The sequence below is a fragment of the Salmo salar genome, chromosome ssa15, assembly GCF_905237065.1.
Source record: "Salmo salar chromosome ssa15, Ssal_v3.1, whole genome shotgun sequence".
Taxonomy (NCBI): domain Eukaryota; kingdom Metazoa; phylum Chordata; class Actinopteri; order Salmoniformes; family Salmonidae; genus Salmo; species Salmo salar.
Window position 1 is genome coordinate 92,782,872 of NC_059456.1, and position 144,179 is coordinate 92,927,050.

General features: G+C 45.2%; 6 protein-coding genes across 9 annotated transcripts; 2 read left to right on the plus strand and 4 right to left on the minus strand.

Annotated features, from left to right (window-relative positions):
- Positions 1-9,076: 9,076 nt before the first annotated feature.
- Positions 9,077-12,250, minus strand: igfbp6 (IGF binding protein 6). Its single transcript, NM_001123650.1, has 4 exons — positions 11,920-12,250; positions 10,832-10,866; positions 9,759-9,878; positions 9,077-9,190 (listed from the first exon to the last, which is right to left on the minus strand). The coding sequence occupies exons 1-4, from the start codon at positions 12,248-12,250 to the stop codon at positions 9,077-9,079; spliced, it is 600 nt and encodes a 199-aa protein (NP_001117122.1).
- A 15,740-nt stretch (positions 12,251-27,990) lies between these two features.
- On the plus strand, positions 27,991-63,625 carry LOC123727318 (putative per-hexamer repeat protein 5). Its single transcript, XM_045696107.1, has 5 exons — positions 27,991-28,004; positions 28,117-29,627; positions 53,925-54,031; positions 58,472-58,529; positions 63,528-63,625. The coding sequence occupies exons 1-5, from the start codon at positions 27,991-27,993 to the stop codon at positions 63,623-63,625; spliced, it is 1,788 nt and encodes a 595-aa protein (XP_045552063.1).
- A 6,193-nt stretch (positions 63,626-69,818) lies between these two features.
- On the minus strand, positions 69,819-81,744 carry LOC123727343 (LIM domain and actin-binding protein 1). The gene is made up of 9 exons (XM_045696294.1): positions 81,378-81,744; positions 79,208-79,594; positions 74,489-74,549; positions 73,893-73,987; positions 73,577-73,651; positions 73,448-73,499; positions 71,773-71,840; positions 71,544-71,677; positions 69,819-71,338 (listed from the first exon to the last, which is right to left on the minus strand). Exons 2-9 carry the CDS (start codon positions 79,346-79,348, stop codon positions 70,246-70,248), a joined length of 1,719 nt encoding a protein of 572 aa, XP_045552250.1. The 5' UTR covers positions 79,349-79,594; positions 81,378-81,744; the 3' UTR covers positions 69,819-70,245.
- Positions 69,824-84,682, minus strand: lima1 (LIM domain and actin binding 1). The gene is given in 5 exon segments (NM_001141273.2): positions 69,824-70,128; positions 79,437-79,594; positions 81,773-81,818; positions 82,853-83,010; positions 84,512-84,682. Coding segments are annotated over 4 exon segments (396 nt in total). The 5' UTR covers positions 82,975-83,010; positions 84,512-84,682; the 3' UTR covers positions 69,824-70,058.
- A 17,804-nt stretch (positions 84,683-102,486) lies between these two features.
- On the plus strand, positions 102,487-116,220 carry LOC106572588 (zinc finger protein 281). 3 transcript variants are annotated; one of them, XM_014146907.2, is made up of 7 exons: positions 102,487-102,592; positions 103,770-103,936; positions 104,282-104,515; positions 104,782-104,922; positions 105,039-105,168; positions 105,376-105,494; positions 113,355-116,220. In XM_014146907.2, the coding sequence occupies exons 2-7, from the start codon at positions 103,892-103,894 to the stop codon at positions 113,538-113,540; spliced, it is 855 nt and encodes a 284-aa protein (XP_014002382.1). In that variant the 5' UTR covers positions 102,487-102,592; positions 103,770-103,891; the 3' UTR covers positions 113,541-116,220. The 3 variants fall into 3 exon arrangements, with proteins under 3 accessions (XP_014002382.1, XP_014002383.1, XP_014002384.1); XM_014146908.2 differs by having other exon boundaries at positions 105,042-105,168; XM_014146909.2 differs by lacking the exon at positions 103,770-103,936 and having other exon boundaries at positions 102,492-102,592.
- Positions 116,221-140,065: 23,845 nt separating this feature from the next.
- On the minus strand, positions 140,066-144,112 carry LOC106572587 (coatomer subunit zeta-1). Of its 2 annotated transcripts, none has more exons than XM_014146905.2 (9): positions 143,886-144,112; positions 143,406-143,474; positions 143,102-143,183; positions 142,792-142,883; positions 142,609-142,664; positions 142,392-142,469; positions 142,126-142,177; positions 141,984-142,022; positions 140,066-140,626 (listed from the first exon to the last, which is right to left on the minus strand). In XM_014146905.2, the coding sequence occupies exons 1-9, from the start codon at positions 143,901-143,903 to the stop codon at positions 140,579-140,581; spliced, it is 534 nt and encodes a 177-aa protein (XP_014002380.1). In that variant the 5' UTR covers positions 143,904-144,112; the 3' UTR covers positions 140,066-140,578. The 2 variants fall into 2 exon arrangements, with proteins under 2 accessions (XP_014002380.1, XP_014002381.1); XM_014146906.2 differs by having other exon boundaries at positions 143,895-144,103.
- Between the last annotated feature and the right edge of the window lie 67 nt (positions 144,113-144,179).

Consider the following 144,179-nt stretch of genomic DNA (forward strand, 5'->3'; position numbering starts at 1 on the left):
GTTGTACTGTGCTAACTTGAACAGGAAGGCGGCGCGGTGGTCCTTCGTGGGCAAATTTTGTCATCAAGCTTTGTCATCAAAGTCTGGCATTCTCTGGATTGATGGTGCTTTCAAGACAAATGGGAACTAAAGGTCTAATCATGAACAAGGTCGAATCATAATGACGTCAGTGATCTTCAGGTCGTGGCTCTAGAAAGAGGCCTGAGTTCCCGACTTACAATTCCGAGTTGGAAGACCGTTCAAAACATATTTTCCCAGTCAGAGCTCATTTTTTCCTGAGTTCCCAGTTGTCTTGAACTCACTGAAGACAGATTTCACAGTTCTGAGTTAACATTTGTTTTGAGCGGATTGACAGCATGGCCAATGTTGAATTTGATAATTTTAAGCTTGCAAAAGAGAACCTTAAACTGAGAATTGGGACCACACACCCACTCCACTGTATAGCAGGCTAGTGATTGCTTTGCTTTGCAATTAGCCACTGAATCAGTGCTTTGCAATTAGCCACTGATTCCTTCCAAACCACTCATTGTTGAATTTGCGATTTCCAACTTGTTGTGTAATGTTTATGTCCAATGGCCGATAAGCACCGATTCATTTTATCTATAATTTCTCTTCATTATTTCTCTTCATATGACAAGGATTAAAAAGGATTGCCAGTAGATTGTCTACTTGATTCATGATGATGACTGCTAGCTAAGATTTTGAAAGTATGATGTTGACATGATCAGTCCAATCAAAGCTACTGTAGATATAATGTGATTTGACGTCATTTTATCTGTGGCCAATGACTTTGGCCTTCTTGGATGGGCACTTCTAATGTAACTCAATGGCAGTGTCAAGGATTCTAGGAGTGGTGGTTGGAGTCAGGCGCAGAGAGCAGAGGTAAAGTATATCGTCTTTATTTTCTCCGGCACAAAACAGTCACGCCAAAACAGAAGGGCGCGTAATAATAATGACCAACCCAAAACACAGGGCAAAACGGTCCGGAGAGAAAAATAAGACGTCAGCCAGCACATCCAAAATACAAACAGCGAAATAAATATATTCCCACGGAACAAAAAGCAAGGGGCGCAGCCCGGTAAATCTTCTGACTAAACCTGTCAGTAAAAATGTAACAATCACGGCCCACCGTCCTGAGTGGACAATAAACAATCCCGCACAACACCCCAACTGAAAACACACACTAAATAAGGCCCCACTAATGACAGACACAAAACAGGTGCGGAACAGACAGACAAAACCAAAAGACACAGAAAAAACGATCGGTGGCAGCTAATAGGCCGGCGACGACGACCGCCGAGCGCCGCCCGACCGAGGAGGGGCGCCACTTTCGTTGGATCCTGTGACAGTACCCCTCCCCTGACGCCGGCGTCGGGGACGGCCAAGAGGGCGAGGCGTCGGCCAATAAGGTCGGCGACGGTGGAAATCCAGCAGCATAGGGGGGTCCAGAACGTCCGCCGCCGGAACCCAGCACCTCTCCTCCGGACCGTACCCCTCCCAGTCCACGAGGTACTGCAGGCCCCCTACCCGACGTCGGGAGTCCAGGATGGCTCGGACTGTGTACGCCGGGACCCCCCCGATGTCCAGGGGGGCGGGGGGACCTCCAGCACCTCATTGTCCTGCAGCGGACCAGCTACCACCGGCCTGAGGAGAGACACATGAAACGAGGGGTTAATGCGGTAATACGAAGGGAGTTGTAACCTGTAACACACCTCGTTTATCCTCCTCAGGACATTGAACGGCCCCACAAACCGCGGACCCAACTTCCGGCAGGGCAGGCGGAGAGGCAGGTTCCGGGTCGAGAGCCAGACTCTATCCCCCGGGTTAAACACGGGGGCGTCACTGCGGTGGCGGTCAGCGCTCTCCTTGTGACGTTCGCTAGCCCTCCTTAAACATTCCTGGACCGCGTTCCAGGTCTCCTTAGAGCGCTTGACCCATGCCTCCACCACAGGAGCCTCTGTCTGGCTCTGTTGCCATGGCACCAGGACCGGCTGATACCCCAGCACCACCTGGAAGGGTGACAGGTTAGTGGGGGAGTGGCGCTGAGAGTTCTGGGCCATCTCGGCCCATGGCACGAACTGCGCCCACTCCCCTGGCCGGTCCCGGCAATACGACTGCAGGAACCTGCCCACATCCTGGTTAATGCGCTCTACCTGCCCATTACTCTCGGGGTGGAACCCCGAGGTCAGGCTGACCGAGACCCCCAGCCTCTCCATAAACGATTTCCACACCCTGGACGTAAACTGGGGACCCCGATCAGATACGATGTCCTCGGGCACCCCATAGTGCCGGAAGACGTGGGTGAACAGGGCCTCCGCGGTCTGCAGGGCCGTAGGAAGACCGGGCAAAGGGAGCAGACGGCAGGACTTAGAGAACCTGTCCACAACGACCAGGATCGCCGTGTTCCCCTGAGACGGCGGGAGATCCGTAAGGAAATCCACCGAGAGGTGAGTCCAGGGCCGTTGTGGAACGGGGAGGGGCTGTAATTTCCCTCGAGGTAGGTGCCTAGGAGCCTTACACTGAGCGCACACCGAACAGGAAGAGACATAATGCCGAACATCCTCAGCCAAGGTGGGCCACCAGTACCTTCCCTTCAGGCCCCGCACTGTCCGTTCCACCCCAGGATGACCCGAGGAGGGTAGAGTATGGGACCATCGGATCAGGCGATCGCGAACACCAAGCGGAACGTATTTCAGACCCATGGGACACTGCGGTGGAGTGGGTTCTGACCGACCCGCCCGCTCGATGTCCGCATCCACCTCCCATACCACCGGTGCCACCAGACAGGAGGCGGGAAGTATGGGAGTAGGATCGATGGTCCGCTCCTCGGTGTCGTAGAGACGCGACAGTGTGTCAGCCTTCCGGTTCCGGGAACCTGGAATGTATGAGAGGGTAAAGTTAAACCTCGTAAAAAACATGGCCCACCTTGCCTGACGGGGATTAAGTCTCCTCGCTGCCCGAATATACTCCAGGTTACGGTGGTCGGTCCAGATGAGAAAAGGGTGACGTGCCCCCTCAAGCCAATGTCTCCACACCGTCAAAGCCCTGACCACGGCTAACAGCTCCCGGTCCCCCACATCATAGTTGCGCTCCGCCGGGCTCAGCTTCTTAGAAAAGAACGCACATGGGCGGAGCTTCGGAGGAACGCCCGAGCGCTGCGATAGCACAGCTCCTACCCCAGCCTCGGACGCGTCCACCTCCACTATGAATGGCAAAGAGGGGTCCGGATGCGCCAGGACAGGTGCATTGGTAAACAGAACCTTCAGACGATGGAAGGCTCTGTCCGCCTCTGCTGACCATCGTAGCCGCACCGGCCCCCCCTTCATCAGTGAGGTAATGGGACCTGCCACCTGGCCAAAACCCCGGATAAACCGCCGATAATAATTAGCGAACCCCAAGAACCGCTGCACCTCCTTCACAGTGGCTGGGGTTGGCCAATTACGCACAGCCGTCACGCGGTCACACTCTACCTCCACCCCCGAGGTGGAAATGCGATATCCTAGAAATGAGACGGCACATTTGAAGAACTCACATTTCTCAGCCTTGACGTATAGGTTATGCTCCAGCAGCCACCCAAGCACTTTACGCACCAGGGACACATGCTCGGCGCGTGTGGCGGAGCAGATCAGGATGTCATCGATGTACACCACCACACCCTGCCCGAGCATGTCCCTAAGGACCTCGTCCACAAAGGATGGAAGACAGCGGGAGCATTCTTTAACCCATACGGCATGACGAGGTACTCATAATGGCCCGATGTGGTACTAAATGCGGTTTTCCACTCGTCTCCATCTCGGATACGCACCAGGTTATACGCACTCCTGAGATCCAATTTCGTGAAGAAGCGCGCCCCGTGAAATGACTCCACTGCCGTAGCAATGAGAGGTAGCGGGTAACTGAAACCCACTGTGATAGCATTTAGACCTCTATAGTCAATGCACGGGCGCAGACCTCCCTCCTTCTTCTTCACAAAAAAGAAGCTCGAGGAGACGGGGGACTTAGAGGGCCGAATGTATCCCTGTCTCAAGGACTCAGTGACGTATGTATCCATAGCCACTGTCTCCCCCTGAGACAGAGGATACACGTGACTCCTAGGAAGAACCGCGTCGGCCTGGAGGTTTATCGCACAATCCCCTCGTCGATGGAGGGGTAATAGAGTCGCCTTCGTCTTACTGAAAGCGATAGCCAAATCGGCATACTCTGAGGGAATGTGCACGGTGGAGACTTGGTCTGGACTCTCCACCGTAGTCGCATCGATGGAAACTCCTATGCACCTACCTGAGCACTCCCTCGACCACCCCGTCAGAGCCCTCTGCCCCCACGAAATCTGGGGGTTGTGTGTGGCTAGCCAGGGGATTCCCAGTACCACCGGAAACGCTGGGGAGTCAATGAGGAACAGGCTGATACGCTCCTCATGACCCCCCCACGTCTGCATCACCAGTGGCACGGTGACCTCCCCTACTTGTCCTGACCCTAGCGGTCGACTATCTAGGGCGTGCACGGGGAAGGGGTGGTCCAGCTGAATCAGGGGAATCCCTAACCTCTTAGCTAACCCACCGTCCATAAAACTCCCAGATGCACCTGAATCGACTAGCGCCTTGTACTGGAAGTGAGGGGGAAAATTAGGAAAACAAACGGAGGTGTACAAGTGGTCGACAGGGGGCTCTGGGTGTGGCTGGTGCGGACTCACCTGGGGGGTCGAAGTAGTGCTCTGCCTGCCCTCCGAACTCCCGGAGGGACCTCTCCAGCACCGGTCCACAGTGTGGTCCTCTGCGCCCACATCGGGTGCAGGAGAGACCCCCCCTCCGGTCCTCCTCGATGCAGCCCCCCCTATCTCCATAGGCTGTGGAGCGGGAGGACTGGGAGGCGGAACGAACAGGCCCCGACTGGAACGTCCCCGGGCAGCCAGCAGGTTGTCCAATCTAATGGACAAATCCACCAGTTGGTCCAGAGTGGAGGTGTTGTCCCTACAAGCCAGCTCCCGGCGGACGTCCTCACGAAGGCTGCACCTATAGTGGACTATCAGGGCCCGCTCGTTCCACCCCGATCCAGCGGCGAGAGTCCGGAATTCCAATGCGAAAACCTGAGCGCTCCTCGTCTCCTGTCTCAAATGGAATAGTTGCTCACCCGCCGCCCTGCCCTCCGGGGGATGATCGAAAACCGCCCGGAAGCGGCGGGTGAACTCAGGGTAGTCACCCCGGGCCGAGTCTGGACCATCCCAGACCGCATTGGCCCATTCCAGGGCTCGACCCGTGAGACACGAGACGAGGACGCTCACCCTCTCTTCGTCGGAGGGAGGGGGGCGGACGGACGGTCGCCAGGTACAGTTCTAGTTGGAGCAGGAACCCCTTGCACCCAGCGGCCGTCCCATCGAACTCCCTGGGCGGTGAAATCCGGATCCCACCGGCACCCGCTTCAGTGGGTGTGGGTAGGGGCGCAGGGTGAGGGACCGGAGCTGGTCTGGCTGGGGAGGCACCTCTCTCCCAGCTCTCCATCCGGGCCAACACCTGATCCATGGCCGAGCCTAGGCGGTGGAGGAGGCCGGCATGTTGGGAGACCTGCTCAGCCATGGATGGCGCTTCTGCTCCTGCTGACTCCATAGGTGATGGTGCGGGATTCTGTCATGGATTCTAGGAGTGTTGGTTGGAGTCAGGCGCAGAGAGCAGAGGTAAAGTATATCGTCTTTATTTTCTCCGGCACAAAACGGTCACGCCAAAACAGAAGGGCGCGTAATAATAATGACCAACCCAAAACACAGGGCAAAACGGTCCGGAGAGAAAAATAAGACGTCAGCCAGCACATCCAAAATACAAACAGCGAAATAAATATATTCCCACGGCACAAAAAGCAAGGGGCGCAGCCCGGTAAATCTTCTGACTAAACCTGTCAGTAAAAATATAACAATCACGGCCCACCGTCCTGAGTGGACAATAAACAATCCCGCACAACACCCCAACTGAAAACACACACTAAATAAGGCCCCACTAATGACAGACACAAAACAGGTGCGGAACAGACAGACAAAACCAAAAGACACAGAAACAACGATCGGTGGCAGCTAATAGGCCGGCGACGATGACCGCTGAGCGCCGCCCGACCGAGGAGGGGCGCCACTTTCGTTGGATCCTGTGACAGGCAGCATCCGAGGGTCTTGAATTTTTGAGCTCTACCCTTAGATTTGGCAGTGATGTAGACTCCCCATGAGTGACAGAACACTGAGCCAATCACGCCGTAACTAGAGAACATTACCAACCCCTATGCTCCGTATTTTCCGCTGGCTGCCCCACCACCACAGAAAGCACTGAGCTAGGTTGAAACACCTGCATTTTGGAGCTGCCTTACTCAAGAATGCAAAAAAGAGACCATGTTGGTATGGAGGCTTTATTAAGTCACTGTCCCTAATGATGGGTCGCCACTGACACCACCTATGGCTAAATTAGATTGAAGAGATTTTTTTGGGTTGAAATGATGTGGAAACAACGTTGATTCAACCACTATGTGCCCAGTGGAGACGTGTGCATCCCAAATAACACCATTCCCTATTTAGTGCACTACTTTTGACCAGGGCAGAATATATAGTGCACTAGGGAATAGGGTGCCATTTGAGACGCAGACCCTCCTCTCGGTTAGCACTTCTGACATAACATCTCTCATATGCCTTGGCCACTAATAACTAAAGCATTGCACCAGCATTGCTCTTAAGTAATATGACACGAAGGGGTGTGGTATATGGCCAATATACCATGGCTAAGAGCTGTTCTTATGCACAACGCGGAGTGACTGGATACAGCCGTTAGCCTAGGTATATTAGCCATATACCACAAACCCCCGAGGTGTCTTATTGCTATTATAAACTGATTACCAATGTAATTATAACAGTAAAAGGTCATTTTTTTGTCATACCTGTGGTATATACGATCTGATATACCACAACTTTCAACCAATCAACATTCAGGGCTCGAACCACCCGGTTCATAATAGAGGATATACCACAAGCAATGTTAATGGCATAGCATTTTGATACTTCTTCCATCTGAGCACATTTTAAATTGTTGATTCTGTGCACAGAGAAAGTAGCTATAGGATGTCTCCTATATTCAGTCTCCTACAAATAGCAAATGTAACCACCCTAGATACAGAAGCAGGACATGTGGTGTGATTTAACAAAGGACGCTGCTTACTTTCCTGCATCATCTTCTGCAAGACCTGCATTTCTAATTATTTTGCATGGACAAATTGGATATTCTATGCTGTTTCCTTGGAAACAGGCATGTGTCCTTGTGTACTGTAAGTGCCAGAGCAAATGGTCCTTTGTATCCCCTAGACATGGTAGAAAACCTCCATCATACTGATGCCTATTCATTCTATTAATTCCTAACCTGTTGATTTATTTGTAACTTAATCTGGATGTACAGTAATTAGATCTTATTGGAGAGACAGTTATTAGATCTTAATTTCAACAGAAAACAAATACTTGAAATCATGGCCATGATTTTAAATCAACTCTGACATAAGAGAACAAAGTGGCTAGCCAAGTAGCTATGCTGTGCTACATTTAGCTGCTACACATGTGTGGGGCTTCAGACTGTGACTATGACTAAGCACCTTTGTAAAATGAATGCGATCCAATCCCACTACAGCTACTGCACTGGTGGAGCTCACAAATAAAACACACCATAATGCTCTTTGTTATATTAATATATGTATTTATTTATTGTTGTCCAGTTTGATATCATTATATTTTATTTGAGCTCTTACAGGCCCCCTGTGCATGGACCTAGCATCACAGCAAAGAGATTGGCACAACAAGATTGGTGAGAAATAGACATCATCTAATCACACAGTTTATCACAATTTAACGTTTTTTTTGTGAGGACTGGGGAAAGACAATTAAGTAACTGTAACATATTTAAACTTCATTTACGAAAATGAGCATTGTAATAGGATGTGCCAAAAGCAAAACATTACCATGATACATTCCAATATTAAATGGTCAAAGTATAAATAAAATAGAAATCTTGAAGTAAAAAATCATAACAGTTGAATTGCTCAGATGTGTGTGGTGAATTTTGCTATGAGGGTGCTACTGCCGGCAAAGCACAATGTTGTCCCTAGCAATGAAATAAAATAACCTCTGTTTAAAAAAATTAAAAAAAAACAGCTGACAATATAAAAATACATGGCATTGTAGTTCATTAAATAAACCAACAATTTATATATAAAATATTATATTGATGTATATAAAAATATGCTTAACAACGTCTTGAAAAGCGTAACAGCCATAAGCGTTTTTTGTCTGCCACTTCAGAACACACTGTCAACCACAAAAATCCCAAATATGTACAAACAATCAGCTTTCAGAACAGTCGGAACGTCATTTCAACAACAACGGACTGTTTCACATCACTATTTTTCTGACGCGATTATAGGATAAGTGTAAAATTCAAGCAGTACTACATATTCCAAAATAAATTAAATAGAAAAGGAATATTCTTATATTGTATTAATTAAATATCATAATGTCAGTGTATCTTTGGAGAGAGGATGGTGACGTAGACATGTTTTCAGACATTGTGCCACACCAACACCAGCGTAACAGTATTTCAGCCTACTGAGTCAATAACAAACACAGGCACTGTCAGCTATCCTATAAAACAGAACATCTACAACGAACGGACGAAGCCAGGACAAGAGCCAGGGAATTCATTATGGAGAAATACAGCTGAGATATCAGTTAGTTGAGGCAGTGAGTAACAAAGTGGTAATGTGAGCTAGGTAAGCTATAGCACATTGTCACACTGAATGATTCAGAGGACTGGTATTGTAGCTGCAAACTGTTGAACATTAAGCTGGATATTGCTACTGTAGTACTGTAGGTATGTGTCTTTGTTTAGATGTTTCTTGACTAGAGAACTGTAACCTAATTTTGGGTAATTTCCATAGGAAGTGGTTAATCCCTGGTTTCTCCTGTCGAGGCAGTGTCTAGCACAAGCTAAAGCCACCCCCTCTCCATATCCTGCTCCTCCTCCTCCTATTCCCCTCCTCTAGGCTCAAAGTTTTGGGACAGAGACCTCCCTCAATCTCCATCGCATGGTAAAGTGCCGTCTTCGCTGGCACGTGAGGACAAGGCAGTACCCAGCTCGTCCACACACCAACAGAGGCCACGCTGTATACCCTTGGAGGAACGACACTGTGTTGTGTGAGAGGAGAGAGAATGATATGTCATCATACCACAGAACTATTGTCTGCATGTCCACAGCCCAGAGGACCTGAAAGAAAAGTCTTCTTTATCCAGAGCCTCTGGCCGTGGAGACATTTTTGGGCTGAACTGAATAGAGAGATAGCATGCAACTAAATAGAGAGATAGCATGCAACTAAATAGAGAGATAGCATGCAACTAAATAGAGGGATAGCATGCAACTAAATAGAGGGATAGCATGCAACTAAATATAGGGATAGCATGCAACTAAATAGAGAGATAGAATGCAACTAAATAGAGGGATAGCATGCAACGAAATAGAGGGATAGCATGCAACTAAATAGAGGGATAGCATGCAACTAAATAGAGAGATAGCATGCAATTAAATAGAGGGATAGCATGCAATTACATAGAGAGATAGAATGCAATTAAATAGAGCGATAGTATGCAATTAAATAGAGGGATAGCATGCAACTCTGGATCGCATAAACACATACACAGCCAAATATACATACACAGTCAAATATTCACGTCAGCAAACATGTTGCTCTGTATCTACCTGCTTTTTCCTGTAAAAGCCCAGAGTGTCACAATTGGGGATATAGATGTCACGATCAGACAGGAAGATAGTGAGCTCAACACCACGCAGAACACTATTGAGCAGCTTACGGCAGGGTGCCTAAACAGAACAAGGATACATTGATAAATACGATAACTGCACATTGATAAATACAGTAACTATACATTGGTCAATACAGTAACTACACATTGGTCAATACGGTAACTACAGATTGATAAATACAGTAACTACACATAGATAAATAAAGTAACTACACAAGCAGAAATGCTTATTAAATGACAGAAAATGCAGAGAACCCTTAAGTAGCCTATTGAAGTAGCTACAACATGTGTGGATATCATAGTACATGTATGTCAGGGATGCAGCATGAAGCCAGAAGCTAAACATATTATATGTTACATAATACCATGTCATTATATAATATTGTTAGACAAAGGCTGTTCCTTTTCAGGTCACTGAGACAGTGGTTTGAAGCAACTGTGACTATATATATACAGTACAGTGCATTCGGGAAAGTATTCATAAAATTTCTAAAACCTGTTTTTGCTTTGACATTATGGGGTATTGTGTGTAGATTGGTGAGGGAAAAAAACAATTACATTTTAGAATAAGGCTGTAACGTAACAAAATGTGGAAAAATGTAAGGGGTCTGAATACTTTCCGAATGCACTGTATTTGTTAAATTGTAGAAACAAATTGTGTGTTGTGTTTGTGTTTTATCGCAGATCAACCTCTTCTTGTAAAGGGAAAAATCCAAGGCCACCACAGTCGAGTCTAAACTTGGCTGATTCACATCATGGCCTATTAGTTCTGCCACGCAGCTGCATACACATCATGCCCCATATGGCTGCAGAATGCTGTCACTGTATCACCCAGATACACAGCAGCTTCAGTAATAACTAACTCTCCCGGGCTCCTTCCATCATACAGTATCTATCTGTATGAATATGAACACATTATGTAATCAGCTATGCATATTTTCTCACATTTAAGCAAGTGTGGGTAAGTGTATGTAGAAATCATTATTATCTTCATACTTGGATAAAACATACCTTTTCTATTTCACCACTATGTGAAGGATGTGGACCTATAGGAGAGAGCAGCATATTAACAATAATACATTAAATCTGGCCATTATTAGGAAACTTAACCCATCTCTGATATCATTATATAAGTTAGAAGTATTTTATTTCAAGCTGTTGCAAGACATGAATCATCAAGCATATACTGGATACCGATGTATATTTCCCATGAGTATAGTTCCTGTAGAATGTCCTTACTAAGGGATCGCAGTGGCTTAGTCTGAACAGTAGGTGGAGAGCTTGCAATGAATAGCAGCATAATCTGAATGTGGGTGACAGCGTGACACCTCATTCTGTGCTGTCAAGAAAATGCACACGCACAGATCACAACCTCTCTTTGAAATGCATGTACAGTACCATACACATCACATGTATCATGAGGCATACCTACACACACACACACAAACACACATACTTACACACACTCACACACACACACATACTTACACCAGCTACTACGTACTAATATGCCTAAACAGAGCCTCACAAGTGTCTGTTCATCATAGTGTAGCCTAAATTCAATTTATTCCATGACTGATGATATGCTGCTCAAGGCAACGTTTGAGACTTCTAGTTCCAAAGTCCCTCAAATTAGATTTTGGTCACAAGTAGGATTGCAAAATTCTGGGAACTTTCAATAAATTCCATGGTTTCCTGAAATCCCGGTTGGAAATTAGGAAACCTCCAACCAGGATTCTGGAAAACCAGGGAATTTATGGAAAGTTCCCGGAATTGTGCAACCCTAGTCACATGACTCCAGAGGCACTGCAGCATAGAAATCAAGACCATGCAGCCCTTTCAAATCCATGTTTAGTGCTTGTCATGCATCTAACATTAAATGTCATACTCATATGATAATACAGTACTAGCATTTCTATTTGGTGCACGCCAACGTCACATACAATATTCACACTGATGATGAGAGATTGTGTCCTACTACGTACTACTACAGCTACCCCCTTAATAAACTAATCTGTAGTATAATTGCCCTAACACACACAACACAAAGCTGAATTGAATACTATTAGACGTGCTGGTGGTTTGTGTCTCAGTCTTACCTGTGGGGTGGGGCCTCTCCGTGGGACTGGTCCTGCTGTGCTTGGTGCAGAAGCCCCTGCCCTGCAACAGAGCCTGGAGAGGGCTGTGTTCCTGAGGAAGAGGCACGCAGCGCAGCCCCTTGGCACAGTTCATGGTGTACACACCACAGGGCTCTCCCTGGGCCAACATTGATGTACCGCCTGCCTGCCCAATATGGTCGCGGGGGCCCCGACCTGGTTCTTTACACGAGAGACAACCCTTGTAGGGTCCCAAACGGTTAGCTAGAGTCGAACATCCGCAGTGAGCAATCAACAACAAGATAATAGTTGTTAAGTTAGAAAGGAGAGGCATTTTCTGTCCAGGTCTCAGGTTCAGCTCCACACTCTCTCTTTCTCCCTCTCTTTCTCAGTCAAATGTGGCTAATGCTATTTCTTCTCTGTTGTTTCTCCGTCTTCTTTCCGTCTCTTCAGCTTTGCTTGGTGCTTAGCCGGTTTAATCTCAAGACAGCCAGGAGTCCTCAGCAGTGCTAGAGGAGACAAACGGAGATCGAGACACAGCAAAGCAGCAGCTTTTAAAGATCTGAAAGGCGGTGATAGAGAGGGAGAGAGAGAACACAGTTATGACACCTTCAGGGGCTGGGACTCAGAGAGAGAGAGAGAGAATGGATGAGGGAGTAGAGGAAGAGGTGGGGGTGGATTATTTTCCTTTTGGAAATTATCAAAATCTCCCCCACCTCTTCCTTTCATCCCGCCCCCTCCCCCACCTCTTCCTTTCACCCCCCCCCCCCCATTAAACAGTATACATTATACAACATACACGTTCTCCCCATTATACTTGGTTGTAAGACCATTCTGGTCATATTTGCCATGGTAGCTATTAAACAAAGCTATTGCATTGCATTCAACTATACGGACTGCAATATTTAGCCCTATAAGACTTGTTCTAATGCTCTGTCAACCCCGACCAGAGAAGAATCTTGGATCTTGGATCTTGCAAAAGAGGCACTAAATAAAAAGATAACTTTGATAAATAAATGAAAATGACAAAAGTTGATCGAATTGCAGAGAGGATAGTGAACTGTCCGTGTACAGGAGAAAGTTAAAATAACCAAACAAATAGCTTATTTTATCAGTACAGTGTAATAAGGATCTACTTAGATGTGTGCCAAATGTTAGTCAAGAAAGGTTCCCAGAAGTAGAAGTGTTTTAATATAAACTGAAAGTGGATTGCCATGAAAAACATGTTTCAGCAGCTGGTGAATCTTGTTCTTACCTTGTGTAATGCATGTGCATAACTATAACCCATTGTTTTGCTCAACTTTTTCCAGATCAAACAATGTGGAATGGATTGGTATCGCTCCAACAGGGGCACTATCGCACCTCCTGACCAACTATAGTGAACGTGATCGTTGAGACCAGGGATGACAGGGCTTGATGATGGCCGGACTGGGTATTTAACACATTATACACTGAACAAAAATATAAAAGTAAAATGCAACAATTTTAAAGATTAAACTGAGTTACATTTCATATAAGGAAATCAGTCAATTGAAATACACTGACCAAAAATATAAGCACAATATGGAAAGTGTTGGTCCCATGTTTCATGAGCTGAAATAAAAGATCCCAGAAATGTTCCATACGCACAAAAACATATTTCTCTCCAATGTTGTGCACAAATTTGTTTACATCCCTGTTAGTGAGCATTTATCCTTTACCAAGATAATCCATCCACCTGACAGGTGTGGCATATCAAGAAGCAGATTAAACAGAATGATCATTACCCAAGTGCACCTTGTGCTGGGGACAATAAAAGGCCACTCAAAAATGTGTAGCTTTGTCTCACAACACAGTTGGCTCTGACCAGAATAGAAAGAGGAGTGGGAGGCCCCGGTACTTGTCCTCTTGCTCAGTTGTGCACCGGGGCCTCCCACTCCTCTTTCTATTCTGGTTAGAGCCAGATTGCGCTGTTCTGTGAAGGGAGTAGTACACAGCGTTGTACGAGATCTTCAGTTTCTTGGCAATTTCTCACATGAAATATCTTTTTAATTTCTCAGAACAAGAATAGACTGACGAGTTTCAGAAGAAAGTGCTTTGTTTCTGGAGATTTTGAGCCTGTAATCGAACCCACAAATGCTGATGCTCCAGATACTCAACTAGTCTAAAGAAGGCCAGTTTTATTGCTTCTTTAATCACCACAACAGTCTTTTAGCTGTGCTAACATAATTGAAAAAGGGTTTTCTAATGATCAATTAGCCTTTTAAAATTATAAACTTGGATTAGCTAACACAACGTGCCATTGGAACACAGGAGTGATGGTTTCTGATAATGGGCCTCTGTACGCCTATGTAGATATTCCATAAAAAATCTGCCGTTTCCAGCTGCAATAGTCATTTACAACATTAACAATGTCAACACTGTATTTCTGATCAATTTGATGTTATTTTAATGGATAAATATAATGCTTTTTTTTTCAAAAATAGGGGCATTTCTAAGTGACCCCAAACTTTTGAACGGTAGTGTACATACTGACCGTAATAGAGAAAGGGCTGAGGCAGGCAGCAGCCAATAATGCAATCAATCTATCCATTCAACCGTTCAACATTTGCTTCACGGGCACCATCTTCAAGAGATCACTCTCCCCCATCCTGAGCCTCACAACTCTTCATATCACTTACAGTTCCATTCCATTGTTCCAGAATTCTGCCATGGCTGAAGAATCTGAATTCCATACTTCCATAATTGTGATCATAGTAGGCATAGAATAGCAATAGAGATGGGGCTATAATGCATATTACAGTACATTTTATTTGTCTTGTCCAAATACATCAAACAACAATATAATGCATAAACCAGCCTTTGCTGGAGGATCATATGATGGAGCATGGAATTAGAATGATTCAAAAGAATTAGAATGACTAATGAACCCATAGAATTAGAATGATTCAAAAGAATTAGAATGACTCTAATGAACCCATAGAATTAGAATGATTCAATAGAATTAGAATGACTAATGTACCCATAGAATTAGAATGATTCAATAGATTTAGAATGACTTTAATGTACCCATAGAATCAGAATGATTTAATAGCTTTAGAATAACTCTAATGTACCCATAGAATTAGAATGATTCAATAGAATTAGAATGACTCTAATGTACCATAGAATTTGATTGACTCATCTATTTATATGGGTTAGAGCTCCAGAGGTTAAAAATCCACTCTTATCTATAGAGCATATTTTTCATAGTGTTGGGTGCGGTAGTTTGTCTGAGGTTACTACCATGGTGTAGCCTAAAGCACTTAAGTAATTAAGTAAAAATACTTTACATTTCTACTTAAGTAGTTTTTAGGGGGTATCTGTACTTTACTATTTATATTTTTGACAACTTTTACTTTTACTCCACACATTTCTAAAGAAAATATCCACTACATTTCTAAAGAAAATATGTACTTTTTACTCCCATGCATTTTCCCTGACACGCAAAAGTACTCATTACATTTCGAATGCTCAGGCAGAACCGCAATATGGTCCAATTCACACACCTGTCAATATAATGTGTTGTCATCCCTACTGCTTCTTATCTGTTGGACTCACTAAACACAAATTCTGTGTTTCTAAATTATATAAAAAAATATATTGTGCCGTCTGGTTTGCTTAATATCAGGAATTTGATGTATAGCATTTACTTTTATTTTGTGCTTTTACTCAACTATGACAATTGAGTACTTTTTCTACCCCTGTACTTAAGTACATTTAAAACCAAATACTTTTAGACTTTTACTCAAGTAGTATTTTACTAGGTTACTTTTACTTTAGTCATTGTCTATTAAGGTATCTTTACCTTTATGATAATTGAGTACTTTTCCACCACTGCCATGGAGGAGACTCCTGTAAGGACAAGATTATGTGTTTATATACTGTTGTCACGAGGCAACATGAACATTATGACATCATTTCAGAGAGCATAAAACAGGATTTAGAAAGATGTCAATAGTTCCGGAACCCCAATGGTGAAAACCTGTTTAGTCGTCAGCCGCCTGGTGTTCTTATTAGGGATGATTGATCTTGGCACTAAGAGCAGAAATCACCTGCAGTCTTATGTTCCCATCAGTGAGCTACAACAGCTACAGCCCTAGCTAGTCTGTTTCCACATGTTTTGTCAGGAGAATCTAAGAGACACGCCAGACCAATGGGGACTCTCTTTTTCCACACTCCCTGGATTACTCATTTTTCCTCTGTACACAGACTGACAGACAGACAGACAGACCTATTCTTTTTCATTATAGATCACATTTTATGTTTTTGATATGGAATTGGTTTAACAGATTGTCAGTCTCTCTCATGGCTTGCTTTGATTGACTCACTGTTGTGCTCACCATCGCCGGTCTACTAACCACTGTCCCTGGCAACCATCATTACGCACACCTGGATATCATTATTTCCTTGATTACTCTCCCTTTATTTAGCCCTCAGTAGCCATTGTTCACTAGGTAGTATTGTTTTGTTTCACGTTCTGTACGCTTTTCTTGTTCTGCATTTATTCATTTTTAAACTCACCTTCTGCACCTGCTTTCTGACTTCCGTTGTTGTACGTAACAGTCACTAGGAAGCGCTATACTTCTGCAAAGTTTTTCTACTGTAGTTTTTTGGAGTCTTACCTAATGAACACAAGTGCATTTTCTAAATGAATTAATGAGATACTGGACAAAAGGTAAGCATTTCACAAGAATAGGGGTATGCTAGAGCAGTGCCTACACAGCAAGGTGGCTAGTGAATCTGTGTGTCTGATGTGAGCAGCTTGCCAGAAGATACCCGCCCTACCTTTATGCTTGTTCACACTGAGCTGCACTGGGGTCAGAACGCAATCATGGTTACATCCCTCAATGCAGGGATGGGATATGCCACTGTACTTCAAATTTTACGGTTATCCACACTGCTCCATTTTCTTTCCTAGAAAACGTCCCTTTTGTCCTCATGCTGAGTAGTGGTTGCCACTGCAGCCATTTTGGAATGGCACATCGCGTAGAACAACAAAGGTGCTGATTGGCTGACGCTGCCATTCCAAACATGTTTGGCCTGTCAAATGACAGCAACAGAATTGGCAAGCGCATTACAGAGCTGGGACCACCATTTTTTGTTTTGTTTTTGGCTAATGCATCAATATACCGTCTCAGCAAAAACAGGGTTTCTCCCCAAGCTGTGTGCACTTGTCTGGGGACAAGGTTATGCCTACCAAGCATGTCGATGAATTAAACTGTCACATGACAGCGAGGCAGACTGGCAAGTGGTAGTTTTCATGTGGTCAATCTGCATGCTTTGGTTTCTTCAGAAACACGATTTCGGCCTTAAAGTACAGTTCCTCAAATCAATATGCCGTCTCATTAAAAACAGGGTTGTCCTATGAAAAGATGGTTAGATGGACTTCTGCAACCCAAATGGCACCCTATTTTTCTATATACATTTTAGTAATTTAGCAGAAGCTCTTACCCAGAGCAACTTAAATATATATATTTTAACTAGGCAAGTCAGTTAAGATCAAATTCTTACTTACAATGACGGCCTACCGGGGATTAACTGCCTTGTTCAGGGGCAGAATGACAGATTTTTATTTTGTCAGCTCGGGGATTCGATCTAGCAACCTTTTTGGTTACTGGCCCAACACTCTAATCACTAGGCTACCTGCCACCCTGAAGTTAGTGCATTCATCTTACGATAGCTAGGTGAGACAACCACATTTCACGGTCGTAGTAAATACATTTTGCTCAATAAAGAAGGGAATGGGGTTCCATTTGGGACATAGTTTAGGGCCCATGTCTGAAACTGTCTTATGACAGGGAGGTAGACTGTACTAGACTGGTGAGTGAAGGGCATCGTGTGTACTAGACTGGCAGCATCATGTGTGTACTGGACTGGCAGCATCATGTGTGTACTGGACTGGCAGAATGTGTGTACTAGACTGGCAGCAGCATGTGTGTACTGGACTGGCAGCATCATGTGTGTACTAGACTGGCAGCAGCATGTGTGTACTAGACTGGCAGAATGTGTGTACTAGACTGGCAGCAGCATGTGTGTACTAGACTGGCAGCAGCATGTGTGTACTGGACTGGCAGAATGTGTGTACTAGACTGGCAGCAGCATGTGTGTACTGGACTGGCAGAATGTGTGTACTAGACTGGCAGCAGCATGTGTGTACTGGACTGGCAGAATGTGTGTACTAGACTGGCAGCAGCATGTGTGTACTGGACTGGCAGCAGCATGTGTGTACTGGACTGGCAGAATGTGTGTACTAGACTGGCAGCAGCATGTGTGTACTGGACTGGCAGAATGTGTGTACTAGACTGGCAGCAGCATGTGTGTACTGGACTGGCAGAATGTGTGTACTAGACTGGCAGCAGCATGTGTGTACTGGACTGGCAGAATGTGTGTACTAGACTGGCAGCAGCATGTGTGTACTGGACTGGCAGAATGTGTGTACTAGACTGGCAGCAGCATGTGTGTACTGGACTGGCAGAATGTGTGTACTAGACTGGCAGCAGCATGTGTGTACTAGACTGGCAGCAGCATGTGTGTACTGGACTGGCAGAATGTGTGTACTAGACTGGCAGCAACATGTGTGTACTGGACTGGCAGCAACATGTGTGTACTGGACTGGCAGAATGTGTGTACTAGACTGGCAGCAACATGTGTGTACTGGACTGGCAGAATGTGTGTACTAGACTGGCAGCAACATGTGTGTACTGGACTGGCAGAATGTGTGTACTAGACTGGCAGCAACATGTGTGTACTGGACTGGCAGAATGTGTGTACTAGACTGGTGGCAGCATGTGTGTACTGGACTGGCAGCAGCATGTGTGTACTAGACTGGCAGAATGTGTGTACTGGACTGGCAGCAGCATGTGTGTACTGGACTGGCAGAATGTGTGTACTGGACTGGCAGAATGTGTGTACTAGACTGGCAGCAACATGTGTGTACTGGACTGGCAGCAGCATGTGTGTACTGGACTGGCAGAATGTGTGTACTAGACTGGCAGCAACATGTGTGTACTGGACTGGCAGAATGTGTGTACTAGACTGGCAGCAGCATGTGTGTACTAGACTGGCAGCAGCATGTGTGTACTGGACTGGCAGAATGTGTGTACTAGACTGGCAGCAGCATGTGTGTACTGGACTGGCAGCAGCATGTGTGTACTGGACTGGCAGCAGCATGTGTGTACTGGACTGGCAGCAGCATGTGTGTACTGGACTGGCAGCAGCATGTGTGTACTGGACTGGCAGCAGCATGTGTGTACTAGACTGGCAGCAGCATGTGTGTACTAGACTGCCAAGTGAAAGGCATCATCTTAACTTTGTGTCTGCCTTGCTGCATTTAAAAAAATTAAATCATCATTGTATGGTCTACCTGGAGTATGTGTAAAATAAAACATATTTTGTATTTTTCCATGATGTGCCATTTGTGCATCCAAAGATTTATCCAATGACCACTCAACCAGATCTTTTTCACATTTAAAGGGAATTTCAATATTATGTGCATTTAAACAGTAAATATTTTGGTTCTCCCGATCATTCATTTTGAAACGTTGGATTACACACAATATGAGAGTGTTCTCTCTACATACCATCATTCATGGTCATGCCCAAGATTGCTTTTCCATCCATCCTCAGTAATCTTATCCTCTTGGCATCTTATTGCTGACAATTTTCTAAACATCATATTAAATTCCCTCTGAGAGCCCCCTGCTGTCTCTGTTCATCAATGTGAAGCCACTACCTCAAAAATGTCCCTGTGTGTGAGGGAGGGAGGGTTAGTGATCCAGCACAGTGGTGGGCATCGCTTGCTGAAGGTCTCTGCTGCTTGAGATGCAGTTGTTATTCAACTGAGTCAGAGAATATTGCTCTGCATTTATTCAGCTGATGTGCTCATAGGTAGGCTAGGGCTATAACCTAGCCTGACCAACAGCTCCCTCCTCTCTGTCATACAATCCAGTTTGCACAAAGTCTCCTAGTGATTTAGCACAGGAAAGCCTGCTAGCATTCTGTCGTAAATTAGAGGATGGGAGAAGGGTTGCAGCACGGTAATTTATGAGACTGAATGTGGAAGCGAAAGTGAGGCAGGCAGGAGGAGTAGTGGCATGTATTCTTCTAGTGGCAAGTTGGGCAAGCTTGATGGACTTCCTCTCCTGGGTTTTAGAGTTGGAAACTAAACATTATCCAGCTATCCTGCCTGGCCCTAGGCTGTGCACACAAACCTCTACCAAGATCTCAAGGAATGGGTAGTCACTGGTTTCTTTTCATTCCGGTGTAGTGGAAAAGAGCCACACAGCAGCTCAAACTTGTGGTTACACTTAAAATTAGGTATACTTTAAGGATAAAGGTTTTATACGTAGTTGATAATTATGGATAGTTTATATGTTAGGCCTACATATAACCTCTTTATAAATCCTTTTAAGTATGTAAAGTGTTACCATAATAGTCCTATAGCCTCCTGCAAGGATTTGCAATGCCTGCAAGTATTCACAACTGATTTGCAACTTATGTTGCAAACTTAGCTTACTATGAGAATATTAACAGTGCAGTGTACTGTAATTATATGCACAATTTATGCATGAAGCCTTTCTCAGTAGCGTCAGGGCTGACAGTTTGTTGAAGGTGATGTTCCTCACATTCCTGACCTATGTGAGATGTGTACTTGTGCGAGATGGAGGCCATTTTCCAAGCAAGTTTCTCAGAACCTGAACCCCCCTTCATCAAAGAAAAGGGTAACACAAGAATTCTCACACGCGATTCACAGTTGGAATCTGATAGCTATCTGCAGGTAAAATTAAATTAGTTTGACATTAGAAGTTTAGAGTGACCATTAAAGAACGCCACATCCATACTTTGTGATGCCGTTATCAATTCTCCGTCGTCATGACGCACATCCTGTAAAATTCCCCCAGATCTGGACAGTACGGGAGCTTTCATTCCCATAAAGGTCATGTTCCTGTCAGAATATGCGTCACTGGAATCTTCATGTTTCCTCATTCCGCTTTCACAAGTGATTCATTTCACCTCTGTCAGACACTGCCCCTGTGTACTCAAATCTAGGCTTATCTGTCCTCTGCGATTCTAGCAGAAGAACATCTTTGATCTGTGGCATTCCACTTATTTCAACAGATTTATTTGAATTCCATTCCAATCAATTCAAACTCCATTCCTATTTCATCAGCCTATCTAAGCCCAGGTGCATCTGTGAATCTTTCATTCAGACATGTATAACCTTTTAAAGTACCTTCTACTAATGTAGTCAGTAGAACCTGTCAAGTGCAGTACAGCCAGTACAGTAAACGCCTACAGATTGAACTGAACTGGGACTACATAGGAAAGAAGGAGAATGAGCCCTGGACTTTAACTTAGGGAAACCAAAGGAGTTTCAGACTGTGAATACTCATGCGGGATCCAGGCCAGAATCTGGGTTTAAATAGTAATTGTTTTAAACGTGCTTGAGCTTGCCTAAAGTGCCGGATAGGCGGGATTTGCACTTTTGGGACTATCGTGTTGGTTCCGTTGTGGGATGCAAGCTCAATCCATCACAGCTGAAGCATTATTTGAACCCAGGTAGGTCTGTGTGGAAGAGGTGTTACTGTATGTGTGCCTGAGAGAGGGAAAGAGTTGCACAGGTTAGCAGCCAGAGACACAGGAGGACTACCCCCCCCTCCTGTATGGGCTGGATCACCTTTCACCTAATTCTGCTTGGCTTTGTCCTGCCGGCCACTGGCTCTAACTGTAGCTGTGGTTCTGGCTCTCCCTGGCTGGCTGGCTGAGAGGGCAGAGTGGGGTGGTTACCCAGGGCAGTGGGGACGCTGGGGAGGCGGTCGGGCTGTCCAGCTGTAGACAGCTAGGTAGGGCCAGCCAGGCTGTGTGTGTGTGAGAGAGAGAGGGAGAGAGAGGCTGGGGTTGGAAAGTCAATGATTTAATAGCAGCTCCTGACAGTAGTTTTCCATTTAAAATTGTGACTCTCACAGTAACTGTTGACTGTTTGATTTTCTGTTAGGCCAGTACATCTCATTACTTCACAATCTAATTGTGAAACATCAGCATTGTGGCACACCTGGGCCGCTCCCGAGGACTGTGAGCTCTCGTTCTCCTTTGCCAACGTGAGTAAGACATTTAAGCGTGTTAACCCTCGCAAGGCTGCCGGTCCAGACGGCATCCCTAGCTGCGTACTCAGAGCATGCTCAGACCAGCTAGCTGGCGTGTTTACGGACATATTCAGTCTCTCCCTATCCCAGTCTGTCCCCACTTTCTTCAAGATGTCCACCATTGTTCCTGTCCCCAAGAAGGCGTAGGTAACTGAACAAAATGACTATCGCCCCGTAGCACTCACTTCTGTCATCATGAAGTGCTTTGAGAGGCTAGTTAAGGATCATATCACCTCCACCTTACCCGACACCCTAGACCCACTGCCACAGTGGAGAAGGAGAAAAGCTTCAAGTTCTTCAGAGTACATACCACTGACAATCTGAAGTGTTCCATCTACACACAGTGTGGTGAAGAAGGCGCAACAGCTCCTCTTCAACCACAGGAGGCTGAAGAACTTTAGCTTGGCCCCTAAGACCCTCATAAACTTTTACAGATGCACAATTGAGAGTATCCTGTCAAGGCTGTATCACAGCTAGGTACAGCAACTGCACCGTCCGCAACCGCAGAGCTGTCCAGAGGGTGGTGCGGTCTGCCCACGCATCAGCGGAGACCCACTGCCAGCCCTCCAGGACATCTACAGCACTCGGTGTCACAGGAAGTCCAAGAAAATCATCAAGGATGTCAGCCACCCGAGCCACGGCCTGTTCAGGTCAGTACAAGTGCACCACAGTTGTGACGAGAGACTGAAAAACAGCTTTTATCTCAAGTCCATCAAACTGTTAAATAGCCATCACTAGCCGGCCTCCCACCAGTATCATGTCCTGAACTTAGTCACTGTCCCTAGTTGGCTACCGCCTGGTTACTCAACCCTGCACCTTAGAGACTGCTGCCCTATGTACATTGCCATGGAACACTGGTCACTTTACATATTGTTTTACCCATTTCATATGTATATACTGTATTCCAGTCAAGGCCATGCTATTCAGCTATTGCTGTACATATACTATCTATGTATTCTTCAGATATACTACATATTCTATCCACATACTGTCCATAATGTATATACATCCCATCACATATACTTTTTTGTGTGTATGTGGACACCCATTCAAATTAGTCGATTCGACTATTTCGCCACACCCGTTGATGACAGGTGTATATAGTTGAGCACACAGCGACGCTATCTCCATAGACAAACATTGGCAGTAGAATGGCCCGTACTGAAGAGTTCAGTGACTTTCAAAATGGCACCATCATAAGATGCCACCTTTCCAACAAGTCAGTTCGTCAAATTGCTGCCCCAGTCAACTATGAGGGCTGTTATTCTGAAGTGGAAACTTCTAGGAGCAACAACAGCTCAGCCGCGAAGTGGTAGGCCACACAAGCTCACAGAATGGGACCATTGAGTGCTGAAGCGTGTAGCGCATAAAAATCGGCTGTCCTCGGTTGCAACACTTACTACCGAGTTCCAAACTGCCTCTGGAAACATTGTCAGCACAAGAACTGTTCGTGGGGAGCTTCATGAAATGGGTTTCCGTGGCCGAGCAGCCACACACAAGCCTAAGATCACCATGCGCAATGCCAAGAGTTGGCTGGAGTGGTGTAAAGCTCTCCGCCATTGGACTCTGGAGCAGTGGAAACACGTTCTCTGGAGTGCTGAATCACGCTTCACCATCTGGCAGTCCGACTGACGTATCTGGGTTTGGCGGATGCCAGAAGAACGCTAGTGCCAACTGTAACGTTTGGTGGAGGAGTAATAATTGTCTGGGGCTGTTTTTCATGGTTCGGGTTAGGCCCCTTAGTTCCAGTGAAAGGAAATCTTACCATTACAATGACATTCTAGATTCTGTGCTTCCACAGAATCGGGAAGGCCCTTTCCTGTTTCAACATGACAATGCACAAAGTGAGGTACACACAGAAAAGGTTTGAGATTGGTGTGGAAAAACATGACTGGCCTGCACAGAGCCCTGACCTCAACCCCATCGAACACCTTGGTGATGAATTGGAACGTCGACTGCGAGCCAGGCCTAATCGCCCAGCATCAGTGCCCAACCTCACAAATGCTCTTGTGGCTGAATTTAAGCAAGTCCCCGCAGCAATGTTCCAACACCTAGTTGAAAGCCTTCCCAGAAGAGTGGAGGCTGTTATAGCAGCAAAGGTGGCACCAACTCCATGTTAATGCCCATGATTTGGGAATGAAATGTTCGACAAGCAGGTGTCCACATACGTGTGTGTGTATGTGTATATATTCAAGGGTTTTTCTTTATTTGTAATATTTCATTTAACTAGGTTAGTCAGTTAAGAACAAATTCTTATTTTCAATGATAGCCAAATAGATCATGGGAGAGTTATGAATGGTGGACAAACAGAGGATGATTGTAATGAGGGAATAAATTAAAAGGATGTTAATTATAATTTATAGTACAGTACTGCATAAAAATAAATCAAACGAACTGATATGCACCCATATCTGCCTTGTCTAAGGGCAGAACAAAGGTTTTTTACATTGTTAGCTAGGGGATTCGATCTCGCAACCTTTCGGTTATTAGTCCAACGCTCTAACCACTAGGCTACCTGCCACTCCAAATAATAGTGAAGACATCAAAACTATGAAATAACACATATGGAATCATGTAGTAACCAAAAAAGTGTTAAACAAATCAAAATATATTTGAGATTCTTCAAAGTAGCCACCCTTTTGCCTTGACAGCTATGCACAATTTTGGCATTCGCTCAACCAGCTTCATGAGGAATGCTTTTCCAACAGTCTTGAAGGTGATCCCACATATGCTCAGCACTTGTTGGCAGCTTTTCCTTCACTCTGCGGTCCAACTCATCCAAAACCATGTCAATTGGGTTGAGGTCAGGTGATTGTGGAGGCCAGGTCATCTGATGCAGCACTCATCACTCTCCTCCTTGGTCAAATAGCCCTTACACAGCCTGGAGGTGTGTTTAGGGTGATTGTCCTATTGAAAACAAATGATAGTCCCACTAAGCGCAAACCAGATGGGATGGCGTATTGCTGCAGAATGCTCTGGTATCCATGCTTGTTAAGTGTGCCTTGAATTCTAAATAAATCACTGACAGTGTCACCAGCAAAGTACCCCCATACCATCACACCTCCTCCATTCTTCACAATGTGAACCATTTACATTTTAGTCATTTAGCAGACACTGTTATCCAGAGCAACTTACAGTAGTGAATGCATACATTTCATGCATTTTTTTTTTTTGTACTGGCCCCCCATGGGAATCAAACCCACAACCCTAGCGTTGCACACACCATGCTGGCGTTGCAAACACCATGCTCTACCAACTGAGCCACAGGGAAGACTGAACCACACATGCAGAGATCATCTGTTCACCTACTCTGTGTCTCACAAAGACAAGGCAACCAAAAATCACACATTTGGACTCATCTGACCAAAGGACAGATTTCCACCGGTCTAATGTCCATTGCTTGTTTTTCCATCTCCTCTGAACAGTTGACTGTTGAGATGTCTATTACCTGAACTCCGTGAAGCATTTATTTGGGATGCAATTTCTGAGGCTGGTAACTCTAGTGAACTTATCCTCTGCAGCAGAGGTAACTCTGGGTCTTCCTTTCCTGTGGCGGTCCTCATGAGAAACAGTTTCATCATAGCACTTGATGGTTTTTGCGACTGCACTTGAAGAAACCATCAAAGTTCTTGAAATGTTTTGGATTGACCGGCCTTTCTTGCCTTAAAGTAATGATGGACTGTTGTTTCTCTTTGCTTATTTGAGCTGTTCTTGCCACAATATGGACTTGGTATTTTACCAAATAGAGCTATCTTCTTTATACCACCCCTACCATTTCACAACACAACTGATTGGCTCAAACGCATTAAGAAGGAAAGAAATTCCACAAATCAACTTTTGACATAGCACACCTGGTAATTGAAATGCATTCCAGGTGACTACCTCATGAAGCTGGTTGAGAGAATGACAAGTGTGCAAAGCTGTCATCAAGGCAAAGGGTGTTTTATTTATTTTTTTGGTTACTACATTATTCCATATGTGTTATTTGATGTCTTCACTATTATTCTACAATGTAGAAAATAGTAAAACTAAAGAAACCCTGGAATGAGTAGGTGTGTCCAAACTTTTGACTGGTACTATATATGTGTGTGTGTGTGTGTGTGTGTACCACCTCGTCGAACATCTCATTTATATAGTATATACAGCGCATTCTGAAAATATTCTGACCCCTTGACCATTTTACAGCCAAGACAACACAGGAGTGGCTTCAGGTCAAGTCTCTGAATGTCCTTGAGTGGCCCAACCAGAGCCCAGACTTGAACCCAATCAGACATCACTGGAGAGACCTGAAAATAGCTGGGCAGCAACGCTCCCCATCCAACCTAGTAAGTACCAAGTAAAGGGTCTGAATACTTATGTAAATGTGTTATTTCAGTGTTTTATTTTTAATACATTTGCAAAAAAATCTGAACTTGTTTTTGCTTTGTCATTATGGGGTACTGTGTTTAGATTGATGAGAATAAACAATTTTTTCCGTTTTAGAATAAGGTTGTAATGTAACAAAATGTTGAAAAAGTCAAGGAGTTTGAATGCGCTGTATGTACTCCGGACTCGAACATTACTCGTCCTAATATTTATATATTTCTTAATTCCATTATTTTACTTTTAGATTTGTGGTTATTTGTTAGATATTACTGCACTGTTGGAGCTAGGAACACAAGCATTTCGCTACACCCGCAATAGCATAAATATCTGTATGCAACCAATACAATTTGATATGATTTTGATGTCTGGCAGCATCGTCCACTGTGATGATGCCCTCTTCCCTATCTATAGGTTGTACAATGGAAACCCTGTGGGCCAGCAATTTGGACCCAAATGGTGACAAGATCGGCTGTGGAATATACACTGAGTGTATAAAACGTTGTTACTCAGTGTACTGTGATACCACCGAGCCAGCGTTGACCACAGTCTGTTTCACTAAGTGCTTTTGGCCACATTCCACAAATTAATAAATGTGGGCTTAACTTCAGATAAGTGATACATTTGTGTGTGTGTGTGTGTGTGTGTGTGTGTGTGTGTGTGCGCGTCTGTCTCTAGTATCAACATCTGTAACCTGGATGATTTGAATCTCTCTGTATTATAGATGACGGTGATCTGATCTCTGTACCCAAACACAGCCCAGGATGTTACTCTTAACTTTCCTAAACACTGCTGGGAAACTGACAGAGACAACAGCAAACATCCATCCTGACCCCTGCTACTCTTTCACCTTAGCACACAAACGCACACATGCATGCAGAAAGATTCCAGCTAACAACATCACTAATTGACACAGTTTTACAGTAAACCAACAAGGTCTTCTGGAGTCAAGAAGCTATGAAAAGGAGGGGGAGTCATAATCGGGGCTAAACCTCTTTCCAAATCCCTATCCCTGTAACCACTTCCAGTAACCGACCTTCTTCCGAAATCCCCATCCCTGTAACCACTTTCAGTAACAGACCCTCTTCCCAAATCTCCATCCCTGTAACCATTTGTAGTAACACTCTGCCTTCCCAAATTCCCATCCCTGTAACCACTTCCCTATACTTAATTTGCGAGTGCTGGTTGTGTTTTTCATATGTCTGTCCTCTGTTGGCTATGTAAGCTTTTCCACAACCCATTTATAAAAAGGAAGTGCGGGTATGACAGAGGACACTGTTCTGTATTTGTCTTTACCGTGCCGGTGACTTTACCGTGCCGGTGACTTTACCGTGCCTCGTGGCTGTCCATCATCATGACTCTGTCATCCTCCTCCATGCCCCACTCTGCCTGGAGGTCCAATCTCACTTCCTCCATGTCCCACTCTGCCTGGAGGTCCAGTCTCACTTCCTCCATGTCCCACTCTGCCTGGAGGTCCAGTCTCACTTCCTCCATGTCCCACTCTGCCTGGAGGTCCAGTCTCACCACCTCCCCCAGGGAGTGCATCTTGATGACTGGGAAGATGCCCTCCGATGCTACCGGGACCACCACCAGGACCACTACTGAGACCACTACCGGGATAACCACCAGGACCACTACTGAGATCACTACCGGGACTTACCGGGATAACCACCAGGACCACTACTGAGATCACTACCAGGACCATTACCGGGATCACTACCAGGACCATTACCGGGATAACTACCAGGACCACTACTGAGATCACCACCGGGACCACTACCAGGATAACCACCGGGACCACTACCAGGATAACCACCGGGACCATTACCGGGATAACCACCGGGACCATTACCAGGATAATTACTGGGATAACCACCGGGACCACTACTGAGATCACTACCGGGATAACCACCGGGACCACTACTGAGATCACTACCAGGACCATTACCGGGACCACTACTGAGATCACTATTGGGACCACTACTGAGATCACTACCGGGACCACTACTGAGATCACTACCGGGACCACTACTGAGATCACCACCGGGACCACTACCGGGACCACTACCGGGACCACTACCGGGACCACTACCGGGATAACCACCGGGACCACTACCGAGACCATTACTGAGATCACTACCGGGACCACTACCGGGATAACCACCGGGACCACTACTGAGATCACTACCGGGACCACTACTGGGATCACTACCGGGATCACTACCGGGACCATTACCGGGATAACCACCGGGATAACCACCGAGACCATTACTGAGATCACTACCGGGACCACTACCGGGACCACTACCGGGACCACTACCGGGATCACTACCGGGACCACTACTGAGACCACTACTGGGACCACTACCGGGACCACTACCGGGATAACCACCGGGACCACTACCGAGACCATTACTGAGATCACTACCGGGACCACTACCGGGATAACCACCGGGACCACTACTGAGATCACTACCGGGACCACTACTGGGATCACTACCGGGATCACTACCGGGACCATTACCGGGATAACCACCGGGACCACTACCGAGACCATTACTGAGATCACTACCGGGACCACTACCGGGATAACCACCGGGACCACTACCGGGATCACTACCGGGACCACTACTGAGACCACTACTGGGACCACTACCGGGACCACTACCGGGATAACCACCGGGACCACTACCGAGACCATTACTGAGATCACTACCGGGACCACTACCGGGATAACCACCGGGACCACTACTGAGATCACTACCGGGACCACTACTGGGATCACTACCGGGATCACTACCGGCACCATTACCGGGATAACCACCGGGACCACTACCGGGATAACCACCGGGACCACTACCGGGATCACTACCGGGACCACTACTGAGACCACTACCGGGATCACTACCGGGACCACTACCGGGACCACTACTGAGATCACTACTGGGATAACTATCGGGACCACTACTGAGATCACTACTGAGATCACTACTGAGATCACTACCGGGACCACTACCGGGACCACTACCGAGATCACTACCGGGACCACTACCGGGACCACTACCGAGATCACTACCGGGACCACTACTGAGATCACTACCGGGACCACTACCGAGATCACTACCGGGACCACTACCGGGACCACTACCGAGATCACTACCGAGACCACCTGGAACACACACGGAGGTCGGATGAATGCATACGCACACACAGACACACATAGTCTTGTACAACTACCCAGTAGTGGTCCCGGTGGTTAACACACAATTCAGTCCCATTCAAAATCCTATTTTCCCTAAACCTAACCTGTACCTTAACCTTAAGCCTAACCCCGAAACCTAACCCTAGCTTCTAAACCTAATTCCAACCTTAACCCTAAACCCCCTAGAAATATAATTTGACCTTGTGGGGACTAACAAAATGTCTCCAGTTGGTCAAATTTGTGTTTTTTTACTATTAGTAATCACACACACACACGCACACACACACACAGATTGCGTGACAGTAATGTGTTCAGTCACATCTCATGACATCTCCAGTCAAGACGACTGAAACTGACACCATCATCAGTCAGTAGTGAAGGTAGACTGAAACTGACACCATCATCAGTCAGTAGTGAAAGGTAGACTGAAACTGACACCATCATCAGTCAGTAGTGAAAGGTAGACTGAAACTGACACCATCATCAGTCAGTAGTGAAAGGTAGACTGAAACTGACACCATCATCAGTCAGTAGTGAAAGGTAGACTGAAACTGACACCATCATCAGTCAGTAGTGAAAGGTAGACTGAAACTGACACCATCATCAGTCAGTAGTGAAAGGTAGACTGAAACTGACACCATCATCAGTCAGTAGTGAAGGTAGACTGAAACTGACACCATCATCAGTCAGTAGTGAAGGTAGACTGAAACTGACACCATCATCAGTCAGTAGTGAAGGTAGACTGAAACTGACACCATCATCAGTCAGTAGTGAAGGTAGACTGAAACTGACACCATCATCAGTCAGTAGTGAAGGTAGGTCATAAAAGAGCGTTGCTGGTTAAAGACAAATTAACTCTGGGCTCTGCTTTCCTGGACTGAAAGCTGGCAGGGGCACGGAAGGGGATGGTGCCAGCCAAGGCCTGGCAGCTCACCAGGTTGTAAAAATACAATAAGGGGAGTAATGGGACTCCAAGGAATCTTTTACTCCGTCTCATGTGGCCGGAGGTTTTCACAGCTGGGGTGCTCGGCATTGTGTGTGTTTGTGTGTGGGTCCTGCAGGCGGCCATTTTGTTTAGTTATTTTTTTTTCACACTTCAGGAGCAACTGAGTAGAGTAGCTGTCACCAGCATGGTGAGTGGAGTAGGAGTAGAGTAGCTGTCACCAGCATGGTGAGTGGAGTGGAGGAGTAGAGTAGCTGTCACCAGCATGGTGAGTGGAGTGGAGGAGTAGAGTAGCTGTCACCAGCATGGTGAGTGGAGTGGAGGAGTAGAGTAGCTGTCACCAGCATGGTGAGTGGAGTGGAGGAGTAGAGTAGCTGTCACCAGCATGGTGAGTGGAGTGGAGTAGCCATCACCAGCACGGTGAGTAGAGTAGAATGGAGGAGAGGAGTAGAGTAGCCGTCGACAGCATGGTGTGGAGGAGTAGAGTAGACTGGAGGAGTAGAGTAGACTGGAGGAGTGGAGTTGAGTAGCCGTCGACAGCATGGTGTGGAGGAGTAGAGTAGACTGGAGGAGTAGAGTAGACTGGAGGAGTGGAGTTGAGTAGAGAGGAGGCGTAGAGTAGCCGTCACCAGCATGGTGAGGAGAGGGTGATGATGGTGAGGCTGATGATGCTGGAAACAGATAAGAGCGAGATTTGACTCAAGGACTTTAGAATGGGGATCTGAGACAGAGGACAGTACAGTGATTCTCTTCACAGGGTGACTAGTACAGTAGAGCTGATTCTGAATCTGAACAGACCAGGGTTCAAATATTATTTGTTTCCTTTCAAATGCTTCAAGCTGCACTTGACAAAGCTAGCTTGTCTGGCACAATGGGACTAATGAAGAAGTCCCAAAAGTGCAAGCCCCACCCATCTGGCTCTCCAAATAACCTACTAGGAGTATCAAGGCGATAGAGTTGCATTTTAATGGCCCTGGGTGGATCTCTCAGTGGGTTTTGGTTTCAACATTCAGCAAATGAAAACCAATACTTCAACCTTGTTTTGTCTTTTTTGGTGAGAACCAAACCTCTCTCTCCAAAAAAAACATGGCTAGGCCCATAGTCTAGGCCCATAGTCTTCTAAACAGTGTGTGTGTGTGTGTGTGTGTGTGTGTTTCCCTCCCCCTCATGTCGTGTCTCCGTTGATGGAGAGTATTAATCTGATGTGTAGTTAATTAAAAGCAATGCAAATATTACACCTCTTTCACTGTAACTATGCAACAGTACTTTCCAGTGAAAGTTTCCGATGACATAGCTATACAGTTTGAATCGTGGGTGGGTGTCATATCATTGTTTTACCACCTAGGTCTACGTTATTTTACCGTATTCTTGCCTGGCGTTGTTTGCTTTTCAGTCAGCGGCACCACTTGTAAACTTTGCCACACAATGTAATACTGTACTTTTCTGTGTTATTCAAAACTCTATAATAACTTTTCTGATTCTGAACAATAACTGTCCTAACAGATGGTAAAAAAATATATAATCATGAAGCCGCAAGATAAATAACTTTTCTGACTAGTATGCTTTTTATGGGTTTTGAATTGAGAAGTGCAAAGCCACAGCGGAGATGCCACTTGTCTGCCATGGAGTCCTTGTCTTTGTACACTGTTGACATTGCAGTCGGCGGGACTGCGCTCCTGTTTAGATAAGTGGGTATCAGGTCCCATCTCTATGCCAACTGTCAGCAGGCCTCTCTAGCAAAACCCTAAATCCAACCCTCTAATCTTTCTCTCTATAATATTATCCACCATCTTCAGATGCACATGGCTACTATGGTGTATATCATACCTTGTTGTCGCCATGATACAATTAATGCAATTGAAAAAGGAATAATATTTTTTAAAAGGTGACCTCCCTTGTTTTGTTGAATTGCTCAAGTCCCTAATTGGCATATTAGACCTTTATTGATTTATTGAACTGCTTTTGTCATGGTTTTTAATGGAAGGTACACAAAACGGACAAGTGTTTTGTAATCTACTGTATATAAATCTGTTTTGACTAAAAGTCCCAACTCCAATAAGACTGAGTAATGTTATAGGTTGTATTGTCCGGCACGATACTCCCGCCCCTGATTGTTTGTCTTGTCAAAGGCATTTGGCTGGCTGTGCTGTGTACGTGCCGCTTGATACGAACGCAAACCGCCAATCCCTCTCTACCTGTTGTCACAGCAGCGGCTGTGCCCACCAAGCTAATCCCCCCCAGCACAGTGCTGCTGAGGTCTGGACAGCACCTGGTTCTGATGCTGGAATGACTGAGCGCTCCCTCAGACACGTACGCACGGGCTTACATGCCACGCCAGACCTGGGTTCAAATACTGTTTAGGGTATTTCAATTACTTTCAAAGGCGTTTCTAAGTAAGTACTTGGATATTTTTTTTCTTTGAAAATAGAAGTAGTTGAATATTGGAGTGTATATTTGGAAATACACTAGGAAAGTATAGGGATGTATTTGAAAATAGTCAACTACACAGACAAGTGTTTTTTATTTACATTTAAAACCTAAGTCTGTTTGGTACTAGGGATATTTGAAATAATAAACTCAGCAAAAAAGAAACGTCTTCTCACTGTCAACTGTTTATTTTCAGCAAACTTAACGTGTAAATATTTGTATGAACATAAGACTCAACAACTGAGACATAAACTGAGCAAGAATAGCTTGTCCCTGAACAAAGGGGGGGTGGGGGGGTCAAAAGTAACAGTCAGTATCTGGTGTGGCCACCAGCTGCATTAAGTACTGCAGTGCATCTCCTCCTCATGGACTGCACCAGATTTGCCAGTTCTTGCTGTGAGATGTTACCCTACTCTTCCACCAAGTCACCTGCAAGTTCCCAGACGTGCTCAATGGGATTGAGATCCGGGCTCTTCGCTGGCCATGGCAGAACACTGATATTCCTGTCTTGCAGGAAATCACACACAGAACGAGCAGTATGGCTGGTGGTATTGTCATGCTGGAGGGTCATGTCAGGATGAGCCTGCAGGAAGGGCACCACATGAGGTAGGAGGATGCCTTCCCTGTAATGCACAGCGTTGAGATTGCTCAGTCTGATGATGCTGTGACACATCGCCCCAGACCATGACGGACTCTCCACCTCCAAATCGATCCCATTTCAGAATACAGGCCTCTGTGTAACGCTCAGTCCTTCGACAATAACCGCGAATCCGACCATCACCCTTGGTGAGACAACTGCGACTCGTCAGTGAAGAGCACTTTTTGCCAGTCCTGTCTGGTCCAGTGATGGTGGGTTTGTGCCCATAGGTGACGTTGTTGCCGGTGATGTCTGGTGAGGACCTGCCTTACAACAGGCCTCTCTCAGCCTATTGCAGACAGTCTGAGCACTGATTTGATGGATTGTGCATTCCTGGTGTAACTCGGGCAGTTGTTGTTGCCATTCTGTGCCTGTCCCGCAGGTGTGATGTTCGGATGTACCGATCCTGTGCAGGTGTTGTTACACGTGGTCTGCCACTGCGAGGACAATCAGCTGTCCGTCCTATCACCCTGTAGCGCTGTCTTAGGTGTCTCACAGTACGAACATTGCAATTTATTGCCCTGGCCACATCTGCAGTCCTCATGCCTCCTTGCAGCATGCCTAAGGCACGTTCACGTAGATGAGCAGGGACCCTGTGCATCTTTCTTTTGGTGTTTTTCAGAGTCAGAAGAAAGGCCTCTTTAGTGTCCTAAGTTTTCATAACCGTGACCTTAATTGCCTACCGTCTGTTAGCTGTTAGTGTCTTAACGACCGTTCCACAGGTGCATGTTCATTAATTGTTTGGTTCATTGAACAAGCATGGGAAACAGTGTTTTAACCCTTTACAATGAAGATCTGTGAAGTTATTTGGATTTTTATGAATTATCTTTGAAAGACAGGGTCCTGAAGAAGGGACGTTTCTTTTTTTGTTGCTGAGTTTATATTTGGAAACAAGTCTTTAAAATATAATTGCACTCAAATACAGTGCGTTGGGAAAGTATTCAGACCCCTTGACTTTTTTTAGAAATGTTGTTACATTACAGCCTTATTCTGAAATGTATAAAAAATTCTCGTCAATCTACACACACTACCCCGTAATGACAAAGCAAATACTGTTTTTTAGAAAATGTTGATATTTTGTTTGACAGCGGTTACAGTCTTCTTGGGTATGATACTACAAGCTTGGCACACCTGTATTTGGGGAGTTTCTCACATTCTTCTCTGCAGATCCTCTCAAGCGCTGTCAGGTTGGATGGGGAGCGTCACTGCACAGATATTTTCAGTTGTCTCCAGAGATGTTCGATCGGGTTCAAATCCGGGCTCTGGCTGGGCCACTCAAGGACATTCAGAGACTTGTCCCGAAGACACTCTTGCGTTGTCTTGACTGTGTGCTTAGGGTTGTTGTCCTGTTGGAAGGTGAACCTTTGCCCCAGTCTGATGGCCTAAGTGCTCTGGACCAGGTTTTCATCAAGGATCTCTCTGTACTTTGCTCCATTCATCTTTCCCTCGATTCTGACTAGTGTCCCTGCCGCTGAAAAACATCCCCACAGCATGATGCTGCCACTACCATGCTTCACCGTAGGGATGGTGCCTGGTTTCCTCCAGACGTGATGCTTGTCATTCAGGCCGAAGAGTTGAATATTGTTTCTCCTGGTCTGACAGTCCTTTAGGTGCCTTTTGGCAAACTCCAAGCAGGCTGTCATGTGCCTTTAATTGAGGAGTGGCTTCCATCTGGCCACTCTACCATAAAGGCCGGATTGGTGGAGTGCTGCAGAGATGGTTGTCCTTCTGGAAGGTTCTCCCATCTCCACAGAGGAACTCTGGAGCTCTGTCAGTGACCATTGGGTTCTTGGTCACCTCCCTGACCAAGGACTTCTCCCCTGATTGCTCAGTTTGGACGGGCGGCCAGCTCTAGGAGTTTTGGTGGTTCCAAACTTCTTCCATTTAAGAATGATTGAGGCCACTGTGTTCTTGGCGACCTTCAATGCTGCAGAAATGTTTTGATACCCTTCCCCAGATCTGTGCTTTGACACAATCCTGTTTCGGAGCGCCATGGACAATTCCTTGGTTTTTGCTCTGACATGCACTTTCAACTGTGGGACCTTATATAGACAGGTGTGTCTTTCCAAATCATGTTCAATTAATTTAACACAGGTGGACTCCAAGTTGTAGAAATATCTCTAGGGTGGTCAATATTAACAGGATGCACCTGAGCTCAATTTCGAGTCTCATAGCAAAGGGTCTGAATACTTATGGCAATAAGGTATTTCTGTTTTGGTGTTTTTATACATTTACAATAATGCCTAAACTGTTTTTGCTTCGTCATTATGGGGTATTGTGTGTAGATTGAGGACATTTTTTTTCTTTAATTCATTTTAGAATAAGACTAACATAACAAAATGTGGAAGAAGTCTGAATAATTTACAAATGCACTCTATACATGTATTTGAACCCAGGTTTGTTACACGAACTCTTGCACGGCCGCACGTGCACAGACACACATCAAAAACGCACACATGCTAGTAATGCGTTAGTTGACTCATAACACGCAGTCCACATGGTTATATCCGTGGGCGGATTTGGTAATTAAATATTGTGTGGATGAAGGGCAGGTGGTTGGTGGGCAGGCTGAATAAAGACAAAACAATACCTTAAATTCTTAAATTAGGGCTTCCCGAGTGGCGCAGTGGTCTGAAACTTTATCACAGTCCTAGAGGTCTTACAACAGACCCGGTTAATTCCCAGGATGTGCCACAACCGGCTGTGGCTGGGAGTCCCATAGGACGGTGCACAATTGGCCCAGCGTCATCCGGGTTAGGGGAGGGTTTGGCCGGTTGGGCTTTACTTGGCTCATCGCGCTCTAGCGACTCCTTGTGGTGGGCCAGGTGCCTGCAGACTGACACCGGTTGCCAGTTGAACAGTGTTTCCTTTGACACATTGATGCAGCTGACTTCCGGGTTAAAGCTGGCGGGTGTTAAGGAGCGCGGTTAGGCAGGTCATGTTTTGGAGGACGCATGAGTCCACCGTTGCCTCTCCCGAGCTCGTTGGCAAGTTGCAGTGATGAGACAAGATTAAAAAAAATGGGGTAAAATGCAAAACAAATATTTAAAAAATAAGATTGATCCATAAATGTAATAATTAATGTGCAATTCATATCTATAGGCCACATTGATGTTTTTCTTCAATAGGCCTAAATATTCAATAAATAAATGAAGAAAAGTTGAAGACTTTACAGCACATGTTCTATATTTGCGGGTTGGGGTCGGAGTGCAGGCCTCAGATTTTCACTTTATAGTCAAACGGTTGTGGATGGGTTATTAGCAATTGCGAGTGGGTGCGGGTGAACAGCTGACCCACGCATCACTAACACAAATACACACACACACACACACACCTGCCTGGCTTTGTCTGGCTGTAGCCACTTCAACACAACACATCCAACAGGTCAAAAGGGCACAAGTTACTGAATGGCTGCTGATTGTCCATCTCTGTAGGGTCTGGGTTGAATACTCTCAACAGGACATTCCCCAATAGTGCACTACAACTGACCAGAGGCTCCGAAGGGAATATGGGGCCAGTTCATACACAGACTGATCTCTTTATCAACTAATAAAAAAAAAAAACAGTGTGTTTATAATAAAAAAGCATTTCGCTGCACCTGCAATAACATCTGCAAAACTGTGTACGCGACCAATAAACATTTGATTAGATTTTTAATATGGCATGACAGTGTTGGTTTTCTGTCCTCTTATATCATAGACTGTAGTTGTTGTAAAGAAAGCTCCAGACAAACTGTCCAGGAAAGGAAGCCGGTGGGTGATTCCATTGGAGTGACTCAGACAGAAAGCGGGGCACTGAATCATCTCTCTTATCCTGTGTCACACATTGATACACACATTTGTATTATTGTATTACCTCTTTTCACACAAACACACACACACACACACACACACACACAGTCCCTCTGAAGTTATGAATTGGCTGACAGTTCTACAAGTAAATCCCAAGTTATTCTTCTTGGTGTGGTAATTACCCTATAAAGATGAAATAATATTTTCCTCTTGCCCCATCCACTATCCCCACCTAAACGTGTCCAGCACATAGACTATATTATCAAATGTGCTGGTCTCCTGCCAAGACATGCACCTCTCTGTTGAGTTCTATTTGAATCACCAGTCATGTAATTTCCATGTACACCCTTCTAAGGTTGACTGGTTCCTTCCTTGGAGTTGTCATGCGTCCCATCATGTTAATGTTTGATCTGTATTATCGGTTTCCCATAAACTGTGTAATTCCCTTGTTGAGAACCACTAGGCAGTATACTGACACACTGTATGTGACTATGTCACAAGGTATAATAATTAACTTCTGAACACCTTTAAGGTAAGAGCTGCTTTTCTTTTGAAATACAACTATTCAATTAAACTTCCACTAAGAAGTGGAAGAGACTTTATGGTGCAAAGGGGAAACCACGCAGGAGTCTGCCTGAATAGGATGGAAGAGAATGACAGAACAAAGCCCAAAATAAGGTTTTCTCTTCCACTTCATCTGCAGTGAGGCCATGACTGTGTCCTGCGTGTCAGCCTGCCTTGAAACGACATGAAACTAAGGAGGCACTACATGAAACTAAGGAGACTCTATGAAACTAAGGAGGCACTACGTGAAACTAAGGAGACTCTATGAAACTAAGGAGGCACTACATGAAACTAAGGAGGCACTACGTGAAACTAAGGAGACTCTATGAAACTAAGGAGGCACTACATGAAACTAAGGAGGCACTACGTGAAACTAAGGAGACTCTATGAAACTAAGGAGGCACTACATGAAACTAAGGAGGCACTACGTGAAACTAAGGAGGCACTACATGAAACTAAGGAGACACTAAATGAAACTAAGGAGCCACTACATGAAACTAAGGAGACTCTATGAAACTAAGGAGGCACTACATTAAACGTAGGAGACTACATGAAACTAAGGAGACTACATGAAACTATGGAGACTCTATGAAACTAAGGAGGCACTACATTAAACTAAGGAGACTATGAAACTTAGGAGACTACATGAAACTAATGAGATTACATGAAACTAAGGAGACTACATTAAACTAAGGAGACACTACATAAAACTATGGAGAAACTAAGGAGACACTACATGAAACTAAGGAGGCACTACATGAAACTACAGAGACACTACATGAAACTACAGAGACACTACATAAAACTATGGAGAAACTAAGGAGAGACTACATGAAACTAAGGACTACATGAAACTAAGGAGGCACTACATGAAACTAAGGAGGCACTACATGAAACTACAGAGACACTACATGAAACTACAGAGACACTACATAAAACTATGGAGAAACTAAGGAGAGACTACATGAAACTAAGGAGAGACTACATGAAACTAAGGAGAGACTACATGAAACTAAGGAGGCACTACATTAAACTAAGGAGACACTACATGAAACTAAGGAGACACTACATGAAACTAAGGAGACTACATGAAACTAAGGAGACTACATGAAACTAAGGAGACTACATGAAACTATGGAGACTCTATGAAACTAAGGAGGCACTACATTAAACTAAGGAGACTATGAAACTTAGGAGACTACATGAAACTAATGAGATTACATGAAACTAAGGAGACACTACATAAAACTATGGAGAAACTAAGGAGACACTACATGAAACTAAGGAGACAACATGAAACTACAGAGACACTACATAAAACTACAGAGACACTACATGAAACTAAGGAGAGACTACATGAAACTAAGGAGGCACTACATGAAACTAAGGAGACAACATGAAACTACAGAGACACTACATGAAACTGAGGTAACTACATGAAACTAAGGAGACACTACATGAACTTGTCTAATTAAAAGCGTTCCTCTGTGGGCCTGTCTTTGGCCAGTCAAAATAACAAGTGATTATTAATACATGGTAACTGCTGCCATGTAGAATGTGTTCATGGATTTAATCTACGCTCCACTACGTTCTGAGGTGTTTCCGTAAATAATGTCAGTGCTCCTCCAACATCGACAACCATTTCAGTCTCAACCTCACTTTGTGACTTTGAAGAAAACTCCAAAGAAATCAGTGGTGGCGGTGCGTTGGCCTGGGAGTGCTGAGTCTGGTTAGGCAACATCCTCCCTACAGCCATAATAGTGATCATAAACTCATCTCTATCAAAAGGTGGTGAACATCACTCACAGGGCATGTGAAGGTTAAGTGTCAAAGGCAATGCTCTAGTGGTTCTCCTTGTTTTCAAATGAAAACATGGGGGAGCTGGATGATTAAAATGGGACTGTGCTGCTTTGATCAATCCAAGATGGCGTAGCAGTCAGGCATTTACATTTACGTCATTTAGCAGACGCTCTTATCCAGAGCGACTTACAAATTGGTGCATTCACCTTATGATATCCAGTGGAACAACCACTTTACAATAGTGCATCTAAATCTTTTAGGGGGGGATTACTTTATCCTATCCTAGGTATTCCTTAAAGAGGTGGGGTTTCAGGTGTCTCCGGAAGGTGGTGATTGACTCCGCTGTCCTGGCGTCGTGAGGGAGCTTGTTCCACCATAGGGGTGCCATAGCAGCGAACAGTTTTGACTGGGCTGAGCGGGAACTGTGCTTCCTCAGAGGTAGGGGGGCCAGCAGGCCAGAGGTGGATGAGCGCAGTGCCCTCGTTTGGGTGTAGGGACTGATCAGAGCCTGAAGGTACGGAGGTGCCGTTCCCCTCACGGCTCCGTAGGCAAGCACCATGGTCTTGTAGCGGATGCGAGCTTCAACTGGAAGCCAGTGGAGAGAGTGGAGGAGCGGGGTGACGTGAGAGAACTTGGGAAGGTTGAACACCAGACGGGCTGCGGCATTCTGGATGAGTTGTAGGGGTTTAATGGCACAGGCAGGGAGCCCAGCCAACAGCGAGTTGCAGTAATCCAGACGGGAGATGACAAGTGCCTGGATTAGGACCTGCGCCGCTTCCTGTGTGAGGCAGGGTCGTACTCTGCGAATGTTGTAGAGCATGAACCTACAGGATCGGGTTACCGCCTTGATGTATATATATTTTTTATATTTTTCTTAACCCCAACTTCAACATACTCTCCTGCAACCTGCCTCACCCAATATGGTATGGATCTGCTATTTTCTTTACTTTAGAACCGGCACCCCTAACAGAGGCTAGCCAGCTAACCTGCTACTAGCTTGTAGTCAGCTAGCCACTGCTAGCGGTCATCAGCTAACCTTTAGCCCGGATAACTCCTGCCAGTCTGCACAGCGCGATTCAACCCAGAGCTTATTGGACTTCTTTTTCTCCATATCCCCAGATTCCTACCGCAAGCTCTGAACCTCTTCACCTGGATCATTGCAGCTAGCTAGCTGCTATCCGATTGGCTTCTCCTGGCTAACGTCTCTGTCCCGAAGCAAGCACCATCTAGCCTGGAACTAGCCTATGCTAGGCCCATCTCCCGGCTAGCTGAAGAGGTCCATCAGCCACTCCTTGGGCTACAATGCCTATTTTGCCAATTGGCCTGGACCCCTTTTATTGCCGATACGGAGCCCCGCTGATCCATCATGACTGGACTACCGACGTAATCCGCCCAAGGTGGTTTTTCAACAGGCCCATCCGTCACGACGTCCCCTGAATGCCCTTCTGCTAGCCTGCTAGCTGCGGCCCACTAGCTGTCTAGAGCATACTGGATTGTTAGCTGAAGAGGTCCATCAGCCAATTTTTTGGGCTACTATACCTATTTTGCCAATTGGCCTGGACCCTTTTACTACACGGAGCCCTGCTGATCCATCACAACTGGTCTGCCAACGTAACCGCACGAGGGGGCTACAACAGACCTCTTCCGTCGCGACGTCCCTCTAAGGCCCTTCTGCTGGCCCCAGCCCACTAGCTGTCTGAATCGTCGTGTCTCCAGCCCGCCCAGCTACTCACTGGACCCTATGATCACTCGGCTACGCATGCCTCTCCCTAATGTCAATATGCCTTGTCCATTGCTGTTTTGGTTAGTGATTATTGTCTTATTTCACTGTAGAGCCTCCAGCCCTGCTCAATATGCCTCAGCTAACCCTCTTGTCCCACCTCCCACACATGTGGTGACCTCATCTGGTTTAATTCATGTCTCTAGAGACGATGCCTAGGTTTACTTCCACTGTACTCACATCCCGCCATACCTTTGTCTGTACATTATGCATTGACTCTATTCTACCGCGCACCGAAACCTGCTCCTTTTACTCTCTGTTCCGAACGTACTAGACGACCAGTTCCTATAGCCTTTAGCCATACTCTTATCCTACTCCTCTGCTCCTCTGGTGATGTAGAGGTTAATCCAGGCCCTGCAGTGCCTAGCTCCACTCCCATTCCCCAGGTGCTCTCATTTGTTGACTTCTGTAACTGTAAAAGCCTTGGTTTCATGCATGTTAACATTAGAAGCCTCCTCACTAAGTTTGTTTTATTCACTGCTTTAGCACACTCTGCAAACCCGGATGTCCTAGTCGTGTCTGACTCCTGGCTTAGGAAGGCCACCAAAAATCCTGAAATTTCCATCCCTAACTATAACATTTTCAAACAAGATAGAACTGCCAAAGGGGGCTGAGTTGCAATCTACTGCAGAGATAGCCTTGAGAGTTCTGTCTTACTATCCAGGTCTGTGCCCAAACTATTTGAGCTTCTACTTTTAAAAATCCACATTTCCAGAAACAAGTCTCTCACTGTTGCCGCTTGCTATAGACCACCTTCTGCCCCCAGCTGTGCCCTGGACACCATATGTGAATTGATTGCCCCCCATCTATCTTCAGAGCTCGTGCTGTTAAGTGACCTAAACTGGGACATGCTTAACACCCCGGCCATCCTACAATCTAAGCTCGATGCCCTCAATCTCCTCAATCTCACACAAATTATCAATGAACCTACCAGGTACAACCCCAAATCTGTAAACACAGGCACCCTCATAGATATCATCCTAACCAACCTGTCCTCCAAATACACCTCGGTTGTCTTCAACCAGGATCTCAGCGATCACTGCCTCTTTGCTTGCGTCCGTAATGGGTCTGCGGTCAAACGACCACCCCTCATCACTGTCAAACGCTCCCTAAAACACTTCAACGAGCAGAACTTTCTAATCGACTTGGCCCGGGTATCCTGGAAGGATATTGACCTCATCCCATCAGTAGAAGATGCCTGGTTACTCTTTAAAAGTGCTTTCCTCACAATCTTAAATAAGCATGCCCCATTCAAAAAATGTAGAACCAGGAACAGATATAGCTCTTGGTTCACTCCAGACCAGACTGCCCTTGACCAGCACAAAAACATCCTGTGGCGTACTGCATTAGCATCGAATAGCCCCCGCGATATGCAACTTTTCAAGGATGTTAGGAACCAATATACACAGGCAGTTAGGAAAGCAAAGCCTAGCTTTTTCAAACAGAAATTTGCATCCTGCAGCACAAACTCCAAAAAGTTCTGGGACACTGCAAAGTCCATGGAGAATAAGAGCACCTCCTCCCAGCTGCCCACTGCACTGAGGCTAGAAAACACTGTCACCACCGATAAATCCACGATAATTGAGAATTTCAATAAGCATTTTTCTACGGCTGGCCATGCTTTCCACCTGCACCCCCCCCTATCCTGGTCAACAGCCCTGCACCCCCACAGCAACTTGCCCAAGCCTCCCCCATTTCTCCTTCACCCAAATCCAGATAGCTGATGTTCTGAAAGAGCTGCAAAATCTGGACCCCTACAAATCAGCAGGACTAGACAATCTGGACCCTCTCTTTCTAAAATTATCAGCCGAAATTGTTGCAACCCCTATTACTAGCCTGTTCAACCTCTCTTTCGTATCGTCTGAGATCCCCAAAGATTGGAAAGCTGCCGTGGTCATCCCCTCTTCAAAGGGGAGACACTCTAGACCCAAACTGCTACAGACCTATTTCTATCCTACCCTGCCTTTCTAAGGTCTTCGAAAGCCAAGTTAACAAACAGATCACCTGTCACACTCTTCGTCGTCTGAAGATAGAGAGAAATCATTGTCGGACCAATACGCAGCGAGATCGTATGTACTCATCTTCTTTATTAAGGAAAAGAAGGGAAACCAAAATAAACTCGTACACAAAACACAATGACGAATAACAGTCTGGTAAGGCACAAGGCTATACACAGAACAATCTCCCACAAACTCCAAACACAAACACATACCTAATTATAGGACTCTCAATCAGAGGCAACTAGGAAACACCTACCTCAAATTGAGAGTCCAACACCCAATACCTAAACATAGAAATACTAACCTAGAAAGAACATAGAAATACAAAAACATAGAACATAACCCAGACCCGGAAATAATAAATCAAACACCCTTTTAAGCAAACCACCACCCCGAACCACATAAAACAAATACACTCTGCCACTTCCTGACCAAACTACAATACAAATAACCCCTATTACTGGTCAGGACGTGACATCACCGACCATTTCTAATCCCACCGTACCTTCTCCACTATGCAAGTTGGTTTCCGAGCTGGTCATGGGTGCACCTCAGCCACGCTCAAGGTCCTAAACGATATCATAACCTCCATCGATAAGAGACAATACTGTGCAGCTCTATTAATAGCCCTGGCCAAGGCTTTCGACTCTGTCAATCACCACATTCTTATCGGCTGACTCAACAGCCTTGGTTTCTCAAATGAATGCCTCGCCTGGTTCACCAACTACTTCTCAGACAGAGTTCAGTGTGTCAAATCGGAGGGCCTGTTGTGCGGATCTCTGGAAGTCTCTATGGTGGTGCCACAGGGTTCAATTCTCGGGCCGACTCTTTTCTCTGTGTACATCAATGATGTCGCTCTTGCTGCTGGTGATTCTCTGATCCACCTCTACGCAGACGACACCATTCCGTATACTTCTGGCCCTTCTTTGGACACTGTGTTAACTAACCTCCAGACGAGCTTCAATGCCATACAACTCTCCTTCCATGGCCTCCAACTGCTCTTAAATGCACATAAAACTAAATGAATGCTCTATAACCGATCGTTACCAGCACCTGCCCGCCCATCCAGCATCACTACTCTGGACGGTTCTGACTTAGAATATGTGGACATCTACAAATACCTAGGTGTCTGGTTAGACTGTAAACTCTCCTTCCAGACTCATATTAAGCATCTCCAATCCAAAATTAAATCTAGACTCGGCTTCCTATTTCGCAACAAAGCATCCTTCACTCATGCTGCCAAACATACCCTCGTAAAACTGACCATCCTACCGATCCTTGACTTCGGCGATGTAATTTACAAAATAGCCTCCAACACTCTACTCAACAAATTGGATGCAGTCTATCACAGTGCCATCCGTTTTATCACCAAAGCCCCATATACTACCCACCACTGCGACCTGTATGCTCTCATTGGCTGGCCCTCGCTTCATATTCGTTGCCAAACCCACTGGCTCCAGGTCATCTATAAGTCTTTACTAAGCCCCACCTTATCTCAGCTCACTGGTCACCATAGCAGCATCCACCCGTAGCACGCGCTCCAGCAGGTATATTTCACTGGTCACCCCCAAAGCCAATTCCTCGTTTGGCCGCCTTTCCTTCCAGTTCTCTGCTGCCAATGACTAGAACGAATTGCAAAAATCACTGAAGCTGGAGACTCATATCTCCCTCACTAGCTTTAAGCACCAGCTGTCAGAGCAGCTCACAGATCACTGCACCTGTACATAGCCCATCTGTAAATAGCCCACCCAACTACCTCATCCCCATACTGTTATTATTATTTTTTTGCTCCTTTGCATCCCCAGTATCTCTACTTACACATTCATATTCTGCACATCTATCACTCCAGTCTCTATTACTCCAGTGTATAATTGCTAAATTGTAATTATTTCGCACTATGGCCTATTTATTGCCTTACCTCCCTTATCTTACCTCATTTGCACACAATGTATATATACTTTTTTATATTGTTTTATTGACTGAATGTTTTGTTTATTCCATGTGTAACTCTGTGTTGTTGTTTGTGTCGCACTGCTTTGCTTTATCTTGGCCAGGTCGCAGTTGTAAATGACAACTTGTTCTCAACTAGCCTACCTTGTTAAATAAAGATGAAATAAATAAAAAAATAATAATAATAATAATTAAAAAATATATATTATTTGGCTTGATGTTGGTTGTAGGCTAGCTCTCGAGAACACAAGGGGGACATACTTTAGGGTTCTTAGATGAAGGTATGGACCACAGCTGATCAGTGAATTACAATCCTAACGCTCAATTTTAGCATTTAGAAGCATTGTTAATCCTTGCTAGCGATACGGTTTTGTAAACTTTCGGAACTTAACGTTCATATAAGCGACAAAGAGTCTTTCAAACACAAAAGATACACTTAGTGTACACAGTTTAGCGAAGTTGCACCCGGCTGTTTTCACACACCATCTCGGCTATGACACATCCTCTCACCTTGCGCTCGCATTTCCATTGGACCATTCCATTCAACATTTCCATTGGACCATTCCATTCAACATTTCCAGCAGGTTTGCATGTGTTTCTCAAAATACAGCCAGGTGCAACTTTCCTAAACTGTGTACACTAAGTGTATCTTTTGTATATGAAAAAGTATTTGTCACTTATATGAAAGTTATGTCCCAAATGTTTCCAAAACCGTATCGCAGCGAGGTGTATTTGCGTTTGACAGAGCATTTGGGCAACGTCGGGCATTTCCATGTCAAGGCTAAAGCTGTCGTCCGATGGCAGCAGTTGAGATACACAGGAGAGTGATGGATGGAACAGACAACACTCTAGACTACATTTTACATTTTAGTCATTTAGCAGACGCTCTTATCCAGAGCGACTTACAGTAGTGAATACATACATTTCATACATTTCATTTCATGCTTTTTTTTTTGTACTGGCCCCCGTGGGAATCGAACCCACAACCCTGGGCGCAAACTATACAGGCAGCACCCACTGGCAGCACCCACTGGCAGCACCCAGTGGCAGCACCCAGTGGCAGCCAGACAGGTACCAAGCCCAAGCGGGTTGGCTGGTAGGGAGAGGCTCCCTCATCTCCTACGCTTTCCTACGGTTTCTTCCAAATGCCCCCTGGCGTGACAGGAAACAGGGAAGACGGAGTTCTCAGGGTGTTGCACCTGTTGCCCGGGCAGCAGGTCAGCAAAACAGGGCCCTGCTCCTGGGTAAACAACAACACCTATGTATCTACTGTAACAACTGTTTCCACTGCTCAAGCACCACTGTCTTTACTGTTGATGTTGTGAGTGGAGTTTTACAAAGTTGGTCCTGACTTCTGTTTCTTCGTTCTGACTTATTGCTGATGGAAGAAGGATGTATTTTGGCATGAGTTAATATGCCTGTGTACTGTAAAGAATACTGTACCTGGATTGGTCCTTCAACTTGCTTCTGAATAATTGAATGAAAACTATATTTTCTTGACTGAGACTTAATTAGGAAGTGATTTATTTCCACAGGATGGAAAACCAGGCAATACTGTGTAATATGAAAGGAAAAATGGAAATGGTCATCATCATTTAGCCTAATTGAAGAAAGCCATTCCTTTGCAGTAGAACTCAAATAGCCTCAACTTCTTCCAATCACATCTGTCAGCCAAAGGCCAATTAGCTTAACGAGCCCAGGGGTTGTCAGAAGACTATTAAAGGAGTCCACCCCCACATTGTCTGTCATCTTTTCTCTTTCAATTCAAACTGGAGATGTTCCTTCTCTCTCTCTATTCTCTATGACACGCAATGGAAAAAGAGGAGCTTGGTTGCCTAGCTACCCACCTACTCGCCCATCCCATAGTAACCTATTCTTCTGAGGCATATGTGTTTTTCCTATAGGATCTGGTTAAGCCCTCAGTGGAGAAGTTATTATAATGTTCAATCAGTAGAATATTTAGCAAGACTATTTAGACATGATCAACAAGGGCAGGCTTGTTACAGTGGGAGTTTGACTGCATGACTGTGTCACAAAATGAGGCTATTTAATGCACTACCTTTGACCAGGGCCCCCTCTGAGGACTGAGAACATCGCATTTCCTAGTCTGTACTTGATGACTTCCTCCTTAGGTGTGTCTGTCTCTTGAATATACCAGGCATGTTTTTGAAAGGATAGCATGTTGTATCCAATGCATACTGACCCCCTCTCCCTCTCTCTCTCCTCTATCTTCCCTCTCACTCTCTCCTCTCTCTCCTCTCTTCTCTCCTTTCTCTCTCTCTCCTCTCTCTCTCCTCTCTTCTCTCCGTTATCTCTCTATCTCTCTTCTCTCTCTCCTCACTCTCTCTCTCTTTCTCTCTCTCCTCTCCTCCCTATCTCTCCTCTCTTCTCTTCTATATCTCTCCTCTCTTTTCTCCTTTCTCTTCTCTTCTCTCCTCTCTTCCCTCTCTCTCCTCTCTTCTCTCCTCTATCTCTCTTCTCTCTCTCTCTCTCTCTCTCTCCTCGCTTCTCTTCTCTCTCTCGTCTCTATTTCTCTCCTCTCTTCTCTCCTCTCTCTTCTCTTCTATATCTCTTCTCTCCTTTCTCTTCTCTCTCTCTCTCCTCTCTCTCTCGCTCTCCTCTTTCTATATCTCTCTCTTCTCTCACTCTCTCCTCTCTTCTCTTCTCTCGCTCTCCTCTCTATTTCTCTCCTCTTTTCTCTCCTCTCTCTTCTCTTCTATTTCTCTCCTCTCTTTCTCTATCTCTCTCCTCTTCTCTCTCCTCCCTCTCTCTCTCGCTCCTCTATCTTTCCTATCACTCTCTCTCCTCTCTTCTCTCCTTTATCTCTCTCTCTTCTCTCTCTCTCTCTCTTTCTCTCTCTCCTCTCCTCTCCTCCCTATCTCTCCTCTCTTCTCTCCTCTTTCCCCCCTCTCTCCTCTCTTCTCTCCCTCTCCTCTCTCTCTCTCTCTCTCTCTCTCTCTCTCCTCTTTCTCTCTCTCTTTCTCTTCTCTCCTCTCTCTTCTCTTCTATATCTCTTCTCTCCTTTCTGTTCTCTCTCTTCTCTCTCTCGCTCTCCTCTTTCTATATCTCTCTCTTCTCTCTCTCTCCTCTTTTCTCTCTTCTCTCCTCTATCTCTCTCTCTCTCTCTCTCTCCTCTATTTCTCATCTTTCTCTCTCTCTCTCCTCTCTCTCTCCTCTTCTCTCCTCTATCTCTCTCTCCTCTCTCCCCGCTCTCTCCTCTATCTCTATCTCTCCTCTTCTCTTCTCTCTCTTTCTCTCTCCCCCCTCTCCTCTCCTCTATCTCTCTCCTCTTCTCTCTCTCTTCTCTTCTATATCTCCTCTCTTCTCTCTCTTCTATCTTTCCTGTCACTCTCTCTCTCTCTCTTCTCTCTTCTCTCCTCTCTCTCCTCTATCTCTCTCCTCTTCTCTCCCTCTCTTCTCTATCTCTCCTCTATCTCTCTCTCTCTCTCCTCTTCTCTCCTTTCTCTTCTCTCTCTCCCCTCTCTCTCTCTTCTATCTTTCCTGTCACTCTCTCCTCTCTCTCTTTCTCCTCTATCTTTCCTATCACTCTCTCTCCTCTCTCTCCTCTATCTCCCTCTCTCTCTCTCCTCTCTCTCTCTCTCTCTCCTCTCTTCTCTCTCTCTCCTCTCTCTCTCTCCTCTATCTCTCTCCTCTCCTCTTCTCTCTCTCTCTCTCCCCCTCTCTCTCATCTATCGCTCTCTTCTCTTCTCTCTCTCTCTTCTCTCCTCTCTCTTCTCTTTTATATCTCTCCTCTCTTCTCTCCTTTCTCTTCTCTCTCTCTCCCCTCTCTCTCTCTTCTATCTTTCCTGTCACTCTCTCTCCTCTCTCTCTCTCTCCTCTATCTTTCCTATCACCCTCTCTCCTCTCTCTCTCTTCTCTCTTTCTCTCCTCTCTCCCCTCTCTCTCTCCTCTCCTCTCTCTCTCTGCCTCTCTACCTCTCTCTCGCTATCTCTCTCCTCTCTTCTCTCTCCTCTCTCGCTCTCCTCTCCTCGCTCCTCCCTCCTCCATCTCTCTCTCCTCTCTATCTTTCTCCTCGCTTCTCCTCTCTCTCTCTACTCTCTCTCCTCTCTTCTCTCCTTTCTCTTCTCTCTCTCTCCCCTCTCTATTTCTCTCCTCTCTCTTCTCTTCTCTCTCTCTCCCCTCTCTATTTCTCTCCTCTCTCTTCTCTTCTCTCTCTCTCCCCTCTCTATTTCTCTCCTCTCTCTTCTCTTCTATATCTCTCCTCTCTTCTCTCCTTTCTCTTCTCTCTCTCTACCCTCTCTCTCCTTTCTCCTCTCTTCTCTCTATCTCTCCTCTCCTCTCCCTCTCCCCCGCTCTCCCCCGCTCTCTCTCTCTCTCTCTCTCTCTCTCTCTCTCTCTCTCTCTCTCCCCTCACTTCACTTCTCTCTCCTCTCTTCTCTATCGCTCTCTCTCTCCTCTTCTCTTTCTCTCTCTTCTCTCTCTCTTCTCTTTTCTCTATCACTCCTCTCTCCTCTATCTCTCTCTTCTCTCCTCTATCTTTATTTATATCTCTATCTCTCTCTCCTCTATCTCTATTCCCTTTCTTCTCTCTCTCTCTTCTATCTCTATCTCTCTCTCCTCTCCTCTATCTCTCTCCTCTCTCTTCTGTCTCTATTATAGTTGCATGCGTAAAAAGACAGACAATTTCTTGATTCGTTGTCCATCATCAGTCAACGGATGACTCCCACTGAAATCTTTGGCTCAATCTGTAATTTTCAGACACAAAATCTCGGTCTGGCCATTGCCCTCATAACTCTCTGTCCACTTTTTTGCCCATCAGCACTTCAGAGAAGTATAGGTTCCCTTCATTTAGTGAGATTCTCACAGCAGGAAAATAATCCTGCAGCAACAGGCAGGCAATGTGAATTATAATTCATGTACATTTTTTGTAAAGGTTGATACAGGGCAAATCAAGTCCGACATTTTAAAGTGGAAATTACAAACTTCAGACGTGTTTTTAAACCTTGAAAACACTACAAATGTGCATTTCCTGCTTTGCAGGAAAATTCCTGCAACAACAGGATGATCAAATTAAGATATGGCATCTGTACTTCCTTCATTATTCAAAACCTTTGTTGTGGGTGTAGGACACATTGTGCTTGATGAAGAGGAAAAAACAATTAAAGAAATTTTAGTACGTCTAATTCGAACCCCTCATTTCTTTTTCCAAAGAATGCACATGCGGTTCCAATCTAATGTTAGCACAGGACAGGAGCTGCTAGACTTCCCATAATAACCTGTGAGCCTTGAAGCCCAACACAAATAACTGCTGTACGGGAACTGATCAAAACAAGGAGCAACAGCCTGGTCTTATAGTAATGTGGACTGAAACAAAGCAAAAAATATACAGGTTGCCATTATGGCTAAAAGTAGTTCACTATATAGGGAATAGTGTGCCATTTGGGAAGTATCCATAATATACATAGGTGCAGTATCAATAGAAGTATTGACAAGTATATCACTCATTTGCACATACTGCCTGTAGAGGACGAAATGGGCTGGGATTGACTGTGTAGGTCTGACCTAGGAACATCAGTCATGAGGTGTAATGAACGCCAGCCACAACCCAAGGCCTGGTCTGTGTGGAGTTGCCCTGTCATGTCATGCTCTTTCTGATTTCTCTGTGGCTATGGGCATGGCTCACTGCAGACAGAGACTAATTACTCTCAGGTCCTGAACTCACCGGCCGGCGACCGCAGACTGAAACTCAGCTTGTCTTGTGAAGGGAAGGGTTGAGCAAGAGCAAGGCCACTGGGTCCGACCAACTGAGTTCAATAACATGTTTTTAAAAAATGCATATACTTTGAATGTTTTAGCCTGACTGGTGAGCAGGGTTTGTAGTTTTGGTACTTTTCTATTGGTTCCATTGCAACAGGCAAGCTCAATTAATAATAGCTTATTTCAAATAGTATTTGAACCCAGGTCTGCCGACCAGACCGACTGCTGCCCCTCGCTCCCGCTCCCGAAAAAGGAGGACGTTTTGTTGGTGACAATGAACCCTCTAACCTTACCTCCTCATCAGACTCAGTCCCTCTCAGTCTCTCTGCATCTGTGTGTCATTACCGAGACATTATGACCTCCCTCCTCCTCCAAAGGCCAACAGAAGCGATAAAGCAGATAATTGAAGGGCTGGTTAATCACTGTTTACTCACCACGATGTTACATGTTGTTGGGCTCAGCTGCTTCACACAGACAGCATCCTGCCTGATGTCTCAGAGTGGACGCCCAACACACACAAGCACACACACCCCTTAACGTATAATTCTGCTAGATGTCTTAGAGTGGACGGTCAGGTTACCTGACCGGTGGTTCCACCGTACAGTTACTGTACAGCCAGTAGACGGATGAGAGGTTGGGGATGTATTTTATCATTAAATCTAAAGCGAAATACATTTTACATTTACATTTTAGTCCTTCAGCAGACACTCTTATCCAGAGTGACTTATATTTAGAGCATTCATCTAAAGATTGCTAGGTGGGACAACCACATATCTCAGTCATATAGCAAGAACATTTTTCCTCAATAAAGTACTGTAGCTGACAGCAAAGTCTGTGCCAGTAGGAAAAAGTCAAGTGCGAGTGTTAGTGTTAATAGGAGTGGAAGTGCGAGTGTTAGTGTTAGTGTTAAGACGAGTGTTAGTGTGAGTGTTAGTGTTAATACGAGTGTGAGTGTTAGTGCTAATACGAGTGTGCGTGTTAGTGTTAGTGTTAATAAGAGTGTGAGTGTTAGTGTTAATACGAGTGTTAGTGTGAATGTTAGTGTTAATACGAGTGTTAGTGGGAGTGTTAGTGTTAATATGAGTGTTAGTGTTAATACGAGTGTTAGTGGGAGTGTTAGTGTTAATATGAGTGCTAGTGTTAATATGAGTGTTAGTGTTAGTGCGAGTGTTAGTGCGAGTGTGAGTGTTAATACGAGTGTTAGTGTTAATTGAGTGTTAGTGTTAGTGCGAGTGTGAGTGTTAGTGTGAGTGTTAGTGTGAGTGTTAGTGCGAGTGTGAGTGTTACTGCGAGTGTGAGTGTGAGTGTTAGTGTTAGTGTTACTGTGAGTGTTAGTGTGAGTGTTAGTGCGAGAGTTAGTGCGAGTGTTAGTGTGAGTGTTAGTCCGAGTGTTAGTGTTACTGCGAGTGTTGGTGTTAGTATTAGTGTGAGTGTTAGTGTTAGTGCGAGTGTTGGTGTTAGTTTTGGTGTGAGTGTTAGTGTTAGTGTTGGTCTTAGTGTTAGTGTTGGTCTTAGTGTTCGTGTTGGTGTTAGTGTTAGTGTGAGTGTGAGTGCGAGTGTTAGTGCGAGTGTTAGTGCAAGTGTTAGTGCGAGTGCTAGTGTGAGTGTTATTCCGAGTGTTATTCCGAGTGTTAGTGTGAGTGTTAGTCCAAGTGTTAGTGTGAGTGTTAGTCCGAGTGTTAGTGTGAGTGTTAGTATTAGTGTGAGTGTGAGTGTTAGTGTGAGTGTTAGTCCGAGTATTAGTCCGAGTGTTAGTGTGAGTGTTAGTCCGAGTGTTAGTGTGAGTATTAGTATTAGTGTGAGTGTGAGTGTTAGTGTGAGTGTTAGTGTTAGTCCGAGTGTTAGTGCAAGTGTTAGTGCGAGTGTTATTCCGAGTGTTAGTGTGAGTGTTAGTCCGAGTGTTAGTGTGAGTGTTAGTGTGAGTGTTAGTCTTAGTGTGAGTGTTAGTGTTAGTGTTAGTCCGAGTGTTAGTGTTAGTGTTAGGGTGAGTGTGCAAGTGTTAGTTCACGAAAGGCAAATGTGTTTTTTTGCTTAATCCCAACCCCTCCAAAAGACACAAGATGAAAATACAGGTTGGAGAGGTTGTAGCGCTGGCTGCCACACTGGGCGCCCATGGAGCTGTTGTTGTGGGGGGTTAAGTGCCTTGCTCAAGGGCACACCGGAAGGCAATGTCATATTGGATAAATTGCATGGGTTTGATTGCACAAGTGGGGAGCCCAGCCAACAGAGAGTTGCAGTTGTCCAGACGGAGATGCCAAGTGCATGGATTAGGACCTGCGCCGCTTGGAGGAAAGGTCGTACTCTGCGGATGTTGTAGAGCATGAACCTGTTGGAGTGAGTCACTACTTTGATGTTTAAAGAGAATGACAGGGTGTTGTCCAGCATCATGCCAAGGTTCTTTGAGCTCTGGGAGGGGAACGCTGTGGAGTTGTCAACCGTGATGGATAGGTCTTGGAGCGGGCAGGCCTTCCCCGGGAGGAAGAGCAGCTCTGTCTTGTCGAGGTCTAAAGATCAGCAACCATATGAATCCAGGGACCGGGTAGAGGCAAACACAGAAGCACAAAGTCTGTATGTGTGTGTGTGTGTGTGTGTTGGGGGAGATGTAATCTACGATCTCTCCTTCCCAGACCTGGCGCTACATCTACTCTGGCTCTCCTTCCTCTCTCTGCAGATAAGAGTTTAGATGTATGTGTGCTGCTTGGTAGCTTCAGCTTGCATCCGGAGTACACACTGGTTGCTAAGGTGCAGGACAAAGAGAAAGATCCAGCCCTGAGTGGGGTGAGGTGTGTGTGTGTGTGTGTGTGTGTGTGTGTGTGTGTGTGTGTGTGTGTGTGTGTGTGTGTGTGTGTGTGTGTGTGTGTGTGTGTGTGTGTGTGTGTGTGTGTGTATGTGTATGTGTGTGTGTGTGTGTATGTGTGTGTGTGTGAATGAGCTATTGTGGTAGGCTGTTATCTCGCTGGCTGGCCTTCCACTCCCAGCCGTTCCCTGTCGACCCTTTCCTCTGCCCTCTTCCTTCTGTCCCCACGGGCTCAGTTTTAGCCCCCCTCCATCCCCCTCCTACTGTGTGTGTGTGTGCATGCGTGTGTGTGTGTGAACCATGTTTCCTTCGGCCTGGCCGGGCCCTGTGGCTGCAGCTGTGTCTCTGTGTCCTCACTGGCCTGAGAACACTCCCTGATCCAGCACTTCAGAACCAGAGCCTATGAACATGTTGATTCTACTAAGGTCAGGTTCTATCTGGCTGAACAAAGGAGCTGAGAATGAAAGCCAAGCCAAGGCCTCTCTCTCCCTATCTGGTTTACTGTAGTAATAATAGAATTGACAGGACACACACACAGGCTGTTGTTCTATTCTTTCCCATCAAGTACTGTATCTCTGATATCCATCTCTCTGCCCTGGCATTTCACAACAGTGGTTTTTACACGATGATAAGGGCTTACACAATCAAACCTGTACCCCCACTACCCTCTTCCCCCCTCTCTCACTGAGGGTTGTGGACACACACACACACACACACACACACACACACACACACGCTCACCTGGCTTCTCCTGCAGTAATCCCTGTGGGGATATTTATAGCCCAGGACTCAGGAGAGAGATGGGTATCTGCTTCCACAAATCCCCCAGGGAAGGCCAGCATCTCTGCAGCTCCAGCTTGTTGACTCTGTCACAGTGTGGAAATGCAGGCTAGTTCCAATGACACTGATAAAGCCCCTCAGGATCAGATAGGGATTTGCTATGGACCGACACAACGCTACTGTTTTTTGTTCTTGGAAGCAGCTTAGTTTTAGACTAATGGCTTCTGCAGAGCAATGTGGTCCAACGTTCATGTTTAAGTAGCAGATTGGGGTTCCTGGGTTAACAGAATAAACTTTTAGGCAGATTTATACAGACCGAGTGAGATCGTTGTTGATGATGACTGTTTGTGCAGATGGTATTTATACAGACTGTTGTTGATGATGACTGTTTGTGCAGATGGTATTTATACAGACTGTTGTTGATGATGACTGTTTGTGCAGATGGTATTTATACAGACTGTTGTTGATGATAACTGTTTGTGCAGATGGTATTTATACAGACTGTTTTTGATGATGACTGTTTGTGCAGATGGTATTTATACAGACTGTTGTTGATGATGACTGTTTGTGCAGATGGTATTTATACAGACCGTTGTTGATGATGGCTGTTTGTGCAGATGGTATTTATACAGACTGTTGTTGATGATGACTGTTTGTGCAGATGGTATTTGTTTTGCAGTTGAGTAGTAGACCTGAATGGGATATGCAAAATGTGATGAATATGATCATGATTAATACATTTTGGGAACAAATGGTACATTTTGAACGAAGTTTTGAAGTTGTCATGTCAAAATGTAGGCACTTTCTGGTATTTTAGTATTGCTCAACTGCATACTCTAATATGTAGAGCCCTCCGTCAGAAACCAAACAACACGACACAGTAGATGGTAGAGATGCCGGGGTGTTGAATTGGGGGGTATTAAAGACATCACTCATCATCTCTACTAAGACACACGTCTGTGGTCTCACTGTGACTTGACTGTAAATCCATCACTTAAAATCCATATTAGATGAACAGATCAAATGAGCCCAATGCTGCTTTCTGCTGTTCTCAACCAAAGAATTGATCAGAGCCTTGTTGGGTGTGTCCCAAATGGCACCATATTCCCTGTATAGTGCACTACTTTTGACCAGGGTCCATAAGCTACACTGTATACTTCTGCTGAAACAAAAGCCCAAACAATCCTAGCTAAGCGTCATCATCCCAGAGATGAGGCCAGCCAGAGAAATCCCAGGGCTTGTGGTTGAGAAAAGGTTAAGGAAGAGAATAGACATGGCTGAAGGCTTGGAGAAGGAGCTGCATTCCTCCTTGTCTCTGTGTCTTCCTCTCCTCTGCTCTCTCGCTCTCCTCGCTCTCCTCCCCCTCTCCTACAGCCCCAGTGGGGTTGTCAGACAGACTAACCCCAGCATTGGCTTCCTTTCTCTCTATCTCGTCTGACCTGATGGAGCAGCTGTCTGTGGCCTCTCCAGAAGGCATATCATTCCCACCTGTGTAGAGATCGGTAGACACTGGCCTACATCTGGCTTGCCTGCTACTTACTTCAACTGCATACTGTGTACTAATCATACTACATACTACTATATTTAGAACGTATTGTTTAGTAAAAACTAATGCAGTAAGCAACAAATATCAGCATTCTAGGCTCATCCTACTGAGAATGCATGATCTAATGCATTTGTGTTGATTCCCGCCATTCGTTCATTTTGGTCCAGCACGTCCCCTCAGCTGATTATCAGCTCTTGTCAAACACATGTGAGTCACGAAAGACGATTCTCTTCCTCAATAGTGTTCAGCGAATTCTATTAGATGAAAAGCCAAAATGAGTACGACATCCTGGCATTTAACCTTTTACTCCTGTGGGCTAAATCAGGGTCACACAGAGTGATTCTTGCTAGTCTTATTTATTTTATTTTTTTTTGAAACCGAAGGTCACACCTCACACACATGGTTATGGGCTTACAAAGAAAGAAGACCCCTGTACCATGTCAGATATAGAGTTGAATTGTATTGCATTTTGAGTTTGCATCCCAACATTAAACTTTATATACGTCACAGAAGACTGAAATATAACTGTTAGACATAGAAACACCGGATTTTCGACTTTATTAATTATTAAATTATGAAAAATATTAATAACATTCCACCCATGAGGCCAAAGAGGGCACTTTGGGTCTTTGACTGCAGAAAAGGGCAACAGTACACTACATTTTCAAAATGTCCCATCATTTATTTCGCATACTCAAAATGCATACTATTTAGAACGCAAGTATGGGTAATCTGACACGGGCACTGAAATGTGGTCCTTTTGAGTAAAGGTTGTAGCTGCTTCCAGGGCCGTAACCAGGGTCCGAGTTTTAGTGAGGTCGGGACAGGGCCGGGAGGATTTGACCCCAGCCATGGTTGCTGTAGCTTCATTCACCTCTCATATTAGCTATACAGTTAGCCGCTACACACGAACTCAGCACCGGGATTAAAACGTGGAATTTAATAAATACAGAGGGATCTGTTAGTAGAACATTTATTTTATTAACAAAAGGTTAAAAAAATACCTTTGCTTTACAGAATAGGTTTTTTTGTGTAGTTTTACAGCAAATTACTTGCAATTCTACACATTTTGGCATGATTTATGCCAGGTTAATCTGATATCTGAGTGATAGTGACTAACAAAATCAATGGTGGCCCCCTGGAGGTCAGGGCCCCTGGGCATGCTGATAATTCGGCCATGATTACTACAAGTTTAGATAGTTGGCTAGACTAAGTTTTTTTTACTAACATGGACTAATTGAGTGACTGTCAGTGAGTGACATATAACAAGAGGAAAACTGCTGCAACCGGTTTTGAAATTGCACCTTAAGTATTCTACTATTCTAACTCTCAACAGTAAGTCGAGACCCCGACTGAGTTCCCCCAGACCTCGGTGTTCTCATACAGTATGTAGCTACAGACTTGGCTACTTCTGAACCGTTCCCACAATCAACAATGACCTGTTACATCTTTGAGGTCATTTATTGACAGTTCTGCTACATAGAGGAGGAACAGCAGAAATGTGTTTCCTCAAGTACGAATGAAAAGCAGTTGTCTTCCTCCTCTTTGGGTTGTGGTTGGTTGGCTCTACTCCTGGAGGTGGAGTAGAGCAAAGAGAACAAAAAACATCTGGTGATTAACTCTCTCTGAGTCTGAGTCCATGTATTGTTTCTGTTGACATGGAGATACCTGTATAGAAAAGAAGAATCCTGTCTGTGTGTACTGTAATGCGCACCACTGTGGCAACAAACGGTGGTCTGCTTGAGGGGAAGAAATCCAAAGAGGAGAAAAAAACGTAAGGATCAGACACCAATTAATAAATCAGCGAGATTAATAGCAAAGTATTACAATTACACTTTCAAATCAAAAGGAATATAGAAGTACACAAAACATAAAGACTAACCAGAGGGGTACACTAAACATGATGACAGATTAGGGTAGAACACAAGGGTAGTACACTACGGTAGTACACTGGACAAAGAGTATATGGGAACACATTAAAGCTAAAACAACAGTGTTTTTTGTAGGTCTGTGGGAAAAGATATCTTAAGAGTGGACTTGAATGTGTGTAGAGAGCTGTGATTGTATAGTAACTTGTGCATCTGTCTGTCTTTAGGACTATCACAAGAACAGACACCTGGGCTGGAGCCGAGGCTCAGTGGCCTACTGTGCAGGTAAGTTCATGCTCTTCATCAACAGTTCTATGAGCTCTTCATCAACAGTTCTATGTGCTCTTCATCAACAGTTCTATGTGCTCTTCATCAACAGTTCTATGTGCTCTTCATCAACAGTTCTATGTGCTCTTCATCAACAGTTCTGTGTTCTTCATTAACAGTTCTATGTGCTCTTCATCAACAGTTCTATGTGCTCTTCATCAACAGTTCTATGTGCTCTTCATCAACAGTTCTATGTGCTCTTCATCAACAGTTCTATGTGCTCTTCATCCACATTTCTGTGCTTTTTATCAACATTTGTTTTCTGCCTGACTTAACGGTTAGCTCATTCTCTGAGTATGTGGGTTTTGAACCAACTCATGTTGGGAGGTTTTATATGTCTGATGGATCAGAGCTGTTTCCTGTGTATCTCTCTGAAACAGGCAGTTTCAAACCAAGCATCTCTGGGCACCATCTCTCTCGGCTGGAGCTGGAGAAGGAGGTAGAGCTGGAGGTGGCCAAGGCAGATAGACTAGGATCACACAGGCCGATAAAGAACAGAACAACAAAACATCTTAAGGAAGAAAGGGGGACAATATCTCATTCCTCAGAGAGTTAGCCTATCTCTCGCGCTCTCGCCAGTCGGTGAATCCGTTGTAGTTATCTTGCTACGGTTTGTTAACTTCTCAGTGTGGCCCTTTGTGAAGACAGGCCCTGTTACCAACCACTGCTATCTCTCTGTCTCCAGGCATCTGCCATCCCAAAGCCTCCAGCATCCCACTGCTATCTATCACTATAGCTATCACTATAGATTAGCCATCAAGTACTGCTAGGTCTGCGACTGTATCAGAGCAAGAGGGAGTGTATTGTGGGGATGCTGAGAGTTATCTAGACATTGGCCAGTCTGACGGACCTTATTGTTAAACCCATCCTTGTCAAGGGGTTATAGTCAGGGCCTCAGCCACATGCCATGCGTTCTAGTTAAAAGTGCATCTGAAGTGGCATCCTATTCTCAAATCCCTATACAGTCTAGTGCACTACTTTTGACCAGAGTAGTCCACTAAATAGGGAATAGGGTGCCATTAGGGCTCTGGTCAAAGGTAGTACACTTTATAGCATGCAACCTTGCTGCTTATTTTCCTCAACATCTGACAATCTCTTCTAATCTGCATCCTAAATGGGACCCTATTTCCTACTGCACTACGTTTGACCAGAACCCTAATGGGCCCTGGTCCAAAGTAGTGCACAGTAAAGAGAATAGGGTGCCATTTGGGATGCAACCTAGTAAAGCTGGAGATGATACAGCCAGGCAGAGCTGAGGGATGGATTGGGGCACCACGATAACGTTACCACGCCAGTCAGTCCGACTGGGTTCTGTATGTGGACTCCCCCTCTGGTTTGGCTGGCGGGTGGTAGACGCCACAAGAATCTGCACGCCCCAGCACAGCTCCCCATTAATCTTAAAAATGATGTATGTGGTTTTCCACTCTATGTCTGAGGTTTGCTTTCCCATGCTTGGGTTCACATACAGGCTCCTGTCCAGCTCCTTCACTTTACATCAACAGGACTCCTAGTACTTTTTAGGGTCCATCCCAAATGACAGCCTAGTCCCTACATAGTGCACTATTTTTGACCATGGCCCAAAGGACGCACCCCAGATGAACAGGCCTCCTAGAATCTCTTAGTGCTCTCCTCTCCATCCATCCATCCATCCATCCAAGCCTTTAACACAATCAGCAACGCAATAACTCATGACTTCACTATATGCACACTCATGACAAAGTATCCAAAGTATCTACAGTACCAGTCAAAAGTTTGGACACACCAATTAATTCAAGGGTTTTTCTTTATTTTTACTATTTTCTACATTGTAGAATAATAGTGAAGACATCAAAACTATGAAATAACACATATGGATGGAATCATGTAGTAACCAAAAAAGTGTTAAACAAATCAAAATATATTTTAGATTTTAGATTGTTCAAAGTACCCTCCCTTTGCCTTGATGACAGCTTTGCACACTCTTGGCATTATCAAATCAAATCAAATGTTATTTGTCACATGTGCTGAATACAACAGTGAAATGCTTACTTACAAGCCCTTAACCAACAATGCTTTAAGAAGTAAAGATTTTTTCAATTAAGTGTTAAGTAAAAAATTGAAAATAGAAAATAAAAGTAACAAATAATTAAACAGAAGCAGTCAAATAACAAACAAGACTGTATACAGGGAACTGGTATGGAGTCAATGTGCAGGGGCATAGGTTAGTCCAGGTAATTGAGGTAATATGTACATGTAGGTAGAGTTAAAGTGACTATACATAGATTATAAACAGAGAGTAGCAGCAGCATAAAAGAGGGGTCTGGGTAGCCCTTTGATTAGCTGTTTAGGAGTCTTATGACTTGGGGGTAGAAGCTGTTAAGAAGCCTTTTGGACCTCAACTTGGCGTTCCGGTACAGCTTGCCGTGCGGTAGAAGAGAGAACAGTCTATGACTAGGGTGGCTGGAGTCTTTGACAATTTTTAGGGCCTTCCTCTGACACCGCCTGATATAGAGGTCCTGGATGGCAGGAAGCTTGGCCCCAGTGATGTACTGGGCCGTACGCATTACCCTCTGTAGTGCCTTGCGGTCGGAGGCCGAGCAGTTGCCATACCAGGCAGTGATGCAACCAGTCAGGATGTTCTCGATGGTGCACAAGGCCTTAGCAGACTTTCTATAGGAAAGGCAGATTTTCAATTTGTGTCTGTTATTTTGCCTTACTGAATTTTGAAACTGTTTCTTGCTGTTTTGCTTTTATTTGCAGATGCAAAAACAGTGAAGGGCGAAGACAGAACTCTGTGAAGAGGTTCTGCCTGGTTTGGTTTGCCACCTCAGTCATCTGTTAAACCACAGCACCCTATTGGTCCTGGTTCAAAGTAGTGGTGCCATTTGGGAATCAGCTCATCTTTGTTTTTATGTTCTGTGGCTGCCAGCTGCCTGCGTGTCATATCACTCAGGTCAATCACAAGTGTTGTATGTTATGATATTGGCATAGACAGTGAGGACCTTCATTCCGTGTGTTGCGACAGTGTGATGGTACTGACTGTGTCAATGGACCATGGACCCTCTTCTGTGCTCAGAGCGGACTGAGGCGTAGCGCCCTGTTTAGGTCTGACTGTTTGTGTGTGTCTTTGTGTTTGCGTGCGTGCTGTGTGTTTGTGTTGCAGTGTCCTGTTGGGAGCAGCCAGTGAGGCAGCGGCTCACCAAGCCTCATTAACCCTGTCAGCTTGGCGGGCGCTGGGCTATCAGAGCAGGGCCCCATCACAGCTCCTCATCAGTGACTCACCAGCAGCATGAGGCCCCGCCCTACAACAACTAGCACTACCTAACCTGGCTGTCACTGGTTCCACCCTGCCCTACAACCACCGCCAATACTTAACCTGGCTGTCACTGGTTCCACCCTGCCCTACAACCACCGCCAATACTTAACCTGGCTGTCACTGGTTCCACCCTGCCCTACAACCACCACTAATACCTAACCTGGCTGTCACTGGCCCCACCCTGCCCTACCGCCATCATCACCAGGTACAGGCCCTATCCTACCACCAACACTACTTTGCCTAAGTGGCACAGGCCCTATCCTACCACCAACATTACTTTGCCGAAGTGGCACAGGCCCTATCCTACCACCAACATTACTTTGCCTAAGTGGCACAGGCCCTATCCTACCACCTTCATCGTCACATTTTAAGAATTAAGACCTGCTGTATGTATCTTCTAGATCAGTGGCTGTGGTGTTGAAGATCCACACATATTCTAGCTGGTGATGTTGTTGTTGAGGAATCAGTTGAGTCAAAGTTCCCTGGGCCTGGCCAGGGAGGGATTGAGGGAAGCCCCTGTGTTTTTCAGACATACTCTCTTACTACGAACGCCAACCAGCCCTGTTCTCTCGTTCTCACCTCTGTGTTCCTCCATCCCTCCGGTCCTCAGCTGCCTTCCAGCCAGGTCTCGGCCAGGTTTCAGCCAGGTTTCCTGGCATGGCGAGCAGTTGTCTAAGGTGCCAGAGAGCCTTGCCTTCTCTCTGTCCACACTCTACACTGCTATTTTTAGACGCACTCCTCTCCCCCCCTCCTCCCCCCCCTTAGTGGCACCAGTGTTTGCTGAGATTGTTGTGTGTGTTGTGACAGAGGCCCTCATGGGAGCACTAATGATACAGTGTCTCCGTTTCTCTCCCCGTCCCACACACACACGCACACACACACACTCAGATAGAGATTGTTTAAACAGTATCTTAAGCCGGGGACGGCTCCCATGACAACTCCAAAAATATTTACCAGCAACCAAGCCACACACACCGGAAAGGATCATGTCTGCAGCAACCTAGCCACACACACTGCAGGCTACCTTTGGCAATGTTTTTTTAATTATTTTTTTTATTGTTGTCTCCCTCTTGCGTTATTTTTTATTGTTTTGTTGTTTTTCACCAGCGATTGAATTTGTTTTACTTAATGAATCCTGAAGTAATGCTATGTATGTGTATAGATGCGTGTGGTAGAGTCCTGTTTGACCCAGTGATCATGTCCCCTTAATAATCGCTGTACACAGTGTGCAAAATAGACCGGAACATTTTGAATAGATGGGACAGCAACATTTACCTAGCTGTTCACCTAGATATTTACCTAGCTGTTTACCTAGCTGTTTACCTACCTGTTTACCTAGATAGTCATTGCCTTCTTGTGGACATCCTGAAAATAGTTTCAAGTGAAATTCCGCTGCAGGTGTTTCTAGTGACATGTTTTTTGCGAAGAACAATTACAGGGTGACAATGGTGCCCTCTTAGTGAAATTTAAATAACATAACTTAAATAATCAATCAATCAACATAAATCACATCTATTATCAACAGTCCTCACTGACAAAGCTTCTTTCTCCTGCTCTCCCCCTCTCTTTCTCTCTCTCTCTCCCTCATCCTCACTCTCAGTCTCTCATCTCTTCTCTCTCTGACTGTGTCTTTCTCTTTCTCATCCCTCTCTCTCTCTCAGATGATGGGAATATCGTCCATGTTAGTGGGGTTGGGAAACCCTTTGGTCCTTGCTGTTTCGAGGGGGATATCATGGGCTGTGGCATCATGTTCCCATGAGACTACAGACTTGGTGAAAATAACGTCAATGACACAGGTGCACATTTTCAATTCAAATTAATAGATCTTTATTATTCGAGAATGGAGATTTGTTTACAATAGAGGAAGTTAAAAGAGTTTCCAATGTCACTTGTTCCCATTAATGATATACCAGTTCCTCCCTGAAACCAACAGATGTGATGTAGAACAAAAGGACATAGTGACACTTGCCTAAATTGAGATTGAATGGGAGATGAGTCAGCCGTCTGGGCCGAATCTTAATTTCCGTAGAATTTTCACTTCGGCTGCATTTACACAGGAAGCACAATGAGGATATTTTACACATGCACACAGAGACAGAGACAGAGAGAGAGAGAGAGAGAGAGAGAGATAGAGATAGAGAGACAGAGAGAGAGAGAGAGAGAGAGAGAGAGAGAGAGATTTGATGTGTGATGTGATTTCAGTGAGTGTCAGTGAATGGCTCCCCCTTGTGGTTATGCAAGGTGGTTTCTACTCCGCCGTGAGGATGCTGAGCAGCAAGGAGAAAGAAGATCAAGGTGGACCTGCACACTCTAAGTCAGGCCTGGGCAATTATTTCCCATGGAGGGCCACATTAGAATATATTTTTGCCATCGCGGGGCCAGATTCATACTACAGGATTATACATCATGTGTATGTATGTTTGACAGATATATCTACTGTAAATCACATCCAGATATGCTACTTATTTTACTTTTTTAACATGCACAGAAATAAACCACATCCATGTTCTGCTTTTGGTAGGTATTTCATTATTAAACATGCAATGAACTACACACCGGGTATGCACAAAAACACAAGAAAGAGAGAGAGCTCAACATTACATTTAAACTACTCAGTCAGTGTGACGAGTGAAGTCTCTGATGGGCATTGACTAGAGCAGTGAAGTCAGGTATAGTTCTGACGTGTGCCTTGACTTGTTACATTTCATCACTGAAAATGTCTGTTCACATACATAGGTTGACCCAAACAGTACAAACATCTTCTGAGCATGACTCCTAATCTTTTAAAAGTTTTGTTCATTGCCAGATGCATACAACCTCGTCAGTGACATTGTTTTGAATAGTTCTCCAATCACTGCATCAGACTGAAGATCGATAAGCTGAAGTTGCAGGTCAGTGGGAGCGTTACCCACATTGAAGGTGAAAGCAGAGGAAACCAACAGCATGTCATTTTCCAACACTTTAGAATCCTCAAAACGACAAGAAAACTCACCGTACAAAGCATTCAGCAGCGATGTATACTTCTCCCACTGGTCATCTGATAGGGAACAGACTAGTAGTGTTGGAAAGGTTGATGAGATTGTTGGCTTCTACTTGGCGGGTCAGTAGGAATAATTTTCCCTTGAAGGCTTTGACAAGGCTGTACGTCTGATGTTCAAAAAGACCCTTCCCTTGTAGGTTGGAATTCAATTCATTCATGAGGGCCATGATGTCCACGGTGAAGGCAAAATCAGCCAATCATTCTTTATCTTGCAGTTGAGGGAAATCCACATATTTTCCTTTCATAAAAACTCAGCAATCTCCGACTTCAGGTCCCACACCCTTTTAAGCACCTTCCCCAAACTCAGCCATCTCACGTTTGTGTGGTAGGGGAGATCTGCATGATCCGACTCTGTCTCTTCCAACAGTGAGATAAACTACCTGTGGTTTAAAGATTTTGCTCTTATGAAGTTTACCACTTTAGTGACTGTGTCCACAACATGGCTCATTTTCAGAACACATTTACAGAGCACCTCCTGATGAATAATGTTTTCTGATGAACATTATTTGGGGGTGTTTAGGAGCACTTAATGAGGGAAATACTTATTTCCCTCATTAAAATGCAAATAATTTTATAACATTTTTGACATGTGTTTTTCTGGATTTTTGTTGTTGTTATTCTGTCTCTCACTGTTCAAATAAACCTACCATTAAAATGATAGACTGATCATTTCTTTGTCAGTGGGCAAACGTACAAAATCAGCACTGGATCAAATACTTTTTTCCCTCACTGTAGCTAGCTCTCACAATTCCGTTGTTTGCTGAATGCAGTTTTGTGAAAAGCCCTTGCTGCAACTGAGAAAGCAAGTCTTTCGATGCACTTGCCCTCTGCTCAGAAGGCATTCCTATATTTCTCTGCATGCTTCGTCTGGAAGTGTTGGGACAAGTTGTAGTCTTTCAAGACAGTGATGCTCTCTTTGCACACTAAGCACACAGCTTTTCCTGATACCTCAATAATTAAACATGTCAACGTCCAGTCTTGCTGGAACACCCTACATTCATTGTCTACTTTTTTCTTTGAAAAACTAGTTTTTTCTACTATAGCTACTATTTGTAACTGTGACGTGTGTGTCAGCCTGTCAGTCACTGTCTATCCTCGTGTAGTTGTTTATACGTGCCTTCAAAATAAATGTCTCACAAGCGGTGGGAGTTAAATCATTACACAAAGGCGAGTATTCATTGGGCTTTTAATTTGTATAGCAAATACGTTTTTTCAAAACTTTACTATCGTAAATTCTTTATGTGATCTGAGCATGATTCCACGGGCCGCATTGAATCAGGTCGCGGGCTGCATATGGCCCCCGGGCCAGCCTTTTCCCGGGCCTGCTCTAAATGGATGAACCTGACCAACCTGCATCCTCTAAACGGATAAACCTGACCAACCTACATCCTCTAAATGGATGAACCTGACCAACCAGCATCCTCTAAATGGATAAACCTGACCAGCCTGCATCCTCTAAATGGATAAACCTGACCAGCCTGCATCCTCTAAATGGATGAACCTGACCAACCTGCATCCTCTAAATGGATGAACCTGACCAACCTGCATCCTCTAAATGGATAAACCTGACCAGCCTGCATCCTCTAAATGGATGAACCTGACCAACCAGCATCCTCTAAATGGATGAACCTGACCAACCTGCATACTCTAAATAGATAAACCTGACCAACCTGCATCCTCTAAATGGATAAACCTGACCAGCCTGCATCCTCTAAATGGATGAACCTGACCAACCTGCATCCTCTAAATGGATAAACCTGACCAACCTGCATCCTCTAAATGGATAAACCTGACCAACCTGCATCCTCTAAATGGATGAACCTGACCAACCTGCATCCTCTAAATGGATGAACCTGACCAACCTGCATACTCTAAATGGATGAACCTGACCAACCTGCATACTCTAAATGGATGAACCTGACCAGCCTGCATCCTCTAAAATGGATGAACCTGACCAACCTGCATACTCTAAATGGATGAACCTGACCAACCTGCATCCTCTAAACGGATAAACCTGCATGTCCAACAGTTTTGCTGAGTCAGGGAGCCCCAAACATAGCAATGCATGTCCAACAGTTCTGCAGAGTCAGGGAGCCCCACACATAGCAATGCATGTCCAACAGTTCTGCAGAATCAGGGAGCCCCACACATAGCAATGCAATGCATGTCCAACAGTTCTGCTGAGTCAGAGAACCCCAAACATAGCAATGCATGTCCAACAGTTCTGCTGAGTCAGGGAGCCCCAAACATAGCAATGCAATGCATGTCCAACAGTTCTGCTGAGTCAGAGAACCCCAAACATAGCAATGCATGTCCAACAGTTCTGCTGAGTCAGGGAGCCCCAAACATAGCAATGCAATGCATGTCCAACAGTTCTGCTGAGTCAGAGAACCCCAAACATAGCAATGCATGTCCAACAGTTCTGCTGAGTCAGAGAGCATACTGGCAGTTCCAGATATAGGCAATTGGATTCTCTGTTTCTCCATACTAGTGAGTGAGTAGTGCCCTTCTGTGAGCACTGGGCTATGCTTCCTAAATGGCACCCTATTCACTATATATTTTTTATTTAACCTTTATTTAACTAGACAAGTTAGTTAAGAACAACTTCTTATTTATAATGACAGCCTAGGAACAGTGGGTTAACTGCCTTGTTCAGGGGCAGAACGACAGATTTTTACCTTGTCAGCTCAGGGATTTGATCTAGCAACCTTTCGGTTACTGGCCCAACACTCTAACCAATAGGCTACCTGCACTACTTTTGACCAGAGCCCTATGTGCCCTAGCCTGGGTACCATACTTTTTAGCTATACGTGCCCTGGTCAAAACTAATGCCCTATATAGAATAGGGTGCCATTTGGGATGCCGACAGATTCTCTGTGATGCCTCAGATTCTCTGTACTCACACCTGCCTACTGGAGCTGAGCTAGCCTGGTCCCAGATCTGTTTTTGCTGTATAGCCAACTCCTATGGTCAGCGTCATGCCAGACATGTACACACAGATCTGGGACCAGGCTTGAGCTGGGTTGGTGGGAGTAAAAATGATATTCTCCATATCACATGGATGGCCCTTTATCAAGGGTTGGAAATAATAATTTATATACACACACACACACACACACACAGTACCAGTCAAAAGTTTGGACACACCTACTCATTCAAGGGTTTTTATTTTTACTATTTTCACATTGTAGAATTATAGTGAAGACATCAAAACTAAGAAATGACACATATGGAATGATGTAGTAACCAAAAATGTTTAACAAATCTAAATCTAGTTTATATTTGCGGTTCTTCAAAGTAGCCATGACAGCTTTATTAAACATTGAAGGTCCAAGAACACAGTGGCCTCCATCATTCTTAAACGGAAAAAGTTTGGAACCACCAAGACTCTTACTAGAGCTGGCCGCTCGGCCAAACTGAGAAATGTGGGGGGGGGCTTGGTCAGGGAAGTGACCAAGAACCCGATGGTCACTCTGGCAGAGCTGCAGAGTTCCTCTGTGGAGATGGGAAAACCTTCCAGAAGGACAACCATCTCTGCAGCAAACCACCAATCAGGCCTTCATGTTAGAGTGGCCAGACTGAAGCCACTCCTCAGTAAAAGGCACATGACAGCCTGCTTGGAGTTTGCCAAAAGGCACCTAAAGGACGCTCAGACCATGAGAAACAAGATTTACTGGCCTGATGAAACCAAGATTGAACTCTTTGGCCTCAATGCCAAGCGTCACGTCTGGAGGAAACCTGGCGCCATCCCTACAGTGAACTTGGTGGTGGCAGCATCATGCTGTGGGGATGTTTTTCACCGGCAGGGACTGGGACACTAGTCAGAATCGAGGGAAAGATGAACGGAGCAAAGTACAGAGAGAGATACTTGATGAAAACCTGGTCCAGAGCGCTCAGGACCTCAGACTGGGGCGATGGTTCACCTTCCAAGAGGACAATGACCTCAAGCAAACAGCCATGACAACGCAGGAGTGGTGTCAGGACAAGTTTCAATGTCTTTGAGTGGCCCAGCCAGAACCCGGTCGAACATCTCAGGAGAGACCTGAAAATAGCTGTGCAGCGACGCTCCCCATCCAACCTGACAGAGCTTGAGAGGATCTGCAGAGAAGAATGGGAGAAACTCCAAATGTAGGTGTGCCAAGCTTTTTTAATTTTATTTCACCTCTATTTAACCAGGTAGGCCAGTTGAGAACAAGTTCTAATTTCCAACTGCAACCTGGCCAAGATAAAGCAAAGCGACAAAAAACACCAGAGTTACACGTGGGATAAACAAACGTAGTCAATAACAATAGAAAAAAAATCTATATACAGTGTGTGCAAATGGAGTAAGGAGGTAAGGCAATAAATAGGCCATAGTAGCAAAGTAACTACAATTTAGCAAATTAACACGAGTGAGATGTGCAGATGATGTGCAAGTATAAATACTGGTGTGCAAAAGAGGAAAAAAAACAATATGGGGATGAGGTAGGTAGATTTGGTGGGCTATTTACAGATGGGCTGTGTACAGCTGCAGCGATCAGTGAGCTGCTCAGATAGCTGATGCTTAAAGTTAGTGAGGGAGATATAAGTATTGTAGCGCATACCAAAGACGATGCTGTAATCGCTGCCAAAGGTGCTTCAACAATGTACTGAGTAAAGGGTCTAAATACCTATGTGATATTTCCCTTTTTAATATATACACATTTGCACAAAAAAATGCTTTGTTATTATGGGGTATTGTGTGTAGATTGAGGGGGGGGTAAACTATTTAAGTTTACCCCCCCTCCAGTTTAGAATAGGCTGTAACGTAACAAAATGTGGTCAATTTCAAAGGGTGTGAAGACTTTCCCCATGCACTGTAATACATGTATCAAAAGGTGGTTATTTCCATTTTTCAATCTACATGTGTATAATGAGACTAGAGGTCACTGAATATTTTGTATAACAATTTCTTTATTCAAGTTGGAACAACGATAACCAGCAGAATACGTAATATGGTGGAAACCCTTCCAGTCCTTACAGCTATCCTGCTGTTCTGATAAAACATACCACCTTAAAAACATTCATAAAACTACTGTATTTTCAAATACAGACAAAAATATCTCATTCACTGGGTTCAGTTCATATTATCAGCATTTGTTTGGTTTGTACCATCTTCCGGACAAAACCAGAGCTAAGGTAAAATTGACATAGATAAATTATTACAATGAGTAGTAGTAGAAAAGAAAGAAAGTGACATCCAACCAAGCACAGCCAGACACCGTTCCTTAGGTTAAAGGGAAATGAAGAGAGAAAAGTTTACAGTCAACAGCCTGTTGATTATGTCTAATAATGTTCCTGACTTAATAAACCAGAGACTTTCAGTCCTCTTCGTCCTCATCTTTCTCATAGTAGCGGTTCCTCTTAATCATCTCCTCTACAGAGACGGCCTCCTTGCCATCCCAGAAGCCCACATCCTGAGACATGTGGTTGGTCTTGGGTCTAGGCTCCGCCTCCGGAGACGAGGGGGGCGTGACGATCTCTGACGAGGCAGTCTGGCAGTTTTGAGAAGGTAACCCTTCCCCATCTTCTTCTCCCTCCAGCTTCTCCTCTTCATCTTCCTCCCAGTCCTCCTTCGCTCCCCGTTCTTCTTTTGACTCTAGTGATTCGTGGTGGCTCTCTTTTAGAGGTGCTTCTCTCCCCTCCTCAGAGCTGGTTTGGACATCCACATAGCTGTCGTCAGAAGGTGTGTGGTAGTCAGGTGACAGGCTGTCAGGTTGTTCCTGGACCTCTATGCTCTGTTCCTCAGGACTGGAGGCCAGCTCAGGCTCCCTGTCCTCCAATGAGCTCATCCTCTCCAGCAGTTCTGGCTCAGGATTGGCTGTCTGACTGGCAGCAGGGGCAGGAACATGGGAAGGGCTGGCCAATGAGAAGGGCTGGCTGCGCTCTTTGAGGGAGGAGCTCCTGCAGAGGGTGGAGCGTTCGGTGGACTCTGGGCTCTGGTCGGGGAAGGCCGAGTCACCCTCTGGGGGCCACTTGGCACGGGATGGTCTGCCACCGGAGCTCCCATCTGAGGTGGGGCTGGACCCCATGTTACCCCCCTCTCCATCTCCTTCGATGCGGGGAGGCCAGGAAATCTTCAGCCGACGTGTCTCCACTGGCTTGTCCTTCTCTACGGAGATCTGGGTACGGGTCTCTGGGGAGGCTGTTACCACATTGACCTTGGCCAGTGGAGACTCCTCTACTGCTGGGCTGATCAACAGTGTGCCGGTAGAGGCACACTTCTTCAGCTTGTCTTTGGAGAAGGTGACCTCTGTGGTCTGTTCGGTCCCCTGTTCCTCCCCTTTGGTCTCCCACAGCTCCTTGTGAGGGCGCAGGCCGAAGCCCTCGTCATAGTTGCCCTTGGCCTTGAACAGCTGACAGAAGTGAGGCTTGCAATAGACATGGCTGTGCAGAGAGGCGTAGGTTCCCAGGCTGTCCAGCAGAGGGAGACAAAGCACATATTGAGAAAGACAATCCTTTTTAATAATCAAGCAGCATAAACCCTCATCCTTAAACTCAAGAGGAACAAGACTGTGGACCTAACAACAATATAAGGTCCACTAACAGTGAGGTTCACAGATGTTTAAACAATAAACAAACAATTCCTTGCTGCATGGCATCTGTCCAATCCACTTACCTGAGTTTGGTGTTGCAGTGGGAGCATCTGAAGCAGGTGTTGTGGTAGACCTGTTGATTGGCCACCAGTCTCTCCAGAGGGTAGACGGTCTTCTGACACGACACACAGCTCTCCTGTGCAGGCAAGCAGAAGCTCTGTGCACACATAAAATAGAGGCATTCAAGGCAGGTTAGTTAGGAGAGTGAATGGTTTTCTGAGAAAAATGCAGAAAAGGTACTGTTGAACTCACCCTGGAGTTCTTGGGCTGAGCTTGGTCGTTCTGGGTCGAGGATACAGAAGTACCGATACTGGAGCCTGCTGTGACATGAGACAGAGGGACAACAGAGGGAGCTGTTGTGAATATACTGACCTAATACACAGAGTACCCCAAATATTACAAACACCTTCCTAACATTGAGTTGCTTGCGTGCATCTGCCCACCCCTCAGAACAGCTTTAATTTGTCGGGACATGGACTCTACAAGGTGTCGAAAGCATTCCACAGGGAAGCTTGCCCACGTTGACTCCAATGCTTCCCACAGTTGTGTCAAGTTGGCTGGATGTCATTTAGGTGATGGACTATTCTTGAAACACACAGGAAACTGTTGAGCGTGAGAAACCCAGCAGCGTTGCAGTTCTTGACACACTCAAACCAGTGCGCCTGGCACGTAACATAACCTGTTCAAAGGCACTTAAAACTTTTGTCTTTCCAATTCACCCTCAATGTCACACATACACAATCCATGTCTCAATTGTCTCAAGGCTTTAACATCCTTCTTTAACCCGTCTCCTCCCCTTTACCTACACTTACTGGCACATCTGGCCCTTTAATTGGCATCTACTGTGCCGGTCTAGCAGTGGTTCTGTACTACTGCTACTCATTTCATGGCAAAGTTTGCAAATAGATAAGCCTACTTTGCAATTAACATAATTGACAAGGTTTTGGGGATAGTATTTCTGTTAACCCACAAGATGGTTATCACATCATCTGGCTACTAGTGATGGGCATGCCGAGTCTTTTCTGCGAGCCGGATCATTTGACACCTAAAAGAGCCGCGCTCATTTGGATCCCAAACGGCTCTGTTCAGTAATGCTTAGAAATGGACCTAAAACCATGAAAAAAAAATGTTTCAATAATTTAAAGCTTAAAACATATCATTATGTCAGATCGTGAAACGTGAGTTCAAATTTATTTTTACCTGACCAAATTATGGCCTGAACATAATTTTTTGGGGGGAATCAAATTGAATGCGTGTGGACCAGAATCAGGCTCTCCTTATATTGTTCCTGCACTGCGAATTACCATCTTCAGTAAAAGTGATGCAAATCAGGGAGCCAAATGAACGCCTCTTTCACATATGCGACTCGCTTCCCGACAATTTCCAAGAAGAGCCATTTGTTTGCGATCGACCCATCGCTACACATGGAGTGATGAGCACTAGCACCACACAGACAGACAGGGGCAATATTGCTGCAACTTAATTGGCAGATATTGTGTTAGGTTTTGCTTTTTAAGCCAATAGTGGCTACCAGGGATAATGTCAATGTTGCATTCGTTTGATAGTAGCTGGGAGCTTGCGGTGTCTGATACTTGAGATTTATGACAGTTTGTGGTGGAACAGGTGAATATTGCATGTACTTTCAGAATTGTTTGGCGAGCTACCGGTAGGTGGCCCGCAAGCTACCGGTAGGTGGCCTGCAAGCTACTGGTAGCTCACGACCAACCTGTTGGAGACCATGATACTGACTGAAGTGGATTTAACAAGGGACATGAAAAGGGATCAAAGCTTTCACCTGGATTCAGCTAGCCAGCGTATGTCATGGAAAGAGCAGGTGTCCTTAATGTTTTGTACACTCAGTGGAGGAGACAAATGATGACGGACAAGAATATAGATTTGGTGAAATGTAGTGGACCAAAATAGTTACCATTGCTCTCTGTGGAAGAGGCTTTCCTACTGTTGGGCTCAGAGTCCGAACCCTGAGAGGAGAGGAGATGATGATTTAGGGATGTTTCAGATATAGACTCACACAGACACAAAGAGCACAGTTCCTCACCATGTCCCCACTGCTTGGGGGTACATTCTCCTTCTGTTTGCTGCTGAAGAGGAGGTCTGAGTCCAACTGATCACCCTGTCAGAGAGAGAAAGACAGGGATCTGTTTTACAGTTGGGATAAGTAACCTGCACATGACAGGTTCCGGCCGGGATGGGCCTGAAGTTTGGTTTATTCGGATCCCCATTATGCTTTTGCCGAGGCCATTCTTCCTGTGGTCCAAAAGTTATTACTTTGGGCTCAAGTTCAGTCAGATGAGAAGTTCAACCATAGACATGGCAGTTAGTCCTCCACGGCAGTGTAAAGGACAGGTACTCACGCTGACTGAGGAGGATGAAACCTCGCTTTTAGACACAGCAGCCTGGTACATGGCCATCCTGTCCCTCAGGGGCATGGAGTCCATACTCCCTGCATCTAGGAGACAGACGGAGAGAAGCGCAGGTTACACACACACACCTTGCGCATAAGCTATAGAAAGGAAAGTACAGGCTATAGATTCAGCACAATGTAGACTGTGGGTCATGGGGAGCGTCCCAAATGTCACCCTATACAGTGCACTACTTTTGACTACAGCCCCATAGGCTTTGTTCAGAAGTAGTGCACTATTAAGGAATAAGATACTATTTAGGACGTAGCCGTGGTGTTTGTCAGGCTGTGATGGGAACAGGTTCACGGGGGAATAGAAAGAAAAAGCCGTCTTCCTGTAACTATCATTCTTCCTGTAATCACTGGGGCATTCTGCTGATCATAGCACAAGGAGTGAGCCCCAGCCCTCTCCATACAGTCCACACCACTGAAACAGCTACAGTCTGTAGTTCTGTGTGGCCTAGTGAAACAATATACTCATGGAGAAGAATGCATTTGATTTTAACTCTGGTGTCCCATTCCGTGTGTGTCCTCTCAGTGGAACAGTACCTCCAAGTAGCTGGTCCATGTTATCAGTGATGCTTCCGATCCTCACAGGTGGTCTGGACACCTGGAAACAGAGCCAAACCACGCTATCAGGACAGCATATTCCATTATGGTAGCCTTTACATTGTAGACTCAGCAGGCTCTGAACATACAGACTAATGCCAGCACCACCTGCATCGTGGTTTGCATACAGAACCATATGATGCTCACATACTTAGCTCTAGGCTAGCATAAACACACAGTAGGAGAGAACCAGGGCCACCCATCAGACAGTTCTGAGCCCTGTGCTCTGACAGAAGAGGAAAACAGGAGTGGAGAAGAGAAATGTATGGCAGTGAGTCAGTCAGTTCCAGTAGCAGCCTGGCTTGTTGTCCAGCTCCCCCTTCTTGGCTGTCTGCCTCTCCTTCCAAGCCTCTCCCAGCCCTCTGTACTCTAATCCCCTTATGAGCTCAGTGAGATAGAGCCTGGGGCAGATAGGGGTGTCTGCCTTGCCTCTGTCAGGCTGTACCGCATCACTGTGCGCCTCCCAAATGTTGTAACAATGCAGAGGGCTCCATATATCACCGCATTGACATGCTTGGATGACATTAGGTGGGGGGCGAGAGGTCCTGTATAAGCAAACTCACGTCCTTGACAACTTCCTTCACGACAGCTCTGCTCCATGAAGCACAAGTAGTATGAATTCTCTGACTTCTGCTGAGGCTGCATTCGCAGTAAATGCTGTACGGTCACTGCAGACGTTGGATTGACCACGCAGAGCCTTTTAGCCAGAGTGTGATCAGTGTCAGAGATTAGAGGAGCAACAGGGTGTCACAGAGCCCTGCGAGGCTGGGACTGCAACGGGCACAGCCTTAATAATACACAGACAGACAGTGGGGGATGAGAGGGGTCAAACGGTGGATAAAACCCTGAAATACAAAGAGACAGAGTAGTGCTAATAATACACAGACAGACAGTGGGGGATGAGAGGGGTCAAACGGTGGATAAAACCCTGAAATACAAAGAGACAGAGTAGTGCTAATAATACACAGACAGACAGTGGGGGATGAGAGGGGTCAAACGGTGGATAAAACCCTGAAATACAAAGAGACAGAGTAGTGCTAATAATACACAGACAGACAGTGGGGGATGAGAGGGGTCAAACGGTGGATAAAACCCTGAAATACAAAGAGACAGAGTAGTGCTGTTCCAAAGGAAAGGTCTTTATAGCGTTGTGCGTTTGTGGCAGTCTGGATTTTAGATCTGCATTGGCAGAAAGGGGTTGAACGTTCCGTTTCATCCTCCAGGGTGGATTAATCTAGGCTCTAGAGGGAGCCAGACCCCAGCTGGCCCAGATGGACCCCAGGCGGAGAGACCCCTCTCTAACCCAGCCAGAGGGCCCCCTCCCAAACCAAACCAAGACTCAGCCGATACCCTCTCCAGACCATGGTCACGGGTGGTGCTGCAACAATATGGGGGAGGCTGTAAACAAACAATAGGCCAGGAGGCAGCTGAGCTCAGAGAGGGAGGAAGTGATCAGCAAGCCAGACAGACAAAGAGCTGACACTAATCCTACTGACAATTAAAACCCCCAGAGACAGATACAAATCGAAGCTCCTCCCTGAATCCTACCGCCGGCTGGCTGGCTGGCTGGCTGGGCATCAGAGCAATAACAAAAAAGGTCAATTCAAAAATCAGTGAGTTTTAGGCTACATATAGCCCAAAACCACCATTGACAAAAACATGAAAAAGGCCTTGATAAGCCCATTCACTGACAGTAACCATAATTCACCAACCATAGTGCAGCCAGTGTATAGGCTAGCCCTCCCATCAAAGGACTCAATTCACAGCGTAATCCGCTAGAACCTAGTAAAAACATTAAACTAGCAAAGAAAGCAAACCCCAAATATAAGGCGGAGACTGTTTCAGAGCCGCAGCACTACAAGTGAGCTTATGGAGATCCAAGGTTGAGACCAAACAAAGAACAGAAAACATATTTACCTCTTGCAAAGCAACGCTAGGAGCTACAGGGAGAAGCAGAGTGGAACACAAGGAAGAGGAAAGAAGTTAAGCTGGAGCACTCATGTCTGTCCTGGAGGAGCTTGGAACATCAACAGCAGCTAACTCGATTCTGTTCATTACACTGTGGCTCCACTGGACTGGTGCCTCTCCTTCGTCCTTCCTTTCTGCCTCGTCACAGTCACACAGAGCGAGAAAGAGAGAGAAGCAGAGAGGGGGGCATATGGAGTGGGGCTGGAAAGGAGGGAGGGGGGGATGACCGGGGGGGGGTGAAGTTGGGTCAATTAATTTCACAGTGCCTCTCCCTCATGGCCGTCTCCTCCAGCGAGAGGAGCAGGAGAAGAAGAGAGAGAGAGGGAGGGGCAGGAGAAGAAGAGAGAGAGAGGGAGGGGCAGGAGAAGAAGAGAGAGAGAGGGAGGGGCAGGAGAAGAAGAGAGAGAGAGGGAGGGGCAGGAGAAGAAGAGAGAGAGGGAGGGGCAGGAGAAGAAGAGAGAGAGAGGGAGGGGCAGGAGAAGGCCTTGCTTTGATAAGCCAGAGAGGGATTGTTATCAGAGGAGGCTCAGTTTCTTCTCTACTGCAGTAGTGTGCATGCCTGCCCCATGACATCACCACCTCTCGAGGAGAGGTGCTGAGCTACAGGTCAGGGAGCAGGCCAGGCACAGGGCTGGGTCGAGGGAAGGGGCAGCCCAGGTCACTTCCTGGCTGTCAGCTGAGAGAACAAGAAAGAGCTGCTCATGTGCTTAAGAAATGAAGGAAGGTTCAGCCAGCTGGGACGTGGCAGGTGAGGCAACTTGTTAAGCCGCTACAAAAACACTCCTCTGATCTGGTGTCCAGGCGGGCGTCCATGTTCAAAGACCGAGTAGTAAGCTAGTTAACCCACAGCACTGGCTCTTTTTTTTAAAAGTCTGAATCTTGATCAATGGTCAACTAAAACCCTACCTCATAGGAAAGTTAGATTGAAAGTCTGGCCTTTCACATTCAATACCTAACATTTGTACAAGCCAGGAAAAACAAAACAAACTGTTAGTCTAGACTCTAGAGTAGAAAGGGTGAAAAATATCCTTTGCTTTTAAATGAGCTCATCTACACTGAACAAAAATAAAACGCAACATGTAAAGTGTTGGTCCCATGTTTCATGAGCTGAAATAAAAGATCCCAGAAATGTTCCATTTGCACAAAAAGCTTATTTCTCTCAAATTTCTGCACGCCCCTGTTGGTGAGCATTTCTCATTTGCCAAGATAATCCATCCACCTGACAGGTGTGGCATATCAAGAATACGATTAAACAGCATGATCATTACACAGGTGCACCTTGTGCTGGGGACAATAAAGGGCCACTAAAATGTGAAGTTGTGTCCCAAAACACAATGCCACAGATGTCTCAAGTTGAGGTAGCGTGCAATTAGCATGCTGACTGCAGGAATGTCCACCAGAGCTTTTGCCAGAGAATTGAACGTTCATTTCTCCACAATAAGACACCTCCAACATTGTTTTAAAGAATTTGGCAGTACGTCCAACTGGCCTCACAACCGCAGATGCACGTGTATGGCGTTGTGGGCCAGCGGTTGCTGATGTCATCATTGTGAACAGAGCGCTGGTGGGGTTATGGTACGGGCAGTTATAAGCTATGGACAACAATAGCAATTACATTTTAATCCATGGCAATTTGAATGCACAGAGACACCGTGGCAAGATCCTGAGACCAATTGTCGTGCCATTCATCTGCCGCCATCACCTCACATTTCAGCATGATAATACACGCCCCCATGTCGCAAGGATCTGTACACAATTCCTGGAAGATGAAAATGTCACGGTTCTTCCATGGCCTGAATACTCACCAGACAATATTTGGGATGCTCTGGATCAACGTGTATGACAACAACTTCGCACAGCCTCTGTAGAGGAGTGGGACAACATTCCACAATCAACAGCCCGATGAACTTGAAGGCATCTGTATTCCCAGTGATGTGAAATCCATAGATTAGGGGCTAATGAATTTATTTAAATTGACCGATTTCCTTAAATGAACTGTAACTCAGTAAAATATAAAAAGCATTTATATTTTTGTTCAGTATAATTGCTAAAATATACTAAAGTATCAAAAGTTTACAGTGCATTTGGAAAATGGTTACATGTTGCCTTTATATCAACATGGCTGTTAACCCCAGACGGAGCATGAGGAGGACAGGGGTTGTTTTGAAGAACCCCTTTTATCTGCCTGAGGACATGTTTATAGCTAGCCCATCTCGAGGAGTGTTCTGTAGTGAGATGAGAACAGTCATAGCGGTGCATGTGACAGGCAGCATGACTAACCCCAGGAGAACAAGACACCTTCCGTTCTAAAACAGGAACAATGAGGACACACAGACCAGTTGTCTTAAGAACCACAATACTTCAGCTTCAGGCAGTCCTCTGACCTCAGATTAAAATACATGGGGCTTTTCTTTAGCAAACCCATCGACTAAGTCACCATCAGAGCAGCATGTGTAATCACACCACCTGATCCACACAACACTCCTAATACCTAAACAATAGAAAAGTGTTTCCATTTAGCCAATCTCACCATTTATGTGACGTAAGATTTGAAATATAATGTAAAGTAAAGTCAAGTCAAGTCAAGTCATGTAAAGAGTAAAAAAGGTGTCTCTGAAAATGTGACACGAACAAAATATATCCTATTAAAAAAGAAACATGCTAGTTTGTAATCAGTGACTTTGGACTTACTTTGTTCTGCTGGTTCTCTCCTTTCTCAAACAGCATCTTGAGGTTGTTGAGGGGGATGTTGGGCTTCTCACTGGGGACACAAGGTACTTCTGCGATTGCCTCCTGCCTCTCTGGGTCTCTCTGCTGCAGTCTTCCCTCCATGCCTGGTCCTGCCTGGTCCTCAGCGGCTGTGGGGCTGGTGTTGGGGTCTGGTGAGAGAGGTGGCTGGGCCTGAGTGGCCTGAATCCGATGCTTGGCTTTAGGGTTTAAGGGGAGTAAGCAGCGAGTGTGGGTGGTGTGGGGTAGCGGGGCACAGGACGTGGCTGAGGACTGGACAGGCTGCTCCCACCACTTCTTCAACACACTCAGGTTGCCATTGCAGAGAGTTGGGGGCAACGAATCTGCAGCCTCGAGGAGGACGTAAAGAGAAGGTTTATTAAGATATCCATTATATTCACCAGGGCTACTCCTCAACTTGTTCATAGTCTGACTAGCAGAAACATTGCAATGGCATAAATCAAAAGGGTTGCACAGTTTGTACAGTGTGTGCCTAATAGAATCCAAGAATAGAATCATAGAATAGAAACACTGTGGAATTCAACCCAGAAGGGCAATGAGGGTAATACTATTAGCAGCATGTGAAGGAGATAAGATACAGAGATCAATGGGTAATTGGACAGAAAACAGTCACATCAATAGTTTCAGGATACAAGAGTAAGAGTCTCCAACCGCATTCTAGTAAAGCTACAGTTAGCATTCAACTGGACTAGCATCTTTCCAACAACAAGACCTCTCCCTAGCTAACCCAAACAGCTGACTACAGTTTCTCATGCTCATTAAATGAAAGATTATGACTAGAACACTTTAAAGGGATGTTTAACACAAGATAGGCCTACTCATGAAAATAATCTCAATGCCGTCTTTCAAGTAAACAACTGAAGCATTGTCCTGTGTTGACATAACAGCCATGAAAATAAGATTAGTGAAGCTGAAATAACGATTTACAGCCATTTAAATATGCACTACGGAATTAAGCACTTACAAATTTGTATGAATTGGAATTCATAACATATAAGAACTGCAATATCTATACTGAGTATACCAAACATCATGAACACCTTAATATTGAGTTGCTCACCCAGCTCATGTTGACTGTGCTCCCCACAGCTGTGTCAAGTTGGCTGGATGTCCTTTGGGTGGTGGACATTCTTGATACACACGGGAAACTGCTGAGTGTGAAAAACCCAGCAGCTGTGTAGTTCTTGACACACTCAAATCCATGCGCCTGGTACCTACTACCATACCCTGTTCAAAGGGACTTAAATATTTTGTCTTGACCATTCACCCTCAATGGCACACATACACAATCCATGTCTCAAGGCTTAAAAATCCTTATTTAACCTGTCTCCTCCCCTTTATCTACAATGATTGAAGTGGATTTAACAAGTGAAATCAATAAGGGATCGTATCTTTCACCTGGATTCACCTGCTCTTTCCATGACATAGACTGACCAGGTGAAAGCTATGATCCCTTGTTGATGTGATCCAGTTGGCTGTGTGTCTGCCAGGTGGAAATGATAAAAGCCTTTAGTAAAGATGGAGCTTGCCCACCCCCCTACACCAGGAGAGAGCTAGAAACAGAGTGGAAGGGGGAGAGAGAGAGAGAGAGAAAAAGGAGCCTCGACAGTGAGGAATACTGATAAAATGTGATTTATGTTGATTGATAATCCAACTGTATTATGCTAACATGTTATTTACGTTTCACCAAGAGGGCACCATTGTCAAACAGAAAAGGGTCAGTTGAAGGAAAGGGGACAATCCAGGAAAAGAGAAAGCAGGATTGCTGTGACATGCCCCCTCCCCAAACTGAAGAATTTACCTAATGTTAACCGTGACAACAGCTAGTTCTACACCACAACCCAGGTGTAAACCCCAACATCATACTGAGGAGTCCCAGACACAAACTGAGTCTTTGCATTTGCCATTGACACAGTTCAGTTGTCCCCTCCCCCACTGGTTATAAATACCGCACCTCTTATAGAATATAGGCTTATTGCAGCACTTCCCCACCTAAATATAATGTAAACAGTACGGTCACCCAAAATCAGTGCCAGCACCTATTTCAATCCACTTCAAGCACTGCTTTCAATACAGTACAACAACTGATGGTTTACCTATGACAGACACCTACCTGGGATTGAAAAAGTCGCTTAATGAAGAAAAACAATCCCTGCGGTCTGTTTATATCCCCTCAAGTGCAATTCCCAGGCCGAGCCAACTGCCCACCGGGAAGAGAGGCTGTATCAGCACGGTGGCTTCAGGCATTACGTTGTCTTCCTTCATGCCCGTGAAGTGTGTGACCACCCAGGAACAAGAGCAGCGATGTGAAACTACAGTGGAGGTATTATCTACCTTAAGATTAAAGTCTCAATATAAGGATTAAGGCTTTTCTAGTCTAGCCTCCAACTGCAGCATGTGGACATCCGTGTGTGTGTCTCAGAGAGAGTGAGGATGAGTAAATACGAGAGAGAGAGAGAAATAGCTTTGTTAGATATTTGCACTTTCCAACCCTGACTGGATACTTACTGCTTTCTTCCTCTCCGAGTTGCCCTCCTCTGCAGCCAGTTGGTATCTAGGAAAAGGATAGATGGGGTTGTGAGCATAGGCCTACATCATGAGGTAGTGCCGTTTACAGCCCTGTTTTAGCCTCTAGAACTAAAACTACTTGGGCGTTTGTGAGGATCTCTAATTATACACAAACATGGATCAACGCTGTCTCCTAGTGGTCAGACACTGAAACCTTCTCAAAATATCAAAAATATGAAACTACGCATGTCAATGACCCTGACCATGTACCAATTATAAAATAGCATAAGGGACGTTTCAATCAATAAAATGGCGTACTAAGACGCTGGTTGGAAATTCGGGGGAATAAAATTGACATTTCACAGGAAGATCATCTCAGTTTACTTATCTTGACTATTTATTATTAAGAACTGTCGACATCAGTGAAACTGGAATAACAGGTTTGTGGTGATGTTATGGATAAACATTCTACACAGAATAGCAACAGCTAGAAGGGAAGACAAATGTCAAACTGTTGAAAAGTAGAGAGGTATGAAGGGGGGACAAATCCAATCTCAGACATGTAATAGTCGGTGCTGTTTCTACAATTGGCTAGACAAACTGGTAAAAATCTAGCCTGGTCCATGATCCATTTGTCCTCTTGCCTCTCAATGACAATGAGAGACAATGAGTTGGCATGATAGCACAAGCAGACTGGCACTCAGGCTAGTAAAAATCAGCAATGTTATCAAATACAGTTTCAAGCCATTTAATGTTCTTATCTTGTACTGATCCAGCAAACACAGACAGGACAGGAGGAGACAGGACAGGTGAGGAGAGGACAGGACAGGACAAAGAGTGGCAGTGAATGGTGATCTATTACTACGGTTTCAGGCAGCAGTGCATACTAGGATGGAAAAGCCATCAGTGGTCAGGAGTAAGTTTGTTTCTACCTTGATACAGGGGTATGTACAATAGAGAGAGAATAGATACATCTGGGTGAGTTTAAATGTGAAGAGTCATTGATTGAGAAGATAATAAGATGTTAGGAAGTGAGTAACAGTCACAGTAAGGGTAAATGGGAGAGAGTGAGAAACTTACTTGGAGAAGCGCTCAGCAATGGCGTTGTTCTTGCCTCTGGTGCCGACTATGGACAACTCCTTAGCTGTGACTCTGAGGGAGTGGGAGGCCCACTGTCTGCGACTGAACGGAGCGATGGCCATCTCTGTTGTTCTCAGGGAAAAACTGCTTATAGCTGGCTGGAGGGTGAAAAAAAAAAAAATAGGAGGTCAAATTAACCTCACAATTCTACCCTAGACAATCATAATGCCCGTACACTCGTCTGGAATTAGAAATCCTTCTAAATAAATAAAAACTCAGAGGCGGTTCTAGACCATTTCAACTGGGGGGGCCAAGCTGGGGCCAGTTGTATTAGACATTATTGTTGTCATCGTTTTCTTCACTGCATTGCAGGCAAAAGACCATGTTCATAATCATCATCGTTGCCACTGTCTAATAACGGATGTAAAAAAAAAAAGCTAGCAAAAATTTGTTATGTAAAAATGATTTCATACTCCACATTTAGGGAAGGGGGTCCAAAATTGTTGTCACTGGGGCACTGCCCCCCCCAAACCGTCCCTGCTACAATTGTGTTAATTACTTGCGGTTCCTATGGATGAATCAGCAGTGAGTAAGGCAGTAGCCAGCACACAGCAGCTACTAATCCACTTCTCATCATTCAGACACATCATGAAGTTGAAGCCCCCAAGCTACTACCAGCAGGCACAGTCATCTCTCTGTCAGAGTTCCACAAACTACCCACCTGTTTCCTGGGACGTCACACAGACTGACTGGAATTGAGGGCAAGCAGATGCATGCACTCACTCTCAGCCTAACTGTGATTACATGCACTCTCATTTTAGGATTACACATGGTCCACCAGACAAAAACAATGCCTATATGGATGATGAGGATTCGAGTTAGGGAACATAGTACTGTCTGAAACTATTGGTTTAAACTGTCCTTTTTGAACAGAGGTATGGCGAGACAGGTAGACCTAGGCTATATATTCCTTTATAAGAAGAAATATGAGCCACCTTCCTTCCACACATCCAGCACAAACCACCATGACGATCTCACAGTTATTAGGAATAATATTGAAGTCAGCAAAAAAGCCCCCATTTAGCAGGTTGGCATGTATCTAGCTCATAAAACATGGGCCTAAACACTTTTGTTGCGTTTATATTTTTGTCCAGTATAGAAAGAGATATGCTCTTTAGTTTAGTGCATGCATTCAGGAAAGTCCCATTTACCAAGAGTCAACTGGTAGCCAAGAGCTAGCCTTGACACTTTCTCTTCTGCTTTATCCACTGATCGAACACTACACACAGATCAAGTCAAAATATCACCTCAGACAATGAATTTTGGAAATTGCCAGCAGCATATGATTGGCTATACAATAAAAATCTAACTAATAGTAAATGACTTGAGTACAGAGCGCAAACAGCTAAAATGATTAGTCCCAATGTAACTCCCAGCTTTCAAAGCATTATTTCCAGACTGATAAATACCATGATAAGCCTTTATTTTTTTAAATCAACTTAAAAAAAAAAATTACAAAAAATTACTTTGTTTCTTTTCTCGTTTGTGATTTACAGACAAGCTGTTTTGCATCACATCTCATGAAAACAAACATAACAGGCTTTTAAAAATAATCTGTCACCCCATAAAAATTCTAAAGAGCTTTGGCACATTACTTACCTTTGAGTTTGTCTTATGAGTCCTCTCTTACTACTTCAACTAGTCTCTTTGCCTTCTCTCGCAGTCTTCAAGCCTTCTCTCTCAGTCTTCAAGTCTTCTCTCTCTCTGTCTTCAAGTCTTCTCTCTCTCTGTCTTCAAGCCTTCTCCTCAGTGCCTCAGTAACAGTTTGCTGTCTTGCACTGCTGTGTGCTCATAGAAGTCTGTAATATGCTTGAAGAGATGGGAGGGGGCAAATGAAGACCATGAGACTCCAACCAATAACGATGCATAATTTACTTCCACCTGGCAGGTACAGTCAGAGTCCCTCCCGTCCAAAACACTGTGTTCCGGTTTACACTAGATATCACACCCACAAAGTCAGATTCCACAGCCACAAAGTCTATATTGGCACACCAAAAAATTGCTTTTTGGTATTAATTCAAGGTTAGGGTTAGGGATGAGTTTAGTAGTGTGGTTAAGGTAAGAGTTAGGTTTAAAATCACAATTTAAGAAGAGAAATTGTAGAAATGTGCATGGTTTAGCCATAATTATGACTTTGTGGATGTGTTAACTAGTGACAACCCTGTGTTCATGAGGGTGAATCTAAAAGCAAACAAGGTGAGTACATACAGTACAGCCTACACCTCCAACACAGTATGACATAAAGGGAAGAATCCCACTCAATTCCTGGAAGTGGCACAGACTCCGCCCACCTTCTCATGAGGTCAAAGGCTGAGGATGTGAGTCGTTCACAATCAAGTCAAACGCCACTGAGTGTCTGTGATCAAAAGACTTGAGACATCTTATCGCAATCAAACCCATGTTCTCATCCCTCTTCAACTTAAAAGGTCTGTCTGTCAATAAACCCATACCAAAATAAATCCTCTGTACCTTGTTGTTCCTCTAAGATGTTTAAGACATAATACCATGTGGTTAAACAGGACTGCTAAGCTTCAGATAACGTGGCACCAGGGTCTAGGCTACATCAGTGTCACATCACTACAGTCTAATCCAAACCACATGATTCTACTGTGTGTGTAGTGTAAGGTTCTGTGTCGCTGAAGCTAAACGTAACCTGACAGATAACTATGTCTACGGCAGACAGGATTTCAGAGAATACAAACTTGGTTCCATTTAAAGTTGTGTAACAGTCAAAACCCTGTGTGGATCAGGATAAAACTCTCTCTGGCTTTACTTTGGACGGTCTGTGTGTCTTTGGAGGAACCACAGGTGAAACCTTCTTTTGGCTTATCCTCTCATTACATGGCATCCATGCTAAAAATGGCTGACTATTCATTCACTAATTTATTACAACGAGTATCTGCCAGACTGTCAGGTATTTCATGCTGGCTCTACGCTCAACAACAAGCTGTATGCATACAAGTAACTGCCAAAATAAAGGAAACACTTGATTTGATGGATACAACGTATATTGAAAGCAGGTGCTTCCAAACAGGTGTGGTTCCTGAGTTAATTAAGCAAGTATACAAATGCCCAGTATTTTGGCTACCTTAGCTACAAGAAGATATCTCAGTGACCTTGAAAGCAGGGTTGCAATCCAGCTAGGAGATTTGGTTCCTTGGAAGTTGTGGAAATGGTTGTTCCTTACTAACCAGTAAAACAGAACGTTTTTTTAAAAGTTCTGTGAATTGAAATGAACATTGTTCCTGTTCTGGGAATGTACATTTTTAGGTTGCAGGGAGGTTCTGAGAATGTTTTACTCTAGTTCCTTAAGTTTTCCTGGGAGGTTTTATTAACGTTCTGAGAATGGAAATGATAGGTTATTTGAAAGTAAATAACTGAGAAAATGTTTCAAAAAGACATATTGACAATGTTAGCTTAACTGTTTTGAACTCCAAGCACAGACACATGGAAATTCATTTGCTTAGGCATTAATCATGTAAACACTTATTTTTTGTCGCACAGTGTCAGTGAGATTAGAACCTACAATATGACCTTCTGTTCTCTATCCATGGAATTGGTCCATTGCGCCATCAGGATGTAGCTAGCATTCAATGTTCTTTTAACTTGTACAAAGCTGTTCGTTTTAATATTTTAAATCTATCTATAACAGACCCCATTACGACGGAAAAAAGCACTCATTAAGATCAGGTGTGGCCAATTAGTGAGCATGGCCAACACACTTAACAAGATAGAGGATCGTGAGATTTTTGTTGAAGCTGAGAACGGAATGTTTTTAAATAATGTTCTTAGAATATTCTCTGAACTTTCTAAAGTTGTCTTGTGGTTTTTGTGGAATGTTTTCTTAACATTCTCAGAACAATTTGAGAACATTACATAGAACCTGTAAGAAACATTATGCTGAAGTACTGAAATTCCCACAGAAGAATGTTGTTTCTTAACGTTCTCTGAAATATTTGAGAATATTCCCAATGTCAAACCATTTGCAGAACATTCCTAGAACATTACCAAAATTGAAATGAAATGTAATCATGTTTGAACTTTTGGGAAATGTTCTGTAATGAAATACCAATAAAATAACTTTTTTTTTTGTCAAGTTCCTTAAATGTGCTGAGAGCCAAGAGAATATCGCTCTCACCAAGCTCTAAGAAACGTATGTTTCTCAGAACGTTATGTGCTAGCTAGGAAAGGAGCATAGTGGGTTTAATGTGTGTCTCAGTCACCAGAACAACCCAATTGAACACTTATGGGAGATTGTGGAGCAGCGCCTGAGACAGCGTTTTCCTTCACCATCAACAAAACACCAAATTATGCAATTTCTCGTGAAAGAATGGTGACGCATCCCTCCAATAGAGTTCCAGACACTTGAGGAATCTATAACATGGCACATTGAAGCTGTTCTGGCAGCTCGTGGTGGCCCAACACCCTATTGTTTCCTTTATTTGGCAGTAACCTGTACCTAAATGCAAGCAGGGGCCTGTAGACATGTTCCTTAACTAGTCATCTAAGTCTCAAACAACATGACATCAGCAGCAGGGATCAGAATGTGAGAACTGTTTCCCACAATGAGTCAGTGTTCTGTGTAACAATGATTAAATCATGAGATCCAATCAACACAGAAGGGCCTATTTGGAAACCCATAGATAAAGATACTATGATCAAATAGACACAAACAAACATTGTGGAGCGGAAATGTCATTTTTGGCTCGGTTTAGGCTATCCCAGCCTTATATATTCGGAAATTAAACTCTGTTCCTGTTTGTATTAGCTGGGACTGTCATGGGAGGAGAGAGGGGAGTTGTAGGCCTATATATAGAGGTGCTTTTCTCATGAATAAAAGTAAACATTTGCTCCTTAGTCGTTCTTATCCACATGTTGAGTAATAAAAGCCATTTCAAAGCCAGCCCGGCCTGCACCTCCTTTTGACTGTACAGGGGCTGTTTCTACCATTTCACTGGTTTGCCTTGCAGTAATGAGTCTCGTGGTAGGTCTGCTCTGTTGGAACTGCCAGCCAACTCCCATCAACAACAACTCAGACTGGTGACCAACAGGTAATACTGATGGGCCATTATGAATGATCATACATACACCAAACACCAACGGTACCTCATCATTGAATTTGCTTACTCACACATTAAAGTTGGGCTTCGAAATATGACTTCTCTCTACGCTTTTGCAATTGGATACAATTTCAGAACTCACAAGAACTAGTATACAGGAGAAATCAACTTTCTTAGAACGAGTTAGGTAGCTGAATCGTGAATCATGCCAACCATGTAGGACTCAGTCACTTCACGCCTGCTGGCTGCCTGTCAATATATATACGGTCTATACCCAGCTAGCACATCACGTTACTTTAATGAAATCAAAATATTCCTATGATGAGCATTTGAGACAGTTTGACAGCTTGCTTTACAGCTGCATGTTGTCAGCTTTCATTTGGAGATTTAATGGAGATAGCTACTTTAATGCATAATTTTCTCAGGTCCAGAAGAGGTACAGTATGAGGGATAGCTAGCCTATCATGTCTGAAGAGGAACACTAAGGTGGTACCCTGTCACGTCCTGACCATAGAAAGCTTTTATTTTTTATGGTAGAGTAGGTCAGGGCGTGACAGGGGGTTTTCTAGTTGTTATTTTCTATGTGGGGTTCTAGTTTAGTTTTTCTATGTTTGGTGATTGGTATGATTCCCAATTAGAGGCAGCTGGTAATCGTTGTCTCTAATTGGGGATCATACTTAAGTAGCTTGTTTTTCACTTGGGGGTTATGGGATATTGTTTATGTATAGTTGCATTGTAGTCATGGTTCGTCTATTCTTTATTTGTTTTGTATTTGCATTACGTTTCACTTTGTAATAAATTATGTGGAACGCAACTCACGCTGCGCCTTGGTCCGATCATTCTAACGAACGTGACAGAATATCCCATCCGACCAGGACCAAGCAGCGTGACCAGGAGTGCGGGACATACTGGACTTGGGAGGAGATATTGGATGGGAAGGGATCCTGGACTTGGGAGGAAATCCAGGCAGGACAGGATCTCCTTCCATGGCGGGAGACGCAGGCGGTGAAGGAAGGACAGCGACGACGACAGGGTTCGCGGCCACGACACAAGCCCAAGAAGCAACCTCAAAATATTGTTTTTGGGGGGGGGCAACATGGGTTGAGGCCGGGGGGCGAGGCCGGGGGGGCGAGTCGGAGAGCAAAGAGGAATATTGGGGTGAGTCAGAGTCCGTTGAGGAGATATTGGATAAATTGGAGGAGAGTGAAGAGAGAGAGCTGTTGGTTTGGCGTAGTATGCACGGCATTCGCCCTGAGGAGCGTGTTAGTCGTCCAATGCCACCTGTGTCAGCTCCCTGTACTCGTCCTGAGAAGTGTGTTAAAGTTCCGGTACAATTGAGGCCGGCTATACACACCAGGTCTCCAGTGCGCCTTCACAGCCCAGGACGTCCTGTGTCAGCTCCCTCTACTCGTCCTGAGAAGTGTGTTAAAGTTCCGGTACAATTGAGGCCAGCTATACACACCAGATCTCCAGTGCGCCTTCACAGCCAGTACGTTCTGTGTCACCTCCTCGTACTCTCCCTGACGTTTGTGTCCCTAGTCCGGTGCGTCCTGTGCCTGTTCCTCTCGCTCGTCCTGAAGTGCGTGTCACTAGTCCGGTGCCACCTGTTCCGGTCCCACGCATCAGGCCTCCAGTGCGCTTCCCCAGTCTAGTATGTCCTGTGCCTGCTCCTCGCACTTGCCCTGAAGTGCGTGTTCCCAGTCAGGTATGTCCTGTGCCTCCTCCTCGCACTCTCCCTGAGGTGCGTGTCACTAGTCCGGTGCCACCTGTACCGGTCCCACGCATCAGGCCTCCAGTGCGCTTCCCCAGTCTAGAACGTCCTGTGCCTGCTCCTCGCACTCTCCCTGAAGTGCGTGTCACCAGTCTGGTGCCACCTGTCCCGGCTCCACGCACTAGGCCTCCAGTGCGCTTGCCCAGTCCGGCGACAGTTCCCAGTCCAGAGCTTCCGGCGACAGTTCCCAGTCCAGAGCTTCCGGCGACAGTTCCCAGTCCAGAGCTTCCGGGGACGTTTCACAGTCCGGAACCTCCGGGGACGTTTAACAGTCCGGAACCTCCGGGGACGGTCCACAGTCCGGAACCTCCGGGGACGGTCCACAGTCCGGAACCTCCAACGACGGTCCACAGTCCAGAACCTCCAACGACGGTCCTCAGTCCAGAACCTCCAATGACGGTCCACAGCCCGGGGCCTCCTGAGACGGCCCACAGTCCGGAACCTCCTGAGGCGGCCCGCGGTCCGGAACCTCCTGAGAAGGCCCGCGGTCCGGAACCTCCTGAGAAGGCCCGCGGTCCGGAACCTCCTGAGAAGGCCCGCGGTCCGGAACCTCCTGAGACGGTCCGCGGTCCGGATCCTCCTGAGACGGTCCGCGGTCCGGAGCCTCCTGAGACGGTCCGCGGTCCGGAGTCTCCAGCGACGGTCTGCGGTCCGGAGTCTCCAGCGACGGTCTGCGGTCCGGAGTATCCAGCGACGGTCGCATTACGTTTCACTTTGTAATAAATTATGTAGAAGGCTACTCACGCTGCGCCTTGGTCCGATCATTCTAACGAACATGACATACCCAGCAATTACTGTGTCTAAAGCCCAAGCTGATCGATGCTCGGAGTGCAGACCCTGACTATGTGCAGCAGCATTCAGACTCTCTCAGACTAGTGTCCCGGCGTGAGTACCAGCAGGTCAAGGTCCTCACTGACGCATTAGAAAGGCCCGGGACCTTCTGGACCATGTGATCCATAAAGGAGCCACTGCTGCAGAGGAGTTACTGCAGTTCCTGATAGTCAATGAACTGCAAGAGCCGTTTCCCAAACTTCCGTTCCTCAAGAAACTGTCAATGAATCATCAAAGAGCTGCAGGTCTACTCCTCTAAGTCTAACCTGGGGGATGTAGCCGCCCTTCTATTGGACCATATTTACTGCATAAACCATTCTTGGAGAGGCTGAAGAATTATGCACAGTTTTACATTTATATTTTGTTGTTTATCTAGGGGGAAATTAATTGACCAGAAAGAGAAGACAAACCATTGAGTCAGAAGAAACCCTTCCTGCTAAACAGACAAGCAAGAATAGTTAGTTTCCCAGTGCTTAATTTGAGCCAGATCCTGCCGGAACAGGATCTGGCACCTCAGATTTGACCTTGTTCGTTTCGGCACCTATTTACCCGGATCCAGTACCCTTCGTGGCGTGATTTATTCCACTTTTCACTGTTCGCACTGTAAACATTCTAATAAAAACGATGAGCGTTAAATCAAGTTGCCTCCTCCTTATTTCTCCCGCCCCCCAGGAAGACAATCATGTAAAAGTGCAGTCATCCTTCTGCGTAATCATCCTATCCTCCCACACTGATTCCAGACCTGCTCTCTTATTTGCACATGGAGGTTATGGGGAGGGCCGGTGGGGTAAGTAACTGATCTTGATACAGGTCTTGGTAGTGGTCAGCTAGTGAAGAGGTCCCTACGTAATCACGTCACGCAGCCTACGCTAGTCGTCTCCGTACTGAATTTGAAATGTGGGAAAGCCAGATAAAAAATGGATAAGAAAAGGTAATCGTGTTTGATGACATGTTGATGACAAAAATCCAGAGAAAGCTCGTGTATTGAACCCAGAACGAGCCAGAGAACTGTCAGTGCCAGAGGAGAGAAGTGAGGGCAAACTGTTCGTGATGGCGATGCCTTAGCTAGCAGAGCTGATTTTCCCGCCAGTTCAGTATCACCACTGGCACCTCCACTAGTCCTTGTGGGAGGTTTTGAAAACTAAGGTTGAATTGTTTTTTCTTTACACACTTATATGTGCTTCATATTGTCACATAGGCAGGAGGCCTATATATTCTCATATGTGTGTTCTGCTGTACACTACATTGATTTATTTACTCTGGCTGCTGCGTTGCTATGTTGTGTTTGTGTTTTTCTCACAATGTGTTCCGGTACCTCAGAGCCACACAAGCTCACAGAACGAGACCGACGAGTGCTGAAGCGCGTAGCTCGTAAAAATCGTCTGTCCTCGTTTGCAACACTCTCAACCAAGTTCCTCTGGAAGCATTGTCAGCACAATAACTGTTCATCAGGAGCTTCATGAAATGGGTTTCCATGGCTGAGCAGCCACACACAGGCCTAAGATCACCATGCGCAATGCCTAGTGTCGGCTGGAGTGGTGTAAAGCTCGCCACCATTGGACTCTAGAGCATTGGAAACGCATGCTTTGGAGTGATGAATCATGCTTCACCATCTGGGAGTCCGACGGACTCTATCTGGGTTTGGTGGGTGCGAGGAGAACGATACCTGCCAGAATGCATAGTGCCAACTGTAAAGTTAGGTGGAGGAAGAATAATGGTCTGGGGCTGTTTTTCATGGTTCGGGCTAGGCCCCTTAATTCCAGTGAATGAAAATCTTAACACTACAGCATACAATGAAATTCTAGACGTTTCTGTGCTCCCAACTTTGTGGCAACAGTTTGGGGAAGGTCCTTTCCTGTTTCAGCATGACAATGCGCCCGTGCACAAAGCGAGGTTCTTACAGAAATTGTTTGTTGAGATTGGTGTGGAAGAACTTGACTAACCTGCACAGAGCCCTGACTTCAACCCCATCAAACACCTTTGGGATGAATTGGAAAGCCGACTACAAGCCAGGCCTAATTGCCCAACATCTGTGCCTGACTTCACTAATCCTCTTGTGGTTGAATGGAAGCAGGTCCCCACAGCAATGTTTCAACATTTAGTGAAAAGCCAGAAGAGTGGATGATGTTATAGCAGCAAAGGGGGGACCAACTCCATAATAATGCCCATGACTTTGGAATGAGATGTTCGGCAAGCAGGTGTTCACATACTTTTGGTCATGTAGTGTATATACAGTATATATACAGTACCAGTCAAAAGTTTGGACACTCCTACTCATTCAAGGGTTTTTCATTATTTATACTATTTTCTATATTGAAGAATAATAGTGAAGATATCAAAACTAAGAAATAACACATGGAATCATGTAGTAAGCAAAAAAGTGTTAAACAAATCATAATATATTGTATATTTTAGATGCTTCAAAGTAGCCACCCTTTGCCTTGATGACAGCTTTGCGCACTCTTGGCATTCTCTCAACCAGCTTCACCTGGAATGCTTTTCAACCGCCTTGAAGGAGTTCCCACATATGCTGAGCATTTGTTGGCTGCTTTTCCTTCACTCTGCGGTCCAACTCATTCCAAACCAATTGGGTTATGGTCGGGTAATTGTGGAAGCCAGGTCATCTGATGCAGCACTCCATCACTCTCTTTCTTGGTCAAATAGCCCTTACACTGCCTGGAGGTGTGTTGGGTCATTGTCTTGTTGAAAAACAAATGATAGTCCCACGAAGCGCAAACCAGATGGGATGGCGTATCGCTGCAGAATGCTGCGGTAGCCATGCTGGTTAAGTGTGCCTTGAATTTTAAATAAATCACTGACAATGTCACCAGCAAAGCACCTCCACACCATCACACCTCCTCCTCCATGCTTTACGGTGGGAACCACACATGCGGAGATCATCTGTTCACCTACTCATCTGTTCACCTACTCACCTACTCTGCGTCTCACAAAGACAAAGGGTGGCTACTTTGAAGAATCTCAAATATAAAATATATTTTGATTTGATTTATTTGTACAATTTTCTATATTATAGAATAATAGTGAGGACATCAAAACTATGAAATAACACATATGGAATCATGTAGTAAAAAAAGTGTTAAACAAATCAAAATATATTTTGTATTTGAGATTCTTCAAATAGACACCCTTTGCCTTGATGACAGCTTTGCACACTCTTGACATTCCATGAGGCAGTCACCTGGAATGCATTTCAATTTACATAGTGCATTGTAGTTATTTGAGAGCCATTGCTGTGACAGCTTGGGAGGTTAATACACATGGCATGTGACGATGACAGAAGAAAATTCTCTCCGGAGGTAAAAGCGGTTTGCATTTGATGGTGAGGTATTCCAGATCGGGAGAATAAAAGGATTTGAGTTCATGTACATTACCACAATCACACCATGAGTTGTTATCATGAAACAAACCCATCAACCTTTCTTTTTCACGGTGAATTCTTTCTTCCTGTGAATGGACAGGGACAATATATCCGGAGAGAGCCATGACTCTGTAAAACCGAGTATGTTACAGTCCCTGATGTCTCTCTGGAAGGAGATCCTCGCCTTAAGCATGTCTACTTTATTTTCCAAGGACTAAACATTATTGAGTGATATACTCGGAAGCGGTGGATGGCATGCACGCCGCCTGAGTCTGACTAGGGCCCTGCTTCTTCTTCCTTTTCTCTGGCTTCTGCGTTTTGGTGCAGCCCCCGGGATGGATAGAGCTGACTTGGGAAGTTCAAACAAAGGATCCAAGTCAAGGAAGTAAAACTTCTGCTCGAATTTCTGGTGAGTGACTGCCAATTGAATATCCAAAAGTTATTTTTGGCTGTAGGTAATAATACAATAAATAATGTAAGAAATAACACGTAACTAAAAAAACTAATTACTGCAAAGATGCTGCTGACGGCCTTGCAGTGTTCAGTCATTCTGCTCAAGCTAAGACAACACAACACCTCCTTTTATTTCCATGTTATTTGTCTCCTCTATATCCTTATGCTCTGCCAAAATAAGAGTCCTGCCATTTGAGTCAATTCTCCTTTCTAGTTGTGGAAAAAGCACCCAAATGTCATACTTGAGTAAAGTGAAGATACCTTAATAGAAAATGACTCAAGTAAAAGTGAAAGTCACCCAGTAAAAGTCGAAAAGTATTTGGTTTTAAAAATACGGAAGTAGGCTTATCAAAAATAAATATATACTGAACAAAAATATAAACGCAACATGTAAAAAGTGTTGGTCCCATGTTTCATGAGCTGAAATAAAATATCCCAGAAATGTTCCATATGCACAAAAAGCATATTTCTCTCAACTTGTTTATTTCCTTCTTAGTGATAGTTTCTTCTTTTCCAAGATAATCCATCCACCTGACAGGTGTGGCATATAAAAACACGGGCTAACAGCATGATCATTACACAGGTGGACCTCGTGCTGGGGACAATAAAAGGCCACTCTAAAATTTGCACATAACAAAATGCCACAGATGTCTCAATTTCTGAGGGAGGGTTCAATTGGCATGCTGACTGCAGGAATGTCCACCAGAGCTGTTGCCAGAGAATTTAATGTTCATTTCTCTACCATAAGCCGCCTCCAACGTCATTTTAGTGAATTTGACAGTACGTCCAACCAGCCTCACAACCGCAGACCACGTGTAACCACACCAGCCAGGACCTCCACATCCGGCTTCTTCACCTGCGGGATCGTCTGAGGAGTATATCTGTCTGTAATAAAGCTATTTTGTGGGGGAAAACTAATTCTGATTGGCTGGGCCTGGCTCCCAAGTGGGTGGGCCATTGCCCTGCCAGGCGTAACCATGGCTCCGTCCCTGCCCAGTCATGTATAATCCATAGATTAGGGCCTAATTTATTTATTTACATTGACTGACTTCCTTCTATATTTTTGTTCAGTATAATTGCTAAAATATACTGAGTATCAAAAGTAAAAGTATACAGTGCATTTGGAAAATATTCAGACCCCTTGACTTTTTCCACATTATGTTACGTTACTGTCACGTCTACTCCCGCTCCCCCGGCGCTCGACGTCGCCGGTCTACTAACCACCGGTCGTGGCAACCCATCATTACGCACACCTAGCAACCATCATTACGCAGACCTGCGCCCCATCATGAGCCACACCTGGACTTCATCACTCCCTGATTGCTTCCCCTTTATTTAGTTAGTATTGTTTCCTGTTTTCATGTTTAGACTCTACTCCTGTTTTTGTAGTCATTCCATGTTGGTTCCTATTAAACTCATCGACTGCACCTGCGTCCTGACTCCCTGCATCTCCATTAAACTTACAGCCTTCTTCTAAAATGGATTAAATAAATGTTTTTCCTCATTCATTTCCTCATTAATCTACACACATACCCCATAACGACAAAGTGAAAACAGGTTTTTAGAAATTTTAGAAATAACTTATTTACATAAGTATTCAGACCCAGACTGTAAAGTTCGTTGTTTCACGGAAACATGGCTCACTCGAGACACGCTATCGGAGTCGGTACAGCCACCTGGTTTCTTTACGCATTGCGCCGACAGAAACAAGCATCTCTCTGTTAAGAAGAAGGGCGGGGGTGTATGCCTTATGATTAACGAGACGTGATGTGATCATAACAACATACAGGAACTCAAGTCCTTTTGTTCACCTGACTTAGAATTCCTCACAATCAAATGCCGACCGCATTATCTACCAAGAGAATTCTCTTCGATCATAATCACAGTAGTGTATATTCCCCCCCAAGCAGACACATCAACGGCCCTGAAAGAACTTCATTCGACTCTATGTAAACTGGAAACCACATATTCTGAGGCTGCATTTATTGTAGCTGGGGATTTTAACAAGGCTAATCTTAAAACAAGGCTCCCTAAATTCTATCAGCATATCGATTCCACGACCCGGGCTGGCAAAGCCCTGGATCATTGTTATTCTAACTTCCGCGACGCATAGAAGGCCCTCTCCCGCACTCCTTTCGGAAAAGCTGACCACGACTCCATTTTGTTGCTCCCAGCCTATAGACAGAAACTAAAACAGGAAGCACCCGCGCTCAGGTCTGTTCAACGCTGGTCCGACCAATCGGATTCCACGCTTCAAGATTGCTTCGATCACGTGGACTGGGATATGTTCCGCATAGCGTCGAACAACAACATTGATAAATACGCTAATTTGGTGAGCGAGTTTATTAGCAAGTGCATCGGTGATGTTGTACCCACAGCTTCTATTAAAACCTTTTCAACCAGAAACCGTGGATTGATGGCAGCATTCGCGCAAAACTGAAAGCGCGAACCACTGCTTTTAATTAGGGCAAGGTGATCGGAAACATGACCGAATACAAACAGTGTAGCTATTCCCTCCGCCAGGCAATCAAACAAGCTAAGCGTCAGTATAGAGACAAAGTAGAGTCGCAATTCAACAGCTCAGACACTAGAGATATGTGGCAGGGTCTACAGTCAATCACGGACTACAAAAGAAAAACCAGCCCCGTCGCGGACCACGATGTCTTGCTCCCAGACAGACTAAACAACTTCTTTGCTCACTTTGAGGACAATACAGTGCCACTGACACGACCCGCTACCAAAACCTGCAGGCTCTCCTTCCCTGCAGCCAACGTGAGTAACACATTTAAACGTGTTAACCCTCGCAAAGCTGCCGGCCCAGACGGCATCCCCAGCTGCGTCCTCAGAGCATGCGCAGACCTGCTGGCTGGTGTGTTTACGGACATATTCAATCAATCCTTATCACAGTCTGCTGTCCCCACATGCTTCAAGAGGGTCACCATTGTTCCTGTTCCCAAGAAAGCTAAGGTAACTGAGCTAAATGACTATCGCCCCGTAGCACTCACTTCCGTCATCATGAAGTGCTTTGAGAGACTAGTCAAGGACCATATCACCTCCACCCTACGTGACACCCTAGACCCACTCCAATTTGCTTACCGCCCCAATAGGTCCACAGACGACGCAATAGCAATCACACTGCACACTGCCCTAACCCATCTGGACAAGAGGAATACCTATGTAAGAATGCTGTTCATCGAATACAGCTCAGCATTTAACACCATAGTACCCTCCAAACTCGTCATTAACTTGAGACCCTGGGTCTCGACCCCGCCCTGTGCAATTGGGTCCTGGACTTCCTGACGGGCCGCCCCCAGGTGGTGAGGGTAGGTAACAACATATCCACCCCGCTGATCCTCAATACTGGGTCCCCACAAGGGTGTGTTCTCAGCCCTCTCCTGTACTCCCTGTTCACCCAAGACTGCGTGGCCATGCACGCCTCCAACTCAATCATCAAGTTTGCAGACGACACTACAGTGGTAGGCTTGATTACCAACAACGACGAGACGGCCTACAGGGAGGAGGTGAGGGCTCTCGGAGTGTGGTGTCAGGAAAATAACCTCACACTCAATGTTAATAAAACAAAGGAGATGATCGTGGACTTCAGGAAACAGCAGAGGGAGCAGCCCCCTATCCACATCGACGGGACAGTAGTGGAGAGGGTGGAAAGTTTTAAGTTCCTCGGCTTACACATCACGGACAAACTGAAATGGTCCACCCACATAGACAGCGTCGTGAAGAAGGCGCAGCAGCGCCTCTTCAACTTCAGGAGGCTGAAGAAATTTGGCTTGTCACCAAAAACATTGACAAACTTTTACAGATGCACAATCGAGAGTATCCTGTCGGGCTGTATCACCGCCTGGTATGGCAACTGCTCTGCCCATAACCGTAAGGCTCTCCAGAGGGTAGTGAGGTCTGCGCAACGCATCACACGGGGGAAAACTACCTGCCCTCCAGGACACCTACACCACCTGATGTCACAGGAAGGCCAAAAAGATCATCAAGGACAACAACCACCCGAGCCACTGCCTGTTCACCCTGCTATCATCCAGAAGGCGAGGTCAGAACAGGTGCATCAAAGCGGGGACAGAGAGACTGAAAAACAACTTCTATCTCAAGGCCATCAGACTGTTAAACAGCCATCACTAACATTGAGTGGCTGCTGCCAACATACTGACTCAACTCTAGCCACTTTAATAATGGAAAAATGTATGTAATAAATGTACCACTAGCCACTTTAAACAATGCCACTTTATATAATGTTTACATACCCTACATTACTCATCTCATATGTATATACTGTACTCTATACCATCTACTGCATCTTGCCTATGCCGTTCGGCCATCACTCATTCATATATTTTTATGTACATATTCATTCCTTTACACTTCAGTACATATTCATTCCTTTACACTTGTGTGTATAAGGTAGTTGTTGTGAAATTGTTAGGTTAGATTACCTGTTAGATATTACCGCATGGTCAGAACTAGAAGCACAACCATTTCGCTACAATCGCATTAACATCTGCTAACCATGTGTACGTGACAAATAAAATTTGATTTGATTTGAGACCCTTTGCTATGAGACTCGAAATTGAGCTCAGGTGGAACCTGTTTCCATTGATCATCCTTGAGATGTTTCTACAACTTAATTGGAGTCCACCTGGGGTAAATTCAATTTATTGGACATGATTTGGAAAGGCACACACCTGTCTACATAAGGTCCCAGAGTTGACAGTGCATGTCAGAGCAAAAACCAAGCCATGATGTCAAAGAAATTGTCCGTAGAGCTCGGAGACAGGATTGTGTTGAGGCACAGATCTGGGGAAGGGTACCAAAACATTTCTGCAGCATTGAAGGTCCCCAAGAACACAGTGGCCTCCATGATTCTTAAATGGAAGAAGTTTGGAACCACCAAGACTCTTCCTAGAGCTGGCCGCCCGGCCAAACTGAGCAATCGGGGAGAAGGGCTTTGGTCAGGGAGGTGACCAAGAACCCGATGGTCACTCTGACAGAGCTCCAGAGTTCCTCTATGGAGATGGGAGAACCTTCCAGAAGGACAACCATCTCTGCAGCACTCTAACAATCAGGCCTTTATGGTAGTGGCCAGACGGAAGCCACTGCTCAGTACACGGCACATGACAGCCTGCTTGGAGTTTGACAAAATGCACCTAAAAGACTCTCAGACCATGAGAAACAAGATTCTCTGGTCTGATGAAACCAAGATTGAACTCTTTGGCCTGAATGCCAAGCATCACGTCTGGAGGAAACCTGGCACCATCCATACGGTGAAGCATGGTGGTGGCAGTATCATGCTGTGGGGATGTTTTTCAGAGGCAGGGACTAGGAGACTAGTTAGGTTCGAGGGAAAGATGAACGGAGCAAAGTACAGCGACGCTCCCCACCCAACCTGAAAGAGCTTGAGAGGATCTGCAGAGAAGAATGGGAGAAACCCCCCAAATACAGGTGTGCCAAGCTTGTAGCGTCATACTCAAGAAGACTCAAGGCTGTAATCGCTGCTAAAGGTGCTTCAACAAAGTACTGAGTAAAAGGTCTGAATACTTATGTAAATGTTATATTTCAGTTTTTTTGTTTTTATCAATTTGCAACAATTTCTAAAAACCTGTTTTTTCTTCGTCATTATGGGATATTGTGTGTAGATTGAGGGGGGGAAACAATTTAATCAATGTCTGTAACGTAACAAAATGTGGAAAAATTCAAGGGGTTTGAATACTTTCTGAATGCACTGTAAATAATTTCAAATTCCTTATATTAAGCAAACCAGATGGCACCATTTTCTTTTCTTTTTTGGATAGCCAGGGGGCACATTCCAACATTCAGACATAATTTACAAATGAAGCATGCATGCTTACTGAGTCCACCAGATCAGAGGCAGCAGGGATGACCAGGGATGTTCTCTTGATACTTGTGCGTGAATTGGACCATTTTTTTTGTCCTGCTAAGCATTCAAAATGTAACAAGTACTTTTGGGTGTCAGGGGAAATGTATGGAGTAAAAAGTGCATTCTTTTCTTTAGTACTGTAGTGAAGAAAATGTATAAGTTGTCAAAAATATAAATAGTAAAGTACAGGTACCCCAAAAAACGACTTAAGTAGTACTTCACACCACTGCTCTTTTTTACATATTTCTACTGTCCCTTCTGTGTTTTTTCTTCAAATAAAAAATGCAGTTATTTGTCATCATTCTTGTGCGAAACCTAAGAATATCTTCATGTCTTCCTCTTTTCCACAGAACCTGTTGAAGCCTTGCTACAGCACGAATGCAACATACCTGTTCCAGCAGGATAAGTTATATGACATGAGTCTGTACAAAGGGGACAAGTCAATACAGTGATCGACTATCTGAAGCTGTGGTTGATGTGGAAAGCTTTGGGCTCACATGGCTTGGCAGAGTGTGTAGACTGAGCTTTCGCCCATACACGGTACAATCAGATAGCCTATAGGTGTATTCATGGGTATTGGGTACAACCCAATGATGAATATAAACCCTGGATTGCTGATGCTATGTATTAGCCAATTAGAGGCTTTGAAGCCACTGTCCCATATTGGCACTCCCCAGAAGGAGCAGTCCTCCATAGGAATGAATTAAATTATTTAGTATTTAAATTAAATACAACATTACATGTATTTATGTATTTTTTTGTTGTAATGGGGACAGTAACATAAAAACAATGGAAAATGTTCTTATATTTAGAAAAGAAATCATTATGTTTAGCTCACATAACACAATTTTAAATAATACATTAAGGTGTCTGTAATATAATAAATGTGGCAAAACCAATGTAGACATTAATAAATGCATTTCTATAGCTTCCAAAATATATATTTTTTACAATGATGCCAAGATGGCGGCGTCGAGGCTTTAAAACAGCACCACCTGTCTGTTATCTAGTGTAAATATACAGTAAATAATTGGTACAACCCCATGGCTGTAATTCTAAATAAGGTGACTCCTTATCTCATATCTCTCATTTAAAGATTTTGATAAAACCTATGTCAATGAAAGACATTTTAAATGGAATGGAATTAATCATTTGTCCCTGTCTGTCCCACAGGTTTCTGGTAGAGGAGATGAAGAAACATGAGTGATTTCAACTTATAGAGAAGGTGAGATTTTATTGATAGTAATGTACACACTACAGAAGATTTTTATTTTCCCATTTTCATCTCACCAAGGTGAGATTTTATTGATAGTAATGTACACACTACAGAAGATTTTTATTTTCCCATTTTCATCTCACCAAGGTCTTCTGCTCTCCAATTGAACAGCCTGAGTTTGTGACTGTGTGTTTCTGGTTCTTGCTGGGAAAGGAGAACAGTCCAGATTATCAAAACGATTGTCAAAGGTTGGTGTATGAAGTAGTTTACTGTGATGACAGTAATGTTTTTATGTGGCACCTTAATTGGGCAGGACCGGTCATAATAATGTCTAGAACTGAAAAAAATGGAATGGTATGAACACATCAAACTCATGGGAGAATTACCAAAGATGTTTTATAACTAACTCAATATAGACTAGAGCCTATCGTTGCCAACGGGAGCAAATTAATCATAGTGGGCAGAACAAGCAAGGAGGTGGGCAGAACCCAGAACAAGCTAGCGAGATCCTATTGGCGCGTTCCAGCATGTATTTGCATATTTCTGTTAGGAACGCTTATTCGGTAAAGTGCGCTTGTGCAATATCTCAATTCGCCTTTGCACTCCTTCTTAAGAACACAATTGTTTTACACTTTGGCAAATAGTAAAGTCTACAAAACTTAGTCCACTCTATTCGTAACATATTTTAGTTTTGGAAATAGAAAACTGTATTGAGATGAAATGCTTAATCGATGAGAAAATTAGCAGAACGTCAGCCAAAATCCATCTTGCTCTATCTTCTCCCACTGCAGGCCACTGGGCTTCCTTCCCATCACCATATTTGGTGGAGTGTAAAACAGGATGCTTCATATTTATACATCCGCGGAAATATCTGAGTCATTGTTCCATATGTGAAACTACCCATTATCTTTCCCTTGCCAACATGGCCGACATTATGCGTCGTTGTTCTGAAATCACGTGGACACGCTCTACGGGTGAACACTTCCGGTAGCGTTTCCTGTGTTTGTAAACTGAGAAAAATTGGAACTCCGACAAGAAATATTAATCTGCAAAACTCAACAAAATCTTAAGGTAAACCAATTCTAAAATGTACTTCCCAACAAAGCCACCATAGAGTTAACAATGCATATGATTAAGTTATTTCCCAGAATTTTAAGGCAAATTTGAGTTTTAACAATGTGTAGTTTGCTCAACACGCACGCCCTGCCTGTTGTTGTGTTGTCCGTGCGGGTGGGGACTCAACCAGTGAGTCTTCTTCTTGCCCTAGCTTCACCTCAGCAGACCCTTGCTTTACCTCATACGTTACTTCATGATTGATTATTCACAAAATATTTAGCGGAACAATATTTTCACTCATCTTACCCATGTCTTGGTATTTGGCCTCGAAAACTCAGGCAGACTGTGATATCTAGTTAGCTAGCTAGATAGATGGCTAGCTAGCTTATTAGGTAACTAACTAACGTTGAGCTGGCAAATATTTTCTCTCTCAGTATTCAGACATTATTGTAGCTAATTAGAGCACTGAATACTACTGCTTTTTTTACAGGCCTTAGCGTATTGCAATATCAAAACATAGGTTATCTATCCAATGCATTTGACCCATACTGCATTATCATTGTGCTGTGGGTGTGAGCTTTAACAAGAAGCTAGCTTGGTAGACCCTCACTTCCAGGCAGCTTTAACAAGCTAGCTAGCTAGGTAGACCCTCACTTCCAGGCAGCTTTAACAAGCTAGCTAGCTAGGTAGACCCTCACTTCCAGGCAGCTTTAGCTGGCCCTTTGCATGAAGACTTGAGTACTTGCATAGAAGATGATCAACTGTGTGGCTAGGCTAAATTAGGCTTTCTTGTTTGGTTTTGTACTTGACTCCAAAAATGTGATATCATATCGTTAGCATAATACTTTGGTCAATATTGAATGTTCTCTTGAGTAACTTGCATATACATTAATCATCACCCCTTATCAGATCATCTTCATGAACTACAAGATCATTTAAAAAAACTGTCCTTGTCCACCTTTATTTCTGTCTTCATTGCAACAATTTTTTCTGTTTTCCATGGGAAGAGGTGGCATACACCAAACCATTGTGGCTGCTTTCTCCAAGCCTGATATAAACTTCCTTTGTTGAGTTGACAAAGCCAATTGTAACTAGTATATATAGGCCTGAATATGAATACCAGTAGTCATAGTCCAAATAAAAATAAACAAAATACAATCATTTTGGCCTCACAATAACCCTCTATTTCCAGGCCTTGGCCCCTGATTATTTGGGTGAGTGTGGTCTCTTCTCACACCCCTCATCCTGAGTGACCCACCTTGACGCACCCCTTTACCCCCAAACACACACACGCATTCAAACCACGCACCGGCGATGACACACCACCCCAACAACTCCGTTCGAGACCACATGAAATGGGTCAGTTGAATTCTCCTTCCATCATTGTTTTGTTTCTATTTATTTAGTCTCTTGTTTTTTGTCTCTGTTCCCTCTTCCTCACAGTTTTTCCCTTAGAAGCCTGTCACACCAGGACAAAAAAAGAACCGAGAACAGTCAGTAAATGACCATCTACAGTCCCCGCAGGATTTTTGCCCTGTGTGTTGGGCCTTTATGCTTGGGACTGCGGCCCTGGCATGGACCTTGACGCTGACTCTGAGCTTCTGTGTGTTTTGTCCTGTGTTGTTCCTGCAGGCTGGGTTGATGACCCTCCTAGGCCACCATACTACGCTCCTACTGAACTGCTGTTTTGTGTTGTTCCTGTAGGCTGGGTTGCTGGGCTGTGAGACGGTGCTGTCCAGCATCGCCCTGATGCAGGCCAACAACATGTCTGGCAGTCAGAAGAAGTTGACGTCACAGCAAGGCCAGGGTCAGAGAGACCACAGCAACCCTGAAAGCCACCAGCAGCAGTCTCACGAGGCTCACCACGGCCACCACAACAACCACCAGGCCCACCACAGCCACATGGTCCTGCCCTCGGGAGTCAGCTGCCCACCCCTGGTGAGAAACAGAGACACACTAACGTTTTAGGCCCATAGGACGTAGTATACACACAAGTGCTTCTGTGTTCATTGGCATGGAGAACAACACTGTTGTTGTTTACATTTGGCAATTAATCAGAAATGATGTTTATGTAATTATTGTAAATCTATCAGCAATCTAAAACATGTAATCCATATCTAAGCCGTAGCTCTATTTTGGTGAGTATGTTATAAACATGAATTACCAACAACCCCCCTCTTTCCCCCCCTCTTTCTCCTCGATAGTTAATCAGAAAAGATGGACACTCATTTCACACGCCCAGGCTGCTGGATGAGAAAGATATGCAGGCCAGCCAGAATATGCAATCGACAAAGAAGAAGCACAGAAAATCAGGAACGCCCAACAAACTGAGAGAGAAAGTGGAGGTAAGTAGTGTGTGCGATGGGGAAATGGAATGTACAATGTTGGATACACTTATAGGACAGAAGTTTGTGTAGACATGAGAAGTTGTACTCTTCTGAACACTCATTGGGTTTCTCAGCAGGTGGAGATGGATATTAACGGGGATGATGATCATGATTCACTAGTACAGAAGAACTTCATCTGTGAGCACTGCTATGGAGCGTTCCGCAGTAGCTACCACCTGAAGAGGCACATCCTCACTCATACAGGTTGATATCACTTTCCCCTTCCTTGCTCAGGAATACTCAGCAAATGTGGCAACAGTTATAACATTCATCAGAAAAACAATCACTTAGTAGAGAAATATGCACGACTCTCACTCACAACCAAAAAACAATGTTTTATAGTTTTAAGTAAAAAATCCATCAAAGTCATCCATACCACTATGTTTTGAACAGTGTTTTTGTGTTGTTTAGGGGAGAAGCCGTTTGCATGTGACGTGTGTGACATGCGGTTTATTCAGCGATATCATCTGGACAGACACAAGAGGGTTCACAGTGGAGAGAAGCCCTACCAGTGTGATCGCTGCAATCAAGTAAGAGAGATCTGCACTGCACACTGTACACACACACCTGGTACACACGCACTACCCTATTCCTAACACACACACCTGGTACACACACACACTACCCCATTCCTAACACACACACACTACCCTATTCCTAACACACACACCTGGTACACACTCTACCCCATTCCTAATACACACGCACACACCTGGGGCACACACTACCCCATTCCTAATACACACGCACACACTACCCCATTCCTAACACACACACACTTGGGGCACACACTACCCCATTCCTAATAGACACACACACACACACACCTGGTACACACATTACCCCATTCCTAATACACACACACACCTAGGGCACACACTACCCCATTCCTAATACACACGCACACACTACCCCATTCCTAACACACACACACTTGGGGCACACACTACCCCATTCCTAATAGACACACACACACATACCTGGTACACACACTACCCCATTCCGAACACACACCTGGTACACGCACTACCCCATTCCGAACACACACCTGGTACACGCACTACCCCATTCCGAACACACACCTGGTACACACACTACCCCATTCCTAACACACACACCTGGTACACACACTACCCCATTCCTAACACACACACCTAGTACATACACTACCCCATTCCTAACACACACACCTGGTACACACACTACCCCATTCCTAACACACACACCTGGTACACACACTACCCCATTCCTAACACACACACACACCTGGTACACACACTACCCCATTCCTAACACACACACACCTGGTACACACACTACCCCATTCCTAACACACACACCACCTGGTACACACACTACCCCATTCCTAACACACACACACCTGGTACACACACTACCCCATTCCTAACACACACACCTGGTACACACACTACCCCATTCCTAACACACACACCTGGTACACACACTACCCCATTCCTAACACACACACCTGGTACACGCACTACCCCATTCCTAACACACACACCTGGTACACGCACTACCCCATTCCTAACACACACACCTGGTACACACACTACCCCATTCCTAACACACACACCTGGTACACACACTACCCCATTCCTAACACACACACCTGGTACACACACTACCCCATTCCTAACACACACACACCTGGTACACACACTACCCCATTCCTAACACACACACACCTGGTACACACACTACCCCATTCCTAACACACACACACCTGGTACACACACTACCCCATTCCTAACACACACACACCTGGTACACACACTACCCCATTCCTAACACACACACCTGGTACACACACTACCCCATTCCTAACACACACACCTGGTACACACACTACCCCATTCCTAACACACATACCTGGTACACACACTACCCCATTCCTAACACACATACCTGGTACACACTCTACCCCATTCCTAATACACACACACACACACACCTGGGGCGCACACTACCCCATTCCTAATACACACGCACACACTACCCCATTCCTAACACACACACACCTGGTACACACACTACCCCATTCCTAACACACACACACCTGGTACACACACTACCCCATTCCTAACACACACACCTGGTACACACACTACCCCATTCCTAACACACACACCTGGTACACACACTACCCCATTCCTAACACACATACCTGGTACACACACTACCCCATTCCGAACACACACCTGGTACACACACTACCCCATTCCGAACACACACCTGGTACACACTCTACCCCATTCCTAATACACACACACACACACCTGGGGCACACACTACCCCATTCCTAACACACACACCTGGTACACACACTACCCCATTCCTAACACACACACACCTGGTACACACACTACCCCATTCCTAACACACACACACCTGGTACACACACTACCCCATTCCTAACACACACACACCTGGTACACACACTACCCCATTACTAACACACACACACCTGGTACACACACTACCCCATTCCTAACACACACACACCTGGTACACACACTACCCCATTCCTAACACACACACACACCTGGTACACACACTACCCCATTCCTAACACACACACACACCTGGTACACACACTACCCCATTCCTAACACACACACCTGGTACACACACTACCCCATTCCTAACACACATACCTGGTACACACACTACCCCATTCCTAACACACATACCTGGTACACACACTACCCCATTCCTAACACACATACCTGGTACACACTCTACCCCATTCCTAATACACACACACACACACACCTGGGGCGCACACTACCCCATTCCTAATACACACGCACCTGGTACACACACTACCCCATTCCTAACACACACACCTGGTACACACACTACCCCATTCCTAACACACATACCTGGTACACACACTACCCCATTCCTAACACACATACCTGGTACACACACTACCCCATTCCGAACACACACCTGGTACACACTCTACCCCATTCCTAATACACACACACACACACACACACACACCCTGGGGCACACACTACCCCATTCCTAATACACACGCACACACTACCCCATTCCTAACACACACACACCTGGTACACACACACTACCCCATTCCTAATACACACACACACACACCTGGGGCACACACTACCCCATTCCTAACACACATACCTGGTACACACACTACCCCATTCCGAACACACACCTGGTACACACACTACCCCATTCCGAACACACACCTGGTACACACACTACCCCATTCCGAACACACACCTGGTACACACACTACCCCATTCCTAACACACACACCTGGTACACACACTACCCCATTCCTAACACACACATACCTGGTACACACACTACCCCATTCCTAACACACACACACACCTGGTACACACACTACCCCATTCCTAACACACACACACACCTGGTACACACACTACCCCATTCCTAACACACACACACACCTGGTACACACACTACCCCATTCCTAACACACACACACACCTGGTACACACACTACCCCATTCCTAACACACACACACACCTGGTACACACACTACCCCATTCCTAACACACACACACACCTGGTACACACACTACCCCATTCCTAACACACACACACACCTGGTACACACACTACCCCATTCCTAACACACACACACACCTGGTACACACACTACCCCATTCCTAACACACACACACACCTGGTACACACACTACCCCATTCCTAACACACACACACACCTGGTACACACACTACCCCATTCCTAACACACACACACACCTGGTACACACACTACCCCATTCCTAACACACACACACACCTGGTACACACACTACCCCATTCCTAACACACACACACACACCTGGTACACACACTACCCCATTCCTAACACACACACACACCTGGTACACACACTACCCCATTCCTAACACACACACACACACCTGGTACACACACTACCCCATTCCTAACACACACACACACCCTGGTACACACACTACCCCATTCCTAACACACACACACACCTGGTACACACACTACCCCATTCCTAACACACACACACACCTGGTACACACACTACCCCATTCCTAACACACACACACACCTGGTACACACACTACCCCATTCCTAACACACACACACACACCTGGTACACACACTACCCCATTCCTAACACACACACACACCTGGTACACACACTACCCCATTCCTAACACACACACACACACCTGGTACACACACTACCCCATTCCTAACACACACACACACACCTGGTACACACACTACCCCATTCCTAACACACACACACACACCTGGTACACACACTACCCCATTCCTAACACACACACACACACCTGGTACACACACTACCCCATTCCTAACACACACACACACCTGGTACACACACTACCCCATTCCTAACACACACACACACACCTGGTACACACACTACCCCATTCCTAACACACACACACACACCTGGTACACACACTACCCCATTCCTAACACACACACACACCTGGTACACACACTACCCCATTCCTAACACACACACACACACCTGGTACACACACTACCCCATTCCTAACACACACACACACCTGGTACACACACTACCCCATTCCTAACACACACACACACACCTGGTACACACACTACCCCATTCCTAACACACACACACACACCTGGTACACACACTACCCCATTCCTAACACACACACACACACCTGGTACACACACTACCCCATTCCTAACACACACACACACACCTGGTACACACACTACCCCATTCCTAACACACACACACACACCTGGTACACACACTACCCCATTCCTAACACACACACACACCTGGTACACACACTACCCCATTCCTAACACACACACACACCTGGTATCAGCAGGACAGGATACAATGTTTTGGAACGTTCAAATAGAAATATGTTATGTAGAACCAACATACCTTTCTGAAGTGTAATTCCAACATGTTTTAAGCTGACCACCATTGACCTTGTTCACAAAAACTCCAAGGTAACCTGACTAAATGACTACCTCCCAGTAGCACTCACATCTGTAAATATGAAGTGCTTTGAAAGGCTGGTCATGACACAATTAGCACCATCATTCCAGACACCCTGAAGCCACTCCAATTTGCATACCTCCCCAACAGAAACACAGATGACGCAAAACAGATCCACTGATGAAGCGATCTCAATTGCACTTCACACTGCCCTCTCCCAGCTGGGAATGAACATCTCCCTCTGTAACTGGGTCTTAGACTTCCTGATGGGCTGCCTCCAGGTGGTGAGGGTAGGCAACAACACATCCGCCACGCTGACCCTCAACTTAGGGGCCCCTCTAGGGTGTGTGCTTAGTCCCCTCCTGTACTCCTTGTTCACCCACGATTGCGTGGCTGCTCACGACTCCAACACCATCATCAAGTTTGCTGACGGTGGTAGGCCTGATCACAGAAGGAGGAGGTCAGAGAGTTGGCAGTGTGGCACCATGACAACAACCTCTCCCTCCACGTCAGTAAGACCAAGGAGCTGATCGTGGACTAAAGCGGGGAGAGCACGCCTCCATCCACATTGGCAGGGCTCTAGTGGAGCGGGTCAAGAACTTTATTTTCCTTGGTGTCCACATCACTAAGGACTTAACATGGTCCACACACACCTGCACCATCGTGAAGAGGATACGACAGCGCCTCTTGCCCCTCAGGGGGCTGAAAAGATTTGGCATGGGCCCTTGGATCCTCAACGGTTTACAGCTGCACCATCAAGTGCATCTTGACTGGCTGCATCACCGCTTGGTATGGCAAATGCACCACTCTCAACCGCAAAGCGCTACAGAAGGTGGGGCCTAGCTCCCTACCAGAGCATCAGCTCTCGGACCAACAGGCTCCGAGGCAACTTCGACCCTCAAGCCATAAGACTGCTAAATAGTTTATTAGTGTTTACCCGGACTATAATGCACTGACTCTACATACACTCACAAGACTATACCCACTATATACACACTCACACAAAACCCACACACATTCACTACATACACACACACACTTTTACACTCATCATTTGCTGCTACTACTCTGTTCTTTATTTTACTCTTAATATTATCTATCCTGGTGCCTAGTCACTTACCCTGCCTTCATGTACATTTTTTACATTTTATTTTACCTTTATTTAACTAGGCAGGTCAGTTAAGAACAAATTCTTATTCTCATTGACGGCCTAGGAACAGTGGGCTAACTGCCTTGTTCAGGGGCAGAACAACAGATTTTTACCTTGTCAGCTCGGGGATTCGATCTTGCAACCTTCCGGTTACTAGTCCAACGCTCTAACCACAAGGCTAACTGCCTTCAACTTAATCCATTTTAGAATAAGGCTGTAATGTTACAAAATGTGGAAAAGTCAAGGGGTCTGAATACTTTCAGGAATGCACTGTACGTACATACAGTGCATTCCTGAAAGTATTCAGACCCCTTGACTTTTCCACATTTTGTAACATTACAGCCTTATTCTAAAATGGATTAAGTTGTTTTTCCCCCTCAATCTACACACAATACCCCATAATGACAAAGCAAAAACAGGTATTTAGAAATTGTTGCTAATTTATTCAAAATAAAAAAAGGTAAATGTCACATTTACTTAAGTATTCAGACCTTTTACTCAGTAAAGCTTCTTTGGCAGCGATTACAGCCTCGAGTTGTCTTGGGTATGATGCTACAAGCTTGGCACACCTGTGTTTGGGGAATTTCTCCATTCTTCTCTACAGATTCTCTCAAGCTCTGTCAGGTTGGATGGGGATTGTCGCTGCATAGCTATATCCAGGACTCTCCAGAGATGTTCAAGTCCGGGCTCTAGCTGGGCCACTCAAGGACATTCAGAGACTTGTCCCGAAGCCACTCCTGCATTGTCTTGGCTGTGTGCTTAGGGTGGTTGTCCTGTTGGAAGGTGAACCTTCACCCCAGTGAGCAGGTTTTCATCAAGGATTTCTTTGTACTTTCCTCTGTTCATCTTTGCCTTGATCCTGAATAGTCTCCCAGTCCCTGCCACTGAAAAAAATCCACAATGCATGATTCTGCCACCACCATGCTTCACCGTAAGATTGGTGCCAGGTTTCCTCCAGACGTGATGCTTGGCTTTCAGGCCAAAGAGTTCAATCTTGGTTTCACCAGACCAGAGAATCTTGTTTCTCATGGTCTGAGAGTCCTTTAGGTGCCTTTTGGCAAACATCAAGCGGGCTGTCATGTGCCTTTTACTGAGGAGTGGCTTCCGTCTGGCCACTACCATAAAGGCCTGATTGGTGGAGTGCTGCAGAGATGGTTGTCCTTCTGGAAGGTTCTCCCATCTTCACAGAGGAACTCTGGAGCTCTGTCCGGGTCACCATCGGGTTCTTGGTCACCTCCCTTACCAAGGCCCTTCTGCCCTGATTGCTCAGTTTGGCCGGGCTGCCAGCTTTAGGAAGAGTCTTGGTGGTTTCTAACTTCTTCCATTTAAGAATTATGGAGGCCACTGTGTTCTTGGGGACCTTCAATGCTGCAGAAATGTTTTGGTACCCCCCCAGATCTGTGCCTCGACACAGTCCTGTTTCGGAGCTCTACGGACAATTTCTTTGACCTCATGGCTATGTTTTTGCTCTGACATGCACTGTCAACTGTGGGACCTTATGTAGACAGGTGTGTGCCTTTCCAAATCATGTCCAATCAATTGAATTTCCACAGGTGGACTCCAATCAATTTGTAGAAACATCTCAACGATGATTAATGGAAACAGGATGCACCTGAGCTCAATTTCGAGTCTCATAGCAAAGGGCCTGAATACTTATGTAAATAAGGTATTCCTGTTTTTGAAATTTTATAAATTTGCAAAAAATGTGAGAAACCTTTTTCTGCTTTGTTATTGTGTGTAGATTAATGAGGAAAAAATGTATTTAACCTATTTTTACAATAAGTCTAACGTAACAAAATTTGAAAAAGTCAAGGGGTCTGAATACTTTCCGAATGCACTGTATCTACTGTATCTCAGATACCGTGTACACCTGCACATTGATCTGGTACTCCCTGTAAATAGCTCCGTTCTTGTGTATTTCATTCCTCTTATTACTATTTTAACTCTCCATCGTTGGGAAGGGCTCGTAAGCAAGAATTTCACAGTTAAGTTCACACCCTTATATTCGGCACTTGACAAATAAAAATAGTGTTGATTCGTAAAATAAGGAATAATGTCGGCTCTTTTCATCACATTTCTATCTGCAGCACTCCACAATGTTTTCCTGTTGAACATGATCCAGGGTTTGGAGTCAATAGGTAGGTACATTACAGACTCCTGTCATTTGTGGTTATGAGTTTGCTCTCCCTCTACCCTCGTTTCAGAACTTCTCACGGACGGACCGTCTGCTACGTCACCGGCGTCTGTGTGGAGCGAGGACCAGCCTTCCCAAGGAGGAGAACCAGTCATTCTCCTGCGAGAGCAGAGGAGGAGCCTACTCCCAGGATGCACCTGGGCACCAGGCCACTTGGAGCCCCCTACAGCAGCAGAACAGCCGTCTGGCTGTCTAACCTCTGACCCCTCGGAGAACCCCCCCCCACCTAACACACAGTCAGCAGTCCTCCGCTCAATGATGCCACATACTGGAGCAGACCAGTACTGTGTCGTCCCTCAGCCCAGATAAACCTGGCTAAGACACAAGAGAAAGACACCAAACCTTATGCTGTTCTCACCACTGAACTCATATCCTGTTGATGGGATAGTGAATAATTTTCTACTCATTTTATTCAAATTTTTGTATTGTTACGTACATGGTACAAGACCTAGAGTGGGAGAGGTTTGGGCAAGCTGTCATATTACTATGGCAATAATGAATTCACAAACTGATATGTTGTAGCCTCAATTGGACTAGTATTTTTTTGACTGTGAATGATCCATGGACACTCAATGTAAGGTTGGCCTGGTCAAACCAATATGCTCCCCTGGCTTTGATTTTTTACCATTGAGTGTTTGTGGAAACTCACCATTGGGCAATTCTGCCCTACCAAGCAAAAAGGCAGTAACTGCTCATAGCGTGGAACTGATGAATATGGCTTTTGTTTACCTTTGTTTCACAGGAACTTTATGAAGTAACTGCTAACATGACCCCCATTTTCTCCAAAACACAATACAGTAGAGGCAGGATACTTGTCCACATGATTAAGCATGCATTTAATGTAGCAAAAAATGACATTAACACATTTTTGACCAAACGAGCAGTTACTGCCTTTTTGCTTGGTAGGGCAGAATACTGATCAGTAACCTAGGACACTCTTCTTGTTCCACAAGCAGCCTCAGTGTTCATTGGCCAACCAGGTCATACTATGGACATGAAGTTATTTTAAGGACAATGGTGAACACACATCCTTGTGGCCTTGAACCACTCAGACTCATTCAAAGTTGGTTCTGTTGCTACTGCTTGTAGCTCGCTAGCTCCTGGACTACCTTGTTAGGGAATGGTCGTCAGCTAATAGACCAGTATAACTAGCTGATCCAACCTTAATGTAGAGACCATTAGGGAGTTCATGGCACATTTCTTGTTCTCTGTTGTGTCCCCCACACATCCATCCAGTCCTTGTTATGGGTTTGATTCAATGCTGTCTAAATATATGTCACATTTGATACACTGGTCATATGTTGTTTAACTCTAGAACCTCTCATAGCTACCGTTTTGGGCATAGTAACCATAGAAATATAATTACTAATGTCCATTCTAGTATTCTATTTCTATGTTAGTGACCTATAGTCTTTTCAGTGAATGTTCAGGACTGTATGTAGGCCTATTCTATATTCATTCACTCCGAAGAGTCGGTCTTTCCTAACTCTTGTGTTATTTTAATTCCTTTTTATCAAATGTCCTGAGTACGTTGATCCAGCTTGTCATATTTCATGTCTGGTGTTTTTTTTTTTATAGAAGGGGTCATCATAAGCAGCAGATGAAGCAGGATGGTTGACCTCTCAACGTTGCCCTTTTCTGACCCAGAAGGGACCCATGTTTGTGAATGAATACTTACTCTATAATATCATACCATGTTGTGTTTCTATTCACCTCTGGCATCTTCAGTGAAGATGACCATTTCTGATCCAAAAGGACCCCTACAGCCTAGGCACTTCTGCGAGCATTAGATAAATATAACCAGTATGGTAATAGCTATTGCTTCCATCTGTCTAATGCGTTCAGATCTACAGGCATGGCTAGGCAGTAGGTTTGGAATTCAGTATCTCTCTACTCAGTGGGGTACTTTTCATTCAAATTTTTATTGGAGCGTCTCAAGCTCCATTATGGTAGCCTGGTCCCAGATCAGTTTGTACTGGTTTTCCAACTCCTGTAAGTAAGTAGACTTGCACAAGCGTTGACTTCTGCAAGCTGGAACAGCTCATAGGCGCATCTGGGTACATTACTCACGCTACAGATGAGGCAGCTTGATATACAAGTACACCTCCTGGACAGGACGCTAGTCTATCGCAGGCCCTTACCCCTAATCTATCTCCTTAATGCTGAGTGCCAAGCGGAGACGCACTAGGTCCCATTTTCACAGTCTTTGGTATGACTCGGCTGAGGATCGACCTTCCAATCTCAGGGCGGACACTCTAATCACAAGGCCACTGAGTCAGTCATTGTCATATCAACGACCGTGGGACTGGGATATACAGCACAAACAGATCTGGGACGAGGTTATGATGACATTCTGTATTTATAAACACTGGAGTGAGGAAGCCTGAAATATAGGAGAAACAACAGTTATCTGTATAGATGTAAGGTTTTTTATAGAGAACCAGTAGTTACTATTGCATCACTGTCAGACTGTTAGTTGTGTCAAAGCAGTTTTATGGCAGTCAGTTTTCTACTGCTAAATTTATTTTAATATATATTTTAAATGTCATTTAAATTAGGAGTAGAGGCAGAACTGGTGCCTGTCTAGTGCAGCAGTTATGATTACTTCATTCACGTTTTTATTACTGGTAGTTTTGCATGCATTTGTGATCCCCTAAGTTAAGTGACGTGATCTTGTTTTTGGTAAAGACAGTAAAATGTTTTTTTTTGTAAAATTAGGTTTTGTTTTAAAAATAATATCTTTGTTATTGTCATGATTCTAGTCCCCATCACAGGCAAATGGAAGTCCATTTTGACCTGGTAAGACATATTGTAGTGAATGGAAAACTAGGGCCTCAAGCTTAAATAAAGGTGTTTCTCTTTTTGAAGTTTTTAAACATGTGGTACTGTTCTGGCTTTCTAAAATGACTAAGGGAGATGTAGTTTCACCCATCTTGCCAGGAGATGTCACACAGGTTCAACTGAATTGGAAGCCAACTATATTGCAAAGCTGCAAGACCTGCTATACACCACTAGGGGCTCTATCCCTGGCCATTACGTCTATGATCGTTACCCAGCAGCAGGCAGGCGTTGATACTATTCTCAATATTATCTAGTACCGATAGCATTAGAGCATTGCATTTGTTCAGAGATGGTTTGGGAAGAAAGAGAGTGAAGCGACCTTAGATGGCCTAGCTGGTTGAGTGAGAATAACATTGTACATTGTGGGAGAGTGGTGTTGAGACAATAAGTAAGAGTAGCCTACCAACTGTCTGAACAAATCCTGAGCTGGGGCCATCCCTCTCTTGTATTGGGGCTTTCCCTTCTTTACCTCTCCCCCTCTCTTTTTGGGGCCATCACTTCCTTTCCATTCCTCTCCACTTCATATTGGACCTATCCATCCCCCATACCAGCTTTTGGGGCTATTCTGTTCCCCCTGTATTGGGGCTATACCTGCCCTCTCCCCCCTTATTGACCAGGCTTTGTAATTAAACCTCCAGGAACGATTAGCTGGAGGAGATCAGCCTGAACTGGAGGTTGCAGACCAGGGAGTGTGTGCTCTGACGCTCCCTCTCCAGCCCTGATTTACAGCACCCAGAGGCTGGAGTACTACACTGGGCTCCCTTAAGTGAGGGAAGAGGAGAGAAGAGAGGGTGATACCACTCCATCATTGCAGAGAGTGTTGAAATCATTCTGCAGACAGACTGTATGTGGTGTCTCTTCAACACTTGTCCCAAATGACAAACTTTTCCCTATATAGTGCACTACTTTTGACCAGAGGGTCTATAAAGTGAATCTTTATTGCACACTGCTCATTAAAGATTCACTTCCTCGTTCCTCCTCACCCCATCTCCCATTCAACACGACCTCTACACAGGTGTAGAATGGGAGATGTGGCCACAGTGGCATTACTAACTACCGGTGGTGGCCACAGTGGTATTACTAACTACCGGTGGTGGCCACAGTGGCATTACTAACTACCGGTGGTGGCCACAGTGGCATTACTAACTACCGGTGGTGGCCACAGTGGCATTACTAACTACCGGTGGTGGCCACAGTGGCATTACTAACTACCGGTGGTGGCCACAGTGGCATTACTAACTACCGGTGGTGGCCACAGTGGCATTACTAACTACCGGTGGTGGCCACAGTGGCATTACTAACTACCGGTGGTGGCCACAGTGGCATTACTAACTACCGGTGGTGGCCACAGTGGCATTACTAACTACCGGTGGTGGCCACAGTGGCATTACTAACTACCGGTGGTGGCCACAGTGGTATTACTAACTACCGGTGGTGGCCACAGTGGCATTACTAACTACCGGTGGTGGCCACAGTGGCATTACTAACTACCGGTGGTGGCCACAGTGGCATTACTAACTACCGGTGGTGGCCACACTGGTATTACTAACTACCGGTGGTGGCCACACTGGTATTACTAACTACCGGTGGTGGCCACAGTGGTATTACTAACTACCGGTGGTGGCCACAGTGGCATTACTAACTACCGGTGGTGGCCACAGTGGCATTACTAACTACCGGTGGTGGCCACAGTGGCATTACTAACTACCGGTGGTGGCCACACTGGCATTACTAACTACCGGTGGTGGCCACAGTGGCATTACTAACTACCGGTGGTGGCCACAGTGGCATTACTAACTACCGGTGGTGGCCACAGTGGCATTACTAACTACCGGTGGTGGCCACAGTGGCATTACTAACTACCGGTGGTGGCCACAGTGGCATTACTAACTACCGGTGGTGGCCACAGTGGCATTACTAACTACCGGTGGTGGCCACACTGGTATTTCGAGCTACCGGTGGTGGCCACCCAGTAATGGAAATTATGAAATATTAATACAGAAATTGTCTTGTCACTTGAATCCTAGATTTCAGCTTTAAGCAGTTAAAAGTGTGATAGAACGGTTGTTTTATACATGAGTATCTAGTCGTAAAGCATGGTCTATATATCATGACGTCCTTCTAAGGTATCTCAACCCACAGCCTATTAGTAAACAGATACCAAATAGTTTTCCATTACAAGTAGGCTTTTCTATACATTCTGAAATCCCATCAACTCTGCACAGAGAAATCATGAAGACCAAAATAACATAATATTCTCAAAAACTCACTGCAATTAATTATATATGAGGGTCTGAATCCTAATACAGAGTATAACGCAGAAGCATAATAAACCCATATAAGAACTGTTCAGAGGACCTGAGACATCAGTGAGCATGAAGTGCTCTCTTGGGACTGGAAAGCAAGAATGGACCCTTATTATATGGCAGCCATCTTACATGACTGACTGCATTTTCTGCTGCTTGAGGGTGACAAACAAAATGGCCTCCAAATAGTTGGATTCATTTGGTTTCATTGGTAAATTCATGACTAAAAATAGATAGCAAATCAACTCTATGATGCACAGGCAATCACTTGATAAAAAAGCTTACTAAAAGATTTCTGTATGTGGCCAATAAGAAATGGTCAATCCATGAAAAGACTGCCTTTTAAGTAGAAATTGTGCACCAATATAGATTTTTTAAATTCTGTTAAAGTAAGTGCCCTATAATATAGACCACATTGATAATTCAATAAATCAGTGAGAATAACATTGTACATTGTGGGAGAGTGGTGTTGAGACAATAAGTAAGAGTAGCCTACCAACTGTCTGAACAAATCCTGAGCTGGGGCCATCCCTCTCTTGTATTGGGGCTTTCCCTTCTTTACCTCTCCCCCTCTCTTTTTGGGGCCATCACTTCCTTTCCATTCCTCTCCACTTCATATTGGACCTATCCATCCCCCATACCAGCTTTTGGGGCTATTCTGTTCCCCCTGTATTGGGGCTATACCTGCCCTCTCCCCCCTTATTGACCAGGCTTTGTAATTAAACCTCCAGGAACGATTAGCTGGAGGAGATCAGCCTGAACTGGAGGTTGCAGACCAGGGAGTGTGTGCTCTGACGCTCCCTCTCCAGCCCTGATTTACAGCACCCAGAGGCTGGAGTACTACACTGGGCTCCCTTAAGTGAGGGAAGAGGAGAGAAGAGAGGGTGATACCACTCCATCATTGCAGAGAGTGTTGAAATCATTCTGCAGACAGACTGTATGTGGTGTCTCTTCAACACTTGTCCCAAATGACAAACTTTTCCCTATATAGTGCACTACTTTTGACCAGAGGGTCTATAAAGTGAATCTTTATTGCACACTGCTCATTAAAGATTCACTTCCTCGTTCCTCCTCACCCCATCTCCCATTCAACACGACCTCTACACAGGTGTAGAATGGGAGATGTGGCCACAGTGGCATTACTAACTACCGGTGGTGGCCACAGTGGTATTACTAACTACCGGTGGTGGCCACAGTGGCATTACTAACTACCGGTGGTGGCCACAGTGGCATTACTAACTACCGGTGGTGGCCACAGTGGCATTACTAACTACCGGTGGTGGCCACAGTGGCATTACTAACTACCGGTGGTGGCCACAGTGGCATTACTAACTACCGGTGGTGGCCACAGTGGCATTACTAACTACCGGTGGTGGCCACAGTGGCATTACTAACTACCGGTGGTGGCCACAGTGGCATTACTAACTACCGGTGGTGGCCACAGTGGCATTACTAACTACCGGTGGTGGCCACAGTGGCATTACTAACTACCGGTGGTGGCCACAGTGGTATTACTAACTACCGGTGGTGGCCACAGTGGCATTACTAACTACCGGTGGTGGCCACAGTGGCATTACTAACTACCGGTGGTGGCCACACTGGTATTACTAACTACCGGTGGTGGCCACAGTGGCATTACTAACTACCGGTGGTGGCCACACTGGTATTACTAACTACCGGTGGTGGCCACACTGGTATTACTAACTACCGGTGGTGGCCACACTGGTATTACTAACTACCGGTGGTGGCCACAGTGGTATTACTAACTACCGGTGGTGGCCACACTGGTATTACTAACTACCGGTGGTGGCCACACTGGTATTACTAACTACCGGTGGTGGCCACAGTGGTATTACTAACTACCGGTGGTGGCCACAGTGGCATTACTAACTACCGGTGGTGGCCACAGTGGCATTACTAACTACCGGTGGTGGCCACAGTGGCATTACTAACTACCGGTGGTGGCCACACTGGTATTACTAACTACCGGTGGTGGCCACAGTGGCATTACTAACTACCGGTGGTGGCCACAGTGGCATTACTAACTACCGGTGGTGGCCACAGTGGCATTACTAACTACCGGTGGTGGCCACAGTGGCATTACTAACTACCGGTGGTGGCCACAGTGGCATTACTAACTACCGGTGGTGGCCACACTGGTATTTCGAGCTACCGGTGGTGGCCACCCAGTAATGGAAATTATGAAATATTAATACAGAAATTGTCTTGTCACTTGAATCCTAGATTTCAGCTTTAAGCAGTTAAAAGTGTGATAGAACGGTTGTTTTATACATGAGTATCTAGTCGTAAAGCATGGTCTATATATCATGACGTCCTTCTAAGGTATCTCAACCCACAGCCTATTAGTAAACAGATACCAAATAGTTTTCCATTACAAGTAGGCTTTTCTATACATTCTGAAATCCCATCAACTCTGCACAGAGAAATCATGAAGACCAAAATAACATAATATTCTCAAAAACTCACTGCAATTAATTATATATGAGGGTCTGAATCCTAATACAGAGTATAACGCAGAAGCATAATAAACCCATATAAGAACTGTTCAGAGGACCTGAGACATCAGTGAGCATGAAGTGCTCTCTTGGGACTGGAAAGCAAGAATGGACCCTTATTATATGGCAGCCATCTTACATGACTGACTGCATTTTCTGCTGCTTGAGGGTGACAAACAAAATGGCCTCCAAATAGTTGGATTCATTTGGTTTCATTGGTAAATTCATGACTAAAAATAGATAGCAAATCAACTCTATGATGCACAGGCAATCACTTCATAAAAAAGCTTACTAAAAGATTTCTGTATGTGGCCAATAAGAAATGGTCAATCCATGAAAAGACTGCCTTTTAAGTAGAAATTGTGCACCAATATAGATTTTTTAAATTCTGTTAAAGTAAGTGCCCTATAATATAGACCACATTGATAATTCAATAAATCAGATTTTTTTTTATATGAATAGACTTGCTGAAGTCTATCTGTGCATCCTGTTTGACTTCTAGAAAGATTTTAACCAGGACGGGCTCATAGTAATGGCTGGAATGGAATCAATGGAATGGTATCGACCACAACAAACACACGGTTTCCATGTGTTTGATACCCTTTAATTCACTCCATTCCAGACATTATTATGAGATGTCCTCCCCTCAGCAGCCTCCTGTGGTAGTTATTTTCACACAATGTTGATTGGCACTTCAACCTTATTACCCATAGATAGACAGGCTAGAAATGTTTTAAGAATAAAAAATACAAAAATGAAGGTTGCATTTAGTTGCCACTTCCTGTTGCACACAACAAGCTTCCCTGTCACAAGGGGATTTATGGATGAATTAAGAAGAAATCATCAACTACGTTACGGTCAACCCTGTTACTTTATTTGGCATTTATAGGCACTTACTATAGTCATTATTAAATTGTTTACCTCTAGAGATGGGAAATCTTGTTTTCTATTAAGTTGAACATGTGCCCTTTATGACAGAATGTTAAAATTAGGTGAAATTAAAAGTTTTTATTGACAAAGTTACACTTCTCAAAAGGTACCGAATGGGTGGAATGACCCTAAAGCTGTGTGACACGTCAAGTTTACACTGTTAGTTTACTGCACATTCAGCTGCTTTTGCCACACTTTCCCCTCTCAATTAACACTCAAGATTAATTTGCTGAAGCATATTATTCCCGTTCCTCAACACTTCTGTCCCATCTGATCAAGTCGGGAAGAGAAGTTGTCACAATCAGAGCATATGATAAGTGACAAAGGATTTGAACGAGAAACAGTCACACGAATGGCCTAATTACCAAATCCTGCATATTCATGCATTAACCCATAAGACACATACTAGAACAAAATGTTCATGTTGTCCCCTATCCACCTCATGCTGAGAGAGGGGAGGTGTGTTGGTGTTTTGGCTCGATAGTCATTCACATTCCCCTGGATAAGATGGACAACACGGCCGGAGCCCAGCCCTTCCCAGACCACCTTTCTTTCCAAGCCAAGACACCACAGGTGGCTTCCCACCACTTCTCTCTGCAAACGGAAGGAGGCGGAGGGAGTCACAGGCATTTAGCCGAGACAGACAGATACATTAACACACCATGGCCCAACGCCACCCCATTAATCTGCAGCTCGTTGGGGCTTGTCGGGGCCGGCAGGGCTGGTGCTTCTCCAAGGAATGTTGAGCCTAGGCACAATGGGTGGGTCCCTCAGTGAGTAGCGTGCCACTGCCATGGTGCCACCCCAGCACTCTGAAGTCAGCAAACAAACCGTTGCAAATCTGATGTTGAAGAAAGGCAGTTATGACAACACATTATTTTGCTGGTCTAAAAAGGCCCTTCACATATTCTCCTGGACTAAAAAGGCCTTAAGTCACTCTGAAAGCTCCAAGGGCCTCTCTAAAGCTGTTACAGCAACACGCCATAAAGGCATGAACCCGTAGGATTCAGGACCAAGAAGTAGGTAAGAAAAAGTTTAAGAAAGATATAGAGGTAATAGATCTGCTTCATATGAAATATGAATCTCCTTAATGTGTTCTCACCTACTGACCACACATATCGATAGAGGAGAATTTTAACAAGATTTCTTCCAGGCTCAACTTCTAGGCTCAGCTGTAGGAGCGTGACTTCTGGGGGTGTATCCCAAATTACACCCTATTCCTTATAAAGTGCACTACTTTGGACCAGAGCCCATCTGGTCAAAAGTAGTGCACTTTATAGGGAATGGGCTTTGGTCAAAAGTATTGCACTTTTTTGGGAGCCATTTTGGACACAGGCCTAGTATGAGAGACTGTCTGCTCTGACATGCTGAAGTCTTGTGGATGTTTTATTAAAGCACTATTTCAGCCCTGTTTGTAGTCAACCTCTATGACATACTTAGAGTCATTTCTGAAATGGATATGCATGGTCATATGACATGTTAACTGAGTATGGCATGTTAAAACCAGCGCTTTAACTTACACATAGCAACAATAGCAAATATTTTTTATGCTTACTTGATAAGTATTAGACGCTATTAATATGATTAGGCTAATCTCTTGTCACAATGTCAGTCATGAGTTCACAGAAGTGAGCAGCCATGGTGTTTAGGTGCAGAACCTGTCTTCTCTCTAACGCAGCACGACGGTGAGTCTGCGTCTGCCATGTAACCTCTAGCTAAGCAAGTTCATATGCCCGTCTCGCTCTTCGATCTATCAAGGAATTATGCAATTACATTAGGGTAGTCCATGGTTTCTCTCTCTCTCTCTATTTTCCAGCAATTTTCCACTTGAGCAGACTGACCTAACCTGTAAGTGTCAGGTGAAAGAGTGAGGAGGGTTCTGATATCAGTGTGAATGATCCATGAATCCTTGGGGTTTGATAGACAGGGCCGGCCTCGCTATTTACCCTTAGAGATATTCACGGGTCACCAGTGGTACAGAAGTGCACTCTGGGCTCATATTCATAAAGCGTCTCGGAGTAGTAAGTGCTGATCCAGGATCAGTTTAGCCTTTTGGATCATAATGAACAAGATCAGGGTGGGACCTGATCTTAGACCAGCACTCCTACTCTCAGATGCTTTATGAATACAGGCCATGGGCTCTTTCTGATCTGCAGGGGATAGACTGTCTGCCTGGCTGATGGAGACATAGATAGGCAATAGATAGATTACTGTGTTTATGGCTCATAGGAGATATTGTACCAGTGGGTAGATAGACAAGGATTCAAAGTGACTTTGGCGGTTTGCTTCTGTTGATCAGCTATGCGATAGATACAGTGATTTAGTCTGCCATTTCAGTCTTATAGATTTTGATATATTATCAGTAATATAATTCTGCCTCGTTGATTACAGGATGTATGGGCTGGGGATGGACGGGGTAAGATAAGTGGATGGTTGAGGGGGCAGTTCAAAGTGTCCACTTATCCTTATGATACTTATCTTTACTGCGGGAAAATAGAGATCTGAGGAAGGTGCTACACACTCCCAGTTCAACGACGATAGTGGAGTAGTTGTGTGTGACTGGGGCGACCTGTACTTCTCCTTTTATCTGACTCTCTCCAGTAGTAGAGGGTCTCTCCTCCTCTCTCTCTGTGTGACTCTCTCTAGTAGTAGAGGGTCTCTCCTCCTCTCTGTGTGACTCTCTCTAGTAGTAGGTCTCTCCTCCTCTCTCTGTGTGACTCTCTAGTAGTAGGTCTCTCCTCCTCTCTCTCTGTGTGACTCTCTAGTAGTGGGTCTCTCCTGCTCTCTTTCTGTGTGACGCTAGTAGTAGTGGGTCTCTCCTCCTCCTCTCTCTCTCTGTGTGTGACTCTCTAGTAGTGGGTCTCTCCTCCTCTCTTTCTCTGTGTGACTCTCTAGTAGTGGGTCTCTCCTCCTCTCTTTCTCTGTGTGACTCTCTAGTAGTGGGTCTCTCCTCTCTCTGTGTGTGACTCTCTAGTAGTGGGTCTCTCCTCCTCTCTCTCTCTGTGTGACTCTCGTAGTGGGTCTCTCCTCCTCTCTCTCTTTGTGACTCTCTAGTAGTGGGTCTCTCCTCCTCTCTCTCTGTGTGACTCTCGTAGTGGGTCTCTCCTCCTCTCTCTCTGTGTGTGACTCTCTCTAGTAGTGGGTCTCTCCTCCTCTCTCTCTCTGTGTGACTCTCGTAGTGGGTCTCTCCTCCTCTCTCTCTTTGTGACTCTCTAGTAGTGGGTCTCTCCTCCTCTCTCTCTGTGTGACTCTCGTAGTGGGTCTCTCCTCCTCTCTCTCTCTGTGTGACTCTCGTAGTGGGTCTCTCCTCCTCTCTCTCTGTGTGACTCTCTAGTAGTGGGTCTCTCCTCCTCTCTCTCTCTGTGTGACTCTAGTAGTAGTGGGTCTCTCCTCTCTCTGTGTGTGACTCTCTAGTAGTGGGTCTCTCCTCCTCTCTCTGTGTGACTCTCTAGTAGTGGGTCTCTCCTCTCTCTGTGTGTGACTCTAGTAGTGGGTCTCTCCTCCTCTCTCTCTGTGTGACTCTCTAGTAGTGGGTCTCTCCTCTCTCTGTGTGTGACTCTCTAGTAGTGGGTCTCTCCTCCTCTCTCTCTGTGTGACTCTCTAGTAGTGGGTCTCTCCTGCTCTCTTTCTGTGTGACGCTAGTAGTAGTGGGTCTCTCCTCCTCCTCTCTCTCTCTGTGTGTGACTCTCTAGTAGTGGGTCTCTCCTCCTCTCTTTCTCTGTGTGACTCTCTAGTAGTGGGTCTCTCCTCCTCTCTCTGTGTGACTCTCTAGTAGTGGGTCTCTCCTCTCTCTGTGTGTGACTCTCTAGTAGTGGGTCTCTCCTCCTCTCTCTCTCTGTGTGACTCTCTAGTAGTGGGTCTCTCCTCCTCTCTCTCTGTGTGACTCTCTAGTAGTGGGTCTCTCCTCCTCTCTCTCTGTGTGACTCTCGTAGTGGGTCTCTCCTCCTCTCTCTCTGTGTGTGACTCTCTCTAGTAGTGGGTCTCTCCTCTCTTTCTCTGTGTGACTCTCGTAGTGGGTCTCTCCTCCTCTCTCTCTGTGTGACTCTAGTAGTAGTGGGTCTCTCCTCTCTCTGTGTGTGACTCTCTAGTAGTGGGTCTCTCCTCCTCTCTCTGTGTGACTCTCTAGTAGTGGGTCTCTCCTCTCTCTGTGTGTGACTCTCTAGTAGTGGGTCTCTCCTCCTCTCTCTCTCTGTGTGACTCTCTAGTAGTGGGTCTCTCCTCCTCTCTCTCTGTGTGACTCTCGTAGTGGGTCTCTCCTCCTCTCTCTCTGTGTGTCACTCTCTCTAGTAGTGGGTCTCTCCTCCTCCTCTCTCTCTCTGTGTGACTCTCTAGTAGTGGGTCTCTCCTCCTCTCTCTCTCTGTGTGACTCTCTAGTAGTGGGTCTCTCTCTTTCTCTGTGTGACTCTCTAGTAGTGGGTCTCTCCTCCTCTCTCTGTGTGACTCTCTAGTAGTGGGTCTCTCCTCTGTGTGTGACTCTCTAGTAGTGGCTCTCTCCTCCTCTCTCTCTCTGTGTGACTCTCTAGTAGTGGGTCTCTCCTCCTCTCTCTCTGTGTGACTCTCGTAGTGGGTCTCTCCTCCTCTCTCTCTGTGTGACTCTCATAGTGGGTCTCTCCTCCTCTCTCTCTGTGACTCTCTAGTAGTGGGTCTCTCCTCTCTCTGTGTGTGACTCTCTAGTAGTGGGTCTCTCCTCTCTCTGTGTGACTCTCATAGTGGGTCTCTCCTCCTCTCTCTCTGTGTGACTCTCTAGTAGTGGGTCTCTCCTCCTCTCTCTCTCTGTGTGACTCTCTAGTAGTAGGTCTCTCCTCCTCTCTCTCTCTCTGTGTGACTCTCTAGTAGTGGGTCTCTCCTCTTCTCCTCTCTCTCTCTCTCTCTCGTGACTCTCTAGTAGTGGGTCTCTCCTCCTCTCTCTCTGTGTGACTCTCGTAGTGGGTCTCTCCTCCTCTCTCTCTGTGTGTGACTCTCTCTAGTAGTGGGTCTCTCCTCCTCCTCTCTCTCTGTGTGTGACTCTCTCTAGTAGTGGGTCTCTCCTCCTCTCTCTCTCTGTGTGACTCTCGTAGTGGGTCTCTCCTCCTCTCTCTCTCTGTGTGACTCTAGTAGTAGTGGGTCTCTCCTCTCTCTGTGTGTGACTCTCTAGTAGTGGGTCTCTCCTCCTCTCTCTGTGTGACTCTCTAGTAGTGGGTCTCTCCTCTCTCTGTGTGTGACTCTCTAGTAGTGGGTCTCTCCTCCTCTCTCTCTCTGTGTGACTCTCTAGTAGTGGGTCTCTCCTCCTCTCTCTCTGTGTGACTCTCGTAGTGGGTCTCTCCTCCTCTCTCTCTGTGTGTCACTCTCTCTAGTAATGGGTCTCTCCTCCTCCTCTCTCTCTCTGTGTGACTCTCTAGTAGTGGGTCTCTCCTCCTCTCTCTCTCTGTGTGACTCTCTAGTAGTGGGTCTCTCTCTTTCTCTGTGTGACTCTCTAGTAGTGGGTCTCTCCTCCTCTCTCTATGTGACTCTCTAGTAGTGGGTCTCTCCTCTGTGTGTGACTCTCTAGTAGTGGCTCTCTCCTCCTCTCTCTCTCTGTGTGACTCTCTAGTAGTGGGTCTCTCCTCCTCTCTCTCTGTGTGACTCTCGTAGTGGGTCTCTCCTCCTCTCTCTCTCTGTGTGACTCTCATAGTGGGTCTCTCCTCCTCTCTCTCTGTGTGACTCTCTAGTAGTGGGTCTCTCCTCCTCTCTCTCTCTGTGTGACTCTCATAGTGGGTCTCTCCTCCTCTCTCTCTGTGACTCTCTAGTAGTGGGTCTCTCCTCTCTCTGTGTGTGACTCTCTAGTAGTGGGTCTCTCCTCTCTCTGTGTGACTCTCATAGTGGGTCTCTCCTCCTCTCTCTCTGTGTGACTCTCTAGTAGTGGGTCTCTCCTCCTCTCTCTCTGTGTGACTCTCTAGTAGTAGGTCTCTCCTCCTCTCTCTCTCTCTGTGTGACTCTCTAGTAGTGGGTCTCTCCTCTCTCTCTGTGTGTGACTCTCTAGTAGTGGGTCTCTCCTCCTCTCTCTCTCTCTCTCTCTCTCTGTGACTCTCTAGTAGTGGGTCTCTCCTCCTCTCTCTCTGTGTGACTCTCGTAGTGGGTCTCTCCTCCTCTCTCTCTCTGTGTGTGACTCTCTCTAGTAGTGGGTCTCTCCTCCTCCTCTCTCTCTCTGTGTGACTCTCTAGTAGTGGGTCTCTCCTCCTCTCTCTCTCTGTGTGACTCTCTAGTAGTGGGTCTCTCTCTTTCTCTGTGTGACTCTCTAGTAGTGGGTCTCTCCTCCTCTCTCTGTGTGACTCTCTAGTAGTGGGTCTCTCCTCTCTGTGTGACTCTCTAGTAGTGGCTCTCTCCTCCTCTCTCTCTCTGTGTGACTCTCTAGTAGTGGGTCTCTCCTCCTCTCTCTCTGTGTGACTCTCGTAGTGGGTCTCTCCTCCTCTCTCTCTCTCTGTGTGACTCTCATAGTGGGTCTCTCCTCCTCTCTCTCTGTGTGACTCTCTAGTAGTGGGTCTCTCCTCCTCTCTCTCTGTGTGACTCTCATAGTGGGTCTCTCCTCCTCTCTCTCTGTGTGACTCTCTAGTAGTGGGTCTCTCCTCTCTCTGTGTGTGACTCTCTAGTAGTGGGTCTCTCCTCCTCTCTCTGTGTGACTCTCATAGTGGGTCTCTCCTCCTCTCTCTCTGTGTGACTCTCTAGTAGTGGGTCTCTCCTCCTCTCTCTCTCTGTGTGACTCTCATAGAGGGTCTCTCCTCCTCTCTCTCTCTGTGTGACTCTCATAGAGGGTCTCTCCTCCTCTCTCTCTCTGTGTGACTCTCTAGTAGTAGGTCTCTCCTCCTCTCTCTCTCTGTGTGACTCTCTAGTAGTAGGTCTCTCCTCCTCTCTCTCTCTGTGTGACTCTCTAGTAGTGGGTCTCTCCTCTCTCTCTGTGTGACTCTCTAGTAGTGGGTCTCTCCTCCTCTCTCTCTCTCTCTCTGTGACTCTCTAGTAGTGGGTCTCTCCTCTATCTCTCTGTGTGACTCTCTAGTAGTGGGTCTCTCCTCTCTCTCCTGTGTGACTCTCTAGTAGTGGGTCTCTCCTCTCTCTCTGTGTGACTCTCTAGTAGTGGGTCTCTCCTCCTCTCTCTCTCTCTCTCTCTCTCTCTCTCTCTCTCTCTGTGACTCTCTAGTAGTGGGTCTCTCCTCCTCTATCTCTCTGTGTGACTCTCTAGTAGTGGGTCTCTCCTCCTCTCTCTCTCTGTGTGACTCTCTAGTAGTAGGTCTCTCCTCCTCTCTCTCTCTGTGTGACTCTCTAGTAGTGGGTCTCTCCTGCTCTCTTTCTGTGTGACGCTAGTAGTAGTGGGTCTCTCCTCCTCTCTCTCTCTGTGTGACTCTCTAGTAGTGGGTCTCTCCTCCTCTCTGTGTGACTCTCTAGTAGTGGGTCTCTCCTCTCTCTGTGTGTGACTCTCTAGTAGTGGGTCTCTCCTCCTCTCTCTCTCTCTCTGTGTGACTCTCTAGTAGTGGGTCTCTCCTCCTCTCTTCTCTGTGTGACTCTCTCTAGTAGTGGGTCTCTCCTCCTCTCTCTCTCTGTGTGACTCTCTAGTAGTGGGTCTCTCCTCCTCTCTCTCTCTGTGTGACTCTCTCTAGTAGTGGGTCTCTCCTCCTCTCTTTCTCTGTGTGACTCTCTAGTAGTGGGTCTCTCCTCTCTCTTCTGTGTGACGCTCTAGTAGTGGGTCTCTCCTCCTCTATCTCTCTGTGTGACTCTCTAGTAGTGGGTCTCTCCTCCTCTCTCTCTCTGTGTGACTCTCTAGTAGTAGGGTCTCTCCTCCTCTCTCTCTCTGTGTGACTCTCTAGTAGTGGGTCTCTCCTCTCTCTGTCTGTGTGACTCTAGTAGTGGGTCTCTCCTCCTCTCTCTCTTGTGTGACTCTCTAGTAGTGGGTCTCTCCTCCTCTCTTTCTCTGTGTGACTCTCTAGTAGTGGGTCTCTCCTCCTCTCTCTGTGTGACTCTCTAGTAGTGGGTCTCTCCTCTCTCTCTGTGTGTGACTCTAGTAGTGGGTCTCTCCTCCTCTCTCTCTCTGTGTGACTCTCTAGTAGTGGGTCTCTCCTCCTCTCTCTCTCTGTGTGACTCTCTAGTAGTGGGTCTCTCCTCCTCTCTCTCTCTGTGTGACTCTCGTAGTGGGTCTCTCCTCCTCCTCTCTCTGTGTGTGACTCTCTCTAGTAGTGGGTCTCTCCTCTCTTTCTCTGTGTGACTCTCTAGTAGTGGGTCTCTACTCCTCTCTCTCTCTGTGTGACTCTCGTAGTGGGTCTCTCCTCCTCCTCTCTCTGTGTGTGACTCTCTCTAGTAGTGGGTCTCTCCTCCTCTCTTTCTCTGTGTAACTCTCTAGTAGTGGGTCTCTCCTCCTCTCTCTCCCTCTCTGTGTGTGACTCTCTAGTAGTGGGTCTCTCCTCCTCTATCTCTCTGTGTGACTCTCTAGTAGTGGGGCTCTCCTCCTCTCTCTCTCTGTGTGACTCTCTAGTAGTGGGTCTCTCCTCCTCTCTCTCTCTGTGTGACTCTCTAGTAGTGGGTCTCTCCTCCTCCTCTCTCTGTGTGACTCTCTCTAGTAGTGGGTCTCTCCTCCTCTCTTTCTCTGTGTGACTCTCTAGTAGTGGGTATCTCCTCTCTCTCTGTGTGACTCTCTAGTAGTGGGTCTCTCCTCCTCTCTCTCTCTCTGTGACTCTCGTAGTGGGTCTCTCCTCCTCCTCTCTCTGTGTGTGACTCTCTCTAGTAGTGGGTCTCTCCTCTCTTTCTCTGTGTGACTCTCTAGTAGTGGGTCTCTCCTCCTCTATCTCTCTGTGTGACTCTAGTAGTGGGTCTCTCCTCCTCTCTCTCTCTCTGTGTGACTCTCTAGTAGTGGGTCTCTCCTCCTCTCTCTCTGTGTGACTCTCGTAGTGGGTCTCTCCTCCTCTCTCTCTCTGTGTGACTCTCGTAGTGGGTCTCTCCTCCTCTCTCTGTGTGTGACTCTCTCTAGTAGTGGGTCTCTCCTCCTCTCTTTCTCTGTGTGACTCTCTAGTAGTGGGTCTCTCCTCTCTCTCTGTGTGACTCTCTAGTAGTGGGTCTCTCCTCCTCTCTCTCTCTCTCTGTGACTCTCTAGTAGTGGGTCTCTCCTCCTCTATCTCTCTGTGTGACTCTCTAGTAGTGGGTCTCTCCTCCTCTCTCTCTCTGTGTGACTCTCTAGTAGTAGGTCTCTCCTCCTCTCTCTCTCTGTGTGACTCTCTAGTAGTGGGTCTCTCCTGCTCTCTTTCTGTGTGACGCTAGTAGTAGTGGGTCTCTCCTCCTCTCTTTCTCTGTGTGACTCTCTAGTAGTGGGTCTCTCCTCCTCTCTTTCTCTGTGTGACTCTCTAGTAGTGGGTCTCTCCTCCTCTCTTTCTCTGTGTGACTCTCTAGTAGAGGGTCTCTCCTCCTCTCTCTGTGTGACTCTCTAGTAGTGGGTCTCTCCTCTCTCTGTGTGTGACTCTAGTAGTGGGTCTCTCCTCCTCTCTCTCTCTGTGTGACTCTCTAGTAGTGGGTCTCTCCTCCTCTCTCTCTCTGTGTGACTCTCTAGTAGTGGGTCTCTCCTCCTCTCTCTCTCTGTGTGACTCTCTCTAGTAGTGGGTCTCTCCTCCTCCTCTCTCTGTGTGTGACTCTCTCTAGTAGTGGGTCTCTCCTCTCTTTCTCTGTGTGACTCTCTAGTAGTGGGTCTCTACTCCTCTCTCTCTCTGTGTGACTCTCTAGTAGTGGGTCTCTCCTCCTCTCTCTCTCTGTGTGACTCTCTAGTAGTGGGTCTCTCCTCCTCCTCTCTCTGTGTGACTCTCTCTAGTAGTGGGTCTCTCCTCCTCTCTTTCTCTGTGTGACTCTCTAGTAGTGGGTATCTCCTCTCTCTCTGTGTGACTCTCTAGTAGTGGGTCTCTCCTCCTCTCTCTCTCTCTGTGACTCTCGTAGTGGGTCTCTCCTCCTCCTCTCTCTGTGTGTGACTCTCTCTAGTAGTGGGTCTCTCCTCTCTTTCTCTGTGTGACTCTCTAGTAGTGGGTCTCTCCTCCTCTATCTCTCTGTGTGACTCTCTAGTAGTGGGTCTCTCCTCCTCTCTCTCTCTGTGTGACTCTCTAGTAGTAGGTCTCTCCTCCTCTCTCTCTCTGTGTGACTCTCTAGTAGTAGGTCTCTCCTCCTCTCTCTCTCTCTGTGACTCTCTAGTAGTGGGTCTCTCCTCCTCTCTCTCTCTGTGTGACTCTCTAGTAGTGGGTCTCTCCTCCTCTCTCTCTCTGTGTGATTCTCTAGTAGTAGGTCTCTCCTCCTCTCTCTCTGTGTGACTCTCTAGTAGTGGGTCTCTCCTCCTCTCTCTCTCTGTGTGACTCTCTAGTAGTGGGTGTCTCCTCCTCTCTCTCTCTGTGTGACTCTCTAGTAGTGGGTCTCTCCTCTCTCTCTCTGTGTGACTCTCTAGTAGTGGGTCTCTCCTCTCTCTCTGTGTGACTCTCTAGTAGTGGGTCTCTCCTCCTCTCTCTCTCTCTGTGACTCTCGTAGTGGGTCTCTCCTCCTCCTCTCTCTGTGTGTGACTCTCTCTAGTAGTGGGTCTCTCCTCTCTTTCTCTGTGTGACTCTCTAGTAGTGGGTCTCTCCTCCTCTATCTCTCTGTGTGACTCTCTAGTAGTGGGTCTCTCCTCCTCTCTCTCTCTGTGTGACTCTCTAGTAGTAGGTCTCTCCTCCTCTCTCTCTCTGTGTGACTCTCTAGTAGTAGGTCTCTCCTCCTCTCTCTCTCTCTGTGACTCTCTAGTAGTGGGTCTCTCCTCCTCTCTCTCTCTGTGTGACTCTCTAGTAGTGGGTCTCTCCTCCTCTCTCTCTCTGTGTGATTCTCTAGTAGTAGGTCTCTCCTCCTCTCTCTCTGTGTGACTCTCTAGTAGTGGGTCTCTCCTCCTCTCTCTCTCTGTGTGACTCTCTAGTAGTGGGTGTCTCCTCCTCTCTCTCTCTGTGTGACTCTCTAGTAGTGGGTCTCTCCTCCTCTCTCTCTCTGTGTGACTCTCTAGTAGTGGGTCTCTCCTCCTCTCTCTGTGACTCTCTAGTAGTAGTGGGTCTCTCCTCCTCTCCTCTAATGACATCAGTCAGCCCAGCAGTGTTATCCAGCAGGCAGCACCACCTCCCTTCAGGGATAGGATTTTATGACTGAAACCTGACACCGTTTCTGTGTCCTATAAGCGACAGAGCTGTAACTCACTTCAAAGGCAGCTGGCATCGAATCACAGCACAGTCATAAATTCCCCTGTCACGCCTGGGCCAATCAGGATGCGGCACTAAATCACACCTGTCACTCTGGCGGCCAATGGAAAGACGGTGGCGGAAAATCTGTCAGGGGTATGTCTGTTAACAGTGTTGTGGTGTGCTTGGGCAATCCATGGGGAAGGAGGGAGGGGGGAAAGTGAGAGAGAGAGAAAGAAAGAAAGAATAGATGACAGAGGGAGGAGGGGAGGGAGAAAGGGAGTGAACTGAAGGCTACAGAGGTATGCCACAGAATAAAACGCTTGTTTTCTCCCTCTGTAATTCTTAGGCCACGCCATGTTCAAAGCCACATCCATAATATACCACGGTAAAACTAAAGGAGCTTAAAGAGGGCAGGCTGAGGAATTAGTGAGTAAAACAACACTAAACACGTCCCCCTGAGGGATGGTACTGGACTTGGATCAACCAGGATAAACATCCATAAAGCCTGATGCCTACATTGAAAATCAGTTTCACTGCATCTGTATTCTACTCCTGCATCACTAGCCTACTCCTGCATCACTAGCCTACTCCAGGCAAACTCTGTGTTGATACCAGTTGGCTGACAGTGGGACCAGCTGGAGACATTGGGGCAGACAAAGGGACTAACTGGCTGAAGGCAGGCTGGGCTGAGGCGGACACTACCCGGGTCTGAGGCTCAGGGTATGGGTCTATGTGCTGAGAGGGAGCTGGCTGACCAGATGTGATCCCTCCTACCGGTCTCTGCAGACAGCCGGTCCAAATGAAGAGCAGTTGTTGTCTGGGTACTACAGCACAGCAGGGCAGAGGCCTGGATGTGAAGGGATTTCATTCTGCTTCTAAATCACACAAACAGAGAGAGAGGAGAGAGAGAGAGACCTGGCTCTCAAGAGAAGACAGGCTATGTGCACACTGCCCACAAAATGAGGTGGAAACTGAGCTGCACTTCCTAACTTCCTGCCAAATGTATGACCATATTAGAGACACATATTTCCCTCAAATTACACAGACCCACAAAGAATTCGAAAACAAATCCAATTTTGATAAACTCCCATGTCTATTGGGTGAAATATCACAGTGTGCCATCACAGCAGCAAGATTTGTGACCTGTTGCCACAAGAAAAGGGCAACCAGTGAAGAACAAACACCATTGTAAATACAACCCGTATTTATGTTTATTTATTTTCCCTTTTGTACTTTAACTATTTGCACATTGTTACAACACTGTTTATAGCCAAACTATGACATTTGAAATGTCTCTATTCCTTTGGAACTTTTGTGAGTGTAATGTTTACTGTCCTTTTTTATTGCTTATTTCACTTTTGTTTATTATCTATTTCACTTGCTTTGGCAATGTAAACATATGCTCTGAGACCAGGTTGCCCAAAGAGCCCCAGGCCAGCAACACAGACCCAACCTAAGTATGAGAAAGCAAAAATATAACTATTTGACACACTGGAAAGAATCAACCAAAACTATTTTTGGAAAACAAATCCAACATTGATAAACTACCACATTTCTTTTCTACAAACTGTGAAATACCTTAGTGTGCAATCAGAGCAGCAAGGTTTGTGGCCTTACAAACAACATTGTAAATTCCACCAATAATGTTTGTCTTCCCCTATTATTCATACTACAATAACTAAAACACTGTCCATAGCTGATCAAATAACACCTGAGATGTCTTTATCTTTTTAGAGCAATGTTAACATTTCATTTCTAATAGTTTTTTGTTGCTAATATTGTTAAATATGTTTCTTCTCACTTTTGTTTATTTCACTTCCTTTGGCAATGTAAACATAATGTATGTTTCCCATGCCAAGATAACCCCTTTGAATTGAGAGAGAGACAGAGAGAGATGACTGCAAAAGGCATAGGGGAAAAGTAGTGCAAAGAGGTTGATTATTTTGTCAATTTACTACACCCTTGATAATGCATGTCATTAACCTTTAAACGTGTTGGAAAATGTATTTGACATAGTTTGAGAAGCAAATTAAATATGATAGATGGATAAATATGTTCATGCAAAAGCACTGTTATTAAATGATGGGGGAAAGCACTTATTCAATGATGAGGGAAAAAGCACTGTTATTCAATGATGGGGTTAAAGCACTGTTATTCAATGATGGGGGGAAAAGCACTGTTATTCAATGATGGGGGGGAAAAGCACTGTTATTCAATGATGGGGGAAAATCACTGTTATTCAATGATGGGGGTAAAAGCACTGTTATTCAATGATGGGGGAAAAGCACTGTTATTCAATGATGGGGGGAAAAGCACTGTTATTCAATGATGGGGGAAAAGCACTGTTATTCAATGATGGGGAAAAGCACTGTTATTCAATGATGGGGGAAAAGCACTGTTATTCAATGATGGGGGAAAAGCACTGTTATTCAATGATGGGGTTAAAGCACTGTTATTCAATGATGGGGGGAAAAGCACTGTTATTCAATGATGGGGGGAAAAGCACTGTTATTCAATGATGGGGGAAAAGCACTGTTATTCAATGATGGGGAAAAGCACTGTTATTCAATGATGGGGGAAAAGCACTGTTATTCAATGATGGGGGAAAAGCACTGTTATTCAATGATGGGGAAAAGCACTGTTATTCAATGATGGGGGGAAAAGCACTGTTATTCAATGATGGGGGAAAAGCACTGTTATTCAATGATGGGGGGAAAAGCACTGTTATTCAATGATGGGGGAAAAGCACTGTTATTCAATGATGGGGAAAAGCACTGTTATTCAATGATGGGGAAAAGCACTGTTATTCAATGATGGGGGAAAAGCACTGTTATTCAATGATGGGGAAAAGCACTGTTATTCAATGATGGGGAAAAGCACTGTTATTCAATTATGGGGAAAAGCACTGTTATTCAATGATGGGGGAAAAGCACTGTTATTCAATGATGGGGGAAAAGCACTGTTATTCAATGATGGGGGAAAAGCACTGTTATTCAATGATGGGGGGAAAAGCACTGTTATTCAATGATGGGGGAAAAGCACTGTTATTCAATGATGGGGAAAAGCACTGTTATTCAATGATGGGGAAAAGCGGTATCCTAACAAACATGTAACTTTCCCACTGGAATGATGAACAGTAGCTAACAGACCAGCTAGGCTCCTGGTGACATACATCAACACAGAATTAAACTTTCACATCAGGGATTGATCAGCATCTTATGTAATTGATAGTAGCACAATCATTTTTGTTGTTGTTGCAAAAACATACATTGTATGTTGAGTTCTGGCTGAGGAGACCGGGACAGAGAGAATGTGCAGTGGTGTGTTCTCTGGCACTGCTGTTGTTTTTGGCTGGCTTCTCTACGGAGCAGAGCAGCAATGATTTTCTATTCTATGGGAATACATAGAATACAAAATGTTTTCCTGGTGCAATACAGATACATTGGGGTAAAGTACCACTAGCGGTTCTGGGGGGGGGGGCAGTGCCCCTGTGACAACAATTTTGGACCCCCTTGTGGCCCCCCTAAATGTGGAGTATGAAATGATTTTTACATAACAAATGTTTGCTATCGTTTTTTTTTTTACATCCGTTATTAGACAGTGGCAACGATGATGATTATGAACATGGTCTTTTGCCTGCTAATGCCTGCAATGCAGTGAAGAAAACGATATGACAACAATAACGTCTAATGTAACTGGCCCCTGTAACAGTACAACTGGCCCCAGCTTGGCCCCCCAAGTTGAAATGGTCTAGAACCGCCACTGTATACTAAGGTACGGTGTGTGTAATGTATCTGAGTCTTACACATTATAGTCTAAGACTTCAACACAGGCATAATTAATGTCCTATTTTTTTGAAATGTTTGATAGGGTAGAGCAGGGGTGTCAAACTCATATTACGCTGGGGGCCGCATTCAGTCTTCAATGAGGTCCGGAGCGCCACATTGGAAATTGATCGTATTTCCTCGCCGTCAAAACTAGTTTTTATTTTTTACTCAAATCACCCGCGTATGTTTGACACCCCTGTGTAGTGTATTGGAGCATTGGCCTTGTGTCTTTGACTAGTGCAGGCCACTGAGAAGTATATAGCTCAGTCACCAGCCACACACCATGTAAATAATGATCATTTACTGACTCACAGTCTCTTTTATCGTACACAACATCGATCAATTACAAGGCTCAAGCCCATTACATGCTCCTGACTGTTGTACAGCGTGTCAAGCCATGGCGTTACAGACTATCATACTCATTCCTGTATAATTAATATAAATGACCTCCGTCTTTTTACGACAGTGTAAGTGTAATTAGCAGATGAAAGGGGGTCGTTGACTGCCCCAAGGTACCGCCTGCCCTGCTGAAGGAATACCTAGATGGAAAATGAGTGAAGGGATGGCAGGACACACACACAAAATATGACTGAAACATATTGAATATCTAGATGAAAACTAAGTGATGGGATGACCCAGGAGGCACCAACGCGTGTGTGATCCATTTGAACCCTCTCCAGTCCCTCCCTGCCCTGCTGGATGAGGACACAGTGAGGTGGATCTAATCTAATCAATTACTGCATTGCTGCTGTCTAGATCTGCTGTGCTGTCTAACCTTGTCCTCTTTAACCTTCACATTCTAACCTGGATCAACCAGACTGAACGCTATTGAAACAATGGAGCCTTTCACATCTCCCCTCCCCCGAAATCACACGTGTTTGGGTCGTGACATATAGAATAGGGAATAGGCAGAATTTTTAAATCTGACTGGTTTGATAATTGAATGAATAGATCTAACACCATATCCTAATAATTTCAAAATGCTTAAAATATAATAACACACAAATGCAATTCAGTGGCATCTCTGCATCCATTTAAGAGAGTAAAGAGCGGTTGACTTGTCCACCTAGCAACACAAATTGTAGGCTTTTACAGTGGACCTGACTGGAGGCCAACCAAGACAATGGATCTGCCAGATGAGTAATGTTTCATTAACTTCTTCCTCTCGCTCTGTGTCCCTGGCAGACACCAATACAAGCATCCACTCTGCTGTTACTGCATCTTATAGACAGGCTGCAGGACCTACAGCTATTCTCAAGCAATCACACCCATCACACATGAGTGCATTTCTCAATTGGTGAAATTAACATTTGGGGGCTCAAGGGAGAATGATACAATTATTCCATGCAAAGAGAAGGGGATTAGAGTCTAGCTCCCTTTCCTTTGACTAGCATCACAAGTGTGTGTGTGGGTGTGATCAGGCTCCTCTGATCAGGCTCCAGGACAGAAGCAGCTCAATAACTGAACACCCCCTTTCTCTTTTATCTTGCTCTTCCCTTCATCCCTCTCTGCCAAATCATCATTAAAGAGATTAGAGGAAGGATAGAGGGATCAGAGAAGAGGCCCAAAGGGGGGCTTTAGGTGAAAAACCCCATTTACTCACTGTGTTTGATAGCAGTAGTAATGCATGGTCCTAGAGACAAGCTGGGGTTGTCAACTTACAACTGGCTTTGTGAATGACTACAGTCAAGACACCAAGGGAAAATCTATCAAGGAGATATGACTTTTATTGGATTCAGAGGAGGCTGGTGGTAGGAGCTATAGGAGGACGGGCTCATTGTAATGGCTGGCATGGAATCAATGGAACGGTATCAACCACATCAAACATAAGTTAACCACATTTGACTCCGTTCCATCAATTTCAATGCAGCCAATACAATGAGCCCGTCCTCCTGTAGCTCCTCCCACCATCCTCCACTGATGTGGTTATATCATGGACACTAACTGATATACTGATGCTCATACAAACCAGACATCTGAAGCAGAAATGTACTGCCATCTGTTTGTGTTGCCTCAGGAACACATGAGTAATGCTGAAAATAGAGCCAAGGTCTGGACAAGGAGGACCGCTCACTCCAAAACAGTCCACATTAGGCATGGTCATGGATGGTAGACCAGTTACACATTATGATGCGCATTTCAGTTTGTATCAGACACCTTAAAGACGTCAGTTTGACAAGGTGTGTAGCTACACCAGGGACACATTTATCTGGCACCAAATCGAAAAAAAACAGACTGAACAGGGAGGGACTAACATTCTCTCTCTCGTTGAGAAATGTTGTACAAAGTTTTCAGTTGTGTGCCCTAATGAACATGACCCATTGGTAGTGAAATGCAGACATTATCAAGAACGGGGATATTTTTGTAATAGACATCACTGCCAGGTTCAGTATCTACATGATCTACATTCTCTGGAGGGCATCTTTCATTTGCATTAAGATGAGCTTGTGTGTTTTTGTGAGGCAGGGGGGGAACGATCAAGAAGAAAAAAAGGTTAGCTGAAACACACAATTCATCTCGATTGCTCAGTTTGAAATGGATCACAAGTGCAGGATGATTATCAAGGGGAAAAACTAATTAGATGTGACCTATTTATAAACACCTTCACAATTTCACAGCATCTAAACACAACTGAAATGGTCTCCATAAAGTCACTTACATGTAGTGTTTACCTCAGGAATGTGTTTTGGTGCATACACCCAGCAGATGGAGCCCTTGCTTTAGCTGTGAGTCGCTCCCTGTCTGGCTAGCAGAGTTCGAGTACCATGGTGTGACATGGGAACTCTGCAACTGAGGAAACAGTACATGGTTCAAGTGGACTGAAATTCTACATAATCTACAGTGTATATATAATAGTGGCTACCTGAGCTTCCATTCAATAAACCCTGACATTAACATATTTCAAAGTGTGACAAGAACAAAAAGGTCAAATTACATTTTACATTTACATTTTAGTCATTTAGCAGACGCTCTTATCCAGAGCGACTTACAGTAGTGAATGCATACATTTCATACATTTTTTTGCTGGCCCCCCGTGGGAATCGAACCCACAACCCTGGCGTTGCAAACACCATGCTCTACCAACTGAGCTACAGGGAAGGCACAAACAACCACAAAATATCATAATAGTCGCAGCTTCAGTGTCTAAAAGTTTTTATTCAAAAGATTTAAATGCTTGAATTTATCCAGTATTCTGAAGGAACAATGTGACTAACAACAAGGATGCCTGATCTGACCATGTCTGTACCATAGAAATAGGAAGGAATTATTTCTATGGTCTGTACTATAGTTAACACATGGAATGTTATCAGAGATGAGGGACATAAAGCTGTCAACTTACATGGTAAGAAAATGCAAACCAGGCAGCAGGAATGTATTGACACACTACCATCCAATATCCCTCTCACAGCTAGCTTCATAGCCAGATACAAGAATACTCTTTTACAGTAACGACACATGATCAATTCAGACAGACAATACTCAAAGATATCCCTGGCCCTGGGAGTGTCTGATTGGATGACTGATCAGCCTCTCCTCAGTCCTGATTGGAGGAATGGTGTGGAGTGAGTAGAGGGGAAGAGATGACATCACAGAGAGAGGAGGCATGTGTAATGGTGGTACAGTGTTAGATGAGGGGAGTTGACAGGTTCTATCGTAGCAGAGACCATTTGATCTGTTCCTTGGCAGACTGTAGCACCTGTAGAAGAAAACTGGCCTTATAAAATAGATCATACAAACAAGTAAACATACAAACACACGTTTGTATAATGAGCCTCCAGTCTGTGTTTATGACATCCATTTGAACTTTTTTTGCATTTCAAAAATGAGACTTTCCCTTTCGAAACAATGAATGTAAATGAATACCACCTCGATTGATAGACAGACCAACTGCCCAAAGCAGACATTTTTATCTCAATAACAAATCATTTCTGGGTAACAATTAAGTATCTTACTGTAATAGTTTTTGATTAAAATGGTCAAAAGGAAACAAATAGCTTTTTAGCAAAAATATATTTTTTCAATTCAAGCAAGAATTTTAAATCGGACTGTCTTGGAGTGGTCTGAGTGAGGGGCCTAATGGGAGGGGCCTAATGGGAGGGATATGTAAGCAGAAAACTCTAGGTGTTATTGTAAGACGTTTGAGAGTCTGTTATTGGTCTATTAATTTATACCGCCTGGTGATGTCACCAGGCAGGCCATAATTCCACCCATGCAAAACCCGCTGATGAGAAGGTCCAGTGTAGATAGTTGCTGGTTGTAAAAACTATCAGGAAATAACACTGCTAACATTTTTACAGTGTTAGTTTCATTAGCTGTTATACAAATATGACAAAACACAGGAAACCTGAATTTTGACTGCACTGGGTCTTGAAGTAAATGAAGGGAGACCATATGATTTACACATTTACCTCAAACTTTGACAAAGGCTGGAGAGAAAGATGAGTAATGCCAGTAAAGCAAAATATGCAGGAATTAATGCATGATTAATTTGTTGAAGGAAAATGGCCAGCCAGTAATCATTAGACAGGGAGGGAGAGAGAAGGAGGAGTGAGAGAAAGAGAGAAGGGATGGGAGGACAGATGAGAATTAAATGAGAAGATAATCAGGACTGGAGAGGACCTCAGCTCATAGGCCACACACACCTGACGATCATTAGCAATCGTGGGCTTTCCATGCATAAGGAAGAGTGGAAGCAGTAGGATTGGAGAGAGTGATGTTGAAGTATATGAGAGGGGGACATCAGTAGCCTGGAAACCCAGACTTAATTCAGCTCTATTTCAGTTTTGTTTTCACTAAATTAGTTAAGTGAAACAAGTGAGGTAAAATATAGGTTGATTCAGTCTGGATTCCCAGGCTAGCACAGTGGGCCCAGCTCTTAATCTTGTAAGGCTGGGTCCTGGTGAAAAGTAGTGCACTACATAGGGACTAGGGTGCTATTTGGACACATCCTAAGTCTCAGGAGAGTAGAGAGTGAATAATGCAATGGCGCATGATCCACACTGAACAATGTAGTATGCTGAGATGAATGAGGTAACTAGGGTTGTTGTACTCACCTGGGTGACAGTCTGCTCTGAGTAGGGAACATCTTCCCCCTGTAGGAGAGATTACATAGTGGGGTTAGGAAACCACACTCAGAACATTAGAGTCCACTGGGTTGAGTGAAGAGTGTTTTCTGAAGAGGAAAGGGACCCTTACCCTTAGTGCCACGCGGTGGACCACTTGCTGTGGATCACTTTCCAGAATCACTCTTTAGGAGACAGCAGAGAGAGAAGCTTGTTATCACTCTCACAATGTGCAAAGAGACGGCCACACTGGACCAGACCACAGCTGTCTTATGACTGTGGTTCACCAAGATCATACAACCATGCTTATTGGTTTGGACGGTTGAAAATAAGCAGTGGTAATTCATTTAGAGTCAATATCTAATCTAAAATGGAGAAATTATAAGACATGGAACTCACCCCCCATCCACAATTTCATCCACAGCGAGAAAGAGACCTTCCATATTCTCAAGTAGAGCTCTCCTCTCAACATTCTTTCTACAGAGGAAGACAACAGATAATTATTCAAGGTTTGCCTTTTGATGAAAGATAGCAAAAGATGTGTAAGATTTCACTCTCACCTCAACATTTGTCTCAGTGAGTCAAACAAACAATTCAGAACAGCTTTAGGTCTCACCTCAACATTTGGCTCAGTGAGTCAAACAGACAGTTTAGAACAGCCATTAGCATCAACTGTTGGAGGGGAACAAAACACAGAATCAACAAAAAGGTAATTTAGAGCATGGCAGGGTGCACTGCACTGAAATTAAACATACAATTGATTCATTATTTTCCAACCACGGCCTTCCAATATGATTACCTCATTTTCATGTGAGCTTCCAACGACATAGAAGAAGAGATCAATGTTGCTCTTGTAGACAACTGTGAGGCCCTCTAGCAAAGCGATCTCACCTGAGTATGCATAGAAACATGACAAAGGCTGCATTTAGACATGGAGGCCAATTCTGATTTAAAAAAATCCGAATTGGTCTTTAGATCAGCTCTGAAAATGATCTGATGTGAAAAGATATGATTGCTCAAAGACCAGTTAGTGGACAAAAGACCACAACACTATTCACTGACCCGAAAATATGTGTATGAACATGTGTGTATTAAAATGCATTTCATACTGTCAGTCCGGTGTGTCTTGCTGAAGATGTTCTTCTCAAAAGCTTTCTGTTCCTTTACTGAAGGGTAGGTGTCATCATAATACTGTAAATAAAGCATTAATAAAAAGAGGCGTGAAACCACAACTAATTGTTGTTTGTACATTTCATATGGTATGCTAATAATGCAGCTGTGTATTACATACTGATAGAATGAGTTACATAGCAGGGATCACCAACTCTGGCCCTGAGCTACTGGGTGTATGCAGGCTTTTGTTCCAGCCAAGCACTAACACACCTTTATGTAATACACGTATCAAAGTCTTACTTTAGCATAGAGTCGTTCTCCATCATTATCCAAAATGAGGACTGCTTTCACGGTGTATAATGACGGTTCCTGTTGTGAATATACACAGACATGACTGCCTAGCAGATAAGTTACACATCATCAATACACAGCAGCTAGCTAGCTAACGTTAGCAAACTAGCAAGCTACCTAACTAAAGAAAATGACATTCAAACGGAAACGTGTCATTACTACGCTGATAGCTATTCCTAGTAACTACACATTGTAACCAGAGATTTGCTGTTGTAACTAGCTAGCAAGTTAGTTTTCTAAAACAGCGGATGGTGAGTTCGCCAGGTAACGTTAGCGTCTATTGCTAGCTAACTAACTAACAGCTCCTTCCCAATTCTCAGCAGGCAGCAAGCACACTAATCTCTCTTTTGCAAAGGTTGCTAGACTCCCAACAAAAATCGAATCAGGAAATATAACATAAAGAATGATTTAAAAAATATATAACGTTACCAGCATTACCGTATCCATCTTATTTGCTAAGTTGCTAGCCAGAAAACTTCCTAGTTAGCTGCCTAAACGTTTATGTCGTCTTCCATTGGATGATAATCCGCATCAATCAAAACGCTCCGCTATGACACCGCCCACTCTGTTCTGAGGACAGAGTTCAAGCACAGACAGAACAATGGCTTAGTTATAAAAATCGTTGGTACAAGTCAACAAGCCCATACCAACAATTTATATACACACTAGATGACACATTAGGGGTGCTGTGTTGAAGCCACAGTGCCTCCATCTTGGCACTCC

Bases quoted from the DNA above. Each gene is read 5' to 3' on its own strand.
- igfbp6 (NM_001123650.1), bottom strand. From the start codon at position 12,250: ATGCCTCTCCTTTCTAACTTAACAACTATTATCTTGTTGTTGATTGCT. The intron at 10,867-11,919 runs GTAAGACTGAGA...TCTCTCCTATAG, and splicing joins GGAGAGGCCCCACCCCACAG to GTCCACATCCTTCACATAGT. The intron at 9,879-10,831 runs GTATGTTTTATC...TGTTCTGTTTAG, and splicing joins ATAGTGGTGAAATAGAAAAG to GCACCCTGCCGTAAGCTGCT.
- LOC106572587 (XM_014146905.2), bottom strand. The intron at 143,184-143,405 runs GTAAGACTTTGA...CTTTATTTACAG, and splicing joins GAGAACGACTCTATGCTAAA to TATTATGATGACACCTACCC. The intron at 142,178-142,391 runs GTGAGTTCCATG...TGTCTCCTAAAG, and splicing joins GATGAAATTGTGGATGGGGG to AGTGATTCTGGAAAGTGATC.
- LOC123727343 (XM_045696294.1), bottom strand. From the start codon at position 79,348: ATGGAGGGAAGACTGCAGCAGAGAGACCCAGAGAGGCAGGAGGCAATC. The intron at 73,500-73,576 runs GTGAGGAACTGT...CTCTCCTCTCAG, and splicing joins CCCCAAGCAGTGGGGACATG to GGTTCGGACTCTGAGCCCAA. The intron at 71,339-71,543 runs GTAAGTGGATTG...TCTGCTGGACAG, and splicing joins CACTGCAACACCAAACTCAG to CCTGGGAACCTACGCCTCTC.
- LOC123727318 (XM_045696107.1), top strand. The intron at 29,628-53,924 runs GTCGGATGAATG...CTCTCTCTGCAG, and splicing joins CACCTGGAACACACACGGAG to ATAAGAGTTTAGATGTATGT. The intron at 54,032-58,471 runs GTGAGGTGTGTG...GTCTGTCTTTAG, and splicing joins AAGATCCAGCCCTGAGTGGG to GACTATCACAAGAACAGACA.
- LOC106572588 (XM_014146907.2), top strand. From the start codon at position 103,892: ATGACACACCACCCCAACAACTCCGTTCGAGACCACATGAAATGG. The intron at 105,169-105,375 runs GTTGATATCACT...TGTGTTGTTTAG, and splicing joins GCACATCCTCACTCATACAG to GGGAGAAGCCGTTTGCATGT. The intron at 105,495-113,354 runs GTAAGAGAGATC...CCCTCGTTTCAG, and splicing joins AGTGTGATCGCTGCAATCAA to AACTTCTCACGGACGGACCG.